Source organism: Emydura macquarii, unplaced genomic scaffold, assembly GCF_026122565.2.
Source record: "Emydura macquarii macquarii isolate MOO-44397 ecotype Brisbane River unplaced genomic scaffold, CSIRO-AGI_Emac_v2 contig_295, whole genome shotgun sequence".
NCBI classification, from domain to species: domain Eukaryota; kingdom Metazoa; phylum Chordata; order Testudines; family Chelidae; genus Emydura; species Emydura macquarii.
In genome coordinates, this window is record NW_027130432.1 from 2,089,645 (window position 1) to 2,233,823 (window position 144,179).

Sequence of the window (144,179 nt, forward strand, 5' to 3'; positions counted from 1 at the left end):
CTTTGAGCTGTAAGTAATTATTCTGGCCATGCCTTAACAGATCCTATGTTTTTTTTAGTATTAACGTTGAGATAACAAAAAAAAAAAAAAAACCAACCCCACAAAGACAACAAAAGATACATTTAACCCCAGCATTATTTCATACAATATCCACGCAATAGGCTAGACACAATTATCTGGTGCCACATAAGTGATCATCTCATTCGTAAACCTCTGCAGCAATCTTGGTGCTTTACTGAAGTTTAGAAACTGTGTTTATACTGGATAGCCATCTGTCTTGGATGGTTTAGGTACAACAAATCCTGCATCTTGGCAGGGGGTTAGACTAAAGTATCCTTGTGGTTCCTTCCAACCCTGTGATTCTAGATTGCACATGACTCTAGCTAAAGAGGCTTCTGAATATGTCTGGCTAGCAAACATACATGGGATCAAACCAGCAGAAACAGCATAGGTCTTTACAGCATCCTTACCTAGTCTATAATAGGACTCTTAAATGTGGTTCTACATAGTTTGGCTCCATTGTAGAAACTAGTTTAGCTGAAATCAGGTTTTCAACTAGCTTCTTAACCCTGGTTAAAGATACCAGCTTAGATACCCTCAAATTCTTTACAGCTTCCTTTCCACAACATCTAATCTGAAGTTACAGCATCTCTCTGGACCTGATTTAAGATTTTACTTATCTCCTTGAGCACAGAGATGAAGGTCCTCTAGTCTCCTTTGAAAGAAGTAGTGGACTAGGATGACTGCTTCAGACTCAGTTCTGGTCTGATGTTTTGCTTCTGGATGTTGGCATTCCCCAGATCATCAAAAGAACATTTTGGCCATATATCTTTACAGGTCCCCAAAAATTACTTCAAAAACTGAAGTTAAATAATAGATGGTTAATTAAACAGAGCTCTGCAAAAGTAGGCCTTTCCACCTACATCTGTAAATCTCCAGCCCTCAGACTGCTTTTTGTGTGTTACTGTATTTGAATCAATGCCAAGCAATGAAGACTGTAAGTGTCCTTTAAAACAGCAGGCAGTAAGTTAGACAAAGTGTGCAATCTTTTTAACTTTTGTCAAGACACTTTCAAGAAAGAAAGTAAAATGTGATAACATAACCTTCCTAGGAGACAGATTTTGTAAAGGTGCTTAAGCACCTAAAGTTGAAGACAGGCACTTAGGGACAGAGTCATAAGGGGAATATTTAGGAACCCTCTTGCCTAGTGGAGTTCACAACCCTGAGTTAGGTGCCCAGGCATAGGTGCTGGAAATAGGGGTGTGGGGGTGCTACCCCACCCCCTGGCTTGAAGTGGTTTCCATTATATACAGGGTTTACAGTTTGGTTCAATGGTTCTCAACATCCCCACTATAAAAATTGCTCCAGCGCCTGTTCCCAGGCTCCATCCACAATGCACGGGGATAGTTACGTATTCATAGAAACCAGCACACTGAGCAGGGAGCCACCTATGCTAGCCACTAAGGAATGCCAAGCCTCACATCTCAAAAGGAGTTAGGTGCCTAAGGCTGGGCTGGAGAGAGATGCCTCCCTCCATCTGAGATTCTCAGCCATGAGCCCCCTCCTGGGGTTAGGTGAGTAAGCTGTGTCAGCGCTTTCTCATGAAAACACAGTGGTGGCGGTGCCCACCTTATGTGCAATAGCCCAGTGGTTAGAGCACTCAGGTGAGTTGTAGGAAGCCCAGGTTCAAACCCCCACTCTGCCTGACTTGGAACAAAGACTTGAACCCAGATCTCCAATCTCTCAGGTAAAAGGCCTGGGCTCTAGGTAATTCTGGGATGGTACCTCTCAATCTTTTATTTTGAAACTGTTCCACTTTGCATAAAATACTTAAGTGTTCACTGAGCTAGACAGAGTGAGCATGACCCTCAAGTAGCAATTAGAATCCGTTACGCATCTAAGTTCCCCTTGTGAATCTAGTCCCTACTGAGATTTTCAAAAGCTCCTAACTCCCATTGATTTCAAGGCACTTATCTGCATCTTTAGGCACAAAAGTATCTTTAAAAATTTGGCCCTAAAGCCCTCAGACTAGTTGTTTTTGGACCCCTTTTCTCATTCATGATTAGCAATTGCAGTTTATGATGTGAACAATGGTTTGTCTTTAAAAAGGCATTTGCTAAATCAAAGTGGCTCCAAATTTATCCCTGGTGTAATTGCACTGCAGTAAATAAGTTATGTCATGAGCCCATACTGTTTAGGAAACTGGTCAAATGTTTTTTGATAAGTGGTAGACACTTAAAAAGAACAAGAAAATTAGACCTACTCTCAGTAAACACTATACATAAGCAGTTTCTGGTCAGTTGCAGTCTATATCATGGATAAGCCAGCCTACTAACGGGCACAACGAAAAGCTAGTTAAATTACATGGACCAATTCAGCCTTGTTGTAAGCAGGTGTATCGCCACTGAGATGAATGAAGGTGCAGCTGCACCTATTTCCACTAAGGCTGGATTTGTCTCATCACTCCAGTCCAAGACAACTTCCCAAAACTTCAGGCCTTTATTAAAGGCATAAGGACGTGTCTTGCTCTTTACACAACATACAAAATAAGAAGGAACCAAACTGGCACAGTGAGATTCTCGTATTCATGTTTACAAACTATTTACAGCGTGCATGTCCTAGCTACGTATACACTGCTGCTTTGGCATGGATCTGTTGGCTTTTCAGGCATAGATGACAGGGTTGACCATTCAAGGGCTCACAAATTATTTAAAGGGATGCTACCCAATTCCCATGCACTACATATAATAAAGTAGTAAGTTACAAAGCGATACAGAATTTCTATCTTTAGTACACAATGAGAATGATCAAGCTAATATTGAAGAGTTATTTCTGTTCTAGAATGAGTGACTGACATGTTATTGGTGCTATATAAATACAAAACCAACTGACAAGATATGTACCCAGCACCAACATGAACACTTTCCATGGACATTACAGCTCTTTCTTACCTTGGTTAAGAATTTGATCCTTGAAGTCAATAGCAAATCTCCCCTCTGACTTCAGTGATACGATATAAGGCCCTATCCTGCATAAATAATAAATAGAGTAACATTTTCCTGGTCTCTTATTTGTTTCATATTTACACAGAATCCCCTAGTACATTGCTAAACTAAGGGCATGCATAGCTTACTTTAATCAGTTGCAATTCAAAAGCTGCAATATTCAAGGACCATTTACTCTTCCAGGTCATTTCAACACACTGTAGATGTCATCTTCTTTATAATATTCACTTCCCAGTACTGTAATTGATTTACCATAATTGACCAGCTAACCTGATCCACAGAATTACAACTGCAAATATTGATTATTACCCATTTAAATGTCTCATCTTGTATGGGAATATGCATGATGGATTGTACTATGAAAAACTTCTACCTAGAGACTAGATCACATTTTTAGACCAGGATTTTCTGCAGTGCCTCAACAACAGCAAAAATTTGACATTTGTAATACAAATTTGTATTGACCCCATTATTTTTGTTACTAGTCTTCAGTAGCTCTTGCAAGGCAAGTACAATCTCCTATAGTATGACTTAAATAAAGCAGCTCTTCATAGTATTAAAGTGCCAGACCAATCTTTCAGCAGATGGAGTTAATTAACAAATGCAGCATAACAGGCAAGCAAAGAATGTCCTGAAAAAGAAAGAATTGAAAGCAAATCTTAAATATGTGAAATACCAATTGCATGCAATTTGCTAATTGTTTTACATTTAAAATCTTCTCTTTCTCAGATTCATCTTGTTGACTACCCAAGCATATAATATGGTAAATTTGTACACAAAGTGTGGGGAGTTGGGGGAAGGTAAGCAAGTCTGTAGCTTTCTGGTGGAAATTTTTTCATGAGATTTCCTGTTGATTTGTTCTACTTAGGTATTTAGCTAGTTTTCATTGGCAGAATTTACTGCTGTTAAAGGGCTGGAATGCTGAAGGTTTTACACTGACAGATATATATATGATAGATAGATAGATAGATAGATATGATTCACGTGCCTTGGCAATTCTGAAAATGCCAAATCAAAATCAAATACTGCATATGAGGAAGATTATTTCTTTTCCATAGCACATACCTTAGGCAAGTACCGGGTGTGTGTGTCAAATTCATTTTATCTACTTTCCTGTATAATGGGGACCACGAGTACTTATAAAAAAAGAATCTCCTGGAATGTTAATGGACATAATAATATCCTAAAGAAAAAGAAGTGCTTAATCATCTTAAGAAGTTACCTCCTGATACTGTAGGCATACAAAAGACTCATCTCACAGGTGATGAATCAGCTAAATTAAAATAAAGTTTGGATTGAAGAGGTCTGTTTTGCATCCTATCAAAGAAAAAGCAAAGAGAAGGTGCTATTTTAATTATAAAACTCTTTCCATTCTAAATTATGCCATCCTTATCTGACAGAGGGTACAGATGTGCTTGTATCTGAACAAGAAACTATCTTAATAGATCTTTATGCCAGAGGTGATGAGTGTGTGGGAGCGTCACGTGGGGTAATGTGCCCCCCAGATTTCTCGGAACGCCTCTCGCCAGGATGCTCAGCAGTGAGGAGGCATTGGCTTCCCCTGGTGGTGGCATTCACCATGTGTCAGTGCAGCGCAGGGAGGGAGGAAGCTGCAGGCTGAGCTCCCCCAACCTTGCTACATGGGGCTGCTTCTTCCCTGATGCTGGAGTCCCAGCACTTCCCGTTGTCTGCTTTGCAGACTACCAGCTGAGGTGAGTCAGGGGGTGGAGGCAGAGGCAACAGCATGGGGCAGTCACACGTCCCCCTATAACCTTTCAGTTGTGCCCCCACACTCTCCACAGTTTTGTGTTGCCTCTGCTTTATGCTCATTGATGAAACAAGCAAAGAGTTTATTAGTGGGATGCTTTTAGACCTTACTCTACAGGTGAAGGGTATCTCATTTACGTTTAGGGTAATCAGACTTAGAGCTACACAGAAAGTCTGATAAAACATTAATATTTGGAAAGAGGGAAAATATGATAAGTGATCTCAAGAATCAGTTTTTGAAATGTAACTGGTGGATATGTGGAAAGAATTGCATTCTGGAAGAAAAGACTAGAAAATGTATTGGAATAGCCAATGTTCATATTCCAGAATAGAATGTTTATGTTTGTTAATTGTATATAGAATCTATAAAACCAGCATAGACAATATTATTGTTTCAGACCATGCCCTAAGGTGAGCTGCTGTACAAACCAGGAAAAACGAGAAAAGCACTAAATATGAAATTATACTCTACATCAGAACACAAGTGTCACAGATTTAAAATGCTGGAACATGTAATAGTAAATGATACAGGAGTTACCAGTTATGATACTCTGTGGGATGCAGCAAACACTGTAATTTGAGGGAAATTGCTTGGAATGGCTAGCAATTTAAAGAAAAAAGAATTATGGGGAAGAACTGCCTTGAAAAAGAAAAAAAGACCAGAGGCTCTGTGTAAGAGCACATAAGAATGGCTGTATTGGGTCAGACTAATAGTCCATCTAGCCCAATAGCCTGTCTTCTGATAGTAGCAAGTGCCAGATGCTTCAGAGGAAATTAACAGAACAGGGCAATTTTGTGTGATCCACCTTCTATCATCCAGTCTCTGTTTCTGGCAATTGGAGATTTAGGGACTCCCAGAACAAAAAACATCACCTCACGAACCCTGGCATCTCAATCTGGAACAGTTCCTTAGATTTGTCACCTAAAAAGGTGAGGGGATCTCCCCCACATCCTCTGCAGTGAAGGCCAATGTAAAGAATTCATTTAGCTTCTCCGCAAGTGCTTTGTCTTCTGTGAGTGCTCCTTTAGCACCTTGATCATACAGTGGCCCCACTGATTGTTTGGAAGGCTTTCTGCTTCTGGTGTTCTTCAAAATAATTTTGCTGTTAGTTTTTGTGTCTTTTTTATTTTGTGTTAGTAGTTGCTCTTCATATTGTTTCTTGACTTGCCTTATACTTTTTCACTTGATTTGCCAGAGTTTATGCCTCTTTTACTCTGCTGTTTAGCCATGGTGACTTTTTTTTTAATCCTCTGTTTATTAATTATTATTATTATTATTATAATTTGGGGTATACATTTAGTTTGAGCCTCTGTTATGGTGTTTTTAAATAGTTTGCATGCAGTTTGCATGCATTTCACCTTGATGACTTTCTTTTAATTTCCATTTAACTAGCTTCCTGAGTTTTGTGTAGTTCGCCTTTTTGAAGTTAAATGGTACTCTGATGGGTTTCTTTGATATTTTCCCCCCTACAAGGAAATCTGCAGTAGAAAACCAGAAGCAAGATAGAACACTAAAAAGTATAAGGGGACAATTCTGTAAATTGCTTAATGAAAAGACAGAGTGGGAACTAGTTAAAAGAACTTGCAATGAAAGATAGCAACTTAGAGTAAAGAGTTCAGACTGGATTCAGATGGAGAAAGAACTAACTCAGCCCAAAATTTTCCATGATTTACCATCATATAACCTAATTGTAAGAAACATCTTTAAGTATGACTACAATAGAGAACTGGACCTAATTAAAAAGAACTTGGAATAATAAATAAGTTGACAATAGTAACCTCAACTACTGGAAAGCCTAAATAATTGAGAAAGCAGCTAGCTTCTCAGAGAATATTATATGCTAATTTATTTCAGAGTTTATACCACTGAGCAACATCACGAATAGAAGGGATTTTTATAATTTCCTTTTGTAACTATTTCCAGTTGTGTAGTGTTTCAACAGAAATAAAAAAAAAAGATGTACAAATAATTCAAGACATAACTGAATTGAAGACTGTTTTATTCCAGGTTTCTCCATGGAAAGGAACAACAGGTAGACCAAAGTGAACAAAATAAGCCATAAAGAATGGGGAAAAGAAGAATTCTATTCTCCAAATAGAAGAAGAATGTCATCAGATAATATATACAGGATTTAGTGCTATGGCCTATAATTTGAAGGGAATGCCATATCACTCTTATATGGATTCTGTTCTTCTGCTTCCAGATAATGGGCCACGGAAATTACATTGTTGGAGAAACTGCAATGGAGAAGGGAACTTAGACCAAATAATATGGTACTGTCCCAAAATATATAGACATATTGCCAGAAAACAGCAACTATCACCAAAAATACTATTATAATGAAAGTTATTGAAATCTGTCTGCTGGAAATAATGAGGAAAATATAATCCAGAAACAACAAATGTCAAAAAAAAAAAAGAAGCATGTACAAAGCTTCTGGTGGAAAAACACACTACAAGCAAACATGGAGGTTAGCATCTCTGCTTTCTTATAGAAAGTGGTTAAGAGTGGGTGACAGCAGGTGGAAATGGAGCACCACATGTATTCATTTAAAACAAACTGAAGAAATGTAAAGCTGCATGGGATCCTTTCTTAAGTGACGTGACAGAACATCCTTAGATGGTGCAGCACAGGAGACAGAGACAAAAGGACTATTTAAACTGAAATTGGACTGACCCATCTCAGCCTTTGTGAAGTATCAGATTTTCCAGGTGTCCAGTATGGTGTACTGGAATATGGTGTACAACTACTATGGTATGGAGATATTGGCTTTCAAATGTACATAAAGTTAAATAGATCATGACCTGCTGTTATGCAGGTGTGGAGAAGTAGGGAGGAAGCAAGAAATCTTCTCCCGCCCGCGAGTCATCAGCAAGTTTTGCAGCCCTTGATTTTGTGGGAGGACAGAGCTGCATCCCAAGTGTTACCCACCAGGAGTAGACCACCACCTACTGCACCTACAAACAAAGTTGTGTGGAAATAACTGTGCTGCATCTCTTCAAGTGATGGAGCAGTATTTATGACCCACCTATGCTCTAGGGAGCTCTGGGAGGTTTTCTGTCTATCAAAGACTGAAGGACCTCGGTGATCCCCCTGGAATGATATCCCACACCACCCCAGCATAGGATCTGTGCCTTAAAAGGAAGTCTAGCCCATTGTGAGTATTAGATTTAAGACAGATCATAGAATATTTATGAGTATTATTTGTTATTTGTATTATGGCAACACATAGAAGACTCAACCAAGACTGGTGCTCCATTGTGCTAGGTACTGTACAAGAACAGAGTGAAAAACAGTTCATGCCCAGAAGAGCTTGCGGTCTAAAACAGACACTAAGACAAAGATTTGGGGTGAAATATGATTACAGGGAATAATGTGATGTTTGTAATATATTCAAGATGGTTTTTCCGTTTAATTGTTTTCTTTTTGTTTTTAGCTCTGTCTAATTGAGCTCACCTACTCTGGGACTAAGGAAGAAAGGCTGAAATCTAAAGTCAATGTATGGATGTGATTAATTTAGGAATGTTTACTCACAGTACATTTTGTGTCTGATTCTGATGTATTGACAAGACTTCAGTAAAAAGCTACATTGAAAAAAGTCAAAACTTTGAACTCGTCTGAAATAAAAAGAAACTACTCCTCATTTATTAGCACAAAAATCCCTTCCAGCATTACATCTTCAATAAAATATTACCACAATTTTATACCTTATTATTTTATAGCTAGCATCAAGCTAGACAAGCCTTTAGTTATAACTATACGGGGAAATTAACTGACATAACTATTTTCATACTTGTTCCATGATAACTCTGCTGGTATAACTCCCCAAGTGAGGACACTAGTCCAGAAGAAAACCAAATTTTAGAACAAAGGACTTTAGTAGGAGGTAGGCAAATAAACACTTTTGAATATCCACCTAGACATCTACTGCATCTGTAGGCACTTAAATCCCACTGACTAGCAATGGGACGTAGGCTCCTGGGGACCATATTCTCAAATGTATTTAGGCACCTAAGTCCCATTGAAAGTTAGGAGCCTAAAAACCATTGACAATCTGGGCCTAAAAGTGCCTAAGTCACCTTTGAAAATGGAACAGGCTACTAAGTCACTACTTTTAAAAATTTTATTCTGTACACCTACACCACCACAGGATGTCAGGTATCTCTGTGATGGAATGTGGTAACAAACCATTACCCAACACTCTACTCATGGAGCAAGGAGAATAGTGGCTGAGGACATTGCAGCAAATCCTGCTTTTAGTGAAATTGAAAGCAATGAAACATTGGACCAGGTAAATTTATATCTGTGTAATTCCCATGCTGTTAATTACTGAGCTTGCCTACATGTCTAACATATTAATTATACTTGGGGATATGATAGGGTTCCCCTCTTGCAAAAACAGCTATAATGGAGTAGTGATCACATGAATGTTCATGTGTTGATAAAGTAGTACCTGTTGTAGTAACTTGGCAAAAGGAATAACTGTTTTGCTATAAAGTTATTCTGAAAGGGCTGACATCCCCCTGCAACACAATGATTATGTGCATGATACACCAAATAGCATTCTGGCTGCCTCTCTGCAGCAGTCTAGTTCAGTTTGGCCCATATGATGTGAAGTGTTTGATTGTATGTTGGTATGAAATCAATGCCTAATAGCCTGAAAGAGCTCCTGACATACTTCAAAAATATTTAATGGTTTTTGCTTTCACAGTTGTTCTCAGGCCTTAGTTTATCCCCCTCCAATAACTCCTGTCATGAATCCTGCCCCATAAATGTTTACTTGAAACTTTTGTACACAAGCTAGTTTTCAAAAAAGGAATTGTTCGTGATTTTAAAAATACATATACAGCAAGCAATGAAAGCCTTACATAAAAGTGAAATAATGATCACAACATTTTTGATATAACTGCCATGCATGCCATTAATCTGTGTGCAATGACAGTTGTGAGGTAAATCTCTTACAAGTGTTTGTCTCCTTAGGAATTCCTCCATATTTCAATAGTGATGAAGAGATGACTGGTCTATTTAACCACAGAGGTTCTGAGCAGCTGCCTCTATTTATTAGCTCTGCCTCCATTGAACAAAAATAATTTACAACATGGTGGCATTAATGCCAGATTACACAAGTGTTTTCTTAAATCTTTTGTCCTATGCAGAGTCATATACAAAATGATCATGCAGAAATGCTATTCCCTATAAAATTGTTGAGTCAATTAATTAAGTTGCTTTGGCTGACAAACTTGCAACCTGAGTATGGAACACGTCAGTTCTTATCATTCATGAAATGAAATTATTAATGGACAAAAAACTAAACAGAGCCAATCTGCAAACTAGTGTAACACATCTGTGAAGTTTGAAAGCGTCATGTCTTTTATACCAGATATTATGGTCAGGCAATTTGTTCCACTTACTTCATCAGTTATATTTGGGATGTGTCCTTAATTGGATTTGTGCTATTTTCAAAATAATATAAAACATATCTTCTAAACCTATGCCAGATGTTTCTCCTGTCTATATATTTCTACTGCTTCGGGCAAAGAAATCAAAGCATTGTGACAATATTGAAAAAAAGAGATGGAAAAACTCTCAGCTAACTAACTCGTCCTTTTGCTGGCTGGCAGAGTCTGTATTTTTTTTTTTTTTTTTTAAATACCAAAGGTTGCTTTGGTTATTCCTATGGTCTGCAAAGATGCCATCTGCTGGGTATGGGTTCACACAAATTGGGTTAATCCAGAACTGTCACAGAGGGCATATGGTCACGGGAAGAGCATATGGTCTGGGGAAGGGCATTTGTTACATTGCTGCTGAACTCGCCCCCCAGCTGGCTTATCTGTTGAGTAAGCCTAGGAGTTCATTAAGGAAGTCTGCATATCTGCCTGGGGAATCAACATAAGGTTTCAGTGCTCAAGCCAACACGCTCAGATCAAGCTGAAATCTATGCACTATGTTTTCTTTTTAGAATGGGTCAGAAAATAAGTAAAAACCTAGGTAAAGAACGCAGTCTCTGGGAGTAATTCAAATACAAGAAATAGCTATTTTTGAACAATGGCACAGACTTCTAAGCAGAGATTCATTAAAGATGTCTAATAAACACTATAGTAATAAATAAAAGTAACTAATAAATACTATAGTATTGTCATACAGCTCAGGAGTCCAATCCTGCAGCCCTTACTCAATGATGCACTTGTCTAAGGGGCTGAAGAAGCAAGTCCCAATGATTCCACATTCCTATCCTAATATCTTTATGGGTCTGTTCAGTGAATCCCTCATGGTGGTGATGTATATTTGCTTTCTTTGGCCCTGATTCAGCAAGTCACTTCTGTACATGTTAGAGAGCTTTGGTGAGTCAGAGACTTGATCACAGAAAAAAAAATTGAAGGGGAAAAAAGGAATGGCTCAAAAGAGAGTGTGGATAGAAAAGTCTAAGTGGAAAACCAAGTCTTATATCTCCAGACGTGATCACCCAGAAGGGATGCAATGATTGAAATATAGACAGCTCAAAGGTTGGCTGGTTCTCACAATTGTCTTAATTACCCATTCTATTTTCATTTCATTCAACCAGAATTCAGCCAGGGAATCATTACAGATGGACAGTGTCCCATTTATTTATTTATTTGAGACAAACATGGTTTTCCCTCAGCTTTTTATATTCTACTCAACACAGATGGTGAATTAATCTATGGTAGGTTGTTAGGGAAAGAATTAGGGAAATCATGGCTTTGTCATGGCAAAAAATACTAAAATAATATTCTAGTTTTTAAAAAATGGATAATGGGAGGGGGTGAAGAGAGGAGAAAGGATGGTCTTTTGGTTAAGGCATTGGACTGGGACTCAGGAGATCTGAATTCCCAGCTCTGTCACAGATTTCCTCTATGATCTTGGGCAAGTCACCTAATTGTTCTTTGTCTCTGTAAAATTGGGATAATATTTTATTTTCCCTGCCCTTGTCAATCTTTTCTCATTAGATATGGCTTGCCCCTGGTTGCACAGGAAGTCTATGGCAGAGCTGGGATTTTAACCCAGATCACCTAAATCCTAGTCCAATGCCTTTGCATAAACTGCAAAGGGACTTTAATGGGATTACTTGTGTGTAAAATTAAGCATGTGCATGTTTTGAGGATTGGGGCCTATATTATATATAGAAATAGGCACACACACAGACTACATAGCATGACGAGGTCCTGATCTTAGATGGGATCTTTAGCCACTACTGTAATACAAAGAAGAAGCAACTGAAATCATGACACAGAATCCTTTAATTGAAGTTACTTGTGTGAAATTATGAGAAACATCATCAACTAAAACGATATTTTATTTCACATTACAAATTATTTGAAGTCCAGTTAATATTTAAAATCATTTTAATAGCCATCACAAAATACACTGAACATACGGACTCTGATCCAGCAGACAGTTAAGCATGTTCATAACTTTACGCATTTTAGTATACCTAAATAAAAAAGGGCTACTCAATACTTACTCATATGCATAAATATTTGTAGGACATTTACAAATAATAATGACAAATTCTACCCAGCTGTGGTAAGCCAAGAAAGCTGGTGACAAACATTTTTGACACTTCTAAAAATAGACTTTGTTCTGTAACAAATATATCCTTTTATATTTGAAAAATGAGCCTCATTGTTGTATCAGAAACACGGTAAAACAAATACCTCTTCAATTAACCAATTTCATTGGGTTTGGACTAGATTCATAAAAGTTGTCAGCAGGAATAAGCACAGGCCTGAGCAGCGTATCTGTATCTGAGACAGCCCATGACTGGGGCTCCTCAGTACCATGGTAATACAAATAACAACGGTCTCCACAAAAAGAGATGCTATTTTCTGTTGCCTTTTCAGTAGTGATTCTTTTTTAAACTGGAGAACATTCTCCAACAGAACAAGTTTGAAGACAAGTGAATGTAGGGCTTACACTTTACAACTTGCTTTGAAACTAGAAACCATAAATATCCAATGACAGTGTAGGTCCCACCCCAATCCTATACTGAGCTCTGCTCCGGCACAGGGATCTGCCCCTGTGGAGCTCAGTTTAAACAAGAGATTCTCACCTCTTGTGTGAAGTGAGGTTCTATTCTGAAAAGTGATGGAGGGGCCTGTGCTTATTTACATAGTGCCTTAGTCCACACCAGATGGGGTGTAAGCTCTAACGTGCACCAGCCTGTTGTGCATAATCAGCCTGCGTAGACTCTGCTGCTGCACACTAAAAGTTCCTTAGTGTTGGTTACAGTAGCACTGATTAATGTAGGACTACATTAACCCACACTAGGGAACTCCTAGTACACACCACCAGGGTCCAGCCAGGCCCATTAATGCATACACACTGGTTTGCATTGGAATTTACACCCCAGCTGGTGCAGACTAAGGCATCATGGAGACAAGACCTATGTAAAAATAGCACCTTTTTACCCAAAGCTGCACCCTGGGTATACTCAGTTTCCTAGCTATTCATTTTAGTGACAGAAATAAGGCTTTGATCCTACAAGTTGCTCTGCAAGATTGCTGCCTAGAGCCCTGACCCTGCAAAGATTTATACAGGTGCTTAACATTAAGTACCTGATTAAGCATGTGTTGGCTTTCCTGTATTTCCAATGGAACAGAAACTATGAACATCAAGCACTGCTGAGTTCCATCTACTCATATGCATAAATATTCAAGAGGTCTACTTACGGTGTTTGAAGTTAAGCATGTGGATAAGTCTTTGCTAACCTAAGTTTTTGCCTTTTACTCCTGCAAGCCCTACAGGGCCATCATAGCTCAGACAGTGTGGGCTAGTGAGAGCGAGTCTGTGTTTTATCAGCAGGATTGCTTACTAATTCCAATACCTTACACCTGGGCAAACCCCCTTGGGACATAGGATTGCAAAGATGTTGCTGAGGGTGACACTTGCAGAAACTTTCTTATTGGTGCTGAAGCCCAGCTTGAATTTCAGATCCTGAGTTTTCAGAGCTGATAATTAGGGAGGAAAAGAAAGTATCTTTTCACTTATAAATGGAGCAGATTTGATATGGAAATAATAGCCACTGAACCTCATGGCACGTCTAGAGAATCTTTTTTCAAAGGAACAAAGTACAAAGAAATGCCAATATTTACCTCATTTTTAATTGGTTTTTCCAAAGTAAACAAGCTATTTTTCTTTTAATTCATTATGGGGCTTCATCAATACTAGTGTTTTCTCATGTTCTTCTGCAGAGAGGCTCTTTGTAAGGCATCAAGATCCAGTGTATAATCAATGTAGAAGGTTGTGACCATTCTTTTCTCTTCCTCCTTCCCTGTTTTGCTATTGACTTCATCTGAAGGAAGATAGGGACCTCTCTCTTACTTAATATGCTAGTTTATTCTTTGATGCTTATAGTAATGCTAAACAATTGTTTTTCTTATTCTGATATTAGACTATAGAATTGCATATCTGGATGATATAAAATGTTATCTAGGGAATTCACTTATGGAAAAAGTACCTTACATTGAAGGGAACTGGATGGGGGCACAATTTTAAAGTGTTTTTGGAGAAAGCTTATATATAAGTAGGGTCAGCATTGCAGGTTATATATTAAAAAAAATAATTGAGTGAGTGAGTGAGTGTGTGTGTGTATATATACCATGATTGCCAGCAGGCTGATGACTGTCCATTTTCTGGCTCTCACAGCTTCTTCTGCAGTGCTACTGCCACCCAGATTTCACTGCCTGCCGCTTCTTGCGTGAAGTTTGGGTTGCAGGGGGGAAGGAAGTGCCTCTGGGGCATGCATGACCCATCTAGACCCTTTCTGGGACCCACTGTTTGAGCAACACTTCTAATTCAAGGCTCTCTGTTGCAAAGATTTCCTGTGGAAAGCTATTTATAAACAATAGCATATTCTCCTCCTCCTTCCCTTTCAAAGTCCTGCCAGTCTCAGATCTGACCTTCATGCTCTTCTGATTTCTTCAGGCTCTTTGCAATTTCAGACTAATCACGGACTAGGACCCAACTGTGCTAGTCACTGTACCACCACAGAACAAAAAGATGGTCACTGCCCTAAACAGTTTACAGTTTAAGCATAGGTCAAGAGACAGTCACCGGCTACAGAGAGTCCAACGGGGAAGCACAAAGAAACAATGAGACAAAGAAACACTTCTGTGTTAAGTCTAAGTAACAGTGCAAACATTTGCTATGATCATATATCCTCATATAATCTCTCTTTTTTTCTTAATGGTTGAGAAATTGTAACTTTTCACCTTCCTCTGAAAAAATTGTCTACTGGCTCCCCCTGCAGGTAATTTAGTGCCATCCACAAATGGATTTCCTAATAGGGGATGTTTTAAAGGTACCATGGTCTGTTTTCTTTCAGCTAATTGTTTTAACAACATGCTTTTTTTTTTTCTTTTGACCTGCAGTGTATGGATTTTGGCTTTACATGTGACAACTGTTTCTTCATCTGTTAGAATGTGCTACCACCATGCTTGCTCGTCTGGTTTTGTTTTTAATTTTATTCATATGAAGACCTTTTATTTTCTTGCTGGTATGTTTTCTGGACAGCGTTTTCTCTTACAAATGTATTTCATTATCAGATTAAAATCAGCAACAACAATCAGCACCTTGAATTATGTACTTCCATTTATAAACTAGACAGTGGAACAACAGGTCATAATGGTCTGATTTTCAAAGGACTGGCTTACCTAGTCTATCCTGTCATCTATGGGTGAGTACAAGAAATAAGGCCAGATGCTCAAGTGGTGTAAATTGGCACAGCTCCAGTGCAGTCATTTGAACATGGTTTCCAGATTTTGATCATGATAGAAGTAATTGCTTTTCTTTCAAAATGTGCCAGTTATTTGCTCCTGAGAAGCTGTAAAATCTCACGTGTACCTAAATGGAGTCTGGTGTCTGAAAATCGGACTCTATCGGCTCTATAAGACTTTGCTCTTAGAAAATAATTGCTTAGAATCTGGGTTTTAAAATGTTTTATATTCAGACATTCAAGACAAGTCTTAATCAAGGAATTAGCAATGTTTTTCAGAGTTAAATTGTCACAATTTTATACTGGCCATTCCTCACTTTTTGGAATGTAATTTTTTTTTTAAAAGAAGGAGACAGCGTCTGGTTTTTGCAGTGATGATGCAATCATTTTGGATATAGTAGAACTTCTGCATTATGAACACCAGAGTTATGAATTGACCAGTCAACCACACACCTCATTTGGAACTGGAATTATGCAATCAGGGAGCAGCAGAGATTTTAAAAAAAGCAAATACAATACTATGTTAAATGTAAACGACTAAAAAATAAATGGAAAGCAGCACTTTTCTCCTATGTAGTAGTTTCAAAGCTGTATTAAGTTAATGTTCAGTTGTAAACTTTTGAAAGAACAACCATAATATTTTGTTCAGTTACAAACATTTCAGAGTTACGAACAACCTCCATTCCCGAGGTGTTAGGAACTTTGAAGTTCTACTGCACAATGAAATCTTATGGGCTTTACTCAGTAGTAATTAAGACAGTAAAACTGGTTGGTTTCCTTGAGAAGTCACGAGGATGGTAGTCTACATAGCTGCAGTGTTTCAGGAGTAAGCTGTATCCACATATTTTGAGCATAAGTACACACATGTAAGTGAAAGAATTTGCATATACAAAACCCATTTGTACAGGAACAATTTATCAACTATGCCCTGGCATTGTACTCTTTCAACTGTGAGCACAGATATTAGCATACTTAAATGCATCTGCATAAAATTGTGCACACACAGACATGAAGGTAAGGTTGAGATTGCACTGAAAAAATAGGTCAAACATCCTTGAGAGCTCTGCTGTACAGGTATAGGCCTGCTTGGGTTTATGCCCTCTGCCAGCAGGTAGAAATGGGAACATACCAGATATGTGCCTAATTTTGTAAGCAAATTCTTCCACATATCAGAACTCCTCTAGTAACAGAGTATGACAACTTACTCAGCAGGCAGCACATTAGGAGGTCTTTAAAAATAATAACTTGCAGAGCCAAATAGCATTTTTATTACAAGAATATGTCTTGCTGCTTACGTCGCAGTAGAGGGAACTACAAGCCTTCCACAGGGGGAGAACCAATCAGAACATAAATCAGGCCTGCACCTAGAAATAGCACACAGTGAGACACACACATTCACATAAAATGCTACCCCTGAACTTGTGAACCAGAAAGAGACCATACCAGAGTCACAAAAAGGCATTGTATGAGTCAATGTCCTTCCACAGAAGGGCTGTTCAGATACTACTTACTCCATTACCAGAACAGGGAGCCCCAGAAATGTTCTTTCAAAAATTCGCTAGAGATGCATTCTAGCAGCCTGAGTAAGGCACTGAATGAGAGACAGAAATTAAGAGCCAGATTGTGATTCCCTTGCTTACGTTGGGTACTACATAATCTAACCCTTAGATGGTAAACTCTTCAGGTACCTTGTTTTCTTGTCTGTTACACACAATATTACACAAATTTGTACTTCTCACCAACAATAGCAAGAACAAAAAAGTCAGGGTACAAAAAGCCAAGGCATTCAGCTACCATGGAGATGGGCAAGGTATCAGACCGTACACATGGTGAAGCAGACTACACGATACTCACCATCACTCTCTATTTAGAAAGGACTGTCTCTACTATTTCCCACTCAAAGCACTGGTTCAGGAGAGAAATCTTTAGGAGAGGTGCAGCCGAGAACCTCACCCTCTTCCCCAAAAAAGCTCTCTTAACTGCATTAAAATACTTTGGGCTAAGTGTCTATTTTTTAGCTTGCAAATGCTGGCAAGTATGACAAAAGGACAAAGCACTATGTATATGCATAAAGATGCTGGACTCTTCTCATCAGCACTCCAAAGATGGAAATTAATGAAGCTAGTATGTATGTGACAGCAGTGTGTTTAAGAGTGACAAATTCTGCAAGAAACAAGATCAGACACACACAGATGTTCACCAACAGTATTGACCATTATTTTCATTAAGTTACCAGAATGAGTGTTACCAGCTAGGGAAAGAGTGCTTTGGCTTTGATGTCAAGTGAGCTAAAAAATTACTTTGGGCTTGTCTATACTTGAAAGTTGTTTTGAATTAAGTTAGGGTGTGAATTTAAAGTGCAATAGCCATTACTGATTAACTGCATATGTGGACACCAGGAAGCTACATAAACAAGGCACCTTGACTTCAACAGAGTTAAACCATTGTACAGCAGCTGAGGATCTGGCCATATGTTGTGCCAAAGAAACTGAACCCAGAACTGTTTTATTCTAGATGTTGAATTTTTGTACAAAATAAATATTCAGGTATAATTAATGGTTATAGTTAAGTAATTTAAATTATACGACTGAATTCAGGAATTTATTTCTTAAAAATGCACACACTTCATTTACCTAGACCAGCTGACTGATTACTCTCTATACCCCCAAACTGTGTCTATATTAGAAAGCAGGCTCAATTTAACTTCTGAGCACTCTACATTCTCTGGAACTAAAACCTTGGACACTAGTGGACAGCTCCTTAGCTGATACAAATTGTCATAGGCTTATTGAAGTCAATGGAAATGAGAAAACAAATGAGATTTTAAGTCGTAGTTGAGAAAGGGGAGTGTGCTCCTCTCCCCCACTTTAAAGCAAGATAGAGAAGATCACACGTCTAGTGACCTACCATGCAACCAGTTCCAGATTAAATATGTTCTGTGAAAGACCACAAAGCAGCTTAACTGAATGAGAGTCTTACTACTTGGATACTGGAATATTTTTCCATCTTCAAAAAGGGAAAAGGACTCACCCATCCATCCCTCACCCAAAAATTTCCTTTCTAGGAATAATGAAGTCCAGTTGCATGACACTGTCTCACTGATCTATGGAGCCGTGGAGGCAAACAACATCTGTCAATCAGGGGCTGGGAGGTGTGGCTCCATCTCCGAGAAACTGCCAGTTGAGACACGTTCCATATGTAGAAAAACTAACCACTCTATACTGGCAAAGAAAATTAAGACTAAATAGAACAATCCTACAGCAGAGCAAGGAATAACAAACTGAGTAGCAGATAATACTGTATCTTTTCCCAATTAACCACCCTTTGCTTTCTAATTGGGTTGGATCCATGGGTCTCATTACTCCAGGAAAGTAAATTTTCAGGTAAGGCACAGATAATTTTTTTTGTTTTTATTCATAATGAGGTCCACAGGTCCATGACATTGGGATTTTCATAGTAGTTTCTACTTGGGGTGGTGGGAACTGCACTATAATTACAGTTATCTGAATTTGCTTTATCCAAAATCCCTAGATATCCAAATCCACAGTGCGTTTCCCATGTGAAAATGCAGTTAAAATAGCACTATTGTTTATCCAAACACACGGTTTATCTGAAAGTTTCAGATGTCCCCCAAGCCATTTGGATAAATGAGTGTACTGTATACACAGTTATGTATGGATGAAAAAGAACATAACACTTTCCTAATAGCTACTGGGATATTACAGGGAGGAGCACCCATCTACTGAAGGCTTCACCAGATGATGATGGGATGTCCAGCTTGTAGAATCTGAAGGTGGTATGAATGACCAGCTGGTTACTTTACAGATTTCCTTTTATGAGAAATGTGATATTTCTGTCCAAGAAGCTGCCACAAATCTGAGGGAGTGAGCTCTGATATTGCAAGACAATTACATTTTTTTACTTGTATGCTTCTGCGATACATCTCAGCTACCTGAAAATGGAAGTTCTGAAGTTCCTTTGACACTAGATAATAAAGCTCAAAGAAAGGATGTGTTATGATTCCTCTTCAGCAAGGAGAGGCCATTAGGCCACGCAAATTAAAAAAAAAAATGTTTTAAATAAATTGAGAGGGACCACCCTTGAAATGCTGTCCACCTATGTTAGCATTGCTTATGAAGGCATGTGGGGCAATAGGGTGTCAGACAAACACTTCTTGTCTGTTTGTTTGCTCTTGTTGGCCTGATGACCCCCATTAATTATATTCATGTCCGAAGAAGGAGGCTGAGATATGCTTGCCTGGAATTGGCTGCTTGTCAAGGGCTATATAGTGAGGGGGTCTCCCTTTCAGATAAAAATCTCTCCCAGTTAGAAATGAATTCCTGACCATGAAAGAAATAGGCACTTATCTCCAATAGTGACATCAAGATAAATTTTGACTGGTGTACATTGAGGAATGTTCTGGCCTTATAGAATAGAGGAGTGGGGAAGGAACATGGGGTGGAAAGAAAGAAATGGTGGGTCAAGAAGCCCTTCACTGCCTGTCATTTATTCTACATCTGAACTGCTGTCCCTCTTATCCCTACATAGCTATTTGCTGAGGGAAGGAGATAAAGGTGGTAGTGAGGCCTGGCAACTTTCAGCAGGGGCTGGGAGCAATAACCAGGACATTAGAGCCCGATGACCCACAGAGACAGCTGGGAACGCTTAAGACATGATGACCTGTTGTGGCAGCTGAGGACAAAAATCCAGTGCTTCCTTAGTTTTTTAGGTGTCTTAGGAGATTACATTCTCAAAGGGTGCATGCGGAGGGATATGTAGCTATAGCTTGTCTAGGGAACCTGCAGACTTCAGGCAGTTTACAACACTGAGAGGAAACAGTACATGTCTGGCATTGTCTTTTCTGCATTGATTTGCCATGTGTGAGGATGAGCAGGGCAACCCTGCCCTGCTGATTATCCCTGTGCTGCACTCCAGGCATAGCAACAGGGGAAACAGGAGCGGAGGACTACCTGCCGTCCTGCACTTGCAGATTTATGAAGCTTGAGGGAAAGATTTCAATTTATTCCTCTTAGGGCTTGTCTACATGGTGCCTTAGTTATCACTAGCTGGGGAATAAACTGCAATATACACCAGCGTGTCATGCACTAAGTGGTCTGTGTGGACCCTGCTGGCATGCGCTAAAAGTTCCTTAGTGCATGTTAATGTAGTATTTGAAATGGGACAACATTAACATGCTCTAGGGAACTTTTAGTTGGCACCAGCAGGTCCACCTGGCCAGTTAGTGTATGACACCCTGCTAACGGGGTGTAAATTCTAATGTGGACTGAGGTACAGTGTAGACAAGCCCTTAGAATACCTCCTTGGAGAGTCCCCTGAGTGAGACTCTTCAGAAGATGAAGGAAATCAAGGGGCTCTTTTTTCCCCTCAGTGTTTTATGTTAGGGTCACTAGAGGAATCTGAACAACAGAGACCTCTTTCTTATGTCTCCCTGCAATTCTCCTCTTCCGGTGCAAAGAAATTTCAGACTAATGGACCCAGTATTGCCCACTTCAAGAGATCAAAAATCATTAGTCAGAACTCCCAAAACCATGATTTAAAAAAAAAAAAAAAAAGTATGCTTTTTAGTCTGTCTTTTGACTTTTTAAATTCCCCTCTACTCCCTAGAGGCTTTAGGCTCCCACTGGGCAAACAGGGCAGGCAACCAGTCAGAGGGCTGGAGTTTCTCTCATCACTCACAGAAAAAAAAAAATTGCAAGATTTGGCACCACTGCAGCCTCCGGCAGGCCAGTGGAACATTTTAGCCCTCTCTACAGTACCAAAGGTATAATTTTGCACTCAAATGTCAAAGCCACCACTCCTTTCAGCACGCTCACTTTTCTAACTTTACTAAATCATTGGACAATTTTCTTTCAAGTTGATTCATGTAAATTTTAAAAAGCTAAAAAAAGGTTATGTAAACAAACTCCTTTTCTTCACCTTAAGCCAAGCTGCTACTGTGAGGAGTAATTAGCGTCACTGGTTCCAACACCAACAATGGTTTGAAGCTCAGTGCCCCTGCTCTGCCACCACCACCTGGTGGGCCTCCACTTTAATGCACTTTGTGCAGCTCCTCTGGGCACAGCACACCAATCCAAGTCAGTCCTCAGGTGCTTGACAGCCAAGATTTTATGAACAGATGTGCATGGCTCTGGGAAGTTCTAACCATCAACAACCCAGCAATCAACACAGTTCGTGAGAAAAGTCAAGAATGAGGTAAGATGACTGGTGATTATGTACAGGGCAGAAGAATATAGCTTCATTTTCAGTAACTAAGTTGAGATCATAGTACTAGCAACTTAACTGAACAGATAACTTATGCATAGCAAGTTTTATATGAAAAGCATTGGACAAAATAGTGTAAAGCTTTTTTTTTGTTTGTTTTGTTAAATAAGAGACCTTTTCTGACCATTAAAAAAAATTGGTTATTTGGCATCTTCAAAACAGTAGTGGTTTGATATGGATACCACACCTGCTTCTTTTAAAAGCATTAGGAATTCTTCTATTATAGTGGCTTCTGGATGTACATTTCTGTTTTAAAAGTTCTTTGTGGAAATACTCTAAGGCAGTAACCCACAATCTGGATCAGCAAGTAATTGATTTCAGTTTAAAAATGAAGTTATTTTAAAACTACATGGGCACCAAAATCCCATCCATGTGCACTGACTAATATTTATTTCCTGGCCTCCTTCAATATCAGAATACTTTCCTGTAAGGCTTTCATGTGAATCATGTAACATGCATATATTTTTAAAATTATGTTCAACAGCCCTCTCACTATTTATTCCCTAAATGGTGCCATAGCAGCACCGGCTCTGTCATTAATTTAGCTCTCTTTGCTTGTATGAATTGGCATTTAAAAAAAATTTAAGTTAGAAACTCTTTTCTTTTGTCATTACATACTAATGGATGCAAGATGCCATCTACTGGCATTACTTCTACAATACAGGAAAAATGCAATGTTCTATAGTAGCACAAGCAATTCCAACCCACTGACAAAAAACAATTACCTGAAGGTGTGTATTTAATGCTAATGAGAGGATATGCTTGTCTCTGGCAAATACATCCCCCAATAGTAAACAGTTTTAAAGATGTCCTTTTCATCTTATATTTTAAAACAAATATTCAAATCTGAGTATGTATCAAACATGACTTTTCCCCCTTTAAGTATAATTAAGAAACAAGTGCAAATACACTATTCTAAAGTGAACTACTACTACTTTAATAAACAACTCCAAGGAGGCAGATGTAAAGTTTTGTTTCCTTTCACAGAAAACGTTAACACAAATCTGTAATAGCAGCATAACTTATATTTACCAAAAAAAGGTTGGTGTTTGAAAGCTATAGGAATATGCACAAAAAATAGTTCATATCTTTTTATACAAATAAAAGTATTAACTTTTGAATATTCATAAAGTGACACGACACTAAGCAACATGTCTCTTCACATTGACATTCAAAGTTTAGATGGATCAGTTGCAATGTAAGACCCCTGTATCATACTCAATCAAGCACCATGGCAGACAGTGCATTAAGGTCTCTCATGAATGGATGTTCACTTAGTATTCGATCAATCTTCTGCCTTTGCTCAGAATCAGGAAATATTTTTATCAACGCTTCCCTTAGCTGTGCTGTTTCTGTAGCAGATCTTTGGGGTGGAATTGTTAGACCAGTCTGTATGTTTGACAAGTTTGGTGGCAGTGGAAGCCAGGCAGACGGAGGACTACCATGTACTTGGTTCATTGGTTGCCTGCTATTACTGTATGACTTGCATATTGGCATGAAGCGTGAGGTCCCAGAAGAATGCAGTCCCGCAGTCGGTAGAGTTATTTGTGCTGGTGGAAAATCTCTATAGAACAAAAGTGAAATCTCTGGTAAATTAAGGAAGAGGTGGTATTGTTCTGAGTATACTAAGTGTAGGAAAAATAAAGCCTCTGAACCCCAACTTTCTAGTATTCTTCAGATTGTTTTGGATTAAAGATGCTGTTCACCTGATTCCATCAAAGTGATACAAAACAGCAAGTACAACAGTCTAGTTATGGGATTTCAAATCTGAAACCTAAGAGATAGTAACAGTGATTAGCATTAGTTATTACTGGCTATGATGCACATTTTAGACAGGTAAAGAATGCTCAACATACAGCAAAAAGTCAAAGTAAGCAGTTAAACGTTTTTACAAAATGCCATATACTAACTTCAGTATTACTTATAGTAGAGATGGAAAGAAAACTATTAAGTCAACCAATTCATTACATAAACTGTCCTACATGTTGGCTGAGAACTCTCTCTAATGAAAATAGTCAAGTTTTTAAAAAGTGTTAGGTGTTTTATTATTAATATACATATTGTAGTAGTCGCATTTTAAGCTTTAAGGTTAAGCGTCAAGAACCCCCACATCAGGGGTCTTTCTATTCCAAATGTTGACAGTACTGCCACTACTTATCTGTTCAAGACACTGCATTCCTTTCACTGCTTTAGAGACTAGGAAAGTCATTACCTGGTGCAATAGAAAAAACAAACTTTATATTCCTGCGAAGATGTGAGTTCAAAGGAAGATCTGACTTTTAAATATCTTTCTAAATGATGTTAGTAAATTTAAATCTACACATTTTAAAATAATTTAAGATTAAAAATCAAATAGATTAAAAAGTCATTTAGTTCCATAAGTCTTGGTAGGCATTGTTAATAGTATGATGTAGTAACCTGAAGGTAGCTTGGAAAATGAAAAGAGAAATAGGAAAAAGCTGTGTCTCCCCCATGTGCAGAATATATTGTTAATGTGTCTATTTATCATAGGTTTTTCTATAGTGCTCCTATCATCCAGGTGTTGATCATCAGTAAGTGGTCATCAAGGATATATTTAGATGAACTCATTCTATTTCTTATGAAACTGAGTAATTAGTTATGCATCAACAGGTTTGTGTAATACCAACATGCTACGTGGACCATCACATTTATGTGAATGCCACCACAATCAAACCTCAGAGGAAGTTACTGAGGCACTTGCCTTGCTTATTTGAGTGCCTCGTGAGATCTCGGTTAGATGCACGGAAAAACACCACCACTTTTTGAACAGATTAAGGTAACAAAAAAGAACACATTTTTTTTCCTATAAAGCTATTACATCTTTAGGGCCTGTGCTCTTAATATATTTTGCATATTGTACACTGTGACTTTGTTTATCTAAGTAAACTGCTTCATGTTTCAATTAAAGCATTTATTGCTCCTCGTAAGACATGGCTCTCAAAGCAGAATGAAGAGACTGCTATACCTAAAACAGCCTTCACTCCGAAGGAAGTCCTCTAATCTAGGTCCATATCTTCCCAAAGGATCATCAGGAACCATGAATATGTCCCCAACAAATGTGTATTGGAGCAACCTGCAACAGTAAATAGTAATGAAATAGCTCTACCAATACAATTAGTCCCCCTCCCCATCTCACCCCCCCCAAATATGTAGAATTAGCTATCTCAGTGTGGCCACCTAATTTCATAGCAGGAATCAGTGCAGTCTGATCAATGAATTTATCTTCTGCTATAGCTAAAAACGATATTCCCTTCCAAAATCATGAATTAATGAGTGAACAGAAATGGAAATCCCCCCCAGTATTCCTGTTTACAGTGGGTTCTTAAACTGGAAGGGCTGGGCCATTGCAAAACAAGTTTCTGATACCGGATAGTTGGTGAGAGAGAGAGAGGACGAAAGAAGATCTGGTTATATTATACTTGTTTAAACTCTCCTTCCTTGCCAGTATATTCAAATGACTAGCACAAGACTCCTACATCATTGCAAGCCACACAACTGATTGGGATTTATGACCAGAACACAATAGAGTGTCTCCAGGGGACAGACACTAGATGCTGGCTGGTCTTGTGTAAAAAAAAAAATTTTTTTTTTTAATTAGTTGGTTGCAAATCCTCAGCATTAAAAGTAAATAGCAGTTCCTGTGTTTATATATATGAAACACAAACCTGAAATATAATAGTGGAAAAGATTACTCCTGCACCATTTAAGCAACTTCTTCCTATTTACATCCTTTAATAAAAATTACTTATTAGTATTTTGTCTTCTGAACAGAATATAGGGCCTGTTTCAAAGTCTACTGAAGGCTATGGGGTTCTTTCTATTGACTTCTACACACCTGAGATTAGATCTTGAAGGAAAATGGAATAACTAGTGTCTCATTTAAATGAGACACAAGACAAACAATTAAGATTTTACATTTAGATTTTTAGACTTTGTCTACATAACTTTAAAAAAACTACAAAAATTAATTGTTGAAAGAGGCTGTTTACAGGAAAACATGCAAATGTACTGTACCTACATTACAGCTTTTCTCCTATCCATGTCACTAATTGGGACAGTTTGACAAAAAACATCAACATTCAGAATAGTAAACATCTGCAAAAAGCCTATGGGAAAAATTATCAATTAAGTGTTGTAATTAATAAGTACCCATATGGCACTGGCTATTGTGTTGTACTTTTTTCCATTTTCATTTAAATGAGAAAGGTACAATACAGAAGCACCAACATGAGTATTTACAATATGCCTTCCTCACTTCAAGATTAGACTGCTGCAGTGGACCCTACAAAAGGCTACTCCTTAAAACTATCATAAACTGAAGCCTCTGCAGCATGCAACGACCCAGATGATAAATGGAGTATCGCAGTGCAAGCATCTGAGAACAGTGATCTGTGACTTGTGCTGGCTGCCTACAAGATTCCATCCAGAAACCAAGGCATTGGTTTTGACCAACAAAGCCTTAAATGCTTAGGACATACTTATCTATCTGATAGACTGCATTGCTCCCTACGTCATAGACTGGTACCACAACTGAGATAAGCAAAGTTTCCGAAGCTTATATAACAATGCATCTTCAATGAGAGGGGGCTACTGGCAGGGTGTTTTGTGGTGGTGGTGGTTTTGGGGGGCGGGGGGAGGGCGAGGGAGGGGGGGGGGGCACAGCTTTAGAACTTGCTCTCACCTCAATCTAAATCCAAATAAGGATTACTTTCAGATGCCCCTTTTTGCCACATAGACATTTGAAAACGGGGGCGAGTTGTTGGAGCAGGACATCAGGTGGGGTTTATGCTGTATGGTATTGCTGCACTTTATACCACAGCACTATTTTAAAAATTATATTAATGGCAGCTAGAGTGAAAGGATAGGAACTCTCTTTTAGGGTTTGTATAAATCCAAATAATTACCTTTTTGAATAATCTCTCTCCAAGAATATGATTCCGTCACAAATTCTCTGAAATTATCATTGGTAACAATAATGCCTCCAGTTTTATCAGCAAGATGCAGCAAAAATCTACAACAACATTTGTTTCAAAGACAGTTAAAATGTTTTTTTTCTTGACAGTTTAGTTTTGGCCAAAGCCATTCACATCAGCTAGAAAGCAAGCATCTCATCCACCTAAGAGGAACCTTCCCTAATTAGATAGTGTTGTTCTATTAATGAAAACACCTGTTTTAAAGTTTTTAAAAAGAGGGAATGATTGGCCTTAACCAACCAAAAAAAGAACCCCAAGCCTCACCTGACTGCAAGCAGCACTGCTTACTTAGGCAGGTTTTTAAGTTAACCAGCACCAAAGAGTCATCATAGAAATGCTAACTGAGAACGTTGAATTACAGGTTTACAAAAGTGTATGTCTAAAATATACCAATAAAGCTGAAAGTACAATGTTCCTTATACAATTCAACCCAAGTCCATTTCCATACATTTCTTTTTGGCTAACCTGCTATGTCTCCTTTTGCAAGACAGTACTTCAGCCCGACTCCATTACTACCACTATGCCTTGCCTGTTTCATCAACTGTTTTTATCAATGAGTAATAATATATACTTTTCATAATTAAATGATTAAAATTAAGGCAAGTTTTTATTATTGAAACATTAATGCAAGAAATACAGGGACCATCTTGAAAGTACACAAGTTGTTTATTCCTCTGGAAATCAGCTACCACACTTTTTGCTATTTAAAAAGCAACACTGATTATGAACTATTTTGGACGCACAGAGCTAAAAAAGAATAAAATTAGTTTCAGTTTTGCTTACATGTTCTTGAACACAGATTAAATGCAAACACTGTGTGATATTCTGATTTCCACAGCAATTAGAATTCTGGCAATTGAAAGTATACCATATTTTGTATAATAATAAAGGCTGTTCTGTTTTAAGGCATACGTTTAAAAGCATGTGAGATAATGTAACACTGAACCCAAATAACTATTGTGGGAACAACTGTAGATTGCCTGCTTTTTGTACCTTTTAATTTTCTGACATAACTTTGCATTCATGGAGGGATTTTTGGTTATTTATTTTTAAGAAGAACTAAAACGTGCCGGTGCATTTAATTTTATTTTTATGTTTAAAAGTTGAGCACATGATGGTTAGATTGCATATTCAATGACAAATCAGGTATACTTTAGGTGCAAGAACATGCCATCTCCATCACTACAAAAGGTGGATTTGCTTACCAGTTAGAAGGGAGGGAGATACAGCAAAAATGCTAACTTCCAAATGGTTAGGCTCAGGGCTGCCGCTGCTTGTCTTTGCCAAATTCTAAAGGGTTAGCTGATAAAAAGCTTTTCTAGCATGCTCTTCTAACCAGTGGCCTGGCCCTGGGAGACTTTAGTAGAAATCACGCAGTGATTAAGAAAGCTAATTGCCTGTGGGAAGGAACTAACTCCCCACTTGCAATGAGTAAGACAGGTCCGGTTGAAAGACTTCCCAGAACTTCAAGGTTGGAGGTAGTGTTTGAAATAACTAAGGTATTTTTGGTGACGTGTTTCTAAATAAAACTGGGATGTGAGTTTGATATTAACTGCCTTTGAGTATAGTTTACCACCATATGGTACACTAGGGCTATGATCACCTTGAATGCAGCAAGCCTTACAGAGAGTCAACATTTGAACGTATGCAACCTGTGGAACTCAAGCACAAGGTAATAATCTGTTAAGTCTCTTCCAAAACCGTCTTAGAGGCTGGAAGGTAGAATAAGCGTCAGGCAAAAACTCCCTCTTCAGTCCCTCTTAAGTAGTTTACATGATATTTTAGTGAGCACAGATCCAGATATATGTGTGTATTCAATCTCTTCAACTCAATGGGTTATAAGTTAGTAAACCTCAGCAAGTGATTTATACAAAACTTGTCAAAGACACTTGTCCTCAATGAGGACTAAAATCAATGGCAAGTTTTAATGAGAAAAGCTACCAAATTATGCAGGATACCCAGATCATGCAAGGATGAATATTTAAAGTTGCTAATATTTTGGTTATTTTGCCATTAAAAATGCCGGCCTTAATGATATTCTGAAAGCAGAATGTGTACAAGGGAATGAGGTCATTTAAAAAATTATCCGATAGGACAGATACACCACACTTGCACACAAAGATATGGAACACCTCTTAGCCCTGGTTACACTGACCTGGCGATTCGGCGGCTGTCGATGGAAGTTACGCAAGCTACGCAGAGTAGCTGGTGTAACTCCCGTCGACTGCTGTGCTTCCCTTCTGCGTGGGGTCTTCACTGCACTGTGCCGTCGACGCAGCGCTACGCCACTTGAGAGGGTGGTTTACCAGTGTCGACTTCTGGATCGATTGAGTGGGTCTTCACTGACCCCTCAATCAATCCAGATAGGTTGATCTGATGGCGGCGACTTTGCCACCGTCAGTATACACATACCCTTAGACATGAAATTGGTGCTTGGCTCTACAGAGATAGGTTAATGGTTACCTCACAATATCGGTCATGAGATATGACATAGTAACAGTCATTGTGTATCTGTTAAAGGGTTTAATTCTCATCTTCCATACCTGTCATCATGAGCAGCAATTCTTGCTCCCAATACCATCCTTGCAGGAGTTAGAGACAATATTCCAACATCCTGGAGCTGTGTTAAGAAATGCTGCTCTGTTAAAAGGGTAAAACAAACAAATACACAGTTTTAAAGGCAAGGTTTTCCTCTTTTCATTTGTTCAGTGTTCATTTACAAAGTTTACATCTAGTACACATAACATACAAAACAGCTTATATCTTCTCTGACACCAGTACCTACTGATCTGTACAGGTGGTATGCTGCATCTTAGAAATGGACTAAGTGTGAGGTGGATGGAGCCTTAAGATCCTAAATTCTAACATGCCTCTAAAACCCATCTCCATCTGTGGCAGGTGTCAGACTACAAACATTTCAAACTTGAGTGTTTAAAGTTAGGCCCCTAAATAGGTAGCCTGGTTTTCAGTGATGCTGAGCACCCAAAAGTCCCATTAACTGACTGCTTTAGTTAGCCTAATTAAAGTTAAGCTACTACTTCTTTACTTCACAGAGCTGTCTTAAGGATGAACTAGCTCAGCCTTATAAATAACTTTAAAAATTTAAAACTACTGAAGAGATAATAAGACTGATTTTAAAAGGTTGACAATGGTGGAGAAAAGGTAAAGCAGTAAATCTGAGGACTTGTAAGCATTAAGGTCTTGCCTTCACTAGGGGAAAAAAAGTGTTAACTCATGTTAGCTACTCATGTTAGCAGTAAAATCCTACTGAAGTTTAATGCTACGTGCTAACTCGTGAAAACTACAAACTGCCTATAGTTTTACCTTATGTTAGCTAACTCGAGGTAAGAATACACTTTTTTTTAATGAAGATGCATCCTCAGTGTCTTCATGATAGTGAAACAAATATCAGCTCTTCAAAGAAAGGTCTGCAACACTGTTGAGCAAACCCATAAAGGTTTTTCTAGATACCCAAATTTTAAAATGCTGAACAGCAATAACTGACTACTTTTGGACTGCAATAATTCAATTGATATTTTGATATTTATGGTACAGAAATTAGATGCTCATGTTACAGAATAAAGTATAACACCTAACTGGATATTGTCAAGTGATTTGAAAAATTCAGAGAAATGTAAAACTTAATAGGAATGTCAGTTACATAGCCACTCAAAATTAGGTTATTTATCAATTACACTTCTGTGACTGGTCTCAAATATCAAAAGCTGAACTTGGAAAGGGTTAATTAAATTGAGTCCAAAAGAAAAGAAGGCAGGAGATTATTTGCCTCACCTTTGATGTTAGGATCACGTTTTGTTCTCCACTGTGGAACAAACACAGTAATGTTTCTGTGGCCACGTTTCCAAAAATAATCAACAGCTATTGCAATTCCTCGACAGGAGAAGAACTTCTGTAGACCATGACTATAAAAAACAAGTGAGATTGGTTCCTGTAGAGTTGTGCAACCGTGAATGTTGACGCAATTCAAAGTGTTGAGGGGAAGTTACATTTTGCATTATAAATACAATTCCATCAAAATATAAAGGGAGGGGGATGCTTATTGCTTTAGTTACACACTGGGTACTCCATAGAAGGAAGAGAGTTGAGCGCAAAAAAAGGAGAAGTGTATCTTCTGCCATATTCTTCCTCTCAAAGCAAGGCAGATACATAAATTAGCCCGCTTCAAGTTTTGTGTACAGAACTATAGCCATCAGTCATGGGGCCGGCCCTTCTGAAAAGCCCACCAGCCGAGAATTTCCGAAGTTGAAGCATATTTTAGTTTAATGATTAGCTATCTATCAATTACAGATTAAAATGATCTATGTCTAATTAATTACAATGAAAATAAGTATTGTGCTGCAAAGCACCAGGCCCACCTTCTCTCCAGTTGGTACCAAAACATATTTCACGGGGGAGGCCAGATGTGAGGACATGCTTTGTTAGATTCCTTTGAATGGCAAATAAAGGAGTTTGGAAAACAGAAGGTCCTTCACTCCTTTCCTCCCCATTATTTTGGGCCAGTAATTTCTGGCAAGATCAATGGAAGATGTAATACTTCTGAGGCTAATGTTTCTGAATTTTGCACTTCAGATAAACTACAACAGGAATAAAGTGGTAACTCCTTCCTATTTTTGTGACCCAGTCAACTGGCTCTAATAAAGGAAAGCAAACCAAGAACCAAGCATAGAACTAGCCTAACATGTATCATACAGGTCAATTTACCAGAGGTTGAGATGTCTTGCTATGCAGCAAGTCTTGATAAAAGTTAAGAAATGAAAATAGGAATATAAGAATTTGATTCCCATGTCAGTGGCTAATCCTTCAACTATACATGTTTAAATATTTAATAACTATGATTATAAACCTGATGAATATTGCTTATTACAGATTTAACAAGGCTTAATGAAAAAAACGAAACAATTACAGTGTGGACTATAAAAATGGCTACAACTACAACAAAAATTGAGCCCTCAGACTAAAAATTAAATACTTCACTTTCCAAAGTAATTTTAGTAAGAGATAAAAATTGATTAGACTCTGCTGTTCAAAAAGTCCAACTAGAGATGGGATAGGACATGAGTAGATAGTCTGGCAAACAGCCGGCTTCACCCGAGTGGGTCTCGCGCTTTTGCCTCTTGTAGTGGGCCAGGGAGCCACCAGTTACCCAGTTTCCCTGGGAGGGGGGTAGGAACCCGGGCCCACCCGCTCCTCTGGGTCCCAGTCCAGGGACCCTTTAAGTAGCAGCTATGTGCTGCTGGCACCATGTTCACAGCTGCAGTCTTTTCCCCTGGGCTAATTCCCCTCACCCCCTTCGTCCTTCTGGTTTCTTGAGCCAGATACCTTCCTCCGCACACCTGTCTGCTCCTCCACACAACTCTGCACTCCAGTCTGCTCCTCCATACAACTCTGCACTCCTGACACAGCACGGCACTCCTATTCTTCCAGCTCATGCCCTCTGTCTGTCTGGAGCAGTGGGTTTTTATGAAGCACCTGGCTGGTCCTTAATTGGCCTCAGCTGCTCCTAATTGCCCCCTAATGCCTATAGCTAGTCTACAGGGAATAGAGCCCGGATCATTCTGGAACTTACATACCTCCCCTCTACCACTCTCCTACTGCCCCCTGCCCTTGCTATATCACACATTTCCCCCTGTCCCCGCTCAACACCACAGGGTTGGGCTATGTGGGATGTGAGGCAGTGCTGGCGCGAAAGGGCATCAGCATTGCCATGTTGGCTCCCGGCCCTATGCTGCACCTGGAAGTAGAAAGGCTGCAGGGAGAGGAACCATCGGGTCACTCTTGTATTTTTCTCCCTGTTGGTGTGCATCTACTGGAGTGGGGCATGGTCTGTCACCAGGGTGAACTTCCTCCCTAGGAGGTAGTATCGGAGGGTTTCCATAGCCCATTTAACTGCCAGGCACTTTCTCAACCACCGCATACTTCTGCTCTTTGGGGAAGAGTTTCCTACTGAGATATAGGATTGGGTGCTCCTCTTTGCCTATCCTGAGAGAGGACTACCCCTAGTCCCGTCTCTGAGGCATCTGTCTGGAGGATGAACTCCCTCTCAAAGTCTGGGGCTATAAGCACTGGGTGACTACAAAGGGCTGTCCTCAAGTCTATGAATGCTTTTTCAGCTGTTTCTGTCCACTTCACCATATCCGTCAAGGGCCCTGCTCTCATGGCAAAGTGGGGGACAAACCTCCTATAGTACCCCACTATTCCTAAAAAGGCCCTGACCTGCTTCTTGCAGACCGGATGGGGCCTGCCTTGGATGGCCTCTACCTTGTCCCACTGGGGTTTTACCAGGCCTCTTCCCACCACATATCCCAGATATCTGGCTTCAGCTAGCCCTATTGCACACTTGGCGGGGTTTGCGGTGAGGCCAGCTTTTCAGAGGGTTTCCAGCACTGACGCCACTTTCCCCAGGTGCATTTCCCAGTTGGGGCTATGGATGACCACATCATTCAGATAGGCAGCAGCATACTTGGTGTGGGGTCTCAGTAATCTGTCCATCAACCATTGGAACGTTGCAGGGGCCCCATGGAGTCCGAAAGGGAGGACAGTATATTGGAACAGACCATTGGGCAGTCTTCTCTTTGGCATCCTTGGCTAGCGGGATTTGCCAGTAGCCCTTGGTCAGGTCCAGGGTGGTCAGGTACCGAACCTTGCCCAACTGGTCCACTAGCATGTCGATGCGTGGGATCGGGTAGGCATCAAATTTAGATATTTCATTTAGCTTCCTGAAGTCATTACAGAACCTCAGGGTGCTGTCGGGCTTGGGGACTAGGACAATTGGGCTGGACCACTGGCTGTGGGACTTCTCGATGACCCCGAGTTCCAGCATCCTTCTTACTTCTGTCCTAATCTCTTTCCTCTTGGCCTCTGATACCCGATACGGCTTTATCGTTACCCACACCCCTGGGTCGGTGATGATGTGATGCCGGACCACCACTGTATGACTGGGCTGTTTGGAGAACGTCCTGGTTTCGCTGGACCATTTCAACAACTTCCGTCCGTTGCTCTGGGGTGAGCTTGGGGGATATCCTCACCTTCCCCTGTAGGATGCCAGTCCGGGGGGGGAGTTCTTCATGGGCGATTAGGTGTGCTTCTCATTCTCGCTAGGTCTTCAGCAAATTAACATGGTACAATTGTACCGGCTTTTGATGGTCTGGTTACCTCACCTTATAATTTACCTCTCCGACGGCTTTCATGACTTCATATGGTCCTTGCCAACTGGCCAGGAGCTTGCTCTTCGCCATTGGCACCAGCACCCGCTCTCCTGGCTGGAACCCCCGGGCCTTTGCCCGTCAGTTGTAGTAGGTCTGCTGGGCTTCCTGGGCTTTCTCCAGGTGTTCACGCACTATGGGGGTCACCCAGGCTATCTGTTCTCACATCTGCGCTACATGCTCAATTATGTTCTTCCCTGGGTTGAACTGTTCTTCCCAGTCCTCCTTCACAATGTCTAATATACCCTGCGGATAGCGACTGTATAATAGTTCAAAGGGAGAACCCAGTGGACGCTTGGGAAACCTCCCGCATTGCAAACATCAGGTACGGTAGTAAGGCATCCTAATCCTTTCCATCCTGCTCTTTCCATATCATGCTCTTTAGGGAATGGTTAAACCTCTCAACCAGGCCGTCCGTTTGTGGATGGTAAACTGAGGTCCGCAGGGCCTGGATATGGAGCAGGATGCAGACGTCTTTCATTAGTTTAGACATGAAGGGGGTCTCTTAGTCCGTTAGGAGCAGAGGGTTTTTATGAAGCACCTGGCTGGTCATTAATTGGCCTCAGCTGCTCCTAATTGCCCCCTAATGACTCTGGCTAGTCTACAGGGAATAAAGCCTGGATCATTCTGGGGCTTACAGACCTCTCCTCTACCACTCTCCTACTGCCCCCTGCCCTTGCTATATCACAATAGGAAGAATAATGCTTTTATATGCAAAAGAAACCAGTGCAGTTCAGCAAAAATGAAGGGAATGGTATCCAGTGCAAGTAAAATTGGTAAATATTGAACAGAGTTTAAATTTTGTATTCCAGAGAGCATGACTTCCATCTTCCCGAATGAAAAAGCAGCATAGACTAAATAGCAGTCCACCCAATTTCAAGAACTGAACTAGACAAGAGAATTGGGTAAAGGGAAGATTTAAATAGCAGCAGGTGGAGAAAGTACTCCCTGTCACGCTGGCTGGATTGGGGGGGAGGGGGAATTTATTATATTTAACATCAATAGGTCAAAATCATAGTGATTCATGCGAGATATGCCATGCCAGGTACTGTTAGAAAGGCTATAATGTGCTAAGTAAGATGATAATGTTTGTGTTCATGTGTTATGTGTGTAATGGAAGTTATGGATACGTTTGATATATCAGTATTTCAAATTGTGCTGTCTGGGTAACACCTCAGACAAGGATGGCTGCAGAACAATACCCTGCTTAATGGCCCATAGAGACATTCACAGGTGCAAAGGGCCCAGGGGGAGAAGCCAGGGATATACCTGATGTGCCACCAGGACTTGCTCATGTGACTCTGGACTCCATTTTGGTTCCTGTGAAATTCCACAAGCAGCATGGCAAGGGCCAGAGGACATAAAAGGCAGAGCCCGGGGATACATCTTGTCTTCAGTCCTGTTCAGCTTTCAGCCACCTATCTACCCTCTGGACCAACTCATCTACAACTGAAGCTGTGAAACAAAGGACTGAGACCCATCCAGGTACTGGATGTACACCAGAGGGACTATACAAGCCTGCAAACTCCACAATTCTCCTAGAAACCAGATATATATGGACTTTCAAATCATTTGTATGTATCTGATTGCTTTAATCCTTTAACATTTCTTTTATAGTTTGTTCCTTTTTATAATAAACCTTTAGTTTTAGTTACTAAAGGATTGGCTGGTGGCGTAGTATTTTGGGTAAGATCCAAACTTGTATTGATCTGGTACTGTGGCTGACCCTTTGGGGTCAGAAGAAACCTTTTTGGTAAACAGCATAGAGTTTATATAACTGGTCTCTTTACTGGACCTAGTGGCTGGTTGGGAGCCGGAGACTGAAATGCAGTCAAGAGGGCTGTGTGTATTTGTGTAGTGGCTTCTTGACAACCGATTTGGGGAATCAGAAGCACAGTTTGTGGCTGGTTGGGAAGTCTGACTTCAGTGTCACCCACCAGTGTTGGGAAAATCTGCTCTCTCCTTTTGCAGCCTACCCTGATCTTGGCATTTTCAGGTGGCTACTCTGGGCAGGGAAGGGTCACACTCACTACATAACAAACCAAAATCTCATGGAAAGTTTATGAAACAAAACTAATGTCAGTTTAAATTTTAAAAATCACTACTGATCAGAAGACAGATTTATCAGATGAGAGCAACACACTTAGTGTAGAGACAGCAGGTTAGATTATAACAGGTTCAATATAAGTGTCACACTGTTGCAAAAAAAAACCAAACAAACAAAAGAACCCGATCACTCTGGGATGTATTAGCAGGAGTGTTATAAACAAGATATGAGAAGTAATTCCTCCTCTCTACTCTGCACTGATTAGGCCTTAACTGGAGTATTGTGTCCAGTTCTGGGCATCACATTTCAGGATATGTGGACAAACTGGAGAAAGTCCAGAGAAGAGTAATAAAAATTATTAAAGATCTAGAAAACATGACCTATAAGGGAAGACTGAAAAAATTGGGTTTGTTTAGTTTGGAGAAGAGAAGACTGGAAGATGAGGGGTGGGGACATAAGTTTTTAAGTACATAAAAGGTTGTTTACAAGGAGGAGAAAGAAAAGTTGTTCTTGTTAATCTCTGAAGTTAGGACAAGAGGAAATAGGCCTAAATTGCAGCAAGGGCTATTTAAGTTGAACATTAGGAAATTTTTCCTAACTGTCAGGATAGTTAAGCACTGGAATAAATTGCCAAGGGAGGTTATGGAATCTCCGTCATTGGAAATTTTTAAGAGCAGGCTGGACAGACACCTGTCAGGGATGATCTAGATCAGCGGTTCTCAACCAGTGGTACGCGTACCACCGGTGGTACTTCGAAGAAGGCTGGGTGGTATGCGAGCTGTACCGTGCCGCCGAAAGTCCCCCCCCGCTGCCGCGAAACCCCGCCGCCACCGAAAGTCCCCCCTCCCCGCCGAAAGTCCCCCCCACCCCCCCTAGAACCCTACCGCCGAAAAGGGGCAAACAGCGGCAGGGTTTCGGCGGAGGGCATTGTTCCCCCCATGTAACCCTGCCGCCGCCGAAAGTCTCCCCCCCTTTTTTTCCCCAAGTGGTACTCGGGTCAGGTACCACTTGACCTGACTGTACCTGACCCGAGTGGTACTCGGGAAAAAAAGGTTGAGAACTGCTGATCTAGATAATGCTTGGTCCTGCTTTGAGTGCAGGGGCTGGACTAGAAGACCTCTAGAGGTCCCTTCCAGACCTACACTTTTATGATTCTATTAATAGAATTTAAAATTGAAAGGAAGGTAATTGACTGAAATATCACTCTGCATAGAAGAGAGGACAGCACGTTTCAGCACAAGTTTCACATTTTCAAATCAGGCATTACCAAAAGAATATAAAGTGATCTGCATAATGCAAGAACTAAACACATTTTAAGAAACACCTATGCTCGATAATTTTAGCACTTTAATAGCCTTAGCTGGCCTCTGATATTCAGATCTTTGCTACTGCTGCTGTTTTGCAGAAAACTGTCTGCTATCAAAGAACACATTAGTTTACATTATGACTATTTTTGTAAGAGGTAATTTTTGTTTAAGAGATTAGAATTTGGAGGACACAGCAGAAAGCAGCAGAACTAGCTGTGAGTAATAAAACTGTAAATTATGCCTCCCACAAAGTCTCTCTTGTCACAAGGCTTTAAAATAAAGTGACAAAAATAGGATTTTGACACCTGTATTTCAACAACAGACTTACAATCTCTCTCATGCAATCAAACTGTCCAGGCAGAAGCCTTAGAGCAGCAGCTCTGGACCCTCAAGACTCCTGGACCTGGCAGGCAGGCAAAATGTGCAGTCATAGAGAGTGCGTCTTCCTTAAAGGTGATCTGCAAGGGCAAAAAGAGGGCAGGGGCATTTTTGCTGCTTTATTATGTATAAAGAAAGTGGGATTGGGACAGAGGGTCTACGGTTATCAATTTATAATTCATGGCAAGAGAAAATTAATAAAGAATTTAAACTGCTTGAGTTCTACTCCTTCCCCCAGCCTGTGTCTGTCTTGGCTGTTGAGACCGTACATTCTGAGGCAGGGACAGTCAAGGGCTAGGCATTATACAAATGCAATACAATGCTCCTCCTTCCCCCTGCTCTGAGTTGGCCCTTAGGCACTACTGTAACAAACAATAATAGTAAACAGAGGGCACTGTTGAACAAGCTGAAAAGTGAAATGTGGTAACTGAGCTACTTAGGACTTTAAAAGACTGTAATTCATTGTCCTTAGAGGATCATCTTATCCTCAGTAGCTCATGTCCCATGGAATGCAGTTGTTCCCCAACTTGGTGTGTGTTTACAACTGGGGTGGGGCCGTAGCACTTAGCAAGGCAAAAGCAGAGAAGACAATAAGCCGTGTAACATGGCAGCAGCAGGATAATGTCAGAGATAGCACTTGCTTGTTACAACTTGTAAGGTTTTTCCTTTTCTGTAACTAAGCTAAAAGAAGCCAAGTTGGCTGGACTTTTACAAAGAATCCAGATGAGATGTTATGCAAACAATTTTTTTGTATGCTGCTCTGATTTTTGTCTGTTATTTTAATACATCTTGTTTTAAGGGAGCTGCTGTTGCATGGATGCTTCACAGTTCATCTGAAAGGCCTTGTCTTAACTATGACATCCCCTAGCTCTAGTGAGAGCAACCACACTGCAAATACTCAAAACAAAAACTCCAGAGTGACTGGATAAGCAGCACAAAGTGATTTGATTAATAGCTGATTTGTGACTCCAGATGCTGCATCCCCACAGCATTACCAACTAGAGCATCAGAAGCACTCAGGCGTCAACTATACCACTCCCCCAACCAGCCACATAGCTTAAAGCACCACTTATCTTACGCTAGAGAGCTGTGTGTGGGGACAGGAGTTGGGTTAGAGGCAAAACTTGAGTTACACCTCGAGCTAACAATATAACGAAAACAAACCCCTAACAGTAAGGGTCTTTATGGAAGTGAAACTTTAGGCAATGGGTTGAGAATGTTTTAAGATATTTTCTTTCTAATTCACTATCTGCTAATTGAGTGGCCATTTTAGAGTTTATACTCATGGCATATTACATCCAGGCATTTATTTTTGTTTTAAGTGTCCAATATCTTCATGAGTGCTAGGAAGAACAATGCATTCTATCTTCTGACAGAATTTTGAGCTCATACTCTCAGATAAGACATTTTATTACATAACCCCCCCCCCCTCCAGAAAGATGCTCCTTCTTTAAAAAGTAGATATTAAAGAGGATGTGGTGGATTTGTTACTTTCTATATAACCCCAGCAATTTGCATTTCTTTTCCATTAATACAAGTTTGGGAAATCAGTTAAAAAGGTTAAGATAAATTATGACTCAATTATGACTTGTAGTTTGCATGACTATTTTCTAAAGAACAAAATCTGAACAATGAGGAAATAGTTCATTTGTAAAGCTATTTACTGTAATAAAAACACTGTACTTTTATTCAAGTAATATCATACAGTTGTGGGTCACGTAGGATTTCCCCAAAAGAGCTACCAGGACTGCAACAGTCAAGAGACAGGAAGTGTTAATCAAGTACTGCAGTTAACCCTTATAATGCTGGCATGTTCAAGACTGGCATCCAAATTAATTCTTCAGAGAATATACCTGTGGGTCCTCAACCTGAAGTTAGAATAATAGCTATAAACTTATCTCCTTTAGTTAATAACAGTCATCCTTTAAGGAAGGTAACACACTGTATTTAAAGGCTTCCTGTATTATCTAACAATAGACTGGGTAAGTTATCGTGGAACAAATGGTTAATTCATTTCATGGACAATTTGTGATATGCCACAAGCAAGAAGATGCCCCAGATATATTCATTTACTCAACTTGCTTTTCGGATTCCTTCATCCTTTTTGAAAACAAATCTTTCTGGACGGATTACAAAAAAGTCCACAAAGAACATTATTAGATCTTTGTGCTTCAAAATACACTAGTTGTACTTAGCCACTGAAAGTAGTATTTGTTCTCCAACTGCAACTACTTTCAGCATGAATATCTTGCATCTGTGAATTTAAAGCCTGTCAGTGAAGTAGGTGCTCAGACAACAGTGCTGGAGGCCACCAATACCTTTTTGAGATAAGATACAATAAGAAATCTTAGGAACACTGTTAGAGATATGCCAACAAGCACTGTATCTCCGACACCTGGTAAAGTCTCAAGGGATGAGATATGAGGAGAATAGCCAGTTCTGGAAACACTTCCAGGCCTGCTAAGATATCACCAAATATAAGTAGCCTGAAATATAAGTAATCAGGCTAGGATCAGGGGAAAGAGAACAAAATAGAAATCTGTCTCAAAGTAGATGGAATAAAAGGGGGTACCAGTTTAACTAAACTGGTAAAAGGAAAAGACGTGAGAAATTTTTGAAATGCACTCAATACTGTGATGTCTGAACAAACTTGAAAGTACCTACACTATTGGGAATGTACCTGTACTTTATTATTTTTTAATCACTAGGTACACCATTTTTAAACTAATTTTTAAATATAGACAATAGAATAATTGGATGGTCTAACAAGAAAACATGGCACCCCACAAAGTAACATCCGTCAGATTCCAAACAACTCAGTCAATGATATTTATGTTAGAAACCTATTTTAATCCTATTGAGGTCTAAAGAATCAGTCACTCTTTATTAATGTTTTTGTATTCTAGATTTCAGCCCAAACTGAAATACAGTTAGAACTGTGATATGAACTCCTAAAATAGCATACTTTGTTGGAAATCTGACATATACTCTTAACTACAGTACCAAAAGGTGCTGCTGTTTTAGGAAAAATTCCTTTTTGTTAATCTCTCTGCTGAGAATATATCAGGCTTTAAGGTTGAGCTGTAGTAGTCCAGGGAACATCTGATGAGACCAGCACCTGTTATGATCAAATTTCTGCCGAAAGCCCTAACTGATTTAACATAATAAAATTTAAATTCAACATCTAGAGATTCAAAACACAAAAAACACTCCCGCCCCCTCCCCCCAATTCTGAAATTATTTCTCGGCTCTTTAACATCTAGGGCATAAAGTTCTTCCTGGGTGATGGAATTGTAGCATGTGAATGTTCATTCACATGCAACAAAACAAAAACATTCAGCTCAAAAGGGATGTGAAGGATCCAGGCCATGCTGTCTCTAAAATATCCAATGCAAGAAAGGTATCTTTCTTAAAGCCTTAAAGGAATTAAATACAATTCAAATTTTCTATTCCCAGCCAAGTAAGGGAAAAGCTACTTTTACAGTAGAGAAGTACATTCTCAGTTAGATATGATTAGAAGTGGGGGAAACCCAGTTTGATTGTGCAATTAAACAGCAGAAGAGACTTCAGAAATAACCATGATCTGCATCTAAGCAGCAGAAAATAAGGAGACAATCTGCATAACCTCAAATATCTAAATTTAAGTAATATTCACAGTTTATAATACATTACAATAAATTTGGACTTTTTATAAGCTAGTATAAAAGGAAACAATAGATTTCAAAACCAGAAGCACAATGTACTACAAAATAATCCAGTTAAGAGTCCCATTAGAATACATATAAAGTCAGAAGCACTTTGGTAAAACAGTTTTGTGCAAAGCACTGTTCTGTTGTATACAAGTATTCATGATGTTCTCTGCACCCTCATATTTTCTATGACTGAGCATCCCTTATTTCAAGGCCTTCATCTTTTCACTGGATCCAGAAATTGATATTTATCAGCCTTTTCTAGTGTTCGAATGAAATTGGGGCTTGGAGAGGTACCAGGCAGAAAAAGTGATGATGTTGGGTTGAGTAAGGAGCTGGAGGAATTTGTGGAAGTTATGTCCTCCTCAACAACTAAGAAAGTTTGTCCATAGTTTGTTAACAAGATTCATAATTTAGGGGTTGGGTTGTTAAATCCATGGCTGCTTCTGGATGTACAAGGAGTACTACTTAAAAGTGCATTTTTCCATCCTCATCTAACCAGAAGTTTGCAGAATGTATATCTATATTTTTATAATAAAATCACATATGCGTGTATGTATGTATAAATATATACATGTTTGCAGATACCTCTGAAAAATGATATTCCAGCTGTTTAACAGCACAAACACTAAATGTTTAGGGCAGGAAATAAAAATGCTGTAAATTGACATTGCAGGGAAAATTTGCATACTCTAAGAAATATTAAACTATAATTCATTTGTTTAGAACATGGATTTAAAATAATTCTTTTCAACAGCACCTTAGCTCTAATAATGGCTACAAGTGAATAAGACCTGTTGTACTGCTCATCCAGCTGAGAGCATTTCCTGAAGCACGATACTTTCCTGAAATATCACCCTTACAGGCAGCACTCTAGGGTACTGTCAGAAGTGTTCCCATTCAAACACTGATTTCAATCACCACTTGAAGTTGTATAGCTACAATTAGGACCTTCATATCACTTCAGTTAGTATTTCCTGCTTTTAAGGCAATATTTTTAAAATACCCGGCCAATTTTAAAGGACACGAAGTTTAGCTTCCCCCTCCCTAACCTAGGAGTAAATTAATCCTGAGAAGGTTTTTTTGTTTTTCATTTTATTTTTTGCTGTAAGTAATCAATGTTTACCTTTTGCTGATGAGTTTTAAGATTAGAGACTTATTTTCGTATCAGACAGTTTCTCTGTTCTCACTGCAGAGGAACTCAAAGCACTACAGAGTTACTTCTTATCTTAGCATTAACCAGTGGAGCAGCAGGAAGTTCAGTTAGTCTATTCCTGGAAAACAGCACTTCTCCAATAATCTAGGAGCATTTAATTTATTTATCACAATTTCATATTCCACGGTTATGAAGAATTCTAAAACAAGTAATCACTCCGCCACTGGTTTGCTTACAAACACCATAGTTTGAAGATAAAACTTTGGATAAGACAACTATCATTCAAGGATAGTTTTGATGAAGTAGAAAAAGTTAAAAATGAAATGAATTCACTAGGTTTCTTTTTATTCTTTAAACATAGCACATTTTTGGTAAACATAGGTCAATTGTTTCCTGCTGCTGTTACTAGCTAGTTCTATAAAGTGGCTGCAAAATCTAGGAATTTTACTTCTGAAGGTACATTCTCTTTCTGAATGTTAAAGTTGTGTCCCTTTAACCAGCAGAATTTGGCTACTGTTTTTCATATAAAGGTGTAATATGTCAGTGTGCATGAAATGAACTAAAGGGAAGGTACCATCTCAGTCTGATTCTTAACAAGTATAAGTAAAGATGGCAAACACAAACTTACTATAATTGAAAGGTATAAGTCTGTTTTCAGTAGGTTTATTTTGTGTACTGTTTTTCACTGTTTGTTACAGCAGCCAGTAGGAAACAAAATACACCAAAACACTCCTAGTTTGTCAAGGGGGGGGGGGGGGGGGAGGGGAGGAGAGCGGGAGAGACTACTTTTACTGCATGTCTAAGCACAGTGGAGCCCTGATCATTCATCACATGGGGTACGGGTACCAATGCACTATAAATACTTTCAGAGAGACAGGAAAATGTGACTATTAAAAAAAGCAAAAACTGGCAAGACAACTTGGGGCAAGTGTAAAAAGTCAATTCCTTTTTTTACTCCTTTTTTTTTTTTTTTTTTTAAATAATTAGATTTTAACTTGATGCTTCCCCTTAACTTCATCAGTAATTTATACAATATTCTCACTGTTCAAACTTTACAGTCCTACTATAATTACTTTTGTTCTCCTCTGTTCAGAACATGCTCATTAGTTGTCTGCCAGAACACTGTCGGGTTACTCTTTATTAGTAAGTTTCAAGCATACCATTTTGTTAAGCTATATTAGGTTAGGGCTCACTGCTGAGTTCCCTTTCTGAATTTAAGTGGGGATGCCTTTAATTGAAACTGATCATTAGAGGCAGTTGATTCAAAAAGTGCACATAAACTGTGTTTGACAGTTGCTTAATAAAAAACCCTGTAGACTTAATTCAGTTTGCATTTTGCATGTGTTACCTTCAGAAAAGATCTCTTCTCTCTCTTGCCCTATCTGATTTTAGTTTTATATATTACACAGTGTTAAAAAAGAATGACAGATTCTATTAATAAAATCTATATATTTTACATAAGAATATATAGAAGTGTGTATTTGGATCATTTATAATCACTTCTATGAATGTGCACAGATATGAAATTCAATAAACTAAATCACAGGACACCTGTTGTATGTTTTCAGGACCCTCCTCAGTTCCTGCCAAGATACAGAAGTCAAATCTTTAAGAGTACTACAGAATAACATTTAAAACATATAAACTTTGAATTGGGACAATAGGCTACATATAGTTTCTCAATTATTAGTTATGTGCTGTACTTCTTAATTTTGGACTTACAAATATTACAAATTATCATTAAACACCTCATATCTATTTGATCAAATACTAAAAACTTTCAGCTTTAATAGATATAAGCTACCTTTATTTAGCACAAGGTCGAAGTTCACCCCTTGTTCCCCCCAAAAAACACACACACTCTCCTCTGGGAATTGCTTCACCCATGAAAAAAAATGGGACCATTATTCTTTTACCGCCCACATCAGTGCAGCACTTGAGCATCATCTCTGAGGTATAGAACTAGAAGAATTTCTAAAGCACTTAAATGGAACTTGGCAATCTTTAAACAAGTGTCAGCAACATCATGCACAATTATAACAGAAAATGGAGAATACAGATATTAAACTGCAATTCCCCATACAGTTTAAATAAGCAATTAAATGAGGTTCATGGTGCTCATCTAGTTTGCAACAGACAGAAATGACCGCTATACACCTTACTAAATTAGCCCATTTCTACAAGATTGGTGGGAAATTTTGTTGGAGTACTGTAGTAGATAAATAGCTGGTCTCAAGGAATCCAGTTAGCAAGAATTTTTGACACGTCAAGAAAAGCTTTTACACCCAGGCTGGGCTCTGCTCTGCTCTTCCCAGTTTCACTTTGAAATTCACTGAAACTTAATAAAGAGAAGTAGTGCAAACTAGCAATACTGTACTTACGAAATTGCAACGTTGCTTCCATCTATAATGATGTGTTTTAAATTTGTTCTCCCAGGTTCATTTTTCAACTCCAAACTGTATGGCTTTTTCAGAGAATCCATAAACCTTTGAACCCCAGTAACTGAGACATCTGTATGATGACTGTATGGTTCCACTATCTTCCTCTCTAGATTTGAAGCATTCAGTTGGGATGGAAACTCAGAGGTTGGGAGAGGAAGTTCAATAGGTTTTGGGATATCAAAAGAGGGCTGGTGAAGGAGTCTAAACTGGGAAGGATAGCAATGTCCTGGTCTCTCCTCATGAACCCATTGATTATTCTGTGTATTTGAGGGCACTGCAGATTTTTGCTGAAATACAGTTTCAGTCTGAACTGATGCATGCTCCCGGTCTGAGCTCCCTCTTGCTACAAAGTTGACATCTTTTAGTGCTCCATCTTTCATTAATTCTTGTGCAGTGTTGAAAGAAGGTACAAGACCATCAGTTTCTATATCATTTGTCCTGGAACTGTGATTCTGATCAGAAGAATTGAAATGTACTTGTTTACAATGCTCTGTTGAATCTTTACTGGAAGGAAGGGCAATTGTATTTTTATAGTCTGTCACATGCATTTTATCTTCTGCCCGGAACTGTGCACGTGGTGAATTTGCTCTTTTTTGTTTTAAATTTTTTGTCTCCTTTAAAGTATGGCTGGGTTTAAGTTGATTTTTACTTATAGAACCTTTATCTTTCAGAGTCTGTGAAAGATTTGCATTACCACCTGAATGCACACTTACGGTTCTTGATATCTGCTGTGACTGTTCCTTTTCCTTCTGAAACTTTATACTTTCCTTTTCTATTTCTTCCAGGAGTATTAATGGTTCCATTGATTGTCCCAGTTCACTAATAACTTTCTCTACAATTTTTTGGGAATATCCCATGGTTCTGAAGAAGTTTACAAGAATCTTATATTCCATTTCCTCACTAACGTCATCACTGTCTTTAACAGAGAAGCCTGGATCATCTGACTCACTGCAGTTATCAGAAATCAGATCAATAACTGCATCCCCATCTGGAGCTTTACTACACGGTGTAGGCCTGCCATCCTGATCACCTTCTAGTGAAAACTGTTTCTTAGGAAGCCTTTCCTCAGCATCAGAACACCTCCTTTTACATGACTGCCTCTCTTTAGAAACAGATGCTTCAAGTGTAGTCACACCATTTATAGGAACAAAACACCTTCCTGGTGCATTGGAAAACACCGTGTCCATTTGTTTTGTAAGTTCCGTTACAGGAGTTCCAGCTTTCTTTCTTGCTTCCTCAGCAATTGTTCTTCCATCTCCACTCATTACAGTTAGTTTTGGGGTTTTGTTCTGTGCAAGCTCTGGTGTGCTTTCAGAATCTGTAAGATCTATAATATTGCCATCTGCTTCACAACAATCACTTTGTATAAGATTCAGAAGTTCTCTTTTTAGCGAGCTAGGCAAGATCAACAAGTCCATTGTATATTTATCTGCATGTGCTTCCACAAATTGTTTAAATCGCTTTTTCACGTTTGATTCTTTGTCACTTAATAAGCTTTCATTGTTTTCAAAGAGCTTCACAAACTGTTGAATATGACTTCGAGCCATAACAACAGCCTCTGCACCACCCTTAATACTAAGTAATCCGATTTCCTGCACTGTTATATCAGCACAGGTATCCTGAATAAGACAGTTAAGAAACAGGCTCTGTGCGCCAACAAAAATGCAGTGCATGTCCTTTGGATAATATTCTTTTTCTTCTAGTTCAGGTTCACAGAGTCCCTTAATATACTCCTATAAGAGAGAAAGAGAGAGCAAAATGAACAACTTTTTGCAAATCAAAAGTGTCTATTCTATACAAGTCAATATTTTGCATTTAGACCAATGATAAGCCCCTACACTAGACAGTAAAGCCAGTTTATTATCAATGATGTATGAAGTTATAAACATTAACCAAATGAAGATATCCAAGATAAATGTAACCATTACATTTCAAGTGTCTATTATTGGTTTTACAGGAGACTACAGTCTAAAGTTTGTCAAAGTGAAGGACTATTATTCTTCATAGCAAAATAAGTTTTGCACAGAAGCATTTACATGTATACAGAGTGCAGCTATCATAGTTTCTAGACCCGCCTCAGGGCAGAGTATGAGGAAAGCCTGGGTGGTCAAAACCCTGAAATCTATATCAAGTTAAAATAGTTATTCCCAATTTCATACAATATGTAATTAGGTCTTATTTTCTTTTGGGATACAGATTGCTGCAGTGGTGGAATTTCCATCCTTGGAAGTTTTTAAAGCCCGTCTTGACAAAGCCCTGGCTTGGATGATTTAGCTGGGGTTGGTCCTGCTTTGAGCAGGGGGTTGGACTAGATGACCTCCTGAGGTCCCTTCCAACCCTAATCTTCTATGATACACAGTGCTCTCAAAAGCTTGTCTCTTTCACCAACAAAAGTTGGCCCAATAAAAGGTATTACCTCATCTACCTTGTGTGTCTAATATTCTGGGACCAACACGGCTACACCACCACCACAAATGACATTCATTGAAGTTCATTTTAATTCTTACAATGGTAATAAAGCAAGTCCCACAACAGACTGACAAAACTACCTTTAATGCTTCTTAAACAAACAAACAAAAAAATACCTTGCATTAACCCCTCCAATGTACTTGGATGTTTTGCAATGTCTGTTTTAAAGAATGAAGAAATAATACATTTATAGGATTCTCTTTTCTTTTCAGAAAATAAGGGTATGAATCAAAGTTGTGACATGTCTAATTAATTCTCTGTCTTCCAAAATGATGTTTAAACATCATTTCTATGTAACAGACATGCATTTGTTTTTTTCTAGTACATGCTTACCTTGCCTTTTTCCCCCCCAGACAGTGCACAATCCAGGCCTCTATTATAGTGATCTTGGCCTTTGTAGATCCCTACCTAGTCTTGAACTGCATTTTATGCTAATTAGCACTAATGGCAGACATTTATCTTATTCCACAGCAGTGAATCTCTAGACCATTTAATAAAAAAAGTACTACTCTTCCATTTTCCACCGACCACCTCTCAACTTCCCAAGCTACAATTGCCTGATTTTTTGAAATATCTAATATTACAGACCAGTAAGAAAAATTTCATGGACCATAGTATGAGAATCAGTTTTAGAGAATGGGTGCCCAAGCCACTTTCTTAAACATCCATAATTATAGCTGGTATGGATTATAACCTATAAAGTTATGTTTAGTAGTTAGCCAGAGGAGGTGAGCATATGCTTTGGCATCTTAGAAAAACAGGTATAATTTTCATTTTTTAGCTTATCACAGCTTTCAAAATAAAAGTGGAAGTGCTCATATACAGAATTAGTTTAATATCAAGATAGTCATAGTAAACAACACAGTTGGATCTATTTTTGGATATAAATGATTTTTGGCATCTCTTCCTCGTCTTCTGCATTAATCTTACAATTGTTGCATAACCTGCAAAGTCAAGCATGTTTTGGCTCACAGCAGTATCATGACAAGAACTTAGACAACCTTGTTCTAAATATGTAAAAGCCAGCATAATATTTATGGCAAAATAACTTATTTTGTCTTTCAGATAGCTTTATCATTTTTCCAAGGAAAATCTCCTGTTTCCGTAGTTAACATTCTATCATGCCATGAAGCCAGTTTCTAAACTACTGAAGTTAGCATACCTGCAGGCACGAAACATCATGTATTAACTCTACACATTAATATGATATAATAATATAATAATATTCCACCAAGATTCAAATCAACGACCTCCAGCTTCAAAGCTAGATCACGTAACTGGAACAAAATATATTGGCAAATCAGTCTGCAGTAGCATCAACATTGTTGATTTTAAAGGCCACTTGTGATTTATTTGTTTGTTACTCTTAAAATAAAAACAAAAACAAAAATAAAAAAGCAAACATCCAGCCAATTTTATTCTCTATCGCCACTTTGAAAAAGATTGTCTTTTGAATGGAACCGAAAATAAAGATTATGTGATGGATAGGGTAACTGCCTTGTGCCATCACTGATTCCCATCAACAAAGTTTGAAGGATTGGATGTTGCAAGACTACACAATAGTACAAACTGCTGCTGTAACAGAAGCTGAAGGAGGCAAGTAGTTTTTCTGGCCTGCACCAAAACAAAAAGAGTATCCTTCCCCATAAAAATAGCAATAAAATGGTAGACAATGTGAGACATTCAGAATCTAGAGAGTTTCTTAAAAGTCAAACACAGTAGTAAAAACACTTTCTGAAGTGAATTAATTGCTTATGATTGACAGACCAGGAATCTGAAGTTCTTTATTTTTGTAAGGCAACAGTAATGCAGGTAGGGCACATTGCCCAGACAATATCCTTTCAAATGTTGATCTTGAGGGGTCTACAAGGCCCATTCAGATGCTTGGCTTCTCTATTGAGAGTGCCACTAACTGATTATAACCATTCACTCATTCCCCACAAGCCATCAAAAAGTAACTTTTATCACCACCTACCTGGGCTAGGTTCAAACTGATGACCTAGAGTGAAAGGCTCTATTATCCATTTTCAATTTTTAAGTCATCTGATCAAATACATAATAGCAACTTTCAGATCAATTATTTAATGGACACTGTAAATATTGTTGTTATGCAAAATGTCAGTCATTTTTGTTTATACTAGCCACCTGTGACTGATTATTAAACACTTGAAATTATAGACCCATTGTTTTATTCTACATTACTGCTGTAGCCAATGCCAGAGTAACTTTCCAAGTTGCAGCAGAAGACTATTATAGTGGAACTCTAACATTTTATTCCTTCATTCGTTTTACCACGAACCTAAAATGAGCAGACAAATTCACACTTACATTACCTGGTACTCAGGTAGTGTCTCAACGCAAAAGCCCAGCATTACTCTATGCATACTCACTTTGTGTGCACTATATCTATGTATAGTCTACTCACAAGGTTCATGATCAATGGGTAAATTCAGCATTTGGGTTGAAAAGAGTTGTTCCTCTATCGTGTTTTGTAATATCTGTTACTCAGAATTGAGTAAATCACTTAACGGGTTTCCACTGCAGCTCAACTTCCCTTAACCAAGAGTATTTCTGTTACTGTACCTATAAATTTCAGCAACATGTCAATTAGTCATGAACACTGTTCTTAACACTGGACACTTCCACCTATAAAGAGCGGTTAAATTCTTCCAAAAACAAACTAGAGCACTCTCTCAAATATAAATGGCAGATTCTCTTACATGGATCCCATGAACTAGGAAGTACAAATTAATTTTCAATAGTTATAACTAACTATAACTGAAAATCGCTATCACTGCCTCTATGGTAGGGCTCGACAAATTTGTTTTGGAGCTAGGAGCCAGCCCAAAAATTAAGGAGCCAGACAACGTGGGCTCAGCGGCGGGGCGCCCTGGCTGGAGCGCAGCAGCCGCTCTCCCCTCCTGGCCCTGCCCCTTTCCCCCACCCCTCTCCCACAACGTGGGCCCAGCAGCAGGGCGCCTTGGCTGGAGCACAGTAGCTGCAGTGCTCCCCCCTCCCAGCCCTGCCACATGGACCCAATGGCGCCCTGGCCGGAGCGTGGTAGACGCTCCTCCCCGGAGAAATTCTAGGTGCCAGGCTTAAATTTCTAGGAGCCATGGCAACCTGGCATCTGGGTTTTGTCGAGCCCTGCTCTATGGCTGTGTCTACACTAGCATATCTCAAGTTTTTCAATCAAAGTACTACTACCAGTGCCCACCAGCTGACAAAATTTTTAACCATTTGTCATCTAACCCCGCCCAGAGCAGGGAACTTTGCAGTTAAAATGCTGATAATTTGTTGCTTCAGTTAAAGTAAGAATTAAAAGGGGACCTCCCAAAAAACACCCACACCAAAATTGGCACTTTTTTTTAGCAGCCTCCATAGAGAAGCCAAGGATTGATTTTGACCAGTGATACTCAGACTGAGTCTTGAGAGCCACAAGTGGCTCTTTAAAGGGTCTCCTGTGGCTCTTTGCAGCACATAATATTAAAACAGTGTGATTTAATTATTAACTGATCTAAGTTATTAACCAATCAGAATGCTTTTACTATGTTATTAACCAATTGTAGTTGATAGAATAAGAATACTTGGTCAGTCATTTTGTTGTGAGAATACACACACAAAATGCTTCCCATCATACTGTTTAAATATGAATATATAGTACTACAGTAAATGAAACAATGACTTCTGTGTGCTACTGTGGCTCTTTTGGGTAATGTTGATCGCTAATTTGGCCTCCGAACCACTGATGTCCAAATATCACTGCTTTACAGGTATAATTATCATGCCCAAAGTAAAGGCACATTAGTAGAACTGTTGGCTTTGTCCCTGTATGTGTTTTACTTATTCTGTAAATAACCAGAACAGTTGAGTTTCTAGTGCTATGATTAGCACTTTTACAGGCACAATAAAATCTCTTTCTTTTGAAAGCTATTTTTACAGCATAAAGAGCTCATCCACAATGTTCTAAGAAAACTATAATGTTCTAAGAAAACTCACCAGCAACCATACACCCTACAAAAAATCCTACCCAGGGACCTATCCCTGCAACAAACCCGTTGCCAGCTCTGCCCACACATCGTCTCTAATGACATCATTACTGGTCCTAACCACATCAATCACACATAAGGGGCTCATTCACCTGCATATCCACTAATGTTATATATGCCATCATGTGCCAGCAATGCCCCTCTGCCATGTACATTGGCCAAACTGGACTATCACTACGCACAAGGATAAATGGACACAAATCAGACATAAAAAACAACAACATCCATAAACCAGTGGGAGAACACTTTAAGTCCCCAGGGCATTCTGTCTCTGACCTGAAAGTTGCTGTACTTCTCCAAAAAAACTCCAAAAACAGACTTCAAAGAAAAACTGCTGAATTAGAAATGATCTGCAAACTTGACACATTCAATCTGGGTTTAAACAGAGACTTGGAATGGCTCTCTCACTACTGAAGGTAAATTACTTTGCTCACCCATTCTCACCTCCTACTCAATGGTCGTCATTAGGTCTTAAGTACCAGACTCCACCTCCCCCATTGTTCTCAATGCACCTGGATACCTATAAGATACCTCTGTGTTACCTATTTTCTGTATTACTGCATCTGAAGAAGAGAGCTAAGTCTCTTGAAAGCTTATGTCTACAAATATTAAATTTGTTAGTCTTTAAAGTGCCACAGAACTCTCGTTGTCTTTGCTATAATTTTTCTGAAAACACATTTTAAAGTTTTCTGCGATTTTCCACTGATCTTGCTGTTAGGAAAAGAAATACTTATTCAGTTGTAATGAAAGCTATTTGGAGAAGGGAATCTTCTTTCTGTGTGTTTGTACAACGTGTGGGATAATGTGCTGATCCTGTTAGGGTTTCTGTTATATAAATAATGGTAAAAATATTAAGCATATGAGAGTTAGTGGCTTTTTCAATTTAGAAATCATTCACAAGATTAACTGAAACAAGTTACTCTGCAGTTCCACAGCTAAAGAATCAAACTTTAAGAAATGAAATTTAATGATAAAATTAATCTTGAGTTAGACCTAGGAATATATGCTAAGAATTTCCACTAATACGATGAGGGGAGACACAAGAGGAATTACTTTTTGCAGACTTGTTCCAAAACAGATTGTGTCATTAACAATTTGAGTAATGCCAATTGCAACATCATAATTTCACCCCCAAAAAGTTAGACAAAGAAATTTGATTACAAAACCACGCTTAGGAGATTGTTTCACAGCAAGTTAATATCAAACCTGACACTCCAAAATATCAGAGGATGTAAGAACAGGAGAGACCAGCTAGCCCTTCTCCAGCTAAGCATAACTCCATTTTTTTTTGCTTTTTAATCTGACAAATTGCTACTTACTCCAAGAACTAAACTGGTGAAATCACTTAGGCTGTCTGTTTTGATGCTAAAGAGGTATTAGCAATGTCAAACTGTTAGCATTTTTCTAGGAAGAATCATGTTAACACTATTCAATGCAATGATAAACAGAGCCTTACACAACAAAAATGCCATGAAAATAGCCATGTTTAAAACAATTGTACAACATGGCTGGGGCATAATCACTTTATAACAGTTTATTCTAGACTGTGCAGGCAGGAAAAATAAAACAAGAACCATATTCTAATCACATTAAGAAAACGTATTTTAGCCACATTTTTTTTTAAACCATGCACACAGCCCTCAAGAAAAAAACAAATTATTATGGTTGTAGCCTGACTGTAAGATAACTTCGTTTCTCCCTGAGAGTTGTGTGCATGGTGAAAACCACGCTGACTAAAACAATTTCTAAACATGATTAGAATATTTGTTTTGTTTTGTTTTTCCAGCCCGCACAGTCTAGAAGAAACTGGTATAAATTTCTTAGGACACAGCCATGTTTCATAATTGCATGTCAGCATGACTACACTTCAGTGATGACAAGAGCCTTACAATTTTTGGTTCCTTATTCCTCATGCTTATAAACAATGGAACAAAAAACAATACACTGGCAATCTGAACACACCAACTTGTTAGGACAGGTCAGTGTCTGAGTTGGAGTTCTTTTTATCTGATGTATTTTATTTCATCTCTTCCTCCTTCTCCCTTCACATACTAATACTCAATCTAAATGCAGTCTGAGATAGAGTAGGACCGATCTGTAGCTATTTATATGTTAGGCTAATACAAACATACGCTAAGGCCACATCTATAGTATGGGGACTACAGTAGCATAGCTATATGCCACCATAACCCCATAATTAACCCCATTTTTAGTTTTTACTGATTTTTACTGAGAATTTGCCGGGTTTTGCAAAAACTATTTTTTTAACTGATTTTCATTTGAATTTTGGACAACCTAAGTACATGAAAATACAAACCATGTTAAGGATATCCAATACATTGCATTAGGTATATGTGTTTACATTTATAAATTAGTCTAAATGTAAACACAAGTGTCTAAAGTAAGGCAACATAGTGGAAGATACAGATATACGCAGGCGGGTGTATGTACTGTTAACGTACAGTTCATTAAAATACTTTTATTTTCAATACTCTTCTTCTTCTCCATTTGTTGTTTCTTTCTGTCCTCCTATCCCCCCAATATTAACCCAGAAAACTTAATTTTTTTGCACTGAATTACATCAATTTTTTAAATTCCCCAATAAAATAAAGACTGAAAATGGAGGGCCTTACCCATAGTTTAGATCCAGCTTACAGCAATGGAAGGGGCTTTTTGTCGCTATAGAACCACTACCTACACAAGCAATAGTAGCTAGGTCAACAGACACATTTGACCCAGCTGTGTCTACACTGGGAGTCAGGTCAGCATAACCAGAGTTCAGGGTGTGGATTTTTTCACACTCCTGAGCAAAGTAACTATGCTGACTTAAATTTTAAGTGTAGACCAGGCCATAGATCCAGGCTCAGTTTTATCCCCCATCAGAGTGGCAGAGGTTCTCCACTATTGGTATATATCTGAATACCTGTAGCTCCCACTCTCTGCCTTAGAGATGAACATAGACCACATTGCACTTTCCTTCCAGGCCCATTTAAAAAAATAACCAAGCTTAGGCAACCACGTGTAAAACATGACCGGGCCTCCTCTGTACTAAAGTGTCCCCTCTCCCCCACTTCCTGTGAGGGCAGAAGAGACTCAGCATAACCAGCACCACTATTTGTTACTAGACGCTCACAATGGGCTCAACGTTGTACAGGGCCTCTCCCCACCGCCAGAGCGAGGCTGTGAGCCAGCCCTGCCCTCACACTGGGTCCAGCACGGCTAGGGGCCCTGTCAGGAGCCGGGAGGGGTTAAGAGAAGGGACGGGAAAGGCCTGTGTGGAGGGAGAGCTCCCCGAGAGCGGGCGGGCGGACCCCCGGCTGGGGACACCCAAGGGGCCGACGTGCCCGCCCCGCCCCTCGTTACCTTGGCGCTGCGCACAGTTTCCTTGTCCCCGGCGAGCTGCAGCCAGATCCTGTCCGTGGCCGGGGCCAAGCCAGGGGGGTGCCCCGTGGGGCACCAGCCTCCCGGCGCCCCCAGCACAGCGAGCCGCACCCCGAACAGGCTCTGAATGCGGCCTCGACTCCTCTCCAGGAAGCGGCTCTTCTCCGCCGGAGCCGTGAACTCGTCCAGCACCGGCCCGGAGACGTCCGCCGGCCCGGGCGCCGCCATCAGAGCCGGCCGGGGAGCCCTACGCTATTGCCTCCCATAGTTCCGGACCCGAGGGACAACAACACCAGCAGCGGGGAAACCCCTGCTTCCGTCATCACTGTGGGACGGGGACGTGACGTCATCAGTCTGGGACGCAAGCTCCGCGCGGGGTCCTTGACTCCGCCCAATCACTCAACCGCCCTCCCCATTGTTACGCAAGGCTGGGCAACCCCTGCCCCTCCGCGAAAAAAGACGCGTGGCGGCCATCTTTATTATGGGCAAGGCGTCTATGGTAGTATTCAAATACTCGCCACCTTTACTAAGGGCAAAACGAGCTCCCTGCCCTGTACTAATAAATAAGGTGAGCAGACCATATTTCCCAAAGGCAAAATGGGACACCACATGGGGATCGCCCCTTCCCCCACCCGTGTGGAGCTGGCCTAAGCTGCCTGGAGTCACTGCTCACCTGAGCTTCGCCATGCGTTGGCGCTTGCATCTTCCTCCCCCCAAACCATTCCTCTGTGCCCCACTTCTTTGGCAAAAACTCCACTACAGCTGCTTTGCAGTAAATGGTCCGATGCTGGCTCAGGCAGCTGAGCTCCATGGTAGGATGGTGAGAGGGGCATGGAAACTGCCTTAGGGAGGAGAATGATTAACAGCATTGTGTTTGTGTAGGGGAGCCTTTTATGGAAAAGTAACCAGTGTCTTCAGCTCGCCTAATTTATTCTGAGTCTCACCATATTTGGTGGGTTTCCCCCTCACCCCTTTAAAGTTCTAGTTCCTGGAGTCGTGTTATTGCATCAGAATCTCAGCTTTCATTAAAGAAGAAAAGTAAGTTAAATTTCTATCCCTTGTGGTTACAGATAAATGCTTGGAAATGTCAATCATAAGGGCTCAATAACCAGAAGACCAAGAGAACCAAAACATTATTTACTTTAAAAACCTTGTGATTTTTAAACCAATTCTCATGGTTTTTTGGGGCCTGACTCATGATTTTTTTGAAGCTGGTGTGTGAGGTAATATATATTTTATTGGACCAACTTCTGTTGGTGAGAGAGAGAGAAGCATTTTCATCAGAAGAGTTTTCATCATCTGTTTTCATCATCTGTGTAAGCTCGAAAGCTTATCTCACTCACCAACAGAAATTGGTCCAATAAAAGATATTACAACACTCATTTGGTCTTTTTAATATTGTGGAACCTACATGGCTACAACAATACTGTATGCAATCATGATTTTTTTAAGATTGAGAGGCTGGCAATACTGAATAACTATTGTGCAAACAAACTAATATTTCAAGTTGCTACTCTCTCTTTCTCAAGAGATGGTGGAGACAGAAAATCTTCCAAACTCATCTTGGATTGTTTGAATCGTCCTCATGCTCTCCCCTTCACTTGTCTAACAGCTCCATCTTATGCTTATCACCCTCCTGGCTGACCAGAATTGAATGTAATCCATCACTGTGGTTCATGTGTTAGTCAGAAGCTTGCTACAGCAAGTAGGAAGCACCACGGTGTGTTAACTGCAGTATACCCATACCAAGAGAGAAAGACCATTCAGAGTTTTATAACTGCTAGACCAAAATTTAAATATTTTGTTGCTTCAATCTATTTAGAATCTATGGGGAAAGTATTCAGGCAAAAATATTCAAACTCTGGTTACTAAAGGCACCCATTTTTAAGCACTAAGTTGAGTCAATGGGGGTTTGCAATGCTCAGCACCTCTAAAAACCAGTCAGTTTATTTAAGTGGCTAAATCTGGATTTAGGAGTCTAGATTTTGTTATCCAAATTTGAAATTGTTGGTCTTTATCCATATAAGAACTATATAATGATTCTTGCTTGTGGCTTGGCAAAAAGAAAAGTGTGAAACCAGGAGGAGAAAGAACTTTTTTGTCAGACTTTGAGCAGATAAATGTGGTAACTCCTAGCACAAATAGACCCTGATAAAGATAAAATTCTAGTCTCCTGAACGTAGACTGTTGCCAAGGGGACTCTCCTTTCCTTTAGTTTGCATAATTGCAGTTTGCTTTCTCATTGTGAAACTACTTTTTGTAACAAATTTAAGACTATAACCTAATACTTCTCTGGCTAATATCCTAAGATGATTGGTGCCATCTGCTGTTCAAATGCAGTTAGTGCAAACTGGTATTCACAAATGGACTGGAAAGTTGGAAGCATTATTATTAGGGCTCTACAAATTCACAATTTCACAGTTATACAATTTAAAAAAAAGTCAGTTTCATGGTTTCAGATGTCTACATTTGAAATGGCACAGTGTTGTAAGCATGAGGATCCCAACGCAAAAGGGGTCGTGGGGATGGGTTGCAAGACTATTGTAGGGGGGTCGTGGGATAGCCACTCTTACTTCTGCGCTGCTGCTGCCAGGAGCACTGCCGTGAGAGCTGGACAGCGAGAGAGCAGTGACTGCTGGCTGGGTGCCCAGCTCTAAAGCCAATGCCAGCAGCAGTGCAGAAGTGAAGTGAGGGTCGCAAGGTATGGGGGTGGGTGGGTTACCATATGTCCGGGTTTTCATGCAGCCTCCCGCCCGGGCTGGGGGCTGATAGCTAGAGCCTCGGTTCTTCTGTGGGGTTGGGGGTGACATCTTGAGCTGCAGCCTCTCTGCACTAGGTAGTGGTGAAAACTCGAGCCGCAGCCTCCTCCCAGGGTCAGGGGCTGGCAGGTGGGGCTGCAGCCTCTCTGTGCAGGGGAGGGCAGGATAACCGTTGGAGCTGCAGCCTTTCCATGTGTGTGTGTGGAGGGGGGGTGACAGCTAGAGCCGCAGCCTCCCACCTGGGTCAGGGGCTATCCCAGCCAGCAGCTGCAGAGCTTCCTTCATGGAAGTGTGTCTGACCTGGCTCCAGGGGCAGCCCTTGCAGTAGAAAAGGAAGTCCTCTCCCTCTCCAATCCAGACCAGGACTAGCAGCTGGAGTGTGGCCCAGGGTAGGAGCCCCTAGCTGGGCTGCTTCCAGTCCTGCCCCTACAATAGCCAGATTTCACAGGGGAGATCATATTTCATGGTCCGTAATGCGTTTTTCACAGCCATGAATTTGGTAGGGACCTAATTATATGAATTCACAAACAGTGTGAAATAGAGAATATCATTACAAATCCAAAAGCAAATGTTTTGGGATCCAACTGTGTAGTCGGCTACACATTTTGTAGATGACTCAGTACAACTAAAGGCTTATGGGTTTCATAAAGTGGCCCCTGCTTGAGACTGTATATTAATTTATTTCCTTGTGGTATGTTTTGTCATTTTGTGTTTCTCAGTGCTTTGCATTGATAAACCTTTGTCTAAGGGTAGAGTGGATAAAGTATTTATTATATGTTAAGATAATCAATATTATTATGTTAAAAGTGGCTTGCAGCATACAATGGTCTGAGCCTTCTTACTGAAGCCAATGCAAGCATGTAATAAAGTTCTCAGGGAACATGGTCCTGCTCATTAAAAATTAAGTAACACATGAGATTATAATGCTAAGGACAAGCAGAACTTGTGTTTGTTTGTTTTACTTTTTAGTTTAAAATAGTATATGAAATAAGAGGTGGAAAAGACTGGCATTGTATGGAATCTTAGGCTGTGATCCTGTGAACAGTTATGCATATGCTTAACTTTATACAGATGTGTAGGGGTATGTTTACACTGCAAAGAAAAATCTGTGGCATTGATTATCAGAATCCGGATCAATTAACTCTGCCTTGCAGGGCTTGGACTGCAGGGCTAAAGAGAACAATGTAGACATTTGGGTCTGGGTTGGAGCCTTGGCTCTGAAACCTGGCAAGCAGGGAAGGTCTCTAAGCCCAGGCTCCAGCCCACGCTACATTGCTTTTTTAGCCCCACAGCCTGAGCCCAAGTCAATTGACCCAGGCTCTGAAACTCGATGCTGTAGGTTATGTCTACACTGCAAAGAAAACCTAAGTGTCTGAAGGAGCAGTTTTAGGGGCCATCCCAAATTGAAATGAAAGCTAGATTTGTCAAAAGGTCTGCTGAGGTTTGCAAACATGCATCAAGTGTGAAGTAAATCTGGATTGATTTATGGTTTTAGATGGAACCTAAAGGAACTTTTTTCACATGACTGACTCAAAGCTAGACAAAACCTGTAAATTACAGCAGAGATTTATTTTGTGTTCACTTGAAATTACAGCTCCCAAGTGTTCTCCTTGTAATTTGGAGAAGTCTGAACTGGGATCTGAACTTCCTATCTCAGGCCCATTTGTAAGGATATTAGAACTGTACTTGAATCAGATTCAGAATCTGAGCAAGTTCTTGTGTCACTTTATCATGTATTTTATTAACAATGAACATTTTTTGAGGCAGTAAGGAATAAAGCACAAAGAATATCACGGTAAACTCTCACCATTGAGGGGGCTGTTAGCAAGAGGGGAACTTGCCTGTCTCTATAGCTGCATCCCAGAGGTTTGAGGGAGAAAGCCCTCTCTTGATTATTATTATTATTATTTTATTAACTACCAACAGTTAATAGAGGAGACCAACCCTATCCTTCTCCTGGATTTCCACATGGAGTACAAGAAGGAGCTCATACAGCTAAGGCATTTTAGGAATTATACAAAAGCAGGAATATATGTGAGATAAATGCCAAATTATCCATTATTTATATTAGAGTTAAGAAAATACCACAAAACATTTTCAATATATATTTGCTCAAATTAAAAAAATTAACTAGCTTAACCATACTACACGTCTGTTTGCTTTCCATGAACATTCCAGCAACTGAGTTTTGTTGCACAAATCAATCTGATCATGGAAAATGAACTTTAGGCTCTGATCCTGAAATATTTACACTTCAGAGATATACTTCATTTAGGATGGGTTGCTTCCTGACTCCCAAAATCTCTTTTTAGAGCCCTGACAGAAAAGCAGTTCAATGAGCCAGTCAAGATTTGATGATATCTGTAACAAATATTGCCTTGATCCTGCATATGCTTAAACATGAGCAGATAACTTTATGCATGTGAATAGTTTCACTGACTCCAATATGACTACTCACATGCATAAAGTTAAACACGTGTAAGTGTTTGTAGGATCAGTGCCTAAAATACAAATGTGTACACAATTATTCTGTGTGACTGTGATGAGAGGAAACCAAGATTAAATCTGTACCCATCCAATAAATATTACAATTGCCTAATTCTTCTGGGAATTGCCTAATTTTTCTGTGTGGCCAAGAAACTAAAAGATTAAAACTTCTAACAATCTCCAGTCCTGATTAACTGCTACCTAAAATATACAAACCTCCAATGGCTCTGTCAAGCCCTCCTTGGGAAGTTCTGAGGGCTTGTATTCATTGACAATCTCCTGATAATAGAAGTAACAAAAGCTAAAAGCAAAAGTAGTTTAAAAAGAAAAAAAAAAAAAAAGACTGAGGTGGATTCACAGAGCTGCATGAAGAAGCCTGCATTGTTCCAGTTTCCAATCATGTCCTCACTGAGCTAACTGCAGACCTGTATGCACATGTGGAGCTTGTTGGTCTGCAAGCAAGGAGATGTTGCCTTCATGTAGCTTATTGCTAGAGCTAGACTGTGACCCTAGTGTATACTCCGCTCTAGACAGTGATGTTACTTCTTGGATTCCAAGAGCACAAGTTTATATACATAATTCAACATGAATTGTAGATTTAGTAATTAGAACAGTTCTTTTGACTAAGATGAGTTTGTCCGTTCCATTACAAAATAAGTTGATTTGTTACCTCTTTTTCCCCCCCCAAGAAACTGAAAATAAACCACTTGCAAATCACTGAATTTTTAAAAAGTGGGGAAAAGAAGCATGTTTTCTAATTACAGACTCAGCGATTGCTGAAGCTTGGTGTTAGCTTTTTTAATTAATGGAGTCTGCATCTGTTTTTGAGGCATTTTGAGTGTGTTTGCTGGAGTTCCTTAATTAGTTACAAAAAGCTGCAGGTGTACTGGCAAAGACTATTAGTGAGGCTGGGAACTGTTCCAGAAGAGAGCTTTTTAATGTAAATATTTAGCTGTATGATTATGAGTCATTTTAAAGTTCTCAACAGTATTTGGTTTATGCGCAGTGGTGTTTTAAAAGATTCTGGCTTCATTTGAATGGTTGACAAATAAATGATAACGAAGGAATATAATCTTCATTACAAGAGCATTAAACACTATTAAATTATTTGCAAGAATGACAAGTGATGGTCTTGGGCTGTCACCACAATACAGATGTCTTGCCTGTTAGAAGTAGCTGCCCCAAATTTAGCTGAACTGTTGCACACAAATGCTATGAGCTTAATTACTACACTTCAAATGAGTTTAAAAGGACTGCACTTTGTTGCAGTTTTAGAAACTGTCAGTGAAGGAAATATTCTTGCCAAAGTTGTAATGTGGGAAGTTCAAGACTCTTAAATATTATTGTGCTATAGTTTATTCAAATCTAGTCTTAGAATCATATACACTGTTGTTTTTCCATTTTCACAACTCAAACAGGTTTTGTTTTTTTTAAATGGGCTGAGGTCACGAATTAATTCCTGTTTGGAAAGCTTGAGCTGCAGTTATTGAAACAGATACTTGGGTGCATCATGACTATTTAGTGGTGTACTGTTGATTGAATCTGACCTTAGATCTGCAGTATCCTGCCCTGGGGGGATCAATTCAGTTTGGGCGAACTGGTGTAGGGAGCGTGCATGGAGGAAGGGGGCTTGGTCCCAGAAGCTTATATGTTGCACTGATTCGCTGGCTGTGATTTTGACACTTTGGGGCCATGAGAAGCCGAACATACAGCAACTAGAAGGTCACAGGCATGAAAAGATGAGCTTGACACTGCTTTTTATCCACATATCCTTGATCAGTAGTGTGTGCAGTTCAGCTGGACCACATCATCATGTGGAAATACTGTATTGACACAACTTATATAATTCTTATGAATTAAATATAGTGTCCAAGAGGCCACTGAATACATAAAGCACCTTCATGATGTTCTGTCCTAAGCCAAATCTGGTGTGTTATGGAATAGGATCCTTATGAGGGACAGGTGCCTTTGATGCCATACAGCCATCATGTTTTAGATCTTCCGGGTGGAGGCCTGTTGTACTAATTTAGATGGAATATATGGGCTAAAGGTGTTAACATAACCCAGTCATAGTTTAACATTCGACAGTGTTAAACAAGATCCGAGGTTTGATATACAGATACTTTAGCCTCCTTAGTACTATAGCAAATACACTATTACTTTTTTTAACCTTATATTAAAGATATAGAAAAGAAGGAAAATCAGTTAAAGCATTTGAAATGTGAAGTATTAAATAAGGCTTACATTTTAACAACCCGCCTAGAGCTTTTAGATGGAAAACCCTGCTGTTCAACAGTGTCTTAGGTGGTATGAAAAATGGTAATAACTTCTTTTGTGGAAAAGTAAAATCAGTAGAGATGGACTGGAGCTATTGTTGCTTATGTTAAAGTCCGATCCCATTTCCAAGAAGCAAAACAAGACAAACACACACACACCAAACAATTGCAAATATAGAAAAAATGCAGCTTTCTATCCCCAGTGTTGACTCTCATTTGCAATCTCACTACTGAAAGACACAGGCCCTGCACACAGCTTTATCAGCCACTCTGAGACTGGAAACTAGTACCAGCATCGGGCTTTTAGCTGCCTCTTTCTGGTCACAGGCTTACAGAAATAAACAGTTGGCTGACTAAACCAGACTCTTATTAGACAGAAAGAAAAAGGAGAGGGATAGGAAAAAGAAATAAGGTGGGGGAAGGAATAGGACAGATGGCGATAGAAAGGGACAAAGTCTCACATGTCAGGTGGTATGCAGGACTCAGCTAGAGGTGGCGGTGTCATCCGCATCTCTCTCTCTGGTCCAGTTTGGTCAAGACATCTCTCAGGATAAGGAGACAGTGTAGGTAGCAGCCATGATAGTGAAGTTCACTCCAGTAGCAATTTTTTCTCCCAAAGTCTCTTTCTTTAAGGACCTCAAAAGGGAGTGATGGGCAGAATAGCCCATCTCCTCATTATTCATCCACCAGTTAGGCCTACTATCTGGCATACCAGTTTTGGTTTATTGATTTTTTATTCTCACGCTGCTCTTGTTTACTAAGCATGATCATAATACAGTTCTTGAATTATATCAGGAGGCCTTTTCATTTGGACTAATTCAGTTTATCTGTCTCCCTTTTGTACCTTTTTCCCACAACCTTTATTATTAAAAGTTATTGTGACCTTTTATAAACTTTCACTCAGTTTTTACAGTTGAGCTCATAATTAGGGTAAATTTGTAGGCCCAATTATCATAGCAGGTCTTATGCAACCTGCTTTCATTGGGTCAAAGTCAAAGATGATTTTTGCAGGGAAGATGATAGGCATTCGGAGCAGATGACCATACCACCTAAAGAGCACTGGGCAACCTTTTGAGAGAGTGGGATCTCTTTAGTTAGAAAATGGATCTCTTCATTTGACTTGAATTCATACCATTTGATGGTTTTGATTAGTTAGAGATGCTTCATCTAATAAATGGTGACCAATTTTTTTTCAGTCTTGACAGTGAGGGGCCATGTTTCAGTCCCGTAGGTCAGAATATCGACAAAACATTTATGTATCCTCAGTTTTGTCTCTCAACTTATCAGGGTGTTTGGTTTGTGAAAGACATTCTTAATGATGCTCCATGACTGACAACAATTTTACAGTACAGGCTTCAAGTTCTTTCTCGATGCTGCGAATGCTATCAACTACAGAGCCAAGATAGGAGAAAACACCCACAATCTCTATTGGATGATTGCCCACTAAGATGCTAGAACCCACAGTGTGTTCAAAATCACTGACTGGAAGAATTTTGGTTTTACCCCAATTAATTTTCAGGCCAATATTTGCCACTTAATTTTCCAGGACTTTAAATGCTGCAAATTGCTTATCCATTGTTCAGCAACTAGTTCTGTGTCATCAGCAAAATCGACATTGGTGAGGTTCTTATCACCAAGGTATATGCTCATTTGCTTAGACTATGTTTGCACTTTGGGTGCTTCAGTGGCAGTGATGGGAGGGGTTTTTCCATCGATGTAGTTAATCCATTTCCCTGAACAGCAGTAGCTAGGTTGATGGAAGAATTCCTCTGTTGATTTAGACACACCTACAGCAGGGTGTGGTCAGCTTAAGTATGGCATTCAGGGGTGCGAATTTTTCATACTCTGAGTGTTGTAGCTATGTTAGCCTAACTTTAAGTGTAGACCAGACATTAGTATGTAGTCCATGACAGCACTGAAGAGTTCTGGGGCAGCAACACATCCTTGTGAAATGCCTGATCTAATTTAGAAGAAGGTGGTTCTTTTCCTGTTTAAAAGAACTCAGTTTGAGGAGTCATCATGTAGGAGATGGAAAACTGTACAGAGCTTGCAAGGGAGTCATGCGAGTTTCACGATCAGCCAAAGCGATTCTCTGTCAACTGAGTCAAACATGGCCTTGGTATTCAGGGGCAGGCACAAGGAGTGGCAAGCAGTGGCACAGCCTCCCCAATAATTGTCAGGGGCACAGAACTCCTCCGGGCCACATTGGCAGTGGACAGGAAAGCGAGCTCCTGCCAGACAGTAGGGGGAGGGAAGAGCGAGCTCTGGCAGGGATGTAGGGGGGGTGTTGAGGGAACAATGAGCTCCTGCCAGGGCCTGGACAGAACAGAACATGACCCCCCAAAAAAGGGGTCAAAGTTAAATTTCTGAGTATGCCCCTGTTGATATAAAAAATGCAATGTGAACATGGCACTTGAATTTTTGTGTATTCTTAATAAACTGGCATGCTGTGAAGATTTGCTCTGTCATGTAAATGACTGGAAATGAAGCCAGTTTGTTGTGGTCTCCTCTCGCTCCTTAAAATATCAGCGGCTCAGATCAGCAAGAAAGAAAGCAAAAACTTCCCCTGGGATGGATAGAAGAGGAATGCTGCAATAGTTCCAACAGTCTTGCTTGCCTTTGGTTTCCAAAGCAGTAAAATAATGGCTTCTTTCCATTTAGACAGAACCAACTCTGTTCTCCAGATGATATCGAACAGTGTCTGCAGCCACAAAAATATAGCTAATCAAGCAAATTTTAACATTTCTTCAGGAATTCCACAGATTCATTCTGCCTTATTTCCCTTAAGCATCTTTACATCTCTGTGGATTTTGTTAGTAAATTCACCAGGATCATATTGTGTAGAATAGGTGAACTTGGCAGTGGCCCTTAATGCCAGGGTCCAAAGAAACTGTGGGTGTTTTTTGCAACCGGACTCCATTTCTGTACTGGTTAGCTGGTCAGAACAGGAATAGAACACACCGAGTGAATGATTTCTCATTTGTGAGATCATTCAAGTGTTTATACAAGGGGTTTCTGGTAGAAGCTTCCTCAAGGGGTTTCTGGTAGAAGCTTCCATAAAAGCTTTGTGGTCAATGTGTATAGCTTTATAATGAGTGCCATTTAGTTTATGGTACATGACCATATCACCTCTCAAACGAGTCATGCTGTTCAGTGATAGTTAGGATATAATAAAGATACAGTGCTTCTTAGTTCTTTGTTTGAGACTAATGACAGTCATAGCAGTATTGGTTATTCGGGATCTAAAGTATCTCCAGGAGGATTCAGCATCAGTATACTCTGGCAAGGTCTCTGTTAGAGATTTCAACTGTGTACCAGTTTCAGATGCTATTGGTTTGTAGCATAGATAGTTCAAATTTTGTTAACCCCATTGTTACTTTGGCTGTGTTTTTTAATTTAAGAGGGAAATTTGCAGAGACTAATTTGTGTTCAGAGTTACAGAGTTTGGTGAACCAATATGTTTTGCAGTTGCTGATGGATGACAGAAGATTATATCTACTTTGTTCAGCCATCATTACTCTACCAAGTAAATTGGGGAATTCATTTCCTGTGAAACCACATATTCGTAATGACAAGTTCATGAGTAACACACAATTGTAAAAGGTATTTGCCGTTGCCATTTAAAATATCTAGGTTAACAGGTCCAATAATAAAAACAACAAGAGTTCTGTAGCACTTTAAAGACTAACAAATTTAATTTCAGCAGGCATAAGCTTTCGTGAGCTTCAGCGCACTTCCTCAGATGCAGTTGGTAGAAATGATACAGCAAATAGGTAGCATATATAGGAGGGAACATATACATATCCAAGGGCATAGATAACAATGGGGTAGGTGGATAAAAGCCGGGTACTTGAGGCCTAATGACAACCATTGAGTAGAAGGTGAGAATGGGTGATCAGAGAAAATTACTTCTTGTAATGAGATAGCCATTCCAAATCCCTGTTTAGACTCAGTTTGAATGTGTCAAGTTTGCAGATAATTTCTAACTCAGCAGTTTCTCTTTGAAGTCTGTTTTTGAAGTTTTATTGGAGAAATACAGCAACTTTCAGGTCAGTGACAGAGTGCCCTGGGAGACTGAAGTGTTCTCCGACTGGTTTATGGATGTTGTTATTTTTTATGTCTGATTTGTGTCCATTTATCCTTTTGCGTAGCGATAGTCCAGTTTGGCCAATGTACATGGCAGAGGGGCATTGCTGGCACCTGATGGCATATATAACATTAGTGGATGTGCAGGTGAATGAGCCCCTTATGGTGTGATTGATGTGGTTAGGATCAGTGATGCTGTCACTAGAGTCGATGTGTGGGCAGAGCTGGCAACGGGGTTTGTTGCAGGGATAGGTTCCTGGATTGGACATTTTGTAGGGTGTATGGTTGCTGGTGAGTATTTGCTTCAGGTTGGGGGGCTGTCTGTAAGCCAGGATGGGTCTGCCGCCCAGGATATGCCCAATGGCTATCTCATTACAGGAAGTAATTTGCTCTGATTACCTGTTCTCACCTCCTACTCAATGGTTGTCATTAGTCCTCAAGTACCCGGCTTTTATCCACCTATCCCATTATTATCTATGCCCTTGGATATGTATATGTTGCCTCCTATATATGTTATCTATTTGCTGTATCATTTCTACCAACTGCATCTGAGGAAGTGAGCTGAAGCTCACAAAAGCTTATGCCTGCTGAAATTAAATTTGTTAGTCTTTAAAGTTCTACAGAATTCTCATTGTTTTTGCTGTATACAGACTAACACGGCTACCCCTCTGAAGGTCCAATAATGATCGATTGTAGCATTAAAATTGCTGAGGAGAGTGACTATGAGATTCGAGATAGTTGAAAGAAGAGAGCTGAGCTAATTGTAGAACTCTGTCCTGTCTTCATCTGAAGCTTCACTGCTTGGAGCATAGCAAAGAATAATTATCCATCTTCCATGCTTATGCTGGAACTGGTATTATTTAGGTAGGCAACTGGAAATTTATTCAAATGATATATCGATATGCAGATATAAAGGGTTGGTCTACACTGGTGGTGGCGGTCAACGGGAGATACACAAGCTACATAACGTAGCTTGTGTGTTTCCCATCAACGTACTTACGTTGACATACGGTGGTGTCTTCACGGTGCTGTGTTGATGGGAGATGCTCTCATGTCTATTCAGCCTTACTCCTTTCAGAGAAGTGGACTAATAGTGTCAACTGGAGAGACCACTCCCATCGATTGAGCAGGTCTATACAATCCACTCAATCAACAGTGCTCCATCGATCGCTGCGGAGCCTGTAGTGTAGACATACCCCAAAAAGTTTAAAGAGGAGTCCCACTTCTTCCTTTTCTGAGATCCCGTGCACTCAACCGCATAAGATGGCAGTTTCCTATTCTTTCCTCACAGCTATCTTTAAGGTGGGTTAAAAGATGGAAATTCTAATTCTATAGAAAACAACTCCTGATTCCAAAAAGTCTCTGACTAGATTATACACAATAGAAGTTTGACAAGACCTTGATCAAATGCAAGATTGACAAGCCTAGAATCAAGGGAAAGATTCTGTAACTCTGACCTCGGCTGTGATTTTCTGCTGCTTTACACCTTGTGCTGTCATTAACACTTGTACAAAATGAGCACAAAATGAGTGTAAATACTACCAAATCAGAATGGTAGAAGTTTGCCCCCACTTCGCCCAGAAGCAAACTACTGCACAAGATTCAAGGCAGTGGTGATTTAGTCTCACTGAGTATTATTTACTCTTATGAGTAGTCTCACTGGATTGAATTGGGCTGCTGACATGAGTAAATAAATATTGCTCTGCATGAATAGAGGGTTGCAGAATTTGACCTCACATTTTGGGGCCATCTGTGAACATTGTTGTGAATAAGTAGTAAGCGCTCTCTAAAGGGCCAAATAAATAGTTCTGCTGTAATTAAATACAGAAACCTTAGTAAAAACAAAGTGAGACAGAAAAAAGTGAACAAATTAATCATTTCAAGTTTTTAGATAATTTATTATGAAAAGTATAAAAGAAATAATTATGCAATCATGCAAAGTCTTATTCTTGTGAGTAATGTCATTGCGGCCAGTGGGACTGTAGGCATGAATACTGATTACTTTCAGGAAAAGGATTTTGTGGCATTTGGTCCTAAATTTGCATTTTATTTTAGCTTTTAAAAGAGAATGACACCATTTCATTTATATTCTTTAGTTCAGAACCAGGTAGAATTTTTTAAATGAATGAAGATAGTCTTTAGCTGATGAGTATGCTGTATTCTACAGTCCCTTTTGTTCTTTTGAAGAGTTATGTGCATTCTCTTTATTTTAATGACAGACAGTCCCCTGCATTTCACTTTGCACAGTCATTTGCACCTGCACAAACTGAGTACAAAATGCTTCCATTCAGAGTTAGTAGTGATTTACACCCACTTTGCACAGGTGTACATGATAACACATGGACAAAGGCAGTGGAGAATCAGATCCACAGGCTTTCTATCAAACTAGCAGACAGAGGTCCTGCTTAGGAGGAGAGGACTGAAGTCAATAGGCTAGATCTTCATCTGGTATAAATCATCATATTTCCACTGACTTCAGTTGTGCTTTGCTAATGTACACCAGCTGAGGATCTGATCCAAGCTACACTGGTGTAAAAATGCACTTTTACATAAAACCAAAGAGGCATTTACACTGACTACACTGTATATTCTGAGTGCCTTGAAGCAAAAGCCATGCAATTAAATATAAGTTGAGGGCTCTTTCTAGGCAGAGACCTTTGGAAATTGCTCGAACCCTTTAACATTTAGAGAAGCATATTTATAGAACAACAGTGCCTTGCTAGCTATGCTTATTTTCACAAAAGTAAAAACAGAAAAAAAAATCCTAAGGATGCTATGATCCCATTTCAGTCTCTTTCAACAGGAGTACTGGAAAGACAGTCCACATTAAGATGTGTGTATTGGCATGGAAGAATTCCCTAGCCAGATTCAGGAAAGAGATAACTTGAAGGTAATTTGTTTTATACTGTTTTACTAAAGAAATTACATTTCCACTTCCAATTGTTATTTAATCTGCTCTCCCAAACTAATGAATATGAATTCCTGGTGGTTATTTCCAATCTATTAAATAGAAAGATAGAAAATAATGGAGCATCCTAAAACATTAGTACAGTTTGGATCATTATGAATGTACACATTCTGGAACTCAGAAATGATCTCTACAACTACATCTATTTGTTAAAATTTGAACACAGTTAAATCTTATTGAGGAATGACATGAAAATGTGGATAATCAGAAATATTTATCCATCCAGTGCCTACTGTTATAATGGTTTTTAACAAATCAACTTATGCTGTGATTTAAAAGATATAAAGTTTGCCTTTTTGTATTCACAATATTAGACTAGATCCTCAAATTGTTTAAATCAGCATAGCACCTTTGACTTCAGTGGAGCCACACTTATTTAAATTACCTGAGGATCTATCTAAATGATTATCATCAGATAACTGCAACATAGTCAAATGGGCAGAATTTAGCCCATTAAGGCCCAAATCTGCCAAATGATCCACAGGGGTGGACATTTACATCTGTGTAGATCAGCTTGCAGGATCATTGCCTAATATTGTGGAGCAAAATATCAGAAGATAGAATATTTCAAGTTAAGACTAGAAGTCTGATTTTATCCTATGCCATATATTGGGCCTTTTGAAAAACACAGTCATGTGAGTAACTATCAGATATAATCAATAACATTCTTGATATTTTAGATTTTTAACATAACATTAATAGAGGTGATATCCTGTAAAATCTCATAAACCAGGCAGGATTGGTCTGGTCAATATTTGGAAGGGAAACCATGGGCCCTAGAAGAACTAAATATCATTTACTGAGTCATGTATGCCAGCTCTCTAAGGCCCTGGTCCTATACTTGTGTAGACCCTATTGATTTCACCATTGGGACCTAGTCAGTATGAAACCCTAGCATGGTGGGAGGGATACCGTACTGTTAGAGGTGACATCTCAAAGATGACAGGTTCTGAGAACTTGTGTTCATTAAAGATCTCCTAGAATTTTTCACAAGAGTAAGGATGTTCTCCATTAGATATAGTGTCCTGCCAAATTCAGGCTTGCGTTTATTTAATCCATTTATAGGACACCTAACACAGGCTTCTGCATGTTGTACTTGGGTAATTACATTCTGCCTGTCAGCACCTAAATTCCTCTTGGAGCGTCAGTGGGTTATGATATTGTTCTTCACACTTTCTCCTGCTCTAAGATATGTGGTGGTTCTTTGCACCATTAAATGGCTGATACATTCAATGACAGAGGCAGCACCTGCAACTAAACACCTTTGTTGTATGCAGTTTACTCCCTCTGCTTCATGTGGCTGGCCAGTGCATGGGGCTCGGGGAGAGGCTGACCTCTCCCTGCCCTTTTAGGGAGAACTGTGTTCCCCAAAGGAGCAGAAATCGTATAATACTTGTGTTCTCCAAAGTACAGGTGCTGTAATTGGGCCTGGCCTTATGCTGCACAAGCATATGGGGAAGACTCTTTATGTACTCCCTTCCCACTGCATAAGGGCCCATATGAGGTCCAAGCAAAATCTGGCCCTACAGTTGTGAAATCTGGTAAGTGCTTCAGGATCCTTTGGGTTGAAAAGCCAGAGATATGAGACAGTAGTGAAATACACATTTTTAAAAATACCACCAGAACAAATGAAGCTTTAAAGCTTTGTAATAAACAACTACCTAAACAGCGTCTGGCCTGATTTTACTGATGTCCATTTATTGTGTTTTCGTTTTGTTTCAGCTTTCCCGTAAACCTTTTAAAGCTGTAGGTTCTTTTTGCCACATCCCTTTATGACTCCTTTCAGCTGGGGCAGGTCGCAGCAACATTCACATTTTCCCAGAATGTCCTTTCTAATCATTATTCCAACCTCTGTTTCAACAGTGCTAAGTCGCTAAGACAAAGGTTCTGATTCTTCTTTCACTTAGCATGTGTAAATCAGGAGTTAGCTCTAGAGTTGTCAATGGAGCTATATTGGTGTAAAACTGGTATATGTGAGAAGAGAATCAGGCTCTAGCTCTACAATATTTGAGTTTCTCTTTCTTCTGACTTGTATTTCAAACAATAACCCTTCCCCCTTACTTGTCCATCGAGAAACTCTTTACAACAGTAGCTGCAGGAGTGTGCACAGGAATTTAAATTTCAGCACTTTTGGAGAGGCACTTTGTGTGTCTCCCCCAGGAGCCAGAGGAGCTGTCAGCTCCCGCCTGGGCCCCGGAGGAGCATGTGGCCTCTGCACCTGGGCCCTGGGGACCAGAGGAGCTTTGTGCCTCCCCGCTGATTATTGGAGGAGCCTGTGCCCCTGCTTGTGATCCAAGACCTAAACAGTAGTGCTGGGAATTGAACTGTGGTAGTCCAGAATGCAAAGGCAGTAGATGCTGTCTGCTAGTTATTAGTGAATTATATCACTTTGGTAGCCACTCGTAGAAAAATCAATCCTAAAGCATTACCACCATATAAACACTGATTTAAAACTTGATGTATTAAACTTTAAACGAAAAATTACATAATAAATTGTATGGTTTTTTTGTCCAAATACTTCTGCAAAATATAAAGGTTTTACATTAACCCAGCTGTATACATTTCAGGTAATTTCTTCTGCAAGGTACTGTTCCTCATGTATTTTAATTAAGAGGAGGAAAAGAAATGTATCATCTTTGCTGTGTGTCATGCTAATGAACACTAGCTACTTTGAAATACATGTTTATTGGTTTTACATGATAATTTCCTTTCTTAAATCAAAAGATCCTATTTATCGAGGAATATTTCTAAAAACAGTAGGGGGCATCGTTTCACTTTTGTAATTCTTCTGAGACATTATCCTAGTGCATTATGTGTGGAAACTGAATTTTCTTTTTTGTTTATGGCATTAATCCTGAGGTTAAGGTTGGCCTGTGGTGAGCAATAATAAGTTTAACCTTTGACTTCATACAATAAGATGTAATTTATCATTTCTAGACTCTTTTGTAAGTCCCATACCCTCACTTCTGTTTAAGATAAATTGATACAAGTGAGCACTTGATATCAGTGATCCGCACATTCAAAACATAAAGAAAATAAGTAAATTAGATTCTAGTTCTTTATCCTATGAATATATATTAAAAAAGCTCACACATATGTTTAAAGAACACTTGAACTATAAGTCAGTTTTTATACTGTGCAGATCATTCTGTCCTTCAGCTAGATTTCAAGCAGATAAATATAATTCAATATTTCAATATTTGTAAAACTTTTCATTAAAAAAGGATAATCCTAATATCTTCAAGGAAATAGAAGCAAATTATAGAATGGGAAGTAGCCATGCATTTATAATAATATACTTGCAGTGTAACTTATTAATGGAAAAGTATTTGTTTCAAATTAATTTTTAAAGACAGATTTAACAATTTATACAATTTAAAGGCAATACAACAACTGTCTTTAAATAAATGTATTATTGAATCTGCAGTTATTCATTTGTAAAATATCTGTGGATTCTCTTTATATAGTATCTCCTTAGCTTTTTTCTTGCAGCTTGTTAAATATGATTTCTTTAAAAGTTATGAATTTTTATTTTTATTAATTTTTTTCTGCACTTCCCTGTTTGCCTATAATTTCACTGTGTATTTAAAGGACAGATTTGGTTATAAACTATCTGTACTGTGGACTGACCATTGGAAATAGAGCCAAGTAATATCCCTTTCTGATTGGATTTCCCTTAACACAGAATGCCCCATTCAACCTCAGAACCTGGTGTCCCTGCTGAAAGGAATTGTCATCTCATTTTATTGAGATTTCTTGCATCTGGGCTGACTTCCTGGGACACCCTGAAAAACAAGTTGAGCACAGGACTGAAAACACATTATCCTCCTTCCAATAATATGGCCCATTTGCACAAGTAATAATCATGGAAGCACATTTAGGGTCACATGTGGGACTCCCATCTCCTTGACTAATAAGAGTAAAGTACAGCTGAGATATTGTCAACAAATATTCCAAAGAATGACTCTTACAGCCTACTCTAAGCACGCAGTTATCCAACCAGTACTAAAGAGGCCTGCACTTGATGCTGGTGGTGACCTTGTTAGTACTGCCCAATATCTAACCAACCTGTTCTAAGTAAGCAGAATACAATATCCAACATCAGCTGTTGGCTACCAGTATCCTAGTTCCTTTTCAGTCAGGTTTCAGGCTGAAGAATAGTACTGAGACAGCACTTGTTCTGGTGGATGACCTCATCCTGGACATACACAGCATCAAAGTTTCAGCATAACTGCACCTGTATCTCCCCTTCTGTGGTCCACTCCAGGAGTTCCCAGTCACGTCTCTGGTCTCCTGCTGACACCTGTCTGTTGGCAGGGACCCTTGTTCCACTCCCTTCTAACTGGGGATGTTTTAAGGCTGCACTGCTCTTTGCCTTATACTTGATTCATTGGGCCACAGAGAGAGTGAGAATGACTGTATATGTTGACACCCACCAAGGAGGTAGGACATCCAGGGTCCTGTGTCCCTGCTCTTTAATTATTTATACACAGTGGAACAGCTTCAGTAGAAGAGACTGAGGGAGCCCCACACCAGACTTTCCCATAGCTCAGTGGTTGGAACACATACCTGAGAGGTAGGAGATCCCTATTCAAAGCCTTTCTCCTCATGAGGCAGGGAGGGAATTCAACATGACTGTCCATATCCCAGCTGTGTGCTGTAACCACTGGGCTAAAAGGTATAAGATAGTGCAATGGGTAAACCCAACACTGGCCTGGAAGGGGGTTAAAGGGCTGCTTTGGGGCAGAGTGGCTCTGCCCCACCACACCTGCCAGTCATGCCAGAGTGGAGGAGGAGTTAAAAAGAGGGAACTCCACTCAGATGGGGGCAACCCTAGGAAGGGAACAAACTGTTGAGCTTCTCCAGCCCTGGAGAGAGGAGTAACAACCTACAGAGATCCTGCCCTTGCAGAAGGAGGGTGCAGAATTCCTGAATTAAAGAGAGAAAGAACTAAGGCTTGCACTGGAGCCCCAGTGAGCCCTGAAGTGGACATTGATATTCCCAATGCCCCTCTGAAGTAAGAGAGGCCCATATCCTGGAGGGATCTGCTTAAACATTTTTCTTTACCTTTCTTTTATTTAACCCCTTTTGCTGCCTATTGGTTGTTTGGTGGCATCACTGGGGACCAAGAGGAGACAAAACAGTTGAGAGGTCCTTGCTGGAAGGTGAGTACCGGCTTGCTAAAAGGACACCTTTGCAACACCTGCTGGGAGGGTATATGTGGAATAATTGGACTCATGTCTTTACTCCTCATGTAGCCTAAAGGGGGTGCTCTATCATGGACAGATTCGTGACAGGCAGGCAACTCCCACTGCTTTGTTTGGAGTGAGGAAAGTGCCTAACTCATTCTCACAAGAAGTGGATTAGGTATCTGACTTATAGCCACAGAACCTCACCCAACCACTCTTGTCTGAGTTAGACCCAGAATCTCTGTCTGAGTTACTAAAGTCTTCAAATCATGATTTAAGTTACAGAGAATCCACCATTTACTCTAGAAAGTGACCCATGCCCCATGATGCGGAGGAAGGCGAAAGTCAGCCAGGGTCTCTGCCAATCTGACCTGGGGGAAAATTCTTTCCTGACCCCAAATATGGTGATCAGTTAGACCCTGAGCATGTCAGCAAGACCCACCAGCCAAACACCTGGGAAAGAATCCACTGTAGTAACTCAGAGCCCTCTCTATCTAGTGTCCCATCTTCAGCTATTGGGGATATTTGCTACTAGCAGTCATATATGGGCTACATGCCATTGTAGTCAATTTTATCATACCATCCCCTCCATACATTTATCAAACTCAGTCTTGAAACCAGATAGGTTTTTTGTCCCCAATTGATTCTATTGGAAGGCTGTTCCAGAACTTCACTCCTCTGACAGTTAAAAACCTTTGTCTAATTTCAAGCCTAAACTTGTTATAGCCAGTTTATATTTGTTTATGCCAACGTTGGTGCTTAACTTAAATAACTCCTTTCCCTTTATCCTTCTGATATATTTATAGAGAGCAATCACTTCCCCCACAGCCTTCGTTTTGTTAGGCTAAACAAGCCCAGCTCCTTGAGTTTGTTCTCATACGGTAGGTTTTCCATTCCTCTGATCATCCTAGTAGCCCTTCTCTGTACATGTTCCAATTTGAATTCTTAAACATAGGAGACCAGAATTGTACACAGCATTCCAGATGAGGTCTCACCAGTGCCTTGTATAATGTTAATAACACTTCCTATCTCTACTGGAAATTCCTCACCTGATGCATCCGAGGATTGCATTAGTGGCTCATAGTCATCCTATGATCAATCAATACACTCAGGGCTTTCTCTTCCTTTGTCGGTTCCAACTGATATGTTCCCAGTTTATAGCAAAAATTCTTATTGTTACTCTCTACGTGCATGACCTTGCACTTTGCACTATTAAATTTTATCCCATTTCTATTACTTCAGTTTTCAAGGTCATCCAGATCTTGTATGATGTTCCTGTCCTACTCCATACTGGCAATACCTCCCAACTTTGTGTCATGCCAATTTTATTAGCACACTCCTACTTTTTGTGCCAAGGTCAGTAATGAAAATGTTAAATAAGATTGGTCCGAAGATGGATCCCTGAGGAACACTAGTAACTTCCCTCCTGCCTGATAGTTCACCTTTCAGTATGACTCCATTGTATTTTCCCCTTTAACCAGTTCCTTACCCATCTTTCAGTTCTTGTATTAATCTCCATCTTCTCCTATTTAATTCATAATTTTCCATGTGAAGTTGTATCGAATGCCTTATTGAAATCGAGGTAGGTTAGATCTACTGTCTAAAAAAATTAGTTATCTTCTAAGAAAGAGATCGGGTTGATTTGTCATGTAAAACAATGTTATAATTTTATCCCAATTTCTGTTTACTTCTATGTGCTTAACTACTTTCTCTGTCAAAATTTGTTCCAAGACCCTGCATGCAACTGAGGTCAAACTAGCTGCCCTAAAGTTTCCTGAATCATTTTTTTCCCTTTTTTAAAAATAGGTACTATATTAGCAATTCTTCTGTCATAGGGTACGACCCCTGCATTTATGGATTTATTAGAAATTCTTGCTATTTGGCTTGCAATTTCATGTACTAGTTCCTTTAATATTCTTGAATGGAGATTATCTGGGTCCCCTGATTTGTTCCCATTAAACTGTTTGAATTTGACCTCCACCTCAAATGTGGTAATTTGTACTTCCATATACTCTTTTCCATTAACCACCCTGTCACTACCCCTAAGCTCCTTATTACCCTTATTAAAAGGTCAGCAAAGTATTCATTTAGGTTTCGGGCAGGCCTAGATTATCTTTAATCTCCACTCTATCCTCAGTTTTTAGTAGTCCCACTTCTTCTTTCCTTGTTTTCTTTTTATTTATACAGCTAAAGAACCTCCAGGAGAGAGATTCCTGGTTGTAGATTTCTAGCAGAGATAGCCATCTCCCTGCAGCCTGGATTTAGGTGCCTATCTCTGTGAGGGGTCAGCGTTTAGGACTAACCTTTCTCATTGGCATCTCCTACTGGTTAGTTTAGGTAGCTATCTGCCTATCATGCTCGTTTTTGTGGTTTGCAGTCTTAGGCACCTATCTCTCCCCACTGTCTAGGAGCATAGGCACCTAATTCAGGCTTTGTGGATCACCCTGTTGTTCCTATGATTTTCTATGTTATTAAAAGATAGGTGTTGCAATGCTGAGCACTGCAACTCCTAAGTTCCTTTGTGGATCTGATCCTCAGCCCATTCACAGGCTTTCAGCATGCAAACTTAAACAGGAAGTGTGTATGTAATTCTGTGCACTTTAAGGCTATGTCTACCCTGCAAACTAGGGATGTGAATTCCCTGCTCATGTACATGTACTTGTGCTAGCTCAGTAAATAGAGGTGCAACCATGCTAGCATGGTTAGGAGCAGTGGAAGCACAGCTGAGCCATGCCAAGTATAAAGCCACCTGAAACTGGTGGGTATTTACCTGGCATGGCTCAGCTGTGCCTCTAGTGCAGCTACCCATGCTAGTATGGCTACACTACTGCTTATACTCCTGCTAATGTGATGAGAGCTAGTGCAACTTTGTGTACACAAGCAGGGGAATGACACCCCTCGCTCATAGCGTCGACATGAAGATTGATGGATGGGGGTGAAGCAAGTGGTTGTTACAGATGGAGGTGCCCAATCTTTGTTGCACTAAAGGCTACTTTCACAACTTGCTGGTAGTCTCAGCCCCACAATTTATTTCCTTGTAATATTATTTGGGAACAACTAACTAAATGCTTATATCTACAATGTTGGCTTGCATTTGGCTCTTCCTTGGTAGAATAGAAGTTGCATGGTGGCCGAGTCTGTCCACAACAAAAAACCTGTGGTTGATCAGCTTTGTCCTTGCTGGAGGGTTACAGGCAAAGGGAAGATATGGGCATAATATTAGGATTCCAAGGGCACTAGTTGGCCCTCATGCCACACATTAAGCAATGCTAGTCCATGGGGTGATTATAAGGGTGCTTGCAAGTGTGATTTTATGCTCCTGCTGAAGTTTACGTACAGCTATAGTTTGGTGTTTTCTTTAGGTTTACAATTTTTTGGTAATGAAGGAAGTATTGAAAGAGCTGAAGATATATTATCATTTAGGCCATTTTCATATTCCACAGATGTGCTCAGCAGATTGTGTTTAAATATGAGTTGAGAAGGAGCAAATTATCCTAGTGATCCTTATGGGGAAAGGAAAGAAGAAAGGAAATGCACTTTTTTGAAATGTCACATATGTTCAAGAAAAACCTTTAATTTTTTTAATAGATCAGACTATTCTATTTGATAACGCAAGAACTGATGAGAAATGAAGAGGCTATGAGATGCATCACACATCCCAGTGCACCTATTATATCCTTTGCTCCTTTTAAATAGAGCAACTGTAGGAGCAGGGCACATAGCTAGGAGTGGGCATCTGACCTATAGGAAGTCAGATACAAGGTATCCTGTCTCCTTGGCAGAAGCAGCAGACATGGGAGTCCCAAGATAAGGGAAGGTCTGATATGTCTCTCTCCTCAGTAGCTAAGACAGACTCCTAAAAGGGGAAGGGTGTTCCCTCTCTCTACTGAGCTGATGGAAGCTGGGTGATTCAGTCAGCTTTGTGAGTTTATTTGCTCTTGTTTTGGAACTCTTGTTTGAAAATAAAGCCAGCCCTGAAGAAACGGTTTTGCATTGAATGGTGTTAGGAACTTCAATCTATTTTCCCTGACTGCTTAGTTTATGCCAAGCATTTGCATTTTAGGGAAATTATTTGCCTTTAAAAATCATGAGTTAGGGTGGAAAAGAGTCAGTTATGATTCAAAGGGAGAAGAGAAGAACTTTGATGGGTAAAGCTGCCTAAAATGTTTGCAGCAGGGAGCTGACCCGTCACACCTATTCATTCTAGGGTTTTGTCTGTGCTGGGAATTTGCCCTTATTATAGGTGAGCTAGTGGTGTAGTTGAACCAGTGCAGTTCCAAGTGTAGATGGGCAAAGCTGCTGTTGCATTGGTAGAAAGTATCCTGGTTTGAAGATGGAATTTATTTGTACAGTATTTCAAACAGGATAAGATGCATTGGTGCAAATGGTTGCTCTGCTTGTCCACACTAGGGTTTGCACTGGAGTAGCTGTCTACCAATGACTATAACTGGAGCAAACATCCTGTGTAGGCAAGGTGTAAGGGCTGAAATAAAAACGTAGAAAACAGTATAGTAAGTGAAAACTATCATGCAAATAAAGCTGAAATAGTGAGAACTATTTTCAGACTGGCCTGTGAAGTTGTTCTCATTTTGGTTTTTTATTTTCCCCTCTAAAAGCCTGAACTGGTTTGGCCAGCAGCCAAGGGAAGAATTGCACGTTGACAGTTCTGCCTTTTTATTATCCTATCAAATACTCTTAACCACCCAATTAAAGCAGCTTCTTTCCCACTAACATGCTCTTTCCCTTGTATCTTCCATCAAGAAATTTCTCTGAGCTTAAATACTTCAATTACTGCTTCAAAAGGACAGTTGAACATTTTTGACTATGCTGAGATCACTTCAGGTAATTTTTCCTGATAGGTTGTTATGACTTAAGAGTTCCACAGATCCTGATACCGTGGCATCTGAATGAAGTTTTTATGTCCGCATCCAGAGTCTGGCAGTGGGTTTCAGTGCATTGTCTTCACCCCCACACTTTCTTTTTTAAGCATAAAAAAAAATTCTGGGTATTTCCAAGATGCACCGCACACTTCATTTTCAGCTGTCAGCATAGCTGACAGCTTATTGTGGGATCATGAATAAATTATTCAGGGGCTCACACCTAAAACAAAACCAGCGTTTGCTTGCTTTTTTTTTTAAAGCTGACATTTTAAGTTTATATTAAACATAATATCACCTTGATACACACCGCATGAAAATGTAGACTACTCAGAATGAATTATTAATGCAAAACTTTTACCCTTTCTCAGGTGTTCTGAAGTTACTGTACAGGCTATTGGGGTGTTTGAGAGAGAATTGGTGGCTTATTATTACATGTATAACAGTCTGCAGTACCAGGAGTAGTCATAGTTCAGCAGCTATTCTCCATAAGGCAAAGTTCTTTATTGTCAGATGTTGCGTAGAGACCTTTGATCATGTTGTGTGGAGCAACGGCAATGCTATCGTATGTGTGTTTATTTATTTTAGGTCCCTAGGTAATCCTAGGATGGCTGCATATCCAAGGTTCTTTGTAGTTTAAAGATAGTCAGTACACGTAGAATCTAATTAGCCACTGAATTCAATATAGTTTTCTTTATGGTGATATTTGAAGTATGTCAAAATTTAATCTTGTCCTAACGATATCTGAGCAACTGTCAATCTCCATGCATCTCCATGAGAGCCTTTGAAACATTCAGGCTACTCATAACTAACCAGAGGAATGAACTATAAATATAAGTTAAACGTTCAATGAACGTGCTGGTAGGTGCCTTAGAAATAGCATTGTTAGATAGGTAGCAATCACTTATAAATAAGGATTGCAAGGTTTTGCCCTTGTTCTTGTGGTTTGGTTATATTGGTTTAGAATTTTAGATAATTGTATCTTTCTAAATAAGTTCTTGAAGAGCATCAAGGCCAATATGTAATATTAGGACTCCCACTGATTAAAGTGGGCTTTTGGATCAGGCTGTAGGCATTTGATTACTTACCATCAAAAGATGTTGCATACTTTTGGGTCTGATCAGGCTCCCACTGAAGCAGAAGTTCTAGAATTCCAAATTACATATCTATATAATAATACGTGCCTAAAAAGACATCAACCATATCTGGAACAGTTTGAAAACTGTGTCTCTGTCCAAATTATTTTAAAAATGTAATACAGTTTAAGGCCAAGATTTAAAATAAAAACAACAAAAACAAAACCAACCTAAAGGTTGTTAAGTCTTTACATAGGTTAAAAATTACAAAAGCACCTAAATAAGTTAGGAGCCCAAGTTTCATTTTCAAAAGTGACTTAGGCACTGAGGAGCATAGATACCGTTGACTTTCAATGAGACTAATGCTAATAACTTTTGAAAATAAATTATTTTTTAAGGGCTTGTCTACATGATGGGGTGATGCACGCTATGTGCATATGCTTTCTTATGTGCACTAATGTGTTGCACATTAATTGATCCATGTAGACCATCATGGTGCACATTAAAGGTTCCTCACAGCTCTTTAAGGTAGTTCTGTTTCAAACACTACTCTGTTAAAGCTCACTAGGTAACCTTTAAGTGAGCATCAGGATCCACATAGACCAGTTAGTGCACTTTAGAAATCACACTCCCATAATGCGCATTGATGCATGGTGTAGACAAGCCCTATGTGTCTTAGGTGCTTATGAAAATCTTACCTTTAGTCCCTTCAGTAAGTGGTCTGATTTTTTTTTAAAGTAGTGCTCTCATCAAGCTGAGTTTGTACTGACAACAAAATGACTGCCATTTCTGCAAAAAAGGAGAGTTCTTAGACATTTAAAGGTGTACTACCTTAAAAATGAAGGTAACACAGCTTCATACAGTACATCACAGATTCAAGTCTGAGTTTATTTTTAAACTTTTTCTCAGCTTGGCTCATCCCTTTTACTTTCCCTAATCTGCAGAAGTGGCTTTAGAGATTCTACGAAGTGGCTAAACAGGAGATTTTATACTGTATCTGCGTGTCTCTAGAACTCCTCTCCCTTTTACAAAATCCCCTCCCTTCTTTTGTCAACAGGGCTGAGCTCTTTACTGGTAATGGAAGTATAAAGTGTTTCCCTAGCCTTCTTTTGTTATTGCATTCCCCTCTGCTTCTCTCCCTTTACCTTCCTCCCTGTTGGGTGATTTTTCTTTTGAGTGTATTTCTCTCTGACTTTGTCACTATCCGCTACATGTTGCTATTTATTTCAGACAAAAAGAATCAGACCTTTAAAAACCCAATAATAAGAATGAATAGAACTGTTGTTTCACTCTGCTTTCTAGAAACTGGGATGCAAAGAATGTGTCTCAAACCCTCAGTGAAAATGAGTTTGATGGTCTAAACTACAAGAGCAACGTATTATTAACAACATGCAGTGTGATTGGTAGTCTGCTCAGCAGAAGCCCAAGGCAGGAATGTGGTGTTGCAGGCTGGGATTGTGGTATGCTGGTAGAGCTCATGACATTGCATATGCAAAGACTGCAAAGAGCTCCTTTTCTTTAACCAATGATATTTAAAGGGCATGAGCTCCTCAGACCAGATCTTTCTTCCTTCCGCAGGAGGGAGGTGTGAAAGTGCAGTCAGATTCCTGTTTCCCGTATATTGAACAACTAAGCTGAACAGAGTGAAGATCTGCTTCGCTCATCTCTAACCCAAAGCATTTGAAGAGTGACCAGTGGAACCTTTGTATCAATCTTCTTTGTGACTGTCATGCTTCTCAATAAACAGCACTGTTTAAAGAGTCCTGGACTTGAGAGATTTTTGTACACAGTTCTCTTCCTGCATGACATTACTGAAGTTTCTTTGATTTGTCTTTTAGCCTCAAAGACTTGAAATTGGTATGTAGGAAATTATTGTATTATCTGGACAGTCTCTGAGGATGAATTTTGAAATCAGGCTTGATGGGCTCCATTCAGATAAAACAAGATTATAGTAAATGTGCATTCTGGGATTTTCCTGCAGTCCTTCTGCAGCCAGAGTAAGGCAAATTATTGGTGTGTCTAGAGGCACATTGGAGGTATTTAGGTGAACGTGCAATCTGGTGTAAAAAAATCAAGCCTGAGAGAATGATACCAGTATCCTTTTTTCTCCAGCATGAGGACCAATCCATTGCACAGAAGTTTGAATAACTGAGGATCGGGATAGCCACAGATAGATTATTTGCCTTCATTTTGTAATAGTAGTGGCCCCAAAGCTGGAGATATCTAGCATTTACATTTTCAGCTACCCACAATTTCCTTCTAGTATTTTTCATGACTTTCAATAAAATAACTAATTGCTTGTAAAAAAAAAATTGTGAAGCGTGAATACCAAATATCTTTGAATTCAAGTCCGTGGGTGATTTACCACTAACCTCTATGGAGAAGTATTGTGTCCTTGATCAGCTGCACCACCTTTACTGCTGAAGATGCAGAAGACAGTAATTAAAGTGTATTTAATAGATACCACCCTCATTTTGAAGCCTCCCTCAGTTTAAAGCCTCAGGGAAAACTAAGTAATTAAATTTAGTGGCAGCTTCTAAATGAAGATATCTAGTAACTGGTTAAAAAATGGCTATGATTTGGCCAGCATTAAAATAACTTGAAAGGCTCCCACTGCACCTTAGTAAAAGGCTTCCTGAAATAACTTACTGGATGCACTGTGTAAAGTAATGTTAATTTCATTGAATACTGGAGTGAGACATACAGATACATGCACAGAGATCACAATCTGCACAATCTACTGCAGTCTGTGCAAGAGAATTCTTGTAATTCACTGGGAATTTCAGCCAACGTACGAATCTATTGCCTCCCCAACTGCAGTGGAGGAGAGACTGCTGGGGTTTGCAAGCAAAGTCTCTCCGATAGCAAAGAAAGCATCACTGGAGCAGGAAATAAAGAGGAGCCACTCCAAGTGGAGTGCAAGGTGGGAAAGATAGCAGGAAGAGTGGTCTGTACAAGTGGGTGGGTGGCTGGGTGGGGCAGACAGAGGGAAACTGAGCAGAGGAAACTGAAGGCAGCACTAGGGCATGCGAGTTCCAGCACTAATCAGTTGTGTGCAGGGCCCCCACATTGGGGGGAAAGAGGGTACAATTTATCAGGGCCTGGGGGACCTGGCCCAGGCTGCAACCCCAATTACCATGAGGAAAAAATTGAGGCTAAATTGTAGACTGAGGATATTTATAGAAACTTATTTCCCTGTATCTATGTATCTATTGTCCAGATCTTGTGAGATTTTCTGAGCCAATCAAAAACAGTGTTAGAGCAGTCTCAAGCAACATTCTGAATAGTGAGTTGCTGGGTCCTGCTGGCCCAGCCCAGGCCCTTCTCTAGAATAGAGAGTGTGTGCTTAGGCAGTTAAACTAGGACTTGTAATTTGAGACTGAGATTTGTGCTCCTCTCTGTGACATGGTCTATCATATCAAGATCAAGAACTACCAGTCCCAAAGTTCCTTGTGCATAGGCAGGAGGGAAGGAGAGCTGGTGGGAGGGGCAAAGCAAAGCACCATAAGGCAGTGGGAGTCAGTGCTGCTGCTTCTTCTGGAAGGATTTGCAGTCCCAAAATATATGTGAGTAAGTGTCTAATTCATTCACAGTCTCACACACACCTCATACTGCCATGTTTGGTGGTGGCTATAAATACAAATCAGGCAGCCAGAAACATATGGAGGTAAAAGAAAGGGAACTAAAAGAAGCTAAAGGACACCAGTCTATTCTCCAGTTTTTCAAAAGACAAGGCCTTTCTGCGTTCAGGCAATATACTAACTAGGGAAGCAGATGAACAAAATCAAGATGAAAATGTCAATATAGAGACTGTCTCTGGCACTGGCAACTGATGACAAAGAAAAGCTGCCAGAACATGCATCAAATGATTCCAATCTAATTCTTGAAGATAGTCAGGTAGTATCACCATTAGCATCACCACATTCAGAAGGTTTACAAGAAGCAGGAGAGAGTAGTGCTACACTATCTGATTCTTGTCTTTTCAAAGATCCAGGCTTGTGGCCTGAAAACATAACAGATTCTATCCGTCAAAAAATTGTTCCATCTGGTGTCCTGACTTTTGAAGAAATGCGGAAGCTAGCAAAGTCAATGCCAAAAGATGTTGATGGGCATAATTTTCCTGAATTTCTTCTCAAATGTAAGACTTCCAAAAAGAGAGAAAAGATACCAAGAGACTGGCTTGTTTGGAGTGCTACCAACCAAGCACTGTATTGTTTTCCATGTCGGCTGTTTCCTGAAGGGAGGCTTAAACAACACAATATGCTGGCAAAAAATGAAGGGTATTCACCAATTGTGAGAAAATGACATTAACTATATACTAAACTTCCTGAACATGAAAATAACATAGAACATAAAACTTGCTACTGCCAGTGGAAGCAATTACAGCCGTCACTGTCAGTTGGATCTGGAGTGGACAGTGAGATTCAAAACCAAATATTAACAGAAGCTGCAAGATGGAAAGAAATATTGGAAAGATTGTTGGATGTTGCCTTATTTCTTGCTTCACAAGATTTAGCATTCCAAGGAGATAATAATCTGATAGGTGACCCACACAATGGTAACTTTTTTGGAACTCTTGAGATTATAGCTCATTATGACAGCATCACTCGTGAGCATTTGGCTAAAGTCAAACAGAAGCAAACAGAGGGCAGAACAATGAAAGGACAGGCTCATTATCTCTCCTGGGAGAGTCAGAATGAGTTTATTGAATTATGTGGTAAGAGTGTGCAGAAGGCCATCCTTGCAGAGAGAGAAAAGGCCATTTATTATTCTATCATATGTGATGCTACTCCTGATGCCTCTCACCATGAACAACATTTGTTGATATTGCGATTTGTAGTTCACAACAAAGACAGTGGTATATTTAACATTAAAGAAAGGTTTCTTGAGTTTAATCGACTTTGATTTTAAAAAAGGAGAACAGATATCTGAAATGCTAATTGGCAGCCTGAAGAGTCATAACTTTCCTCTGGATGAGTGTAGAGGTCAAGGATTTGATAATGGCTCTAATATGTCAGGAAAAATAAAAGGTGTTCAGGTCTGCATTATGTCCAAAAATGAACTTGCTGTATATTCTCCATGTGGTTACCATTCACTAAATCTTATAGGGGTTAATACTGCTGCAGCTTGTACTGAAACATTAACATTTTTTGGTTGTGTTCAGCAACTTGGTGTTTTTCAGTGCTAGCCCAGTGAGGTGGAAGATTATAACAGATAGGATACACTGTTCACTCCACCCTTAGTCAGACACATGCTGGAGTGCACATACTGATGCTGTCTGTCCACTCACAAAGAATCTTCCAGGTGTTCTGGAAGCACTGGAATGTGCTCTTGAATTAAACTAAACACATGAAGCTCAATCACAAGTAGAAGCACTGAAAAGATACTTCAGTTTTCTTTTATGTCTTTTGTTGGCTAGCTTCTGGTACAAAGTTATTTCAAGTATTGAAGACAGAAACAAGATTTTACAAGCCAGAGGAATCTCTCTTGAATCAGAAGTAGCTCTCATTGCTGATATTATTGAAGAAATAAAACAACTTAGAGATTGATGGCCCACAATTCTACAGGAAGCATGTCTTGTAGCAGAAGGCATGGGAATTTTGGCACAATTATCAAAGAAGAGAGGAATGAAATGGAAAAGATTTCATGATGAGACATCTGAACCTGAGGAATCATGTTCTACCATCTCTGAAAATGAACCAGAGTCTTTATTCAGAAGGAATGTTTTTGATGCAACTTTGGACAATGTCATTTGTGAATTAGAGCACAGATTCAAAGCAACCAAAAACATTTGTTTGACGTTCTGGTCAGTCCTAAAATATGTGACACCAGAGCCTGGGAAACTGGAAGAAGCTTCTAAATGTCTACTTCACAAGTATCCTACAGATCTTTCTGAGAATTTTCCTTGTGAAATGTTGCACCTGAAAAAAATCTTCAAGCCTACTTTTGGAAAAGAATATGAACTACCCCACTTATCTTATTAAAATGAGATTTACAAAAAACAACTGCAACTAATTTTCAGTGAAGTGTACATAGCCCTACGGATTTTTTGCACACTGCAAGTGACTGTGATATAAGCTGAAAGAAGTTTCAGCAAGCTAGCACTCAGCAAAAACTGCAGGCGTTCTACAATGGGACGAGAATGGTTAAGCCACCTAGCTATCTTTTCTATTGAGTGTGAACTTGCAAGAGAAATTGACTTTGGGGGGCTAATTCATGATTTTGTAATGAAAAAGGCCAGAAAAATAAAGCTTTAAAGTTAATTGGCCTAATTATAAAATGTTTGCAGTCACATTGGTTCATTAGAATAAAAAAATCAAGACTGACAGGATATAATACCTTTATAATGACCAAAAACTTACAAAATAGTCAGCAAACTTGTAGGACTCTCAGGCTGGGTGTTATGTTAAACAAAAATAGCGAAGGGAGGGGGCATTTTTCAGAAATATAGAATATGTAAGAGTAATTTCAGAATTCAAACTCTTTTCATGACTCATGAGATTGCATGTACGGAATGAGGGATTGTGGTATGTATGTGGGAGGGAACTGGTGATACAAGTTTGTACTGGGCCTGAAAAAATTATGCTTGGGCCCTGATTGTGTGTTATGTAAAACAAGAACTTTAAATATTTATTTTTAATGTATGCAAATTCTGGAGTTATGATTCCATTGAGAGGTTCTGCAAACCACCCAAACGTCTTAGCCATGGTTTACAATACACCATAACTCTCCCCCCACTCCCAGTGGAATCAGAATCCCACAGTTCATAGTTGCATGTTTATTCAGTATTCTGTTTAAAACCTCAGATGATCTGCTTGCTGCTCTCTTGGGCAAGGCCTGTCTTAGTATTTTATACTGCTGCCCATCACTGTAATTTTTGACCATCTTCCCTATAAAATTGGTAGCAATAGCAAACTCCCTAGGGGATTCATGGAGCTTCCAGCACTTCTTCCTTATGTGATTAAAAACTCTGCTAGGGTAAGATTGTGGAGTTTTTTGGATTTATTTTTTTTAGAGTTTATTAATTTGCTATTTTTCCTAACCTCTCAGTGGAAAATATACTACTCCTATGCTTAAGTGTTTGCAGGATAAGTGCCTTAGAGATGGCTAGATGATCTCTTGGGGTGTAGAGTGGGAACAGACTTTGATACAGTACTGTTTAAGGTATTATCTTCCCTCTCTCTAGCATATTTCATTTGAATGTATCTCTGAGGTGGAGGGCAGCATAGCATGCTCTGCAACAGTGTAAGAGAGGGGAATCTTTGGCCATCAATCCCTTCTCTTAGAAAAACTGCTACAGAACTTTAACGTCCATGCAGAGATGACAGACCCTCAGTTTTAAAGGCTTCATATAAAAGACCACAAAACAATGTTTCAGAGGTGGGGTAAAATTCTGTCAGGGGACTGTGTGGCAGGCAGTCAGGTCGATGGTCAGAGCAGGAGTCAGGCCCAGTGGTTGGTGTAGGGGTCAAGGTCCAAATACCAGACCTCAGGCTCAAGACCAAGTCAGAGCCAGGCCCAAGGGTAAATCTATAGTCAGAGTCCAAATGCCTGAGCCGACAGTCAAGTGGCCAAGGGTAGAAGGCCACTCAACTGATTTTAAACCAGACAGTCCTGCTTCTATAATGTTTTCCCCCATCTGGTACAGAGACAAAGATCAGACAGGGTTTTGTCTGATATCAGACAGGACACCATAATGGAGAGTTTACCGCTCTGCCCTGACTGACAACCTCACACACACACACTGTATGCAAGGTCACAGCAGCAGGGGCAGGGGAGCACACTCTTCAAAATGTTGCCTGCCATACAGTGTAACCTCACACACACAGTGTCTAAGACCATACTGGAGCAAGGTCACACCATTCCTGGAAGTGCCAGCGTGTGTAAGTGGCCATCATAGCCAAGGGTCAGCACCAAGTTACCTGGAGTCAGGGAAGGGAAGAGCAAGGCTAGAACAGGACTGGAACAAGGCCAGATGCACAGAAGGTCTAGGCTGGCGCAAGACTAGGAGTGAAGGAAGCACAGGAAGGCAGAGAATCCATAAATATGTGTATTGAGTAGCCAGTGGTCTGGTGCTGCTGCTGGGCGTATAAATCAGGCTGCAGATCCTGAAGCCATTCAGGCATTGTGGTTAATCAGGCAGTTCCAGGTCAATGCTGCTGAGCCTATTAGTTACCTAATAAGGAAGTCTGGAGCAGGCCAGTAGCTGGTTTTAGCTGGCCTGTCCTTGACAATTCCTGGCTCCACATAAGTTAAAGATTTCAATAGGACCAGAATTTCATCCCTGAAGTTTACACCAGAAAATCATCCCTCTGCCTTTAAATGATATCTCCTCTTCCTCTGTTTTCTTTATGTGTACAAAACTATAGATGATCCATGGTACCTCCAATAAAACTGCTTAAGAATCAGCAACATATAAGATCAACAACACATTCAGCTGTGAGATTAGGAGACATTTTCCAGCAGATGCAGAATGATACTATAGTCCAGAACATCTGCTTAAGAGGTATAAGACTTTGATTCACACTAGTCATTGCATTTAGCATTTGACCTTTGAAAAATAACCTATTTTGAGTAAGAGATGAAGGAAACAGATATTTAGAAAGGTTGAGCTTTTTTGTGAATAAACAATAATAGTAATTTAAATTGGATCTTAAAGTGTTTTACAAAGGCTGTATGCATACAGCATCAATAAAATATAGCCATTTTTGGGTGGGAGGGCTACTAATATCCATTTGACAGCAGTGAGGAGAGTAGATATTTTGGGACAGAACTCTGGAGGGAATTCCCTGCTAGAAACAACACCCTCACTGCCACCAAAACAAAATGAAATCAAACCAAACCACCCAACTCCCTCAGCCTCCAGCCAATGAAACAACAACAAAAACAAACATTGGGATCTTTAATAACCACTTCCAATAAGTTGCATGGGATTCAGTTGTATTTAGCTCCTGAAGAGCTGTATCAGGATTTAAACCAATGGTTCTAGAGTGAGTGGATGTTTCAATCCTGTTGTTGTTCACGTTGCTAGTGCTGCTGGTCTCAGAGCTCTGGTATTAGCTGCGCTAGAAGAGAGTGCAGTTTTCTGATTCAGCAGATCTCAATGTTGTTCATAAAGAAAGACCACAGGCTTGGTTCGATGGCGAAGGCGCTTGGCCAGATTTATTGTAGACAAAGCATGGTACTAGTGCCCCATAGTAGCTACTGGTACACTAACACATGTATGCCTGTGACAAGGTACCAGTTCAATCAACATACCAGAATACTGTCTCCTAGATGAGTACAAAGATGACCCTCCTATGACTTTTCCTTTTATTCATTGATACAGACAAGTTACAGTAGAACCTCAATGATATGAACACCTCGGGAATGAGGTTGTTCGTAACTCTGAAATGTTCATAACTCTGAACAAAACGTTATGGTTGTTCTTTAAAAAGTTTAAAACTGAATATTCACTTAATACAGCTTCTAAACTTTACTATGAAGAAGAAAAACACTGCTTTTAACAATTTAAATGTAAATAAAACAAGCACAGAAACAGTTTCCTTATCTTGTCAAATCTTTTATTTTAAACTTTCTCTTTATTTTTTAGTACTGTACTACCCCTTTACTCTTATATTCCCTACAGTCAGTGTCTTCCAGCTGAGACTAGGAGAGATCTCTGCAAAAATGGCACCTGGCACTAATGAACCTGGCAGCACTGCCTGGTTTGCAAGCAGCTTCCTGCCCTATTCCTGTTTCTTGCCTTTGGGCTGAGCTGGAGGAGCCTGCCCTGCACCTTTGGTACCACAAACCCCACTTCTCGGTCACCTCTCCCCAGGGCTCACCTTGCTCTGTGCACCACCTGCTGCGTTCCAGAGGCAGCATGTGGCAGGGAGGGGACGCCAGCACACTGCCAGCACCCCTCACACTCCCAGAGATGCTGGCAGGACCCTGGAGCACAGACACGGGCAAAAACTTGGGCCTCATCAGTGCACACATGATGCTGGCTTTGGCCCTTTAAAACTCTTCCAGAGCGCAGCGGGCTGGCGGCAGCTCAGATTCTGGCTCCTCATGCTCCAGCTGCAACAGCAGCAGCTCCCATCCTAGTGCAGGCAGCTTCCTTACAGCATCAGCAGCTTGGGTTGTGGCTGCTTCTTTCCTGGGCTGGGACTGAGCTTGCAAGCAGGTCCCCCCACCTAGCAGCAGGGGTGGGTGGGTGAGCGAAACAGTGCTTGCAGCTTACAGGAAAGCAGCGCAGACCCAAGGCTGCTTCTGTTCTGCCTGCTCAGGCTGCCTTGGGCTGGCAACAGGGGCTCACAGCAGTGCCCATAAACCTCAGTGTCTTCACCTCCTACCTGTAAGTTGCTGCCCCTCGCATGGTGAATGGGGATGGAGAGAGGAAGCCCAGACGTGCCTACCTTTAAGATGCAATACAGGCACAAGTACAGTATTTGCTTTCTTTTTTCCCTTTTTTCCCCTCTGCTGCTGCCTGATTGCTTATTTCCGATTCCACATGGTTTTTGGTTGACTGGTCAGTCCGTAACACTGGTGTTTGTATCTTTGAGATTCTACTGTGTGTATTGCACTCCAGATGTTGTTAGTTACCACCCTCACCCACAGTACCAGTTAGTTCGAACAAAATATCCTTATCCATTATCCTATCATCTTATCCTTATCTTACGAGGGGTCAGTGTGTTCCTATACCATCTCTTGGGAATTTGTTTACATAGTTTCTTGAGAACTCTGGGTGTTCCTGTACCATCCTATCAGGTCATGAATATGCTTGCTTACTAAGTTAATACCTAGTGTGTTGCTATTTTGCCATGGCAAGGCCTACTCTGCTTCACAGCCTTTGGTTTATACTGTTAGTTATGCCTCAGGCTCCTGCAAGGCCTACTCCAGTCATGTATGTCCCCTGTGGCGTACTACTGTTGTCCCAGTGTTTGTTTCAGGTTTACACATAGAGCATTATGTTATGGGATATGAAAGGGACACATCTTTGTAGCCCAAATTAACGATGAAATCCTGTACTATAGCCTATGTTGTGGGAGGATTTGAGAATCCTGCCCATCTCTCTTGTGAATGAAAATTACACTCAGATTTTTTCTATGAAGGGAAAAGGAATTAACCACAATCTGTAGACCAACTGTCCTTTTAATAAGTTACGGTGCCTAAAGCTGTGTGTGAGCTTTTGCTGAGTGTCTAATAGCTGCCACAGTCAAGGTGCTATCAGCACCTAAGTCATTACTTTGTAAAGTGCTTTGGGACACTGTGTATGAAAGGCACTATATAAAACCAAATTCTATTCTCTTCTATCCCCTGAAGTGGTGCTATTCGCTTTTTTAAAACACTGTTCATTGCCGAATTGGTTGGGCATCATTCTATTGTTTATGCATCTGCCACTGGTCAACACAACACTGTGCTGGATACTTAAATCTAAGAATCAAAAGGAAGAAGCAGGTGACTATGCTGGTCTGGTAGGAAAAGGAACATGATTGTCACAATATAAGCTGTTGTTTTCACTGGATTTTGTTGTTATATATTTAAATATAAACGTATTTGCTTTACTTTTCTTGGGGAGAGAATAACCATTCCATTTAGATAAACTTGGAGATTTTCACTCTCCTTCTTCCAAACAATTAAACCAGCATATGACTATTAAAAAAACCATACAACATTATTGGCTGGTATTTATTCTAATTAGGAATGATTCTCCTCACACCTGTAAATTGCCAGAAAATCCCCTGAAGTCAATGGGGTTGCAACAATGTAACAGCAATGCAACTGAGAGCAGATTCCACATCCCTGTTTTTATTATGTTTAAGTGTTCACAGTGTTGTATGCACATTCATAGCTAATGTTCCTTATGATTAAATACATAGCTCTAGTATTTCCAGCGAGCCTTCAGGATTCAATTGGTGTAGTAACGATTTGCCTGTAAGAATGGGGTACTGCCCCCATTCACACTCCTCTTGCTGCAGGTATTTTTAATTTAAAACGCTGTAGCTGGTGCAAATTTGTACACTTAACTCCTATTTCTAATCTATTTATGCACTCCTGGAATAATATGGATGCTAGTTAAGCACATTGTAAAAAAGTTCAGCATGTTTCATCATTGTTCTTCCTAGAAAGAGGCCATTGAATCAGAGCATCTATAAATTATCAAGAATTGGCAACAGTGCATTTCCTTGATTTCAGAAAGTTCATTGTCAAGAATGTATTTTGTGTCTGTAAAATACATACTTAGTGAACCATCTAAGTTCCCTACTTTAATTGTACACTACTTATTGTAAGGCATTTATTTTTTTCAATAGGTGTTTATAGAAAGAGTGAATGAGAGAGGCAAAGGAGTGCTTTGGGCATTTAATCAGAGTACATAGTCTAAAACCCATATATAAAACGGAATCTTCATCAACCACTAAAATAATCTTGCATTAAAGAGAACAACTGTAGATTTGTCAGTACCTCACCATATTTAGGTTCTTTGAGACAAGCTTGAATTTCTGTAATCTGGCTATAGCTCTAACAATTTACCTGTTGACCTCTTTTCTATAATCAGTAGGCTTTTTTTTTTTAAACTTTGTCATCTGTTACTTGATGATTACCTGTTTTGTTCATTCCCTCTGAAGCCCCTGGCATTGCCACTGTTGGAAGACAGGATACTGGGATAGATAGACCATTGGTCTGACGCAGTATAGCCATTCTTATGAAAGGAAGATTAGCTACTGTAGTGTTAGTTGTTTAAATCTAGAAGTAACTTTTAAATAGCATCAAAATATTGAAGACAGGACTTTTCTCTCAGATGAAACCATTATGTAAAGATACAAGTTAAAAAACATAATACAAAGATAAATACAAAATTAAATTATAATGAAATAGCTCTCAGAGCCTCTGGCTTGCTTGTTGCATCTTTTGCCAATAATTATGTGATTATATTTACAATCCTGTGACTATGGGGATGTTCTAACCTTTATGATGTTCCAAGCATCCATCATGTAGATGCCATATTTCCGGTTTTCAAGTGAAAGAGAATAAACAAACAGCACAGCACCATTCCAATCATTTGACACTCGGAAGAACAACACGGAAATACAGCTGCTCTTATGAGCCTCTTTGGAATGAAATGTGGTTGAATCCAGCCATTGTTAGATGCTTTTAAAAGGAGTTCTTCCTAGTCAGCACAGTGTTTTCACATGCCAGGTGTGATATTGCAACCCTGCCAAAGGTATAGTTTGCTGCTGTCAACAAGGTTAGTGGAAAAACAGCCGCTACCTTTCCCTTATAGAAATGTATAAGGAGTGATTGGCATGCCACAGTCTCTCTTAATGAGATTGTGAAAGGAGCACAGTAAGCGTCAGGCACTATACAAGTGACTCATAGCACACATTTGCTTTCAAGGGCGGGGGATCTATAATGTGTGAAGCAACACAATGTTTCAGTAAAGAAAGGGTTGAGTTTTTAGTTTCTATTCCATGTATGTTAGATGATGAGAATGAGAAATAATGTAGTTTGTCTGCAGCAGAGAATACAGTATATAGAGAAGAGAATCATGGGTGACAAGTAGAAGAGGCAGAGGGAGGCTAAGCCTCCTCAAATAGGCTGGCTGGGAAGGAGGGCAAATGCCATGGATGTAGTGTGGATCACCTCCCTTTGGAGGCGTGCCGACCCTCTGCTTTTGGAGTGCTGGAAGCGAAGCTTCCTAGAAGTGGAAGGGCTGCTGGTGCTCAGACTGTGGCTCCACTCTGAGGCCCCATCCCCAGTTGGACTCTTTCCCCAAGGCCTCACCCTCACTCTACTCTTCCCCCTAGGCCTCCCCAGTGACCCATCCGTGCCCAGGGTAGCCCACCTGAAAATGCCAAGGGCATGCTGCAAAATGAGAGCAGATTCTCCCAAACTGGTGGCTAACACTGCAGTTAGATTCACCAGCCAGTCACAAACAGTGCTTCTGATCACACACAATGGTTATCAAGAAGCTAAAAACAAGAAGTTACACAGCCTCGTTTATTGCATTTCAGTCTCTGCCCCGAATTAGCAACTAGATCCAGTAAAGAGATATTATTAAAACTCTATTCCTTTTACTAGAGATGTTCTCCTGATCCCCAAAGAGTCAGCCACATTCCAGACCAATATAAGTTTGGATCTTATCTAAAATACCATGCTTGCCAGCCAATCCTTTAGTAAATTTCCAATAGTACCTGATATGGCATATCTTGTAAGAATCATTGTAATTTTATCATATTGGTATCAAATAATATTATAAACAGTATGCAGGCTTCCAGTGGCTGGTAAGACACATAGTTGGTGAGATGGAGGCAGCTGGGAGACTAAGGGAGCTAGCCAGCAGAGGAAGGCAGAGATGTAGTTTCCCATCCTTAATTTGCAAGTACTATATAAGGAAAAACCTGCAAGGGGTGGAAAATAGGGTGTTGCTAACACTACTGCTAGCTCTTCCTCTGCCTGCACCTGTGGGGGGCCCCCCACCAGACAGGCACCCTGACCCTTGAAACTTCCACCCGGTCCTGGTCTTAACTTTCTGGGAATATGGCCTGTATGTCCCTTCCAACAAGAGCAAGGCAAAGAAATAAAAATAAGAACTCAATCTAAATTCTAACAGGATTTGAAACTAGAAATATCTCACCCTGAAAGATTGTACAAGCAGCCTACAGATATTTAATTCACAGGCAGAGACTGCTTTCCCCACCTGGGACCCCCTCGCCTCCAGTACAAAGTTTTTGTCTTTCAGCCATTTCTTAAGGTGCTGAGCTATGGTGGAGTCAAGCCAAGTGATGATGTCACTCCCCTTCTTTTATAGTCTTTTCCAGCTTGCTGGAACAATTGGTGCTTGTAACCTGGGGGATCATTCTCACTGGTCACTCTGTATTCCATTGTGTACATGCTTTCTTGGTGAACTGGTAGGTAAGATCGCCTGGGAAGAAAATCTAAGGGATAAAGGAGTTCATGAGAGCTGTCAGTGTCTCAAGGGGACAGTATTACAGACATAACTACAAAATATCCTGCTGTGAAAGAAAGATAGGAAGTAAAGTAAGAGGCCAATATAGCTCCATCAGGAGCTCTTTAGTGACCTAAAAAATCAAAAAGGAATCCTACAAAAAATAGATGAATTGCTAAGGAGGAGTACAAAAGAATTGCACAAGAACATAGGGATAGAATCAGAAAGACTAAGTCACAAAATGGGTTACACCTGGTGAGAGACATAAAAGGCAATAAAAAGAGGCTCTTTAAATACATTAGGAACAAGGAAAGACAAAGGAAAGTGTAGGTCCTCTGCTTAGCAGAGAAGGTGAACTAATAACTGATGACATCAAGAAGGCTGAAGTGTTTGCCTATTTTAACTTCAATCTTCACTAAAAAGATTAATGATGACCAGATACTCAGTGCAATTAATATTAACAATAAGAGGGAAGGAATGCAAGCTAAAATAGGAGAAAAACCGATTAAAGAATATTTAGATAGATTAGATATATTCAAGTCAGCAGGGCCTTCTGAAATTCATCCTAGGATACTTAAGGAACTATCTGAAGCAATCTCAGAGCTGTTCAGAATTCTCTTTGAAAATTCATGGATGACAGATGAGGTCCCAGAGAACTGGAGAAGGACAAACATAGTACCTCTCTTTTAAAAAGGGAAATTATAGCTCAGTCAGCCTAACTTCAGTACCTGGAAAGATACTGGAACAAATTATTAAACAATCAATTTGTAAGCACCTTGAGGATACCAGGGTATAAGGAGTAGCCAGCATGGATTTCTTAAGAACAAATCATGCCCAACCAATCTCAAATCCTTCTTTGACTAGGTTAGCAGCCTAGTGGATAGGGGAGGAAATATTGGTGATATATTTTGATTTTAGTTAGACTTTTGACACAATGCCTCATGACATTCTCATGAGCAAACTTGGGAAATGTGATCTAGATGAATTTACTATAAAGTGGGTGCACAACAGGTTGGAAGACCATACTCAAAGAATGGTTCACTGCCAACTGGGAGTGTGTATCTAGAGGGCTCCTGTGGAGGTCTGTCCTGGGTCCAGTACCAGTCAATATTTTATTTAATTACTTGGATAAAGGAATGGAGACTATGCTTATCAAATTTGCAGATGAAACCAAGCTATTAGGAGTTGTAAGCACTTTGGAGGGCAGGATTAGACTTTGAAATGACATTTACAAATTGGATAATTTGTCTGAAATCAACAAGATTAAATTCATTAAAGAGAGTACTACACTAGGGAGGAAAATTCAAATGCACAACTACAAAATGGGGAATAACAGGCTAGGTGGTTGTACTGTTGGAAAAGATCTGAGGGTAAATGTGGATCACACACTGAATATGAATCAACAATGTGATGCATTGCAAAAAAGGCTTGATGTATTAACAGGACTGTCATATGTTAGGCATAGGAGATAATTGTACCTCTCTACTTGGCACTGGTGAGGCCTCAACTGGAGCACTGTGTCTAGGTCTGTGCACCACAATTTAGGAAAGATGTGGACAAATGGGAGAGAGTCCAGAGGAGAGCAATAAAAATGATAACATTTTAGAAAATCTGACTTAGGGGAAAGGTTAAAAAAACTGGGTCTGTTAATCATGAGAAAAGAAGATGAGAGGGGACTCAACAATAGTCTTAAAATATGTTAAGGGCTGCTATAAAGAGGATGGTGATCACTTATTCTCCATATCCATTGAAGGTAGGACAAGAAGGAATGAGATTAATCTGCAGCAAGGGAGATTTAGGTTAGGTATTAGAAAAAACATTTCTAACTATACTGATAGTTAAGCGCTGGGATGGGCTTCCAAGGGAGGTTGTGGAATCCCCATTATTGTGGGTTTTTAAGAACATACTAGACCAACACCTGTCAGGGATGGTCTAGGTTTACTTGGCCTTACCTCAGTGCAAGGGGCTGGATTTGATGACCTTTCACGTTCCCTTTCAGTCCTACATTTCTATGATTCCATGATATCAGAACAAAAATGGTGTGCAGACCAGGCCAGCATCTGCAGAGGCTCTGCTGTCACTTAGAGCTTTGCCAAACTGTGTCAGAGGGAAAACTGGTTAGGTTATTTTTTCTGCTGCTATTTGGCATACTGTTGGTAGCAGTGAAACTTACAAGAATCAGAGAGACAAGGTGGATGAGGTATATCTTTTATTGGAACAACTTCTGTTGGTGAAAGACACCCAGAGAGCTCTTTTTTAGGTAACCTGAAGAACAGCTCTGTAGAACTTGAGAACGTGTCTCTAGAGCCCTGGGGAAATACAAAATTTGTCTTTGCATCCGATCCACAAAAATGGTCCGTGGATATAAAGATTTGCAGCGCTCTATGTGTCTCCATAAACAGAAGCTGAACCAAGAAAAGATGTATCTTACCATGTCTCTCTCATATACTGGGACCAAAACAGCTATAACATTGCTTCAAATAGTTATAAGAATCAGGTCATTTTCACTCTACTGCATCTTGAGAAAACTATGACCAGCAACAGAGGTAGGCTTTAGAGCTATTAACTGTAGAGGAGGACAAACAGAGGCTGGTGGAGGGAAGATTAGGAGAGACCTCTCCTTTCTGCCAGCAGTCCTGCAGTTGCCAAGAAGTTCTGTTGTGGGAAGAATGGGGGTGGGTGATGGGAAGGAGACACAAAAAATTAAATTCTCCTTTCCATAAGCCAGACATTTTTTGGAGGAAGGGTGGACGAGGAGCTTCAAATGTGTTACATTTACTATCTAAAAGCTACAAAATACAGAGTTGCCAAACTAGATCCAGCGATAATCTGGAGATTGTGGTCGGAATCCTAGCACCAGCTGCTCTGCAGCTGACTAGGGGAGACAGTGGCTTGGCTTCTTATCTGGGCATTGTCTCTGAATAGTGGGGATCCTCATGTTAATTTAGTCCTCCAGATATTCAGGTGTATGGTGAACTATTCAAACTCATTCTGCTATCATTATGTTGTTGTCACATTCTGGGTACACACTAAGATGTGTGAGTGTACACACACACACACACACACACACACACACACACATACATGCTGGCTTCTGAGATGTTCTAATTCTTTTAGAAATCTTGATCATTGCTATTTGTTGGACTTTGTATTCAAAGCTGAAAGAATAGTATAATGGTAAGAGCACAGTGTAGTCTGACAATTTTCAAGCCAGTATATCTTGGGAACATTGCCAGCATCCTGATTACTCCTAGTTCAGGGAAAATTCAAAACAGAACTGCAGCTAACGAGCTGAATTATTTGATGAGGGAAAGTATGTCTAATCATACCCTAAAGTTGTGAACTTGGTGCTCTTTGTGGTTGGTGTTACCAACTGGATTTTATAAAAGAAAATCTGCCCTCTGTAAGTGTAACAGCTGCCATCTTGGTCATCACTGGGGATTGAACCAAGGACTCCAAAGCTAATAGCTTGGGCTAATATCTAGGGTCTCAAACTGAGAGCTGTAGGAGATCCACGTCTATCATGGATCAGGCACAAATGGAGGGAAATGTAACACTCACTGACCAGGGAACTACATATGTACTAGCAGGAACCATTAATTTGTGATGTAGTTCTCCACTCCTCCATGTCTGTGTTTCCCTCTTCCTTTTCCTTTTCTCCTCCTTCCCTCCTCTACTCTCTGTTGCTGCCCTTTGAGTAGATTATTGCAGAATAGTGGCATTGTATCATCAGACATCAGTTACCTCTCCCCCTCCTCTATTCTCATTCTTTCTTCCTTGCCCATCTTCTCCTTTACTTTGAGAGTTAATGTATTTGTTTGTGAAAGTGCTTTGGGAATCATGGGGATGGGAAGCGCTATTCAGAATCTAATTATTATACAAGAGCAAAATATTATAATGCCAATCACAGTTGCTCTTCTGGTCTAGTTTATATATGTGGAAATGACCAGGAAGACAGTTCTGGTTGGATGAGGAACAAGGTAAGTAGTGTGAGATGTGTAGTCATGCTTACAATTGTCAATAGAAAATATTTCATGTATTCAGCAATACATAGTGTACACATAGCCCACAGGCATAGGTTTATAGCAATGCATAGTACATAGACAGTGTTGATACTGGACACCTAGTGATCACTATGAATACCAGTGAGACATGGTATTCCCAATTTGCAGATCAATAAGGTTTAATGTGCAAGGATTTCTATAGATATACTAGTTGAATACAAAGCCTAAAATTGATTACAATATATCATACTCACTAGGCCTGGAAAGCTAAGCAGTTACTCAGAAGGCTGTATATAGGAACAGCTTTCTTCAGGGGCCCTATCAGGGAGTCAGTGGATCCTCTGGTCCGAACAGCAGCACCTCCTGTGGAGTCAGGTGTTGATGGAGTGCACCCCTTTGTCTAAGTAGTGACTTCTTATACCCTACCATAAACAGCTTTCACCTAATTACCTCTCTACTCATTATCATGTATGCTAATTACCTACATTGGGTTTTCACCCTTGACTACATTCCATTCTCACCATGATAATTAGGGTCGTCAAAACAACATCTGGTGATAGGAGGGGCGGTGTAAAAATATGCCCCTTGACAATGAAAAAGTATACCCCCAGATGTTCAAGGATAACTTGTTGTTCCCATCACCGTTATCTATGTGCAGCTGCAAGTATATATGTTATGTATTTTGTCTTGTTATGTGCCATGGTATGCAGAAATGGAGACATCTGCAAGGTTACTCAGTAGTCCTATTCATCTCTGCCAACCGGAAGATGTTATGGTACAGGGGTCAGAATAGCCAAGCAAGCAACTGAAGCTATGCTAGGCCTGTAGGACAGTAGTCAGGCAACTCAGATTGCACTGGGCCTCCAACAGGCAGGTTGGTAACAGAGACTACTGACACCGTTAAAATCTATTTAACAGTGCCTAGCACAATGGGGTTCAGATTGAGGCTCCTGAGTGCTACCATAATACAAACCGAGCTGAACAAATCATTGATTTTTTTGGTTTGGTGCCCAAACTGATGCCCTCCTCCCCAAAAATGTTTGGTTTGTTTTGAGCCAAAACTGAATATTTTTAGTTTTTCATGCCAAAATAAAAAAGCAAAATAAAAAAAAAGTGGCCAGGTTGATTTGGCATTTTTGAAATTAAATGTCGATTAAAAAATGTGAAAACGAACATTTTTTGACTTTTTCAAAAATTTTCCCCTTAATTTTTACTTGGCTGCAACTGCATTTTTTGGCTAATTTACAGTTTGCCAAAATAATCCACCGAGCTCTAAATACAGATAATTATTTATGAGTTGATTGCTACCTGTATTTCTTAGAAACAGTGATATGGAAATCCCGCCCATAAATATATTCACAAGCAAAGATTTGGGGGGGAAAAAAAAAGAGGGTGGGGGAAAAGAAAATCTTACTGCAGCTCAATTTTTTCTCTTATGCACTCTTTGTTTCAAAAGAGACTATATTTGCCTAAAGCACTGAAATAACACAAGTAACTGAAGTTGTGAATAGTAGAATATTTAAAAATGCAATGGTCCATCTTTCACTTGAAAGTGGTGTTCAGCTGAAATATTATAGTAGGGCCTCCAATTTTTATAACAAATTAAGTCATTAGACTCAGAAAGCCAAAGATTAGTATTATATGAAGTTGAGTGAGGAAGGAATTAAATGTTTGTTTGCTGCTATAATCACTTTCTTAGCTGTGATGCTACCAGTGAGAAATCTCACAAATGTAATTCCATACAGAAGCTAGTTGTCCTCCAGCAAACGCAACAAGAGGACAGTTCTTAGTGCTTTCCTCAGCGACAGAATATTGGTTTGGCTTAGAGCCACATAGCAAGTTTGTTGCTGTTACCAAGGTGGTTTCACTTCACCAGGTGGACTACATTTATTCAGTCAGGGATGTAGAATGAGTCTCAAAACAGTCCTGAAAATGGGTCCCTTAGCCAAAGAGAAGTTCAAATTGCTTCAAATATGAGTGACAATTTTCCAGAAGGAAATGTACAGTATGTTTAGAATGGATTTTTAGAATTCGCATTCTGAAATGGATTAGTCTGTGCCTGATGCTAGCCCGGATACAACTGGTGTATCAGTAAGAGAGACTGTGAGCCTGAATCTCCTCTTACTTACACCAGTTTTACACTGGTGCACCTTAATGGACTACAGTAGAGTTGGATCTGGTTTACATTACTATGAGAGGAAAATTAAGCCATAGAATTGGTGTGGGAAGGTGAAGGGTAGGCAAAGAGTCAAAATGCCGGAAATAGCATTTACATACTTTTCCATGTGAAATCCGAGAGACAGATAATTCCTATTTCCATGTGTTTTACCTCTCATGTCTATTGTACGTTTTAGACTTGATTTTTGTGTGTGTTATTTTTCTATTGCTTTGAAACAATACAACTATAAATACCAAAAGAAAGAAAACAAAGGTGAAGTCAAAAGAGATATATTTCAGTAATTCTCCTTTTCACACATCAAGCCTCAGAGAGGGGATGACAATAAGGAAAAGTATATGGGTTGAGATACAAAATGTTCACCAAATACACCGCCCCCCCCAGTTTCAAATTCTTGTCATTTTCTTATTTTCAGGTATTTATCTCTATGTATCATTTTCCAGTGCTTCATTGTTTATCTCTACTGACTTAATTAAGCTCTCCCTAGGTTGCAAACTTGGCAAGTGCTAAGAGCTTTTTAATTTCTCTAAAATGAGCTTTCCTGCCAAGTTGGTTTCCTCCAAGTTCACTTAGATCCAGCTTTGTTTACTTGCAAATGGCAAAGGTCTCTAACAAACGGTAACTTCAAAGAAAGTGCTCAGAAGAAAGCATCTGAAATTCCTACTGCACTTAGAAATATCTTTGGAAAGGTGTGTGGTGGATACACATGGGAGATGCAAGAGGAGAAGATGCACTATAATATATAGATTGAGATGTAGAACAGATGCTATTCCTGGCAGCTTTCGAAAGATCACTTCTACACTGATTTTCAAAGGAAGCTCAGCTACTGTTACTTCTGTCCCATAGATGGAGAATGTGGATGTTTTCATAATAATAAAGATGTTGCTCTTGACGTCAATGAGTATTTCTCCAGTTATAGCATTGTGCAGATCAATTTGTAGAAGAAAATCTTCTCTTAGATCCTCAACACCCTCACTGTTTGGTTCTCAGTGTTTCTGTGGATTATCAGGAAGGACTCTGCGGACTACTTGTGGTCCACTGATCACTTTGAGAATCACCGCTGCAATTTTTTTTCTCCTTGTGCATGCGATAAAGAATCTAAATGAGAGGCTACATAAGGGATTCTCAATCAAGACATGAGGTTAGCTAACAAATGATTTCTCAATAACAGAGCTTTTACTCATGGAAAAACTATAAGAATATCCACAGGGAAAACCTTTGCTTCTGTAGCTTTATATTTAGATTACAGTAGCTGGAAGTTAATTAGCCTTGCTAGCCTTTTTTCTTTCAGGCTAATTAGTAAGAAAACTGGATTAAAGTAAGACGGAGTCATTTCAAGAGAAAAAATCTTAACATTTTATACATAACAGCCCCTTTGGTGGATATTATCTCCATAATGACCATAAGATGCTCTGAGTTCTGACAGGATGTAGTTCTGCAGTCTCTGGACTCATTTAGGCACCGTCTAAGGCATTAATGATTTCAGGTCTAGCTGCTTTGCAATAGTCAGATGAAACCACATGCCACATTGTTTAATTATGCAGTGATCAGCAGCTTTTACATGTTAATTAGGCAACCACTGTAATGAAGCCATTCACTTTTGCACGTGGCTTACTGGGCTGAAAGGTCTTCTTTACTAATTGGTTGTTTGGAAACTTAATCTCGACATAGCAATGCAGGTAGACCTGTCTTTATCTCACTTCTAATGTGTTCTTTTGTCTTTTTTGATTTGGCTAATTAGTGCTAATAATTTAAAAGTTACATGGCATTCTAAAGCTCCCACTGTTTACTATACATATAGCTGTTTCATTAACAGATTTTAAATACTGCTAATATGTGTTGACATACTGTTAGCATCGCTTCCAATCATCTATTAGTTTTGCCAGATCACAGGAATGACCTATCACACATTTCATGCACTAGGAGTTGCTAGTGAAAGAGGTTCCACATGCAAGGAGTTTCAAGCGCTGTGTTTTTATAACCATTTGCAATATTTTTTATAGTGCAGTGGCATGGAAAACTGCTTGATTTATTTTGTGCTTAATACTTTTAATGATTAATTCATGAACACATCCAAGGTCTCTCAAATAATGAAAACCTATCTTTTTGTTGTTGTTGTTAGCTTTGATTTGAAATGAAAAACAATCTGTCTTGTTTTTTTTTTTTTTTTTTTTTTTTTTTAAAGTCTGTTCTTTCCACTGGGGTCTTGATAGCATTTTGACAAGTAAAAGAATTAATTTACATTTATCACATCAAGTAGATAGGGTTCAATTTTTCCCTTTATTCTGTAACTTCTTGTGAGCAGGGGAACATTTCCCAACCTACTCTGCAAACAAAGTCCATACACTATGAAGAGTCCAAATGGTCCCTCTCCCAACTGTTTCACTTTATTAACAGAGAAACTAACAATAATATAACAAAGTTCAGTTCAAACTTTCTCCCCAGGCTTGGCTGCTGTTTAAGATACTACCCCATGACTTCTCTACCCACATCCTATAGCCTCTCTCCTAAGAGAGCCACTATCATTTCCCTTTTATCCAGGTGGGGTGAAAAACCTTCTTCAGTGGGTCAGCAGAACCCACTTAATCCTTTCCAAGCAGGATCAGCACGTGCTAACAGGCTGGTGTGTTCTAGGCAAATGTTGCCAGTGCCAGCTTGTTAGAGTTCTACTCAGACTAGTATTGATTAAACCAAGGCTCAAATGCTTTCATTTGGCATTTCCCTCCCAACCAACCAACCAACCACCCTGTGGCCAGCCCTATCAGGGCCACGAGGAAAGGATCCATCTACTTCAAGTTTTATACAGCAATTCAAAGTTTAGATCCAGAGGCATATCTCTAAAAGGGATGCTTCATATAAGGCATTTCCTGTGCATTTAAGGAAAGCAGTTTAAAGAACCAATAGCTTTCTAATCTAATACTAGAAGATTGTAAACCCTTTGGAGCAGGGACTGTTTCTTACTGTATGGTTTTACAGCAACTAACAAACTGGGCCTCAATTCTGACTGGGGCCTCTAGGAACTATTGCAATACTGATAATAATAATCTATCAACAACAAATAATCTTGGCAGTAACAAGACATACGCCAACTATCAACTCACTTGATCGGGCCCCATTCCTGCAAACACTTGCACAGGTGGATGGTCCTATTGTCTCCAGTGGAACTACTCATGTAGATAAAGTTACTTGAGTAGGTGTTTGCAAGATCAGTGTCTTTGTTTGTATGTTACATTCCTTCTCTTCATTCTTTGTCTGTTTTTAATCCATTTAATGTGTTAAGATTATTGCATCAGTGACCTGGCTTATTTCATGTCTGTAAAGCATCTAGCACACTTTGGGTACTATGGAAACAAAATAGTATTAATTCATTTTTCAGAGAAAAACACAGATTATTACAAATGTAATACAGGCTGGTGTGTGATAGTGCTAATTGTGCTAACCTTCATGTTCTGTACTAGATAACAAAGAGTACTGGGGTTGCCTGTCAAAAGGAGTTTTGGCATAGATAAAATACTAGATATAATTTTTATATGTTTATATCATCTCTTTTCTATGGATAATATATTATGCTAATATATTCAGATTGCTTTAGTGCAATGGAAGTTCATATAATAAGAAATAATACAGGCTCTATCACATAATAATACTGGTGACCAGGTTTTAGTTCCATTAAAGTTAGTGCTAAAGCTCTCATTAACTGTACTGTGGAAAGGCTCAGGATGTAGATATTGTTAAGAACCCTGCATATGAATGAAGTTCAAATCAAAATGAATAACATAAGACCAGATCTTCTGAGGGGATATACACATACCTTTCTTGCTTGTATGGAAGGTCTCTAGGTCAATGTCCTGTCCAGAGGATCCCATAAAGAGCCCTGCATAAGGCTTGGGTTTGTACATGGACTTGGAGCCAGCAAAGCTCTAAAGCACATGAATGTTTGAAGGCAGGAAGGGGAAAGCCAGCGATGGGGCCTGGAGATATATGTGCTATGTTCATCATTACCTGCTCACAATAAACAGGAAATCCACTGATAAATTAATACGGGCTACTGTGTTAACTCTTTTGCAGAACCCGTCTACATGGTGGAGTTGCTACTTCAGTGACGAGGGATTCCAGGGCAGCAAAAAAACAATGAATCTTTGTTTTGTGTCTAGTCTGTTGGGAGGCAAATTGCCCCACCATGGATCAGTTTGGGGGAAGCTTTCATAGAATTTTCCTTCCAGATGGTGATCTGGTCCAAAGATTGGATTAGAAGCTTTAACGTTTGAAAGAAAAAAAATAGTTTTTGGTTGTCTAGTTTTGGTACATTCTGTATCTGGATCAGGTATCATCAAAGGTCATACATGATAATGAAACTATAAAATAATTGATGAGGCAGGTTTGTTCTAGATGAAGGAAATAGTTCAAAGGGTTATCCAAGATCCTAAGAGTCATTTAGCTCTAGCAGCATGGGAGGCTGAGAAGCAGGAAAATGAAGAGAAGGAGAAAGAGGGAATATTACCTTTGATACAGATCTAACCACCTATGTAAGATGCACTTGTAGGTCGTGGAGTTTAATAAAGACCATATTATACCAAAGTCTAATTAAGTCCTGTAGTCCCATACAGGCTACTACACCAAAAGAAAGAAAGAAAGAAAAAAGACAACCCACTGAGTCTCCCACCAGAGCTTTATGATATATCATCATACCTCACTATAGTGCATATTAGTGTGCTGTGCTTAGCAATATTCTCTTTATGATAGTACAGCATAAAATATCTATTTATATGTTCAAAGCTACACTACAAAGAACTTAGGACTAACCTTCCATTATAAGAACCAAATGATGACTTAAAATAGAGCCATAACAAATTATTTACCCTAAAAAATCAGTCTTGAGGCTTAGACTTTAAGATAGAGTGGCCATAATGTGACAGATAACCTCTTATGGGAAAGCTGGGATCTCTCAAAAGACAGCAACGTACGGGTAGTAGAATGGCAGATGCTGCAGTTCAACAGTGCTATCTAAAGTGAGCGCTATTTGACTGTCAAGGTTGCTGATTCAATCACTTTGCCCAGGCAATAATTTTTTCAGGTGGTCACTGGAACTGAAGTAACTCCTTGATGCAACAAGAATTCTCAGTCCTTTTGATAATTCACTTTATGAACACTGGTGCTACTGTTACAGCTGTGCAGCTTCCTAATTTCATTGGGATCAAATATTTTGTGACTAAGCCTTAACTTTCTGCCATAATTTTGTTATGTATGTAGAAAATGAACTTGTCACTTAAGACAACAGGGCCATATGGGTAAAGAGATGAAGTGGTTTTAGCAAGACATTGTACGTGCAAGTTATAAGGCTGAATATGCTGCTTATATTTGAACTCCTTTCTCTGTGCCATTTCAAACAATACAGACTTTTGCTTTGAATAACTGAGCTTGAATTTCTAAAGTTTCCCAGTTAATTCTCTCATTTCACTGGGATTGCATCTCTCAGGTTCACTATTCACTAAGGACTCAATCCTTCACAGTGCTGAGCACTCTGTCCCTGATACAGCAAAGTACTGAAGCGCATGCTTAACTTTTACCATGTGAGTAGCCCCATTAGTTTCATTAGCCTTGTTGGGGCTATTCATACTCAGTGAAACAGCTGGGCTACTTTCATGCTTAGAATTTAAGTATGTCCTGAAAGTGCTTTGCCAGGCCAGAGTGCTCAACAGAATTAAACTCTAAATAATGACTATGGGATGAGAACTATAGCCATTAATTTGTTCTTAAAGGTCTACCATTTTGAAGATATGACCAATTCTGTGATGGTGGAGGGAATCTGAAAATAATGTAATGATTTAGGTTTCTGATCACCAATAAAAATTTGCCAAAATATGTCTTAGAAGATGCCTTTACCAAAAAAATTATATTGCATTATGACTAGATAAATCTTGATACCTGACATTCCTAAAATAGAAGACAATATTCTGTCTCTCTTATCTCTTGCCAAATCTATTTCCATTAGCTACATCTCTGAGATAGCCACGTTGATTGTCTCTCCCAAATGAGACAATGATTTTCTAGAGATTTTCAGATCTTTGAAACTCATACAACTTAGGTAATTTTGTGAAGATGTAGATTGAGCTCTTGGGTGGAATCTCTCTTATCTCACAAGGCAATAATACAAAAAAATACATAAATGGAGACTTAGGTGACAGTTCAGCACAGCAGGTGTTTAAGCATTTTGATTTCAAAGGGACTTACGTGCTTGGCTGAATGAGGATTGAAAGGTGAAGTAAATAGATAACTACTTTAAAGCAGGATTTTAAGGATGCCTCAGGAATGGAACTGTTTTATGTTCTTGGTCCTTCACTTCTCTCCCCCCAAACAATTTGGTTCTATTTTAAAGTCTTTCCATTAGCTTCAAAGCAAGTTATTTTAATAAAGACTGAACTCCTGAAGAAAAGATTTTTATAGATCGTCTTTTCCTTTCCTTATTAGTGAGATCCAGCAGAATCTCATTGAGAGAGACTATCTATGATTGAAAAGAACTAGATCTTCGATTTTTCAGGAACTTGAAGTGCAGTAAGGGGAGGGGGGGGGGGAGGGTAAGTGAAAATAAAGTCACATAGTGAAATCTGGACCCCAGTGAAATCAAAGGGGATTTTGCAATTGACTTTAATGGGGCCAGGATTTCTTCCCACATATTTTTATATGAGGTATAAATATACAGATGTATTGCTTTGAAAGTTTGTTTTGATCATTCTATGCTTTATGAAAGGCAATGATTTCAAAGACTCCTTAATGGGAGTTGGATGCCTAACTGCCTTAGGCTCCTTTGAAAATCCCACTCCTATGTCAGGAGGTGGAGGGGCAGGATGTTGTTGTTGTTATGTACTCAGCTAGTTAGAGATTCATTGCTAAGGTAAATAGTAGGAGGGATAATCATTGTGACTTCCATGATGCCCCATGTCACTGGGTCAAAGTGAAGACTGTGCTGAATCATAAGAGATATACTCCAGCCAGCAAACCCAGCCCATGGGGAGAATGGGACATCAAGCAACCTGAAGTACAACACCTGTAAGGTAATGTGCTACAATAGGAAAATTACATTTTTCCACAGGAAACTCATTCCAGTGGAAAATTCCTGACCAGCCCTAATAATTATCAGCCTTATCTGGTGCTCTGTCAAATTTGAAGAGCTGTGAATTTAAGATGTTTGCTTGGACTTTAGAAGGAAGGTCTTTGAAGATCTGTCTTAGTACACATAGATTAATATATTCTCAGTGCAGTGTAGTTTCTATTTAGCAAAGAACTTAAGCACATTGTCACGCTGTCTGGAGAAGCTCACAACTGAGAGTGCCAATCTTAGGTCAGGCTGTCAGACACCAGGGCAGATACTCCAAACTAGCAGTATATTCTATCATTAGACTTTATCAAGCCAGTAATAAATGTGTGCTCCTGGATTACTATATTCGTTTTACCATGGTGCCACAGACAGTCCCCTTAGGCTCTCCAGCACTTCTTTACCACTCAGACAAACTGAACTTTTTCATGAAAGGTTATTAAAACCAAAAATCACCTTACATCAGAATACTCTCAACCCCAATGGGTTGGTCACTTACCCCAGGTCAATGGATACTTGGGATCTCACACCAAAGACAATGCTGCCAGCCAATTTCTCTAGTAAACTAACTAAAGATTTATTAGCTAAGAAAAAGAAATGAGAGTTACTGATAGGTTAAAGCAGGTAAAATACATTAACAGGTGAATCCAAGTTTGTAGGTCCAAAGTGATAGCAGAGGTGTAGTAATCTGCTAGTTTTCCATAAGTCTCTTAGGGTTAACCAAAATAATTTTGGGGATCTCTGTCCAATTGCTCATTATTCCACCCTGTCAAAATCCATCAGTCCAGAGATACAGGATCACTCCCTGGATCCAGTATTCATAGCTGCTGCTCACAGAAGACAAGCTAACAGGTGTCTTCATCACAGCATATGCTTTTCCCATGCAGGCTGAGTCTGTGAATTCTCCATTGTTGAACACAATGACACATGCTTTAAGTTAGCATATTTCTTCTTTTAAAATTCTAAGGCTGCAAATCTGTTTGATGGGTAAACGAAAATACAACGTGATAGCCAGATCCTTCACTAGTTTTCATAAAGCCTTACACATTAAGTAAATTGTCATCCTTATACTAACAAACCTTTGATTTAGGAATATCTAATTACAGGGTATAGATAATGTAACTATGTGTAACATGATAGCAGCAACAGAATACAGATAGGCGAAAACTGTACAATCAACATCTCCTTTTGATCTATTCTAACAAGTGAATTGACTTGAACACACTATGGCCTTTTAGTATATCTTTGATATTCACACACAAGTGAATTGCCCTATTGGTCTAGCCTGAGCTGGTCATCTGCTAGACAGCATCACACACATTTGACTTTAGGCATATGCTAAAATGCTTTGATGAATTGGGGCCTAGTTTTTAAACTTTTTAGTTATGCAGCATGAAGTTTCTAAAAGCTTTAAAATGAGAGGCTCAAAGAGCTGAAATCATTATGTTTGCATGGAAAGCTGAATACCAAACATAAATAATAGCTGTATCTCTGTTACGTGAAGTTCTCGGAAGACTGACCTTCTATGCAAAGAGAAGTTTTTGCAAAAGTGCCCTCAAGTAGTATGAGGTCTTTGAAATGATGGGAAGCAGCCATTTGTCCTATAGAGAGATTAGCATTTAATTAGAATATTATTAGCATCACGCCATCTGATAGAGGTTTTGATAACAGGGTCCCAGATCTTCCTAGGTAGTTTTTAGGTATATTTTCTATAACATGTTGCACATATTGTTTAGTTAAATTTTTTGACAGCATATAAACTATTTGTCAATATAAAATTCCTATAGTTTTTTCATATTAAACTATCAAGACATGACTAATTTTTAAAATTAAAGAGGAATAGAACTGTTGAGAGTGCTAGTTATTTTTTCATACGAAATTGAAGAGCTTCAAAGCATATATTATGACGAGCACCCAGGACTAAATTTTTAATAGGGTTCCTAGTGACTTCAACAGAGTTACATAAGGGACAAATTTGGCCATAATTGTCTTATTTTACTTGAACTCAGGACTTTCGTTAGAGTTCATTTTGGGGAAAGAGTAAAAATCCAGTGTTTATTGACCTCTGACTTGTCCAAGTGAAAAGTATGATTATTCTTTGGTATAAGGAAACATAGTTGCATATAGAGCTCAAGAGCCACTGACTATCAGCCACAAAATCCCTGACATATTGTAGGATATGGATAATCTGAATCCTCTAATTATAAGAATACCAGGATGAATATCTTTCTCAAACATGTCTTATACCATGCTATGTTTGATTTCATATGGAACATGTATTTGATTTGATACGAATGTAGCACCTCTTTTATTTTCCATAGTACAGTGCCTATCTAGAAAAGGTGCTATAGAAAGCTCAAGTGGACTAATTTTATTTTCTTTAAACTGTAAAAATATTACTTTAATTTTTTCAACCCACTCATACTTTTCACCTGCAGTTTTGAAAGAGAGGAGCTTATGACACTTCCAATAATAACCACAGAAATAAACAAATTTATGTGAAGTATATAGTGCTCTAATTAAATTTATGTGAAATGTCAAGGGAAGGTTTTGCTTGGATGCAAATTTACACTTGTTTTAAAAGAGTTTTTATATCTTTCTATTCCGTGTTTATGTAAATGAGCCTTCCTCCTCGCTCCCCCCCCCTTGTTCTGTAAACACCTTTATTTTGGTTGCTTGATGGCTTGGAACAAGTCAATGTATTTAAATGCAGTTAAAAAGATGAAACTGAAATGTGCTGAACTGCAAACATATTAAAAGAGACTCTGAGAAGATCACATGATGACTCATTCTGCAGGGAGAAAAATACTCTGATTCTTCTTTTATTGTGTTGTATTAAATGTATAAGATGCCCAAAGTTTAGAATAATGTAAAAAACTCAAACATAGAATATTGGTGGCAACATTCCTTTTAAATGTAGGTGAAACTATTTTTAAAAAATGGACTTTAGTATCAAAATGTTCTTCAGAATGATTTGCAGTGGGTGGCTATAGTAATATTTAACTCTTTAATATCTTGAGAGCATTAGTTAATTAAAAGTCACTACATCCCTGGGAGATAGGCAATTTAGAAAAACACTCTACTATATAGTGGGAATGATACCCTGATTCCACTGTCTACAGTAGAAAACTCCCAGTGACTTCAATAGGCCATGATTTTACCCTAGTTATTAATCAAAGTCCTGATCCTATTCTGTTATTTATAAGTTCTTCTACTGATCTCATCACCATAGTATCTGAATGTCTTCCTGTAGTGGACTAAGTGACATCACTAACATGTGTCCCTTTGAAGTCAATATGAGTTTGACCATTAAATAGGAGTAGGATTGGGTGTCTTTTGGGCATGTTTTAGTCTATTCTGATCTTTTCAATTTATTCCATTATTTGCTTGCTTTCACCTTCTGAATTGAATCATCATTTGCCAAAGTACCTCTTTCTTATAGCTAATACTGGGGAATAACAGTTCAGCATGCAGGCCAATTTAGGGAATAAGTCTTGGTGAATTATAAATACCTACACAACTCTAGTTTCCTTAAAGTGTTAAAGAGTGCTGTACTGGATTATGTCAAATTAGTCACTTCATTGTGTGACACAGCATATGCCGATGTCACATAACCCAATATAGTTAGCTGGGTGTACAAATATTACAAATTCACAAAAAGCCTTGTGGATAAGAAAATAGACAAACACTATTAAATGTAGCAAAAAACTAAGCAGCATGCAGATGATGTAGATGAAGATACTCAACTCACCAGTTGGTGGTTCATCATGTCTACTTAAAGTTTGCATCACTAACATTTGCTATAATAGATTTAAATTAGATACTTTTGGAATTCAAAGCAACTAACTGGACAGTAGGATGCTGAAATTTTAGTGGTTGTATTTGGATTTCTATGACTAAATTTTAATTATGCCAAATCAGCATAGCTGGTAAAGCATCCGTGAAACATGAGCAGCTATCTTACAATAGTAAGTATGTCACTATCTGTACATCTTGATTTGTATATTGCCACATGACTAAAAATCTTTCCATTGGCTTCAGAACAGGCCCTGAGTGCATTAGTAACATTCATATTTTGCATAGAATTCCATACCACACTCAGATTGGTGAGTTTGGAACTCCAGCTGCTTATGTACACAGAAGAACAGGGGCAGCTAGGGACAAGAGAGTGGCTATGTGTATGGCATGAGTGCAGATCCCATATCAAGGCATGCTGATGAAGCTTGCAGTAGATATTTGAAAGAAAAATTGCTGCTTCTGCTGCTGAGCGAGGCTGGTGTTCTTCTATCTACCGAGAGCCAGAGCTCTGTGAGGGGCCAGATAGAAAGTAAAGTAACACCTCCCAGTGCTGGACAGCCTCTTGGACACCTGTGGCCACTCTTTCCAAATTTTCCTCCTCCTTTTTAGAAGGATCAAGCAGAGTATTTTATAAAGTAACCTATCGATATCACCATGGTACTAACTTTGTGTGAGACAGCAAACAAGAAGCTGATGTGATAACTCAAGAAGAATGCTCATGTTTTGGCTTCATGGTTATCGCCTATGAATTTTAAGTTTGATCACTGTTTTAAACTGATACCAATTACCCTCAGAAAGTACAGGTAGTAAATGTCTTCTGAAAAGACTCTAACTGACACTATCACCTAATTATATAGAAACACCCATAGAGATGTTTGGCATGGCTTCGTTTCATTGTTGGGCAATTGCATGAAACAAAGACATTAAACCTAAAAGTTATAAAGAAAAATGACACCCTATCAGAAGTGATAATGGTAGTAGCAATATGAGGTAGAATACACTACAGTACACTACAGAGTAGTTGAATGACTAATTAGTGATGCTTGATTTAGCAGCTGTTCTACGTTAAAGATGTTAGATAGCAGAAGGAGAAAAATGACTCCAGCTCCTATCCTTAAGTTAACCATGAAATAGCTTTCTTTTAGAAAGAAGGATGTCCTGACACCTTAATAAACTTTTTCAAGAAACTGGGAGTTTTGCCGCTAACTTCAGTGGAGCCAAGATTTTCCAACCTGTAGACTTTTGTAGGTCTCTTAAGTATTTTTCTACCTTCTTTTCCTAAAATAGAAGTGAACTCCTTGGCAGGGCATACATGGGTCTAGATATGTAACATGGTGAGCCTTGTTCACATGCAAAATGTTGAATTGATTTTTCCAGTATTTTATAATGAGGCACTTACCATATAACAGCTGTTGTAGCCACTCCCAACATGAATCAATGCATCAAAATTATGAAGGATAACCACTTGAGGGGGTATATAGACATTTTAAATTATCTACTAATATGGCACCCTGTAACATGCTGCTGGGGATACTCAGAGCTGTGAGCCACTGTGTTATCTCTCTGCCTCAGCAAAAGTGAGTTTTGCTGACTATTAGTATGCATGTCAGCCACTTGCCACGCCAGTTTGTCTTCCCCACCAGCAAAATCCAACCCAAACCTTGCCTACCAGGTAACAGTACCAGTGGCTCCAGCACCCAAGCTCCTCAGAGATGTTTCTTTGCAATTCACAATTCTCACCACTGTGCATTCACAGAAGATACTAAATTCTCTGCTCTGTTAAAGAGTCAGTAAATCACAGTTTACTAATTCAAACACAGCACTGAATTGGTTGATAGTAAAAGTAAAACAAGTTTATTAACAAAAGAGCATGGATTAAGTGACACCAAGTAAAAGAGATGAAGGTAGAAATAGAAACAAGCAAATAGAAGTGAAAACATGTATCTAAAAGTAAAACTTAATCTAGCAAGATACAGTCATCGTTCAAGATGATTTATTTTACCCACAGTCTCCTTTCCAGCAGTTACGGGCCAAGATTCATCACAGAGATCAAATTGTGTGGTTTGTTTGTCTCCTAAAGTGAAGGATAAAGATGAAGTCTCCATTTCTTATATTCCTAAAGGGATGTCTGTGTCTTACAAGTCAGGAAGGCCTCCAAGGGATTCAGTCTCCAGTGTTTCTCAGGGGTGCAAGAGCCATGTTAATTCTCTGTCTCTCAAGCTTAGGAACAGGATAACCCCTGCTGGTTTAGCTCAATAACTTTGTTTACTGCTAATATGTAAATTGAGGTAAACCCACATTCCTTTGTCTAGGACCAAACCTGTTCATCACCTTTACTTAGGCTGGGCTGTCTTAATTTAAACTTGTTCTAGTAACATCATACAGAGGCAATTCATAACTTCACATATAATGTTAACACATGCATTTTACAATGATATTGATAACCTGTGTGTTGTCAGCTTTCATATGATACCTCACAATACATATTTCTTCAAATATAACTGCAGTATTGTGTAGGATGTGAGTACAGGGATGCCTAGGGTCACACACCCATCACTGTAATATATAAATAACTCCCTCACAACACCCTTGAAAGAAGAATTATCCTATTTCACAGATAGCAAACTGAGGGATAAAGAGATTGAGTGGTTACATTAGAGTCGTACAAGGAGTCTAACTGAGTCATGAACAAAACCCAGATTTTTAGCAATCCAGTCCAGTTCTTTACTATGGATTGGTCCACACTGGGAATTTACATCAGCATAGCTACATCTTTGAGGGGTATGAAAAATCCACACCCTCGAGAGATTTAGCTATGTTGACCTAATCCTTGTTGTAGACAATGCTAGGTCAATGGAAGAATTTTTCCATCAACCTAGCTACCGCCTCTCAGGGAGATGGATTGTCTGTGCCAGTGGAATAACCCCTCCCATCTGCATAGATACTTTCTACACTGAAGAGCTGTGTAGGCATACCCTGCAAGACAATCATTCCTTCCATTAGGAGTGTCTGAAGGTCTACAGCATCTATAACATTGACTGAACAACCCTAGCTTTTCTGTAAGGCTCAACATGTACTCAATCCCATATAACCAATAGGCTTTATAGCAGGTGTCAGAAGCTTTCTAATTCTTCCACCCGCACTCAGCAAATATTTGAAGGCATCTGATGTTTGATCTTTGGGAGATTGTTAAATTCAGCTCCTTGCTATTTTGTAGAAATTAGCCCTACAATAAATGGTGAAATATTTATTTAACTTAAATTTTTCATGTGGGGTGAATGGAATAGGAATTAACATCACAACCTCATTGAAAATGATATGGAAACCTTGGATATTTTCATTTTTTACTAAGAAAGATGCTTCATATTACAGAATTGGCCTTGAGATACTTGTGAATGAGTTTGTGGGGGTCATTTATAGCGATAAGGCTTTTGGGTCATCAGAAGGAAAACATTCTCTTCTAGCAGAATAGAATGCTTTGTTAAAGAGTCCTTGTACTGAAAGACGTGTGTGCGGTGTCCTGAAAATTAAAATTCCACATCTTGTTACTCATCAACATGTCAGAATATACTGCTGGGGAAAAAGCATGATCCTCTGTTTTTTCATTCAAATTGCTGAAGGTTAGATACAACTCAGTCTACTCACTATTTGCTGCTTCCCTCTAACTCATGAAAATACCACCTGGTAGTCAATTACATTTTTACTGACATGGGTATGGTAAAAAAAGCATGGTTAACTAACATGTGGTCAATAAAAGTTGTTTTATTGTTTTAAGCTGTAAGACACATAGTTAACTAAATCATGGCTATTTAGAATGGTTCGCTTCATGTTAATCCAATTATATTTTTTAAACAGTGACTATTAAAATATCATTTTTTTTCCAGCACAGCTGCCCTGTAGCATGACAAAATCATTTTGCTGTGTCCGATACTTTGTTTATATAAAGAGTAGCTAAACTGCAGTAATTTTGCACTGCCCCAGACTTTCCCAATTTTGTTGGAACCAGGTACAGTCCTCTTATGAGAAATGGAGGTAGTTGTTATTTATAGTTTGTAAGTAAACTTGCCGTGTCAACTTTGTGATGGTGTACATTTTACAATGCATTACATACAAAAATAATGTCTTGTGTCTGGCAGAGCACTCTTTATTGGACTACTATGTAATCACAGACGTTAACGATGGAAAAGCCTATTGATAATGACTACTTTAGTTCATACACAGCCTGTGTTCTCTATTACACATTTTCTAGTGTGCTGTACAGTTCAGTTTTGTAAATGACCAAGCAATGGGACAAAGTAATTTAGACCTCACCTGTTTTGTTTATGTTTTAAATTAAAGATCCTAAATGCAAATTAAGACCCTGATCATGCTATGAGCTCTGAGCAGTCAGATCCTATGCTACAGGGATAAACTGCCATTAGAAGAGAAGCCAGGCACTTCTGAGGAGGGAGCAGCTGAAACTCTTTTTGATCTACTTCAGGTCCTCACTCTCCTTTTCCCCTCCAACAGTCACTTTCCTATAGGGAACATTATCATTGTCCAACCTGTTAATTTTCCCCACTGAACTTAATTGGTGTAGATATTTTTTCTGTGTGTTTAAGTGATGGGGTCCCAGCTGTGCACAACTTGGAGTTGCTCATGGTTGTGATATCTTCAAAAAGGTCATCATGCAGCTTTGGTCATTGGTATTCCCAGCCATATTCTAATTCTTGCCCAATATCAAGTGCCAAATGTGAGAACTGCAAAAGAAAAAGCTGATGATGTGGTCCCTGTCACAAAAACAGTAGATGATTAGGACATGATTCTCTGGTACATCACTGGCAGTGTAAAAGAGTCTTAAAGTGGGAGTGAACTGTGAAAACCATCGGGACCGAATAGCAGTGCAGTGTGCCAACTGTTCTATACGGACAATGAACACCCAGTTATAGTTCAGATTATATATATATATATTATTATATTAATATATATGTATGTAAATGTGTGCATGTGTGTGTTTGTGTGTGTGTGTGTGTGTATATATATATATATAATCCAGGCTCAGCAAAAAGCTGTGACTGACTTTTTTCATGTTTTCTTCAATTCAAAACCTTATGCTGAATTGTTGACGTCATATTCTGCTGGTAAAAAATGAACCCTTTCTTGTCTTTGTAAAATAATACACTCAGCAGATTTTTATAGGCATCAATAAACAGCTTTTATTTCCCTGTTAAATATTTTAGTATCTTTTTATTTTTGCAATGTTTTATGGCACTTTACTTCATTTTATGAACAGTTGTCATGAAGTGGGGGTAGATTGACATAACTGAGGAAATTCCATAAGACTATGTAAAAACTATTCATATAATCGGATTCGTTTTTTAAAAAAAGAAAAGCTTTACATAATACAAGAGGCGATCATTTCTGACATTGCAAACTCATCATGGTTGTGTTAAAGGGTGTGGGATGGGGATGTTTTTGTGTTAGATACATTACAATACTCCATATAGGATACACTTGTGTAAAGTCACAGATGCTGTATGTTTGTGCAAGCGTGGGTAACTTTTGAATCACTTTAAGTAGCACAGGGACTGGAGCATTACAAAATGACATGATTTGGCTATGAAGAAAGATGACACGCACATGCATTAAAATATATTTGACAGCTATCTGTGCAGGGGCTGACTTTTATCAAGCTGCTATCTCTGGGTGAAAAAATGTACACCTTGATCCTTGCATCTGATTGGGATACACTTGGCATATAACTGAAGGTTGAAGGGCAAAATTGTTTTTTAGCATTAATAAAAAAAGTAAAAAATGTTGTAAAAATATTTTTAAATTTTTACAGTTTTGTCTTTTTTCAAAAATCACATTTTTACTAGATCAAGTGGCTTTATGTGTCCTCACCCTGATTCTGGGCTGTCTGAAGGCTGGCTTGGCCCTTGGTGCCAACTGCTCATGACCCAGATATGGGACACGGTCACTCCCATTTCCACTTCCTATGACCAGAGGGCAGTGTGTGAATGCTGCTCATATGAATAATGTTATTCCAGTGTGTAAGTGTTTGGAGGCATGCATTAGACATAAGATGACAAGGAGCAAAGGGCTGTGTAAAGGAGGGATGAGAGGTAACTCCATACTGAAACCTTGATTGTTCATATTGCTATGAAACATTAGAAAAATACAAAGCTCTATTTTCCTAACAGCAAATTCCAAATCATTGTGTTCAGAAGAGAAAATTGCCCTGACTGAGCAATAATCCCCTGAATCTGTGATTTTGGGCATTACAACACAATCAACTTAACTTCTTTACCCCTGAGGCAAAATGTTACTGTTATTACCTTCAAAACCAATCTCTCTCTGTCTTCCTTGTTTGTTCCCAGATGAGGGCTTGAAAGACTTTTAGAATTAGCTACATGCAAAACTTCATTTTCTTTAAATTAAGCCATTATTTGTCTAGAGTTTACTGAAAAAAGTATAAGCTAAATTGCTTTCCAATCATAAACTAAAATGATTTATTTACTATATTTGGAAATGATTGATTTTTAAAAAAATCAATACAGTGGATCTGACTGGAGATATAGGCCTTGATTCTCCATTGACATGTACACAAAAGCAAAGTGAGTGTAAATTCCTACCAAATAAAAATAGTAGTGTTGTACATTCACTTTGCACTGATGTAAATAATTTCACAAGGTGTAGGCAGGGCAATAGAGAATCAGCCCGAATGTGCACAAGTTAACATAATTGATATTATTATTTATTATTTGTATTACTGTAGTGTCTAGGAGCCCTAGTCACGGACCTATTGCTATATAAAAACAGAAAAAAAGATGGTCCCTGACCCAAGGAGCTTACAGTCTAAGACAAGAAACAACAGATGGATCCATAGAGAGGGGAAGTACAAGGGAACAGTGAAACAATATTGGTGAACATGATAGGCTGTGGTCTCTGCATATCAACAGCCTAAGCATTGTCAGTGTTTTTTGTAGGCTTCACCACAATGGGGAGTTTAAAGGAGGATTTTGAAGGAGGATAATAAGTTAGTTTTGTAGATGTTTATGGGAAGCTCATCCCAAGCCTAAGGGGCAGCATGGGAGAAAACACAAAGGTGATTGAAAATTTTACAAGTGGCAGTGAAAGCTGGCATCATGGGCCATTCAGAGGCAGGCAAGTTTGATAGTGAATGAAAGATGTAAGATAGGGTGGACATTGACTGTGAACACCATGAAAACAAATACAAGCAGCTTATGAGGACCATGAAAGCAAATACAAGCTGCATATGTTTGATACAATAGAGAAGGGGAGCGGTGGAAGGATTCAAAGAGCGGGGCCATATCATAGAGATGTTATGCAGAAAGACTCAGCAAGATTTAAATATAGCCAGGATGTGAAGCCCAAGACAGAGGTCCAAATTGAAGATGACATCCAGGTTTTGAGCCTGAGTGACAGGCGGGAAGGTGGTGTTGTCCACAGTAACTGAGAGTGAGAACAGTTGCAGGATATGTCAGAGAGCCTGATATGTTCTTTAAGTGACCAAGATATCAAACCAAAAGAGCAAAAAGGGTCAGTGGACCTTCCAAAACAGCAGTGCTAATGTGCCTCTATAATAACTGCCAAGAGGTTTTCAGGGAAATAGGTCAATGACATCTTGACTCTATTGACTGTGGCAACTGTAAGGGTTGTAAGTATTTTCATCGTGACTTATAGGTGCCATAGTAATAATTAAGCTTATTGCAAATTTACCACAGTGACATTTTTGCCCTTTAAATGACATAAGGACCAAAAATAAATGCAGAGTTAGTGTGCTGTGATTGCATCATGTATATGTAAATGTTTTCAAACTGGATTACCTTGATTTATCCTCGTCCTAAAATTTAAAGAAACACCATAACACATCAGTATTTTACTAACAATATCTAACTACTAACATTAATGTTTGAGATTTGTCATATTGCTTTTCGCCACCAGTGGTTTCAGCCTGGATTCAACAAAGCATTTGAGCATATGTTTTCCATTTCTACAGAACAACGTAATTGCAATATTGTAATGAAGATACAATCTTTAAACCAGGATACTTTGCCAAAGAAGCAAACACTGATGTTTCTACATTTCTGAACAGTGCGATTTTGGGAACCGTTCATTGGGCACTAGTTTAAAGAAAATGGGCATGTATTTTCTTTCTTCTTACATTATTGTAACAGAGTAAATCTCACTCAGATTCTTTAAGCTACAAAAGACTGTCTTTATAGGGTTGATTGGCTTCTTGGTTTATCACATCTTTAGCAGTAAACAAGCATTTTGGACATGTTCTTTGATTAACTTTAGTGATTTAAACACTCAGCTTTAATTACTGATAGTTTTAGATACAGCACAATAAAGACAGACTCCTGCTTCACTAAATCAAGGAGATGTGACTGAAGGCCTCCTGATCCAATTGTTCTCATTTAGTTCAGCGCTCACAAACATGGTTGTAAAATATTATTGTGGCTTGAGCTGCCATGAAACAACATTGTCATCAATCAAATAAAAAAAAAAGTGAGAGAATCGATATGTAACACAAACACGGAGGCTTCAGTCACTTAATCAATTGCACATATTTCACCGTTTTATTCTCTCTCTCTCTTTCTCTTTTTTAACACTTGTCATTCTGCAATCTGGTGAGATTTAGCAGCTGTGGAGATGAAAAGATCAATATTTCCCAACTAGGGTGGCCTCTGAAAGACACTGTAACACTATAACCAGATCATTCAGGCTCTAATATTACCTAGTCAAGCTCTGTATGTTTTAGTCACTTGATGAAAGGCAGTACTATAATGATCTTTTGTCTCCCTGCTGATACAGTTATGCACAATATATTGAATAGTTATGATTGTGTAGCTTGATAGGTTTCCAAGGTTTTGCTAAAGCCCTTGTTATATAAAACTCATTCAGAATAGTGAAGCAGGTTTAATGGGTAAGTTGGATGAAGCGTGAGGCCAGCTGGTGTCAGCTGCCTCTAACAACAGTGATATGTATCAATCACACTGCATGGTTTGTTTGTTTTTTTGGTATCTTTGAGGATTCCTACCAGAACTATATTTGGGGGGGGGGGGGGGGAGGGATAGTATACAGTACTTACATTAAAGAAATATTAAAAAATAAAATAGCTATCTGTATAACAAAGTGATCATCCAATTTACAGCTGATAGCAATGCGTCACTGTGCAGTATGCCCATGTTCACTAAGTAATCACTTACAAGTGATAGAACTCACTCCTCAAAATAGAATAAAGAGAATGTCTGTAGAATTATGCACTGCAGCTCTAATTACCACTATGTTCACTACTAATGTCTTAATTTAAGATTGTGTCAAATGAATAATCTTCAGACAAAATGAGCAGTACCATCTGAGACATCTGCAATGAGGAAGATAATTCATTGAACTGACAAAAAAAAAAAAAAAAAAAAAGAGGAGCTCTTGTTTGGGGCAGTATCAAATGCATCCTCATTACAGAGGGGTTTATATTTTTTTCTGTTCTTTTTTAAAATAATGGCATATCAGATAGGAAAATATATTGTAAAAAATGGATGGTCTCAGAAATATTTGGATCAGATTTTGCTCTGCCTGGGTTTATGCACAGTATCTACTGGATTGTTGGGTAAACACATTGTTTAGAGAAACTGAAGTTACAAAACTTGAACCTACATGCTCTGATTTAGAAACACACTTAAACATATGCTTAAATCCATCTTTATTCTGTAAGGCACTTACACATATGATTGACTTTAAACATGACTTTAATAGGCGTTAAGCACATGTTTAAGTGTCTTCCTGAAGAGGGATGTTTTTCTAAATCAGGTCCCTGGTAGGTTCAAGTCTGGGAGCCTGATCTTCAGCTAGTGTAAACTGTCCTAGCTTCACAGAAGTTAATTAATCTATGCTGATTTATACTGGTTTAGGATGTGGCTCTGGGTTTTACCACTGGATCCTTCCATCAAGCTTTGGGTGTTCAGATTCAGGATGGTAGGTAGATCCCAGCTGTGAAATGTAGATCTAGGGCCCTGTGTGGATTTTTACCTGTAAGATCCCAGAGTCTGGTACTATATTGTCTGAAATGCCTACTTAAAAAAACACCCCACAAAATATCCTGTACCATTGAAGGGAAGTGATTTAGTTCATGCAAGATGATGAGTGTCCTTGCTATTACAAAAAAAAAAAAAAAAAAAAAATTGGGGGAGGGGAAGAGCTTTGAAGACAGAAAATATTGTCGCCAATTAGCTAAAATGTTACAGTTGGTGCATTTGAGGCTTGATGGGCTCATTAAGCATTAAAACTCCTTGACATTTCCTGGTTTTAGTGAGAAATAGGAACAAGCCGTTTGCATTTTATATTTTACTAACTTGTGCATCTTTTTAGCTTCTTCAATTGTCATATTTTACGTTTAATTTTCTATATATTTTATTAAAAAATTCAGTATTAAAGGGTCCTCATTCCTCTCCTAATTATCTATCCCAAAAAAGTCCTATCCTTGTATCAGTTATATTGTTTCATTTTAAAGTTTAATAGTTAATGTTCGTTGTTAAATTGCCAAAAGGGTATGGACTAATTTAGCACGTCATTGCCAATTGGTGAAAATGTCATCATTAGTGATCCATGAGTCGAGGAGATTTAAAAAAAAAAAATTAGAAAAGAGAAGCAGGCCACCAGTCTTACAAATACCCACAATGATTTTTAAATGTCTTCTTTAATTAAACAGGGAAACAAAAACAGAAAAGCCTTTATTATTTGACATATTTAAATAAATTTGAATATTATGTTTGAATGAAATTATAAGTATATTGCTTTAATAAACATGAAAAGAGTAATAAAAATGCTAAAGTAGCAGATTTTAAATGAGTTTTTTCTTAGCTTCTTTATATTAATTAATTTAACCTTTAAACAACCCTCTGCTCTTTTATTTATTTATTTTTTTAAAATGCAGAATTTTGTTTTGTGTCTGGAACCATTACAAAACTGATTCAAGATTCGTGAAAGCGGTACTCTGATGACTAAGCTACTGAGTGGATTACAGTGACATGAATGAGTGAAGTGAACTTGATGTTTTATCTTCTTATTTCCTGCTCAGCACCAATGGCAGTGGTGCCAGAAATCAAGAGTCCTCTTTGACTTTTCAAACCTAGCTGCTTGCTACTTGTTCTTTCGGGTGAAATCTTCCTGTTGAGTTTTCATTGCCTGTGGATCTCCCCACATCATCAGCAGGCCAACAGATTTCATCTCAACACCTTTTTTGCTTGCCACTTGAGTATGTGTGTTTGCAGTTGTGGCTGCAGAAGACATTTACCGAACTGTATGTACCCTTTTTGCCACATGGCCAGTGTTCAACCAGTAGTCCCACATCTGTGGATGCAGGGTTGCTGCAATGACAGTTTTTGCCAATTTAGCACAAGGTGCACTTTAAAGGCCTGTTTCTCATATATACCAAGGCTCTTTTACATAGCTCTGGCTATCGAAAGGGGCCTTAAAAGGGATGCAAATATTGCTACAGCCTCTTTAGATAGTGGTGCTAGATGGATGAAAATAATTACTGCAGCACTCCAGAATCCACAGATATGTGGCTACCTTTGTTCCTGTGCTTAGAGCTTTAGGGGATCTTTCTAGTTCACATATTCTGGGACCATATAGGAATGTGCTTGCAACCCTACTTAGGCTGCTCTAACTTATGCTTTGGTTCTCATAGCCCCCAGTGGGCCCTGAGAAACACAGAATAGCCAAAGCACAATGCAATTCAGTACCCTCCCTACCATGCCTCCTTTTTCACCATCTACACTGGGGCCTAAGAGTAAGTCCAGTGGAAAGCCTTTATGCCAGCTCTTCATTGACCCAGGAGGCCCTTTTGAGCAGGAGTTACTCTCAGTGGCCTGTTTTCACTCACTTTAGGGATCCTTAATGTTGCCAGAGTAATGTAAAGAGCTTTAGTGTAACTGAGGATCAGGCTCTATAGGTGAGTTTTGAGTCCCTTTTCTGGTGGGAGGGCATGGGAGTGTCTTCCTGTGATCTGTCATGAAAATGAGGGTATACAGATTTCTACTTTGGCATGTGATCCCTGCTCACTGTTACAGAAGTTTTTGTGGTGTATGTTAAAATTGTAATTTATCATTTTAAGACTACATCTACACCTGGAGCTGGGGGTGTGATTCCCAGCTCAAGCAGACGTATTCATGTGACCTCTCCTTAAGCAAGCATGCCACAAACAGTAGAGTAGCCATGGTTGCATGGGCAGTGGTGAGCAGCTGCTAGCCCATGCTGCTTTTCGCTATTGCATCTGCTACAGCAGCTACACCATTTTTAGCCTGCTAGCTGGATGAGAGCTAGCATGAGTTAGTCTACTTGTCCTTGGAGTCATACCCCCAGCTCTAGGTGTAGACGCAGCTTACATTTCAGGACTTTTCCTGGTCCTGCTTGCAGGCTAGGGAGCTCTGAAGAGAAGCATGCAATTTGAGTCTAGAGCAATTGGTCTGCAGACAACATGTTAGAGTAAGGTGGATTAAGTGGTACCTTTCTGTTTTAGGGACCAACCTGCTTTGTCTCTCTCTGTTTTTGTGTTCTTGTGTATTATTTCCATCCTTAGAGGTCTTTAAGGCCCGGCTTGACAAAGCCCTGGCTGGGATGATTTAATTGGGGTTGGTTCTTCTTTGAGCAGTGGATTGGACTAGATGACCTCCTGAGGTCCCTTCCAACCCTAATATTCTATGATTCTATCGTTCAGAATTCTAACAACTAAAGTAGTGTTAACGTTGCAACCTTCCAGCAGGAGTGTTTTTATGCGTTTAAAAAAATCTAATTTCTCTGTTTATGCCATGAACATAACAGTTTGGGAAACGTATCCTCCAGGGAACATCCAACATTAACATGATGGTTATGGATTGTTTGCTATTTTATGTGTTTTTTAGAGGTATGTGTGTATGTTTCTATCTTTATCTAAAATCTTAGTGGTTTATATCTATGGTGGCTCTTATACACTAATTTCTCCACCTCACTGCTGGAATATCTGGTGCCTCTGACATGACTTTTAAAGTTGTGATAGTAGATGTAATATATGGGTGCATTGAGGCAAAACACCCCTTTTTGACCCAAATATTCTAAGTTTTTCATGTACTTAAGCTCTGATATGCATCTGTATCCAATACAAATAGCATAGGAGCAATGTTTCTGCATTGAAACTAAGTTGTAATTTTGATAGTGGACCTTAGAGTGACCTTGTGGATCTGATGGTAAGATTTTGCCTTTATTTTGCATAGCAGCCTGACCAGTCATGCTGGGATTTGAATTTGGTGTCACTAAGTACAGCAGAATCAATATATTACTGTTTTATATCTCTAGACCGATCTTGAGATGGAATACTTTCAAACAATAGTAGTCTTCAATATAGGGTACATACATGAAATCAAAGTTTAGGGGCTGGTTCACACTTACCGCGCGATTCAGCGGCAGTCGATGGGAGTTATGCAAACTATGCATAACTACCCGTCGGCTCAGCGCTATGCTAGTTGAGGAGGTGAACTTATTGAGTCAACTTCCTCATCGATTGAGCAGGTCTCACTGACCGCTCAATCGATCATGAAAAATCGATCTGGCGGTGGCGAATTTGCCGCCGCCAGTGTAAACATAGCCTAGGACTAGCTGCAATACATGCAATACCAAAACATAAATTTACAACCCGGACTTCTAGACAACATGAGCTGCTTTCTTTCTAGGTTTGCTTTATACTAATTGATTGAAAGTATGGAAAAGAGAATGTCATTGCAGGTTTAATGTGTAGACTTTTCTGAGATAATCTGCACAGAATTTTAGATCATGGTTTAATTCACTACCAATAAAATTTGGGATTTCATGAGGGCATATTTGCATGTGAACACTATTAATTGCAAGTTGGAAATCTCTGTCCTACTATATTAGAAACCTAACGTGGACTATAGGCCTTGATTCTTTACCAAAGTAGTATTAGAGGCCTTAGTATAAATGAGAACTGGTGTACACACAAATTTGCATCAAAATTACAATCAGTTTTAATCCCCACTTTTTGTAATTTTGGTGCAAGTCTATGTTTAGGGCCCTACCAAATTCATGGTCCATTTTGGTAAATTTTACAGTCAGGGATTTAAAAAATCTTAAATGTCAGGTTTTGGATATTTAAATCTGAAATTTCATGGTGTTGTAACCATGTGGGTTCTGACCCAAAACAGGGTGGTGTGGGGGGGGGGATCGCAAAGTTATTGTAGGGGGGTCACAATATTGCCACCCTTAATTCTGTGCTGCTGCTGGTGGCGGTGCTGCTCCTGGCCAGCAGCCGTGGCTCTCTGACTGCCCAGCTATGAAGGCTGCATAGAAGTAAGGGTGGCAATAATACAACCCCTGTAATAATAGACAGATTTCACATGAGAGACCAGGTCTTACAGTCCATGATGCATTTTTCATGGCTGTGAATTTGGTAGGGCACTATCTATGCGAGAACACCTTAGTTATCTACTGAAGCTAAACTGAAATAGGAAACTTTTTTCTGAAATAAGAATGTCCATGTGCAGACTTGCACTGAAATAACAAGTGGTGTGAATTACAGTTGAATTACAACTCAGGCCCTATTGTGTTTAATCTTTAACTTTGTTATGGGGTTTTATTATCCTCTCTATTCTATTTTATTCAAGTTTTTATACCATAAACATCACTGTGGTGTCTGAGTGCCTTTTAAGTTATAGTTGAAGGACCAATGGATCCCCTTAAAACTTATTAATGTAAGTTACAACTAGCAGAGCTGGGGTCAACTAGTTTCAGCAAACAATTTATCAAATGTAGTCCTTGTGACTGTTTGTGAGTTGTTTACAAACAGATCGTGATTTCTTCCTGTTCATTTAAACTTATTTGGATGTTTTAAGTGAACATACGGCAGCATGTGAGTTATTTGTAAGTATTGCTTAAGTTGTTTTGATTGTATGCAGAGGTCACATGCTGTGTTCTTTTCCCCAAGTACGGGTATGTCTACACAGCAAAAGCTGTATACAGGCTTGCCAACCTGAACTAGCTTGAATCCAGCTAGTACAGGTAACAATAGCAGTCCAGACAGTACAGCATGAGCTTCAGAGTATGAACTTCAGTACAAGTCCAGGATGGACTGTTTCACTTTCTAGCCCTCTCTGACGCTCATGCTGTGTTGTCTTCACTTCTCTGCTCGAGCTGGCATGCTAAAAAGGGCAATGTGGCTGTGGGTGTATGGACAGTGGCTCCGGCTAGCAACTTGGATACAATCCAAGTCAGGAACTGATATCATTCTATACTGAAAATGCCAGACAACTTAGGCTTCAGCCACAGGTAGAATGAAAGATTATCGGAATACCTTTCAATAATATTGTCGATCATGGCGATCTTAATCACGTTCTACCTAAATTAATCTAAATGTGACTCCTACTCTCTCCATTCTCACTGTAAGATCCTCTGACAATGCTTTCCAATAAAAATCCAATTCCTGGACTGAAGCTACATCACACAGAATTTTAATATTCTTCACTGAACATTTTTTTATAGCACTTTGGGCCTTGATCCTGTTCCCATTAAAGTTTGTGGCAAAACTCCAAATTATATAAATAAATTTTGCCCCGTGCATTCACTAGGTGATGTTGTAAAATGTGTGCAGGATTCCTATCATGAGACTTATCAGTCTGATTCTAATTTTACTTATGCCAATTTGAAACCATGGTAACTCCATTTAGCTCATTGGAATTAGTCTTGACTTACATTGGTGTGAAAAGAGAGTCAGGTCCTTTGTTTCATTGTATTGCACTTTGTATTTTGACATCAGTTTTATTCACTCCCCATGTATCTTCTTTAATTCATGGGTGAGCTTTCCACTCTAACTGTATTTGGGGTGGAAGCTCAAGCTGTGCTTCTGCTGGGCATTGCAGTTAGGGCATGAGCTAGCCACAGGGAAGACTTGGCCTGTTGTAGAATGAAGGCCCACTAACGATTGACAGTGAGGTCTCCCAGAGAATGGACTTCCGTTTCCAAATTAATCCTGCATGTCCCTCTCCCTAACACAAACTTCAGATTAATGGACATTTTGAAACATTAGTCAAAGGATGCCTCTTGTAGTGACCATTTCATTACAAAAAGAAAGGACTTAGCAAGAATATGAGGGAATTTTCTTTCCCTTCCTATTTTAAATGAACTGCTTCTGAGTACTACATCCTCTTTATCAGAATGGTTATATTCATCTGTCATTTTGCTTATGCAGTCACTCTTTAAGCCTTGGTTACCCTTGCTTTGGGCAATTCTTTAGCTTTTAAATTGTATAATGAAGGCAAATTCAGTGAGGCTTACACAATGAGACCTTTAAGGTGCCATTCAATCCCATTCAGTCATGCTGAGGCAGAGATTGCTCTTTGCCTTCACAGAAATAACGATCGCAAGAAGAGTTGTCATAATATTTATAACAAGACAGCATGGAAGTGCAAATTGTTATTAACTGTATTGATGCATGGTTGTGGATAAAACTCCTTCTCATGTTGATTCATTTACTTATTTAAGGAATGTGTATTAGTACATAGTAAGTACATAAAAGGTTATTATAAGGAGGAGGGAGAAAAATTGTTCTTGTTAGCATCTGAGGACAGGACAAGAGGAAATGGGCTTAAACTGCAGCAAGAGTGGTTTAGGTTGAACATTAGGAAACATTTCCTAACTGTCAGGGTAGTTTAGCACTGGAATGAATTGCCTACGGAGGTTGTGGAATCTCTGTCATTGGAAATTTTTAAGAGCAGGTTGAACAGACACCTGTCAGGGATGGTCTAGACAATGCTTGATCCTGCCTTGAGTGCAGGGGACTGGACTAGAAGACCTCTTGAGGTCCCTTCTACTCCTACAATTCTTTGATTTTATACCAGTAGAGAAAGAGTGTATTAGAAAGCACCCCAGCTGAGAGGACCATGATAACCTATTATAACAAACACTCGATTGGCTTCTAACTTCTTTTTAATGTAAATGGCTACAACAGAAATATGAACACATAAAAATTATGTTACAATATTACTAGGGGTTTCCTTTAAACTGATAAAAGCCAGAAAAGTCAGAACAAAGGCTGCGAAGTTGCTCCACTCACTGTGGACTGTGGACTGTGTGTGTGTGTGAGAGAGAGAGAGAGAGAGAGAGAGAGAGCTGAAGTTCCCTGAAATGCCATGTCCAGCCATGAGGGAGCACCACTGAGGTACAAATTTCCCCTGCTGTCTTGCTGGCCTACATCAAATTACTACACTGTTGCTGCTGCTCTGGCCAGCAAGTAGAGAATCTGTCCATTCCTTGCCCATCGGCTCCAGGGAAGGAGTAAGCAAGGGACTAGCTCCACTTATTCATGTGCCTCTGGACCAAAGGTCCAAGTTGCCCGTGGAAGTGTGTAAGAGAGGGTTCTTGTTCTCTCTTAGGCTGGTGCATAGTCCAAGTTGCTATCTAGTGCTTAGGTAACACAAATCTTATACAACTTATTTGTGAATAAATATGTTTTCATGGATTTAAAAAAAATTAAATACAAACAGTTATTTGGCTTTAACTCATTTCCTTCAGGACTGGAATGGCTAATGCAATAGTATTGTGATAAAGCATGAAAACCAAAAAGTGAAGCGGACTATAAACAAAAGCATTAGTCTAATTCTACTGTCCAAACTGAATGAAATTGGGAGAGTGAGCAAACAGCTGAAGTAGTGAAAAACACAAATGGCTAGAAGTCACAAAATTCAGAACCAGATTTTTTACACTAGAGACATTGGGTATATCCTAGGGCAGGGGTTTTCAATCTTTTTCTTTCTGAGGCCCGCCAGGATGCTATAAAAACTCTGCAACCTACCTGTGCCACAACAACTGTTTTTCTGCATATCCAGTAGATTAAAAGCCAGGGCTGGTGTTAGGGGGTAGCAAGCAGGGCAATTCCTGGAGCCCCACACCACAGGAGGCCTCTGCAAAGCTAAGTTGCTTGAGCTTTGGCTTCAGCCCTGGGTGGTGGGGCTCTGGCTTCCACTTTCTGCCCTAGGTCTCAGCAAATCTAGTGCCATTCCTGCTCTCTGGTTTATTTTGGTGTACCCCCTGAAACCTGCTTGCAGGACCCCCAAGTCTACATCAAAGATCAGCCTTAAACCCATTCCTATTTTTGATTATAATGGACATCTTGATGCAGGGGATTAGGAGAAAGGCTTCATGCAGCATGCTTTTCACCGCTGACATTATGTAGTGCTGTGAAGATAAATATGAACTGGAAAGGGATCTAGGCATTGAAGGGCCGCATTAGAAGAAAATGGTTTATGAATCAGCTGACAAAGGATGCAGTATGTGCAATGCATCTGAGATGGAGAATAAGAAGCCAGTAAAACTAGATGGTATAGTTTAACGTCTGTGCAACTGTTCAAATACCTCAGTTCATTGTTGAGCCAGGATGGGAATGTGGACATGGATGTTAGGAGCTGCGTGAAAAGCACTTGATGCAAATGGAAGGAGTTGACAGGAATTCTCTGTGATAAAAATATGCCAAGTAAACTAAAGAGCAAAGTTCATAAGACCATGATTATTCCAGCCAAGATGTATGGGTTGGAATGCTGGCCAATGAGGAAGAGAGAACAACTCTTCATAGTGTCAAAATGAGAATGTTCAGGTGGATTAAAGGCTACGCAATGAAATGGTACATGACACGATGCAAATAGGGCCCATCATGGAAAAGCTGAGTGAATACTGACTTAGATGGCTGCGTCATGTGAGATGACAACATGCAGGATATGTTGACCAGAGAGGACCATGGACCACGAGGAAGATCCAGAAAAAGGTGGTTTAAGATGCTGATGGAGGATGTGAAGAAGGTTGATGTCAGCTTGGAAGTTGCACTCAACAAGAATGCTTAGAGATGAAGTAGAAAAGTTACTAATCTTGACTAACAGGACAAGGTGAAGGCGAAGAAGAAGATATTGGATATATGTGAGAAGGGAGTCTGCTTTATCTTACATCTTCCTGTTTGCTTTTCTTGCTACAATCCCACACACTTTCTCTAACAAGCCATGTACATCAGTATTAATGTAGCATCTGAATTCTAACCATAATTTGTATGAGACACCACAGTGCATGAGGATCCAGTCCTTGCATGAGGAAAACTGTTACTGATTCCCTAGATCAGACTTTATAAAGTTGTACTGTAAAGATATATAATTAGAAATGTCTATTTTAATGCCATAACTCAGTTCCTTTATCTGAGATTTATGAAAAAGCTATAAATTTAAATGAGAAATAAATTGCTTAGGCCCCAATTCAGCAATCCATTCCTAATCAGAAAGTACTTAAGCATATGCTTAACTTTAGGCATGTGCTTAAGTCCCATTAGCTGCAATCAGACTTAAGCAAGTGCTTAAGTGCTTTGCTGAATAGGAGTGGAATTAAGCACATGGTTAAGTGTTTTGCTGTACTGGAGCTTTAGGAGCTATGCTAAAGGGATTTTTTTTTCTATTAGATTTGCTTAGCGAAAGTTGGATGACTCAGTGCCTGATCCTTAACTGCAGAAGTCAATCAGAGTTTCACCATAGGGTACCAATGCCCACAGGAAAAGACCATCTCTGTCTGAAATCAGATGGGCACAGGTACAATTATTACAGCCAGGAAGGGAAAAATAAATAATTTGTGTTGGTGAGTTCTGGAAAACCCAAAGTTCCAAAAATGCAAAATGTTTTATGGACATTTTCCTGCATGTTGCTGCAAAATCTTTTTATCTTAGATGCAAAACTGCCATTTAATGCACAAAACAGAAAAAGATTGTTCTGTAAAAATGAAATATCTCTCTGTAGCAACTATGAAATTTTGATGATGGTGACATTTTCATGACACTAAAAACAAAAATCTGTGTTTGCTGGTAAAATGACAATTTTCCCCTTAAATCAAGTTCACAAATATGCACCAAATGTCTGGGGATGTTTGTGAAAAGCAAATGGGCAGCTTGGCACTGTTCTAATCATCATACAATGACACTTTACATGTGACACTTGCCATCAGTTCCTTATATTTTGTTATCTCTATAGCAACTTCATCTTTAAATAGTCCATCCATTGGAGAGGAAGGAAAGGTGAAAGTGGAAGAAGTTCAGTGGATGAGGATGTGGATGATTTTAGTGGGGAAAGGTGGTTATAGGGGGTGATATTCCACCAGGTGCAGATGGATGGAAAATAGCTCAATCCTCCTTTTGTTTCACTTTGTGTTATAACAATATTTCTCCTTTAAAGGGCCAAGCACTCTTTTCCTGTCATTGATTTTAATAGGGTGGCAACTAACACTAAACTGCTCTTCAAGAGTTTTTGTCTGTTGGATGGTATACCAGTAATACTGACATTATGGGCAGCAGCAGGGGAAACGGTATCACGTCTCTCTGAGTTATGTTGATGTGGAACCTGCAGTCATTGACAGTGAGTAGTATAGTGATAGTTGCAGGGACTACTTTTAAAATAATTTCTCCTTTCTCTCTCACCCATGAGACTGTATCTAGCCCTGAATGGGTGTGCAAGTTGGAGCCACTTAATTCCCACTGAATTCCCTTAAGTTATTTATAATGTTTGCAGTTTTAAAAGAAAAGTAGCTTTAATAATGATGTTAAAGTATTTGGTTGCTTTTTCCACAAAATACTATAAATGTAATATTCAGTCTCAAATAAGGTGTGATGACAACAGGGTTTGCAGGAATGTCCTTAGGAGATCAAGGACAGCAAGACAAAATTGCCATCCTGGCAATTACAGATTGGTAAACCTCATTTCAATACCAGACAAATTGGTTGAAACTATAGTAAAGAACAGTTTTTTTCAGACACATAGATGAATGCCATTTGTTGGGGGAAGAACCAACATGGCTTTTGTAAAGGAAAATCATGCCTCACCAATCTATTAGAATTATTTGAGGAGGGGGTCAACAAATATGTGGGCAAGGGTGATCCAGTGGATATAGTGTATTTGGAACTTCAGAAAGCTTTTGACAAAGTCCCTCACCAAAGGCTCTTAAGCAAAGTAAGTAGTCATGGGATAAGAGGGGAAGTCCTCTTATGGTCCAGTAATTGGTTAAAAGACAGGAAACAAAGGGTAGGAGTAAATGGTCAGTTTTCAGAATGAAGAGAGGTAAATAGTTGTGTCCCCAGGGGTCTGTACTGGGACCAATGCTGTTCAACATATTCATAAATAATCTAGAAAAATGTGTAAACAGTGAGGTGACAAAATTTGCAGACAATACAAAATTACTCAAGATAGTTAAGTCCAAAGCAGACTGCAAAGAGTTGCAAAGGGATCTTTGACTGCGCAACAAAATGGCAGATGAAATTCAGTGTTGGTAAATGCAAAATAATGCACATTGGAAAACATAATCCCAACTATACATACAAAATGATGGGATCTAAATTAGCTGTTATCACTCAAGAAAGAGATCATGGAGTCATTGTGGATAGTTCTCTGAAAACATCTGCTCAATATACAGTGGAAGTCAAAAAAGCTAATAGAATGTTAGGAAAAATTAGGAAAGGGATAGATAAGACAGAAAATATCATAATGTTACTATATAAATCCATGGTACCACCACACCTGGAACACTGCATGCAGTTCTGGTCACCCCATCTCTAAAAAGATATATTAGTACTGGAAAAAGTCCAGAGAAGGGCAACAAAAATGATTAAGGCAGGGTATGGGACAGCTTCTATATGAGGAGAAATTAAGAAGACAGGGACTTTTCAGCTTGGAAAAGAGATGACTAAGGAAGGAATATGATAAAGTTCTAGAAAGTCATGAATGATGTGGAGAAAGTGAATAAGGAAATGCTATTTACTCCTTCTCATAACATAAGAACCAGGGGTTACCCAATGAAATGAATAGGCTTTAAATAGGTTTTAATAAGTTTAAAATAAACAAAAGGAAGTACTTCTTCACACAACCTGTGGAACTTGTTGCCAGAGGCTATTGTAAAGCTAAGCTATAATGGGGTTCAAAAAAGATAAATTCATGGAGGAGCGGTCCATCAATAGCTATTTGCCAAGATGGTCAGGGATTCAACCTCATGCTCTGGTGTCCCTAGCCTCTGACTGCCAGAAGCTGGAAGTGGATGACAAGGGATGGATCACTCAGTGATTTCCTGATCTGTTCTTTCCCTCTGAAGCACTGGCCACTGTTGGAAGACAGGATACTGGGCTAGATGAACTACTGATCTGACCCAGTATGGCCATTCTTATTTTCTTAGGGGCTATATCCTTCCACTGATCTATACCTAAAACTTCCACAAGGTTCTGTGTGAAGATGCACTAGTGGCAAGATGTGACCCTTACATTTCAGAATGGTTATCTGATGGGAGTTACAGTACAGAGCAAGTTGCTAGGTAGACAGAGCTACATCTGGATCCACCATGGGGCATCACACTAATCTGTTTATCATTGACCTACAGGAACCCAGGTAGGATACTGAGGAGATTAAGTAAAAAGCTCTTTTCACCCATGTAATCACATAGTTCTTCTCCCTTACAAACAGGCTTGTTTACAGTCACAAAAACTAACTTGTCAGAGTTGTGAAACCCCTCTCTGCCACAGAAAGGTCTAATGAGAAACTAGAGGTTTTCACATTTCACTACGGTGCAACTGGGAAAAAGTTACAGTTTGCCAATTTGAGTTTGTTGGGAACATTTATTTCTGCACTGTGCTTGTTTCATATCTGCTTTGTGGGTTAATCAACTTTGGACTGTTCCAAAGGCCCATTGCAAAATATGGGCGGAAAGGTCAGGATGTGTTTGTGAGTAAATGCGCATTGTCAAGGGGATATTGTGCAAAAGAAAAACAAGGCTGAGTCCTGAGATCATTCCATACTCTGTACCAGGCAACCCCCCCATTTAACTTGACAGGAGTTTTGCCTGAGTAAGGTTGCAGGATTTGGCCCTTAGTCTGGAATTATTTTAGTGCATTTTATTTTTAAAATCAATTGGATTACAAGTTTAAAAAGCAAACAAATATTTACCATTTTATTTTCAGCCTTTGCAAAAATCAGAGTCTTAATCTATAAGACAACTTAGGGTTGTCACCAAGCTGCCAGATAACAAGCTTATACTGCTCAGGAAAATATATTACAATTTTATCTACTTGTACTGTTCAATAAAACATTAGTATCTCAGCATTTTTATTTAACAATAGGCAACCTTAGGCCAGTAATTATGCAACAATTATAATCATAAAAACTGTCCCCTGCTGCTCACCTAGAAACAAGAATATATTAAACCAGTACTAACCATCTAAAAGGCAAGCAACAAACTACACTCATTTTTAATGCCCCTGCAGTGCACCATGGGAAGCTAATAATTCACCCTCTAATTAGTATCCCTTCTGCTGCTGTTGGCGCAAGGACAGACAAAGAGGTATCCGCTTCATTACAAACTTGTCTTGGTAATCTTTAAATGTCTTTCTTCTCTGCAGGTTGAATGCATAGAGCGGGGCAAATAGAATGTGCAATTAAAGAAGGTTTGCTAGTATTGCCAGTCGGACCATGCATCCTTAGTCTAATGAGTACACTGAAAAAACAGAAAAACCCATCTGAATGCACTGTTTCTCTCCTTGGCTGTGTTATAATTGTTCCTTATTGTCTTTCATTAGCTTCTGCATTAACAGGAAGAAATAAAGGGGGAAACACAGAAAGGACAACACAATAACTCCACAGCATACCTCAAAATGACAGTATTTTTCAGAACCTGAACATTTTGGTAAATGTTACTAAGTTGGCCTGATAAAAGTAAGGACAATGAGCTTTAATTAATGCTTTAGAAGAGTGAGATGTATCCTTCAAAGGAAGGAAATCCATATTAATATCCTTCTGTTTTGAAATCCAGAATGGTTTTGCCACAGGCCAGTGCAGCTTTGAAATATACAGAATACGCCTACATTATTTTTAGTATCTCAGTGATTATAATGATAATATTATTGTTACAGTGATGCATTTCTGTAACTAGCTTGTTTACATATGCACAATGTATTTGTTGATTAATTTCAGCTTATTAAAGAAAATGTTACATGCCTGAGGGTATTTTCAACCTGTCAATAAACAGCTGATTATAATTACTATAGAAGAATTTTAGCACATAAAATATGGCCTATTGGTACATTAAGAAACAAGGCCAAGAGGGTACTGGGCAGCTCCAGGGGTAAGTAAGTTACTTGTTCAATCCAATCCATGTCATTAAAGATATTGACATTTGATGGCCTTTTAGTGATTTATGTGAAATGAATGGTGGTCTGATTACCAACTGTGAGTGAAATCCTGACCCCATTGCAGTTAATGGGAGTTTTGCCATTGACTTTAATAGGAGCAGGATGTCACTCCTATCATTATACCTGGTCTGATTCTCAAGCAAAGCTCTGCGTGCCATGTTTACTTGCAGTGAGAGTTACGTGTGTATTAGTGGGAAGGATGCCCCTGGGGTTAAATCACAGGACTAGGATTCAGGAGATCTGGGTTTAATTCCTGGCTGTACCCCAGAGTTCTTATGTGACCCTGGGAAAATCACATTACCTCTCTGTGCCTTGGTTTCCTCATCTATAAAATGGAGATATATTTTACCTACTTCATTGTGGTGGTGTCTGTAGAACTCATCAAATAATTTGCAAAAAATAATTCATCTGATGAAGTTAGTCTGCGACAGAAAAAAAGACTATCTACAAGACTAAGATTTTCCTGACAGTATTTGTTCTGAATTATTTGGACCTTTAAACAGGGAAGTCCCCCTCCTGGCTTTTGAGACTGGCAGTCAGTTTAATTCAATTCAATTCAATATAAACTCTTCAGAGGAGATGCATACTGTGTGCTCACCCGTGGAGACTTTCCTTTTGTTATTTCTTGTTTTGTTGTTTCTTTAATCTGAAATAAAGAATATTTCAATGTTTCTTTGTGTAGAAACATTGTAATACATAATGATGGAAAAATAACTGCTTGACTCAGGGGACTAGTAGTGGACATGGAACTCTTCTGTCTGTCACCAGTTCAAATACAGCCAGGTCAGAAAAGAGAGAAATTTGTTACTCTAGTAGTCCATTTAAAAAGAAAACTGTTGGCCATGTCAGGACAGATGGCAAGAAATGAATGTGCATGGAGACTATACTATCTCTGAGTCAAAGCAGAGGTAGTATGTGGGAAGATTGCACTGCTGCTGCCAGTGCTTGTACCTAACCAGTGACTAAATGAAGAACATAACAGTCCTGATCTGTGAATTTAGCCTCAGCACTAAATTCATTTTCAAATGGCTAAATAGAATTTGGTCCATAGCAAGTGATATGAACATTACTTTTTAAAGAAAACTCCAGTGTTTCTATTGAAATTATTTTGAGTAAGAAAATAATTATAGATAATAATTAGACATAAATTAGATATACATATAATTAGATAGATGTTGTTCTAGTGCAGCATGATGCACAATATTGAATCTCTGAGAATAGAATGAAAAACAAACTACAGTGTTAATGTTAAGCATTTTTAAACAAACAAACAAACAAACATACTTGCACATGTAATAGTGATTACAGAATAGGGCATTTGCCAGAGGGCTAATGACCAGATGAAGGTAATGGCCCTTGGCATTGCATTGGAAGATCCACTCTCATAATCAGCCATTAATCTCAGAGGAAATGCTCTCTGCCTCAGTCATTATGGCTTGTTGGTAGCACAATATTCCATAACTTTGCCTGTTATTATATTGTATAAGTTGCTTCACATTCAATCATATGGTGTGTTGTATCATGTTAAATTACCTTATATGAAACATTAGCTTCATTAAGTAGTTATTTTAATAGCAATTGTCTGATAAAAATGTGATATGCTTGGGTCAAATTTTCTAAGGGCCTCCATGAATGCACCTTCAAACACTTGCGTTTGATCACACAAATACACACGTGCATTTGGCAGAGTGGGTAATTATGCATATAATTACTCTGTTTTGCATGTGTAAATTCCTGTTTGCCTGCACGGGTGGATGCCGTAGAGGTACTTTGAGAATGAGTCTCTTTGAGTTATCAGACCCTGGACCATGCAGAATATACAGCACTCTGTCATGGGGTTTATATATCCCATGCTGTCCTGGCAACCAAGAGCTTAATGCAGGAACTGCCACCCAGTGCTGATTGGCAGCCCCCTAGCAGCTGGGAGAATAAAAAAGCTGAGACTCGGAGGGGTGGGGTGATGGCCAGAGGAGCAAGCAGGCTGGAGAAGAAACTCTGCCAAGAAGCTACTGAGAAGCTACCCACAGAGAGCACCCTGAGAGGGGATGACAGGTCTACAGGCTGGAAAAGCCTGTCGAAACTAAGGGAGGGAGGAAGGAGCTCAGGGCACAGCAAGAGGGGCTGTTAAGGTCTGGTTCTGCCTGCCTGGTTTAAGAGCCTTGAGCTGGAGCCCAGTGGAATGGGCAGGCCTAGGTTCCCCTACTAAACCCTCAGAGACTTAGGAACTGAAGGGGTTTCCAGATGCTGTGGGTACCAGGACCAGCTGGCTCTGCCAAGTATAAAGGAAAACCCACACATCACAGCAGGACTGAAATTAATACTCTTCATAACTCAGAACAGGACTACCATAGAGATTCAGGCAGGAGCTGCTGACTGATTGCCTCGCCAGATCAAGTACACTCTGTTCAACATCCTGTCTGACCAGAGGAGGCACTACTGCATTAGTGCACCAGCTCTCTCACATACACAGCCAATCCTTGAGGAAGTAAACCAACCCCATGTTAACAGGGCATGAGCAGGGCAAGATTGTGAGGGTGGGACTCATCAGCCTCAACTAGCCATGCTGCGTGTGCAACCAGGAGAGCTGGCCAGAAAACAGGCTTTCCTTCCTGGGAAAAATTTAGTATTTTTGAAAAATCTTTTGCCCTGAATCAGGATGAAAGGTCAAAAATTCAAAACTTTTCACAGAAGTGAAAGATTGGGGAAAAATCTGTTTTGAGAGAACTGAATTGGAATTTTTCAGCATACTCCCCAGGCAACCCAGGGGGCCACCTGCCTGAAGAATTAAAGAGTATGGGGAGCCAGCTAGTTGCAAAGCTGGCTATCCAGAGTGCCTGGGGAGTTGGTCACCCCAGGAAGCCAATGCTTGGGGAGCTAGCTGCCCAGGCAGCCACCAGCTGAGGTAGTCAGGGAATTGGGCATCCAGGGAGTTGGTGGGCTGGAGATCTCAGTGACCCTGATGGCAAGAAACCTGCCTGGTTTCCATCAAAAGTTTAACTGAAATTGACACAGTCCCATGGAACATTTTGAGTTGGATGAATTGGGGTTTTTCCATGGAAAATGTTCAGTTGGAAAATTTCCGACGGCATCATACAATGAGCTCTGGTCACCAGTACAGGCCATATAAGGTGACCAGACATCCTGATATTATTGGGATTGTCCTGATATTAGAGGCTTTGTCTTATATAGGCAACTATACCCTTCTCCCCTGGGAAAAATGTGTCCTGATTTTTCACACTTGCCATCTGGTGTGTTTCTTCTCCCTTCCTGGCCAAAACAGGGTTTTGGACCAGTGGATCTGTGCAGTGAATGGACTTTACTGAGTGTGTCCCTGACTGGCTCACAGCGCACACAATGCAGGGAAGCCCTCACTTGGTGCTCTTCTTCATGGCACATGAGCAGGCGGACTCCTCCTTCATGGGGTCTCTGATGCTATTGTCCCCTGGCACAACCCATCCCCAACTTCACAGCCACCTTTTGGCCATGTATTGGGCACTGCAGGGTTTGATTCTTAGCTGTTTTAGGAATATATAAATGTTTTTACAAATATTTTTATGTCTTCACTTCTCAACCTGAACCTGAATGCTCACAACAACCTATGAAAGTCTGACTGTGGGTTTTAGTCTTCATTGCATTCACATTCCCCAAAAGACGGAACTTTGGGAAACAATTTGACATGATGTAATATTTTTCAGAAGATACAGACCAGATTGTGAAAAATGCTCAGCACCCTTGTTTGCAATGGGGGCTGCTGATTTCTGGACTCTTCTCAAAATTCATCCACTTAGGTGCTTAAATGGAAGCAGTGGACTTCTGAGTGTGACCCAGGGACATATTGATGCCAACTGACAGAGGGCACCAAGGGGAAGCATGGAGTTTTACTATGCATATACCTCGGTCACATACATGCATTGTAATTCATCAAAGGGTGGCATGTGAGGTCTCTACCAGGAGCCAATATCTTATTGGTTATCATAGTCATTGCAAAACATATGGATGAATAATATTTAAGAAATTATATTTCTGTACTGAAAATTATGTTCTTAAGGTATGTAAGATAAGACAGGACACCACAAGATGATAAATATGCTCCTGTCAGATAAGAGGGAAGAAATTCTTCTCTTTCTGTGGCTGGTTATATTGTGTATTGTCCACTTCACAGTGGTGACCTATCTACAGTCTGAGCTAAATGCTTATCAAGAGATTGTAAAGTCGACCAGAAAGGAGCGCCCGGGGGAGGGAGGGGAGAGCGGGGAGGAATAACTAGTGAAGGGCAGAGGCAAATCCTGTTTGAGTAAAAACAGTGGATTGATGAGGGTTTAATTTAGGGTGCAAAGCTTCACCCTTCACCAAGGAGACAAAATGTGAGCAGTTCTGTCTTATGAAAGGAAGCTCCCAGCTAACTGGGTTGGAAAATATTTGCAAAGACTCTGTGTGAGCTAAACTTAATTAGACAAGACAGTATCTTGTTAAGGAAGGCTAGGCTCTAGAAGACATATTATGACTGTATTTTACATGTAGCTGTTTGTTTCTAATACTTTGACTTAAATCTCTGTACTTTGTTAAATAAACTTTCACTTGTTTTCACTATAAACTTATCTAAATGCTATGTGTTAAACAGAGTGGTGATCTGAAGAGAAACTGGTGTGTACAGCTTCTTTGGGAGTAATGGGTTTGTGTATTCTGTGTCTAGTGGATCAGGGGCTGAGGGATGCTCAGAGGGCTTGAGGGTTGGAATGTGTCTATTGCTAATCTGGAGAGAGAGAGCAGGGCCAGTGGAGTGCAGTGCTTGTGTTGCCCATGGCTGGCTGGGTCGGGGTGCTGACCCCCAGCAGGCACTGACAAGGCTTCCTCACTCTAAGGGTGGGTGGTAGCGAGGTGCCTCGCAACCATGGGTACCTCTGGGAATTGTCACTGAATTCTTTCGAAAATCCATTCATATTTTAAAGCCAGCACAGGGAAATGGTGGCTATCAAAGCCAAGTGCCTCTATGACAAGTATCTCTGCCATTGCTTATTTTTGCTATGAGTAGCAGTTACATTTATTATCAGTATTATTTCTGTAGTATTAGAATTATATATATATCTAAAGAAATTTGTATTGATTTCACATTCATTACATGGAGATTTTAATCATATTACACCATTTAGTTTCAGCCTTAATTCATGGACAATGACTATATATGCAGAAATTAATCATCTATATCAAATTATCATTGATTTGTTTTTAATCTAGAGAACTTCTTTCTAAATCTATCAGCCTTTGATTATTGTGATAAACTACTTACAGAGTTTGTCGCTCCTGTAGAAAGTATGTTTTTCACCTTGGAGGCTACAGTTCAGATTCCAAGGTCATTCTAGTGAAATGAATTAGCTGGTCTTAACTGAGCTCTGAGTAGACTGGAATTCACACTATAAAGATATTACTTTTTGTCTTACGCCATGCACCCTACTTCTGTTTGGCTCAGTGCAAACTCTTTGTTAAGGAAGGATGTGGGTCTGATATTGATTGATGTCTTATTTACTACAGACATCCAGTGAAGTCGTTCTGATCAGTGATGGTATCCTTGGTATGGCAGAAGAATGATAAAACCTTTGGGAGGGAATCATTGCGCTTATAAGAGAATTCTGCTGTGTATTGTGCCATATGTAAAGACTTAAAAAATTTCCACAGGTCTCAGCAAGGACAGCACACACAAGCTAAAAAGGCTGCTAGGAATATAGGAGGGAAACACAGGACTCCACACCATGATTAACCCAGATCAAGCTTTTGGGATACTTGGCCTCTCTCCAGATTATTTTATGCATTTTCTGCCACCCAGAGGTTATAGGACCTGATCCTACACTCATTGAAGCCAATGAGAGTTTCGATGTTGACTTCAGTGGGAGCAGGTTCAGGACCAGTCAGGCTGACTCCAGTTCCTCTGGGTTTGAGAACAAACACACAAGAACTTGTATCAGTAAGTAACTGGGTGGGCAAAGGGTTGTGTTTTTTGAATTAACATCAGCAGATTTGAAAAGGAAGTTAATATTTTATGAGCCATAGTCCATAATTATTTTACATCATCTGACCAAATTTAAATCAAATAGATTTATTGTGTGTATGTAATCTGTAAGAATAAGATTCCAGGATCGTCACCTGTAGGTGTGTCATCCTGAAGTCTAGAATATCTGAGTCAGTGTGAAATGATGGAAACAACGACGAGCATGGCTGAGAGCTCTCTTTGATCAGAATATCACCAGTGTCAATCATCAGTGGGATTTGCGGTCTGTTACTGTCCAACCTTTAAGTTCTCAGCCACTTTGACTTTACATGCATGCAGTGTACAGCAGCTACAGCAAAGCATATATCTATGCTATGCCAAGATTCCTAGATCACTGTGACATCAAAGGTAACTCAATCATCACCTTTATTCTATAGCTAATTTGCATGCAGATTACTGGGCCATACTGCCACATCCATGTGACACAAGAGGTTTTCAGTACTGGTATATAATAAACTCACAAAACAAAACCACAATTACTGCTGCTTAAGGGGAACAGTTAGCAACACAAATTCTTAAAGCAGGGAAATGTCTAATTAAACTAGCTTTTAAAATATACTCGTATTTATCACTGTTCCTGCCGGACTTCACCCCTATATACCACAACATATGTGCTTCATTTCTCTATAATTAACTGCCCCAATATTTTGCTATTGTAAAGTTATGTTTGTTTAGTGCCTCCTCATGCCCTTCCAGTATGTGGCAAGTGCCGGAACTTAAATGTTTGAAAACCAGGAAATACACATTGAAGGCAGTTCTAGATAGAATCAGAACTGTTAACTGGCTTTCTTTCTATTAGCTAATGGAGATTGTTTTTTAGCTTAAAGAGTAGGGTGCATTGCAGCAGGAAGATCTGAGCTCTATCCTAACTGTCTCTATGAAGTTCTGAATGGCCATGATGTGCAGCTAGTGATAACTGTGGCATCCTAGGTGGGCATTGATATGTAAAAATATTCACATATCTATTGTTCAGCAGTCTGGTTTGCAACTTTTCTGATTCATTTAATGCATCTTATTCATTTAACACACCTCAGGCCTTCAGAGCATCTTCATTATAAATCTCACTATTTTTTTCAGTCAGGCTAATCTTACAGGGTGGCGTATGCGGTGCATGCACAGGATCGAACAATAATAAATAGTTCTAGCCTTCGTGGGCTGCTGGCTGCACAGTAATGAAAGAGAGTATGTTCAAGGTACAAATCAAGATTGAAAGATCTCCTGTGAACTTTTAATTTTAAATGAATACAATGCAATTTAAA

The 144,179-nt window shown here is 39.4% G+C and overlaps 1 protein-coding gene and 1 long non-coding RNA gene across 4 annotated transcripts; one reads left to right on the forward strand and one right to left on the reverse strand.

Annotated features, from left to right (window-relative positions):
- Positions 1-22,794: 22,794 nt before the first annotated feature.
- Positions 22,795-55,726, reverse strand: N4BP1 (NEDD4 binding protein 1). 2 transcript variants are annotated; one of them, XM_067550600.1, is made up of 8 exons: positions 55,595-55,657; positions 54,904-55,246; positions 44,963-46,755; positions 30,574-30,704; positions 29,325-29,421; positions 26,714-26,819; positions 24,774-24,883; positions 22,795-23,351 (listed from the first exon to the last, which is right to left on the reverse strand). In XM_067550600.1, exons 2-8 carry the CDS (start codon positions 55,147-55,149, stop codon positions 23,006-23,008), a joined length of 2,829 nt encoding a protein of 942 aa, XP_067406701.1. In that variant the 5' UTR covers positions 55,150-55,246; positions 55,595-55,657; the 3' UTR covers positions 22,795-23,005. The 2 variants fall into 2 exon arrangements, with proteins under 2 accessions (XP_067406701.1, XP_067406710.1); XM_067550609.1 differs by having other exon boundaries at positions 23,209-23,999; positions 55,595-55,726.
- LOC137154796 (uncharacterized) lies at positions 55,151-82,393 on the forward strand. 2 transcript variants are annotated; one of them, XR_010920296.1, is made up of 3 exons: positions 55,151-55,489; positions 69,333-69,419; positions 82,218-82,393. It is a non-coding gene; the product is annotated as an uncharacterized lncRNA (long non-coding RNA). The 2 variants fall into 2 exon arrangements; XR_010920295.1 differs by lacking the exon at positions 55,151-55,489 and adding an exon at positions 55,741-55,959.
- Positions 82,394-144,179: the final 61,786 nt, after the last annotated feature.

What these genes read in the sequence shown, in the direction of transcription:
- N4BP1 (XM_067550600.1), bottom strand. Translation starts at nt 55,149, where the DNA reads ATGGCGGCGCCCGGGCCGGCGGACGTCTCCGGGCCGGTGCTGGACGAG. An exon ending in ATTGCTGCTCATGATGACAG is followed by an intron (nt 26,820 to 29,324) that starts GTATGGAAGATG and finishes ATGTTGTTGTAG; the next exon opens with ATTTTTGCTGCATCTTGCTG. An exon ending in CGGAGTGAAGGCTGTTTTAG is followed by an intron (nt 23,352 to 24,773) that starts GTATAGCAGTCT and finishes TTTGTTCTATAG; the next exon opens with AGATTTTCCACCAGCACAAA.